This window comes from Callorhinchus milii, unplaced genomic scaffold (assembly GCF_018977255.1).
Source record: "Callorhinchus milii isolate IMCB2004 unplaced genomic scaffold, IMCB_Cmil_1.0 Scaffold10, whole genome shotgun sequence".
Classification (NCBI taxonomy): Eukaryota; Metazoa; Chordata; class Chondrichthyes; order Chimaeriformes; family Callorhinchidae; genus Callorhinchus; species Callorhinchus milii.
In genome coordinates this window covers 10,268,467-10,412,645 of record NW_024704751.1, presented here as the reverse complement: position 1 = coordinate 10,412,645, position 144,179 = coordinate 10,268,467, and the positions used below count along the sequence as shown (strand labels likewise).

The following is a 144,179-nucleotide window of genomic DNA, read 5'->3' as shown; positions in this document are numbered from 1 at the left end:
CTCACATTGGCTCCAAGTTGACTTGCTTGTCAATGGAATGTCAGAATTAAGTCCGGTGTGGAGGGCGCTATATAAATCCAAGTTGTTGTTGTTGATAAATATAGAAACACTAGTCAATCAGGGTTCATGTTTTACCTTTAGGGACTTGTGTGCCTTCTCAAAATTGTCACCCAGCCAAGGTCAGCTGTAGGATTATTGGAATAATCAAAGTCATGATGGATTACGTATACTGATTAAACAGGACGTGCTACATCTATCCTAGATGAACTTCACAGTATCACTTAAATTTTTCTTTGAATTTAGATTAAATAGAAAAATTAATTCTTTCTACTTTTGGCCAAACATTGGAGTGTGACTTCAACTCTCAGAGAAAGGTATGATTGGTATGAGGAGGATTGCTGAAGAGCCAAGAGTACAATAAATTAGATGTTAAAAAAAAATTGAAATCCCAGTGGCTGGAGATGGCTGTAAAGCATAACGACTATTACTGAAAGCCTATAAAAAAGTGAAGTAGCAGATATGGCAGGAATATCAAGAAGGGTCAATTTTACAGCTCAGATAATAAATAAAATCAAATATTCCTGACCCACAAGCCAATGTCATGCAGCGTTAGTAAATTTATCAACCTTGGTAGAGTAACACTATGAATTAAACCTCACAACAGCAACAACAAAATTACCTTTATAGAGCGCCTTTCAAGACAGGAGGACTCCTGCAGCGCCAAACCATCAGGTGTCAGGACCCAAGAATGAGGGAGGGGTGATATAGGGGTGAGAGAAGGCAGAGAGGTGGGAGGGTGACTAAAGGCAGAGAGTTAAGGTGAGTTAGTGCTTATGTCACACTATTTTCAATTTGTCCATCCTGGTGTTACACTACTGTGTGTGTCAGTCTTGTCAGTGCTAGTATCTTGGGTACTGTATCATAGATGGAGGTTGTACAGTACAATGTACAGTGCTGCCCAAGTGTCTAGTGGAGGAATGAAGGAGCGAGGCGAAGGGACTACGGAATGGAGTTGTAGAGAGTGTGGGCAGAAACGCTGAAGGCCCGACCGTCGATGTGGCGGGTGACATGAAGCAGGCCTGAGGTAGGGTGGGGCAAGACAGTGGAGGGATTCAAAAGTGCCACCACCCAATCTTCTCATTGAGATGACCAATAAATATTTACAAACAGTGGAGCTTCAAAGACCAGTAAAGGGAGCATTTGTGATTTATTGCTGCTCAATTAAAATTATTAGTAGTGATATCTACCATCTTTTTCCTATTTTCTAAAGTTCTAGACAATTAAGAATCCACTTTTCAAGGTGACATTGAACCTAATGAGCTTTCACCGTAAATCTATTGTGAATGAACTTATTAATCAAGCTGCATGATACTCTAATTTCACTTTCATTCACTAAATCTGTAAAATCATTAAATATTCAAATAATTTTAACAGTTCTTTTAAGCAGAACCTTGATGGCTTGAATATATTATTTTTAATCTTACTATTGAAGGTTGAAAAGTACAGTTCGTTTTCCTTCTGCTCCAGGATATAGAGTGAAGTATGGCTAAAAAGTATACTGTTGTTTACTTTGGAGACTCACTGACCAGGTTAACTTGTTACATGATTTGGACATTCCTCGAGTTGCAATATCACTTAACATGCAGAATGCTTTGAGATTTGTGTAATGGAATTACCCAATGTGTATTCTCCAGACATAAAGTTTCTTTTCATCATCATAATATTCTTGCTTTACATCTAGCCCTGGCCATATATATCTTATAAATGAACTTATTTCCCCCAACTTGAAATTGCATTGTTTTTATTACAACTGTCCACTATCTCCCCCTGTTGTTCACACCAAGATCTGAGCAACTGCCTGAGCAGAACAACTGAGAATGACTGAGCGCATTGTAATATCCACAGTGAGCAGATGACATTTTGATTCCAAACCCTTGTTTTTTAATTCCCCTCACCCCCCAAAAAAAATCTGGAGTTAAACTTCCAAATTTAGGATAAAAAATAAAATTTGTCAAAAATCTCATCCCATTCTTTTCAGCAAAATGTGTCTTACAGATGAGGACTATTAAAGTTGTTTTTATTCAACATTCGGGTATGTGGGGGGTGCGGGGGGTTGTGCGGGGGGTGGGGGCAGGACTTTTTAATTTTATAAATGGGAGAAAATCGGAGGAAACAAAAAATAGAGGGGAAATTTGGTGTTTTAGACGAGAACATCCACTTACGTTTCACACAAGGAAACCCAACTGGTTGCAATACAATGCTGAGTGAAAAAGCGAACTATGGTAGTTCTGGTATTTGTGAGAGAACTATTGCAGCCAGGTAGGTTTCCAGCTCGATTGTGAAACATTAAAACCTTGAATTCAAGTTAAAATCATTTCTTACCTATTGACTCTTCTGAAAAAAACATTATTTATCGGTGAAAATCAACTTTAATGGTCCTTATATTGCATTCTATGTGGAGTCCTGTAGCTCAGTGGTTAGAGCACACTCGCTTTGCAAGAGAGAGACCTGGGTTCGATTCCCGCCAGGGCGAAATCTTGGGCAAGTTTCCTTACTCCATACGCCTGATAATAATCCCTCAAGAAAAATAGCAATAATAAAACGGTCACTTCAATCCACGACTGTTTGTGGGGACGCTGCTGTGTGCAATTGGCTGCCGCATTTTGCCCACAAATATACAGTCAATTCACTTTACAGTCTATTCTGTGAAGCGTTTTGAGACGTCTAGAAGATGTGAAAAGCACTATATCAAATGCAAGGATTATTATTATTATTCACTGTCAGAATGCCTCAAAGCACCTGATAATAATTGTTGTTGAGATTGGTTTCACAACACAACACAAGTCATTTTGGTTCTGTAAACAGCTATGAATTGAATGTTAATGTAATCTGGAAGATTGTTGGCTGAGAGACAAGTTGTTTTTTTATATAGTGCGATATCGGACCTTTATTTAGCAGAACACGCAAATAGGATCTTGGTTTACTGTCTCATTACTGCCTTATTTAATCCAGTACTTCCCACAAACCTGTATTGTAGGGTAAACCTAAACATGAGCTCCATTCCTGACATGGAGCTTGAACCCACAGCTTGAACCTTCTCACTCAACAGAGCCAAGCTGACACTCCATGGAAAGTGAAATGTTTTCAGGAAGCACATTCAGAAAAATATCTCAGCTATCTTAAATGAGATAAGCACATGGCTATAATACTTTATTGTTTATTGGCTTAAAAACGAGCCAATAATCAACAAGCAAAGGTTAAGCTGAAGAAAAACAAAGACAGTTTGTATTACTATTTTGTAATTGTTCTTCTCAACAGTATTCACAGTATTTTTTTGAAAGGATTACACATTTTCCATATGTATAATCCAAACGCCAGGCTGTTTCCTATTACATTGCTAGCTGCACAACTGGGATTTATGGTTGATATAGCTCCAATCTTGTCAATTAAAAGTCAATGTACCTCCAGAGCCACTCAGACCTCCAATCAACTTGCAATGAAAGTTCTGTTCAGTAATTATCATTACAAACAGATAAAGGTTTTTGTTTGAACAGTTTTATGACTGTCCCGCAATGTCTACTAATTGTCTATATTTTACTGTGTGTTGTGCACTTAATGGGTCAGTCCATGTCCTTGGCAGCAATAATTGTTGGCCAATTGCTGGCCTTTATCGGTTCATAGTTATGTATCGTTCCCTTTGCTGTTGAACAATCTAATCACCAATCACTAGCCACATGTGGGTGACTTTAATTGTGTTAAAAACATTATATGGCTTTTTCGAGTTTCCAAACAAACTGATTTGCCAAACACTTTTCTCACGAAGGTGCTGTCTGTTGTTTAAACGTTACAGTGTTTACAATGCAAATCACTAAGGAAGGACCATTAATTGAAGCAGCATGAGCAAGTTTTCAAATTAAGGTCTCTATTCTGATGGCCAGCTTTCAGGAGAGCACTTTAAGCGCTGTAATTCCTTGGAACACTCCTCACTGGCAGACGCCTGCTCAGAACTTGCTGGACATTTGGGTCTAGCAAGTGCTGAAATACTTAAAATCCCTTGTCACTACTAATCACTGACTCAGAACGCCACAATCTGGGCTTCAAATCAAACCCAAGAGGAGTTATTCATCCAGCATTGTCTTTCAGGAATATTGTCCACAGGTAAACTATTAGAAAAGGCTCAAATTAAGGTATTAATTGGAAGCCGCAGAGATAAGTGTATCCCCTCAGGTCTCAATACTTTTATAAATCCATTGAGCAATAAATAATGTTTCACAGAAGTAAAACATTCAGTACTAATATGAAAAAAGACAGATCCTTAAACTTTGTCAAAGTAATTGTACAGTGAAAAACATTTTTAAACTTAAAACTGGATTTATGAGTCGGCCTGCCTTTTCCAGACATTAATCAGCTTTAATCAAGAGACCAACTAGAGATTCGAGCAAAGGTTCCCACAGTCAGTCTGTGCTGAAGCAATGCCTAAAGGATGAAATGGAATCTAATGTATTTGCATCAGTTTAATAGCAGTGATGCTGAACAATCCCAGTGTCTGGTGTCCATTTGTCAGTTGCCTCAAAGATAAGATGGGCACGCATTACAGTATCCTGTGCAACTCAGATAGCTGAATAACATTGCATTATTTAGTAACAGCAGTCATTTCTGGCACAAGTGGACCATCAGTCTATCTCTACTGTTCAACAATTACCACAATTCTTTTCATATGTATATCTCTGAATCCAGTACCCTTAATTATTTTAATTGACATTTAATTGCTTTTTGAAACATTATGCTTTTTTGTTCTGCCACATGGGCTGGTATTTTTTATCACATGCGTATCACCCTTTTTCAAAAAGAAAATCTCCCATTCTTCGTATTCACATTTGTTCTTATTGTAAAGATAGGACCAGTTTGTCTTGTGTTTGTTTTGTACGTGGCAGTAAAGAAATCTGAATCCATATTTTGCAAATTCTTCACAAACTTAAATACCTTCACAGAACAGTAATCTTCCAGAGAGAAAGGGCCTGTTTGAGGTGGCAGAAGACTATGAAACAAGTTCTGTGCAATTGAAATGATAGATTACTCTTCAAATAAGCTATAGTATGATCAAGATGCTTAAAATAATAGGACTAATAATAATAATAATAATCCTTGCATATAGCACTTTTCATGTCTTAGACGTCTCAAAGCGCTTCACAGAATATACTGTAAAGTGAATTGACTATATTTGTGGGCGAAACGCAGCAGCCAATTGCGCACAGAAGTGTCCCACAAACAGTCGTAGATTGAAAATTACCAATTTATTATTATTTTGTTTTTTGGAGGGATTATTATTAGGAGTGTGGAGTAAGGAAACTTGCCCAAGGTTTCACCCTGTCTGGGATTGAACTCATGTCTCTCGCTTGCAAAGCGAGTGCTCTAACTACTGAGCTACAGGACTCCACATATCACTGCAGCATATCAAGATATAGAGGAGACTTTTGAAGCACTGTTTCAGAGGAAAGAGACAACCATGGAATGAATTACCAATTTTATCTGGGGATTGTTGGCCAGGGCACTGGAAGAAACTCCCTTCTCTTTTCGAGTAGTGTCACCTGAACAGAAGCCATAGGAAACTCAGAATGGCAGCACCTCTGACAATGCAGCACTCACTCAGCATTGGAATGGAGTGTCAACCTAGACTGTGAGTTCAATGTCCCAATGTGACGCTTGAAACCAAAACCTCCAATTCAGAGGTGAGAGTACCACCAATTGAGTTTGCCACAATCCAAACGTATGTATGCTGTCCACACATGGAAATTTCTCTGTGTCTGGAATGGAATGTGCATTCTCTCCCCAGAAGAATTCACCTTAATTAATTCTGGACGCTATTAGGTGCAAGTTGGCAAGAACCGAGGCTTGAGGACCCAAAACTGTGCATTGGGGTAACTCCTGGAGTTTAAGCAGATAAAACCACATTGCTTGCCATTGAGGCCATTGATAGCGCTGTCTAACAAGATTCCCTCTGCTTGTCCAGCTAGGACCACCTGTTTACAGGATTAATGGAACCGAGTGACGGTTGAGTTAATGTAACACAATTTAGCTTTGCTCTTTGAAATGTGAGTTGTGGTGGTATAATGTCAGCATTTATTATCCAATGTTATTTGTCTTGAGAAGGTGGTGATGATCCTTCTCTTTAAACCACAGCATTTCCTTATGGCAATAGTACACCCATGATGCTGTTCTGCAGGGAGTTCCATGCAATGAAGAATGAGTAGGGATATATATTCAAGTCTGGTTGGTGTGTGACTTGAAAGAGAATGTGGAGGTAATGATCTTCGTAAGAACATAGGAGAGTTGTGCAATCATCATAACAGTCCTTTGCATAACACTTATTGTGCGTGAATGTTGCTTAACATCCTACCGTGATACTGATGTGTATGTCTGTATCTTACTGAACTTTTACTATCAATGTTGCGCCTCTGCCTTGTTATGTGAGTCACTATCATGTTACATGTCACTGTGGTTTTAGGTTGAGGTCTCCTCCTGAACATATTCATATTCTTCACTAAACAGGCTTCTCTCAGTGAGGGTTTGAGACCTTGTAGCATATCCCAGCTTTGTGATTTAAAAATCTTAAGCAGAATCTTCACCCTTAGCAGTGTTCACAAACTATACAGCAGACGTGGCGTCACTGCCCAGGAATGAGGGTTTCTCTGTGCAAACACACCATTTCCCCACATTTCTGCTGTTGCGACTCAGCCATTGAATTTGGACAGGAACAGAACTGCTGTTTGCATTCCAAAAGCAATAAAACACTAAGAAAAAAAGGCCTAAAGTAAACACGTGCCAATCTGAGTGTTTGCCAGTTAGCATCTGAGTTCAGGCGAACTCGATGGAAAGCAACACTTTTTATACAACCCCGTTCCTATATAAAAAAACCTTCATATTGAAGAGAAAACAGATTGAGCTACATCTGTCAAAACTTGGCAATATTTATAAAATTAAAGAACTTGCATTTTTATAGCGCCTGATCACATTGAAACGTCTTAAAGCGCTTCATAAGTAATTTCTTCAAGTGACTGTTTTTGTAGGCAACCACAGCAGTCATTTGCGCCAGCAATGTCCCACAGCTATGGGGTGAATGACCAATTAATCTTCAGGATTGTTGGCCTCAACACTCAGAGAAACTCCTTTCTCTGTTTGAATTATGCTATGGGATTGTTAACCTGAATAGGCAGACGAGACTTCAGATTTTTAACATCTTGTCTGAAAAACAGAACCTTTTGACTATGCAGCGCTTCCCAATTACTGAACAAGAACATCAACTTAGACTACACCCAATTCCCAATGTGGGACTTGGACTCCAACCCACAACTTGCCCCAGACATGAGTGCTACCAACTGAGCAAAGTTGACCAAACCAACAACACATGTAATCTGTTTATTGAAGTTGTTTAAACACTTTTCCTGTGGTGTCTGTTCCAGGGCACATCTTAAAGGCAGATTCCTAACCACTGAACATTTTCTTTCATACTGTATCTCACTGTTTGAAGCTTTTTACACATTTGTAGAAGCATTGGTGGCTGTAGGTCGAAAGAGTATGTTGCGTATGAACCGCAGTCTATTTTATTTAGCATGTAACGGGCATGTTCTTGATAGGTATGTGTGCATTGAGTGCACCTTTGCTAATACAGGTATCAGTTGGACACCCATCATGCTGCCCCAGATGTTACTTTGTGGTGAGAGTAGGAGCTAGTGAAAGAAGCTCCATGATTGGAAGGAAAACAACCATTGTAAATTGGATTGAAATTTCAAGTGAGCAAGAATGAAGTTTACACATGGGGGGGTCAACATTCCTGGATTTGTTAATTTTGGCGACAATGTAAACAAGTGAAACAGGGATGGAATTTCGACAGCTAGCATCAAAGGACAATTCCTCTCTGTTTGGCTCTGCTCTTAGCATTCCTAATATAGTGGACAGTGAGAAAGGGGCTATTTACTTTCTTAAGGCCTTGTTAAAGACCAACAAGGAGGAATTCTTATAAAACCGCACAGTTCAACAGTCACATTGAAAGTTATGTTTTCTTTCCAAGATTATGTGTGTAGTAGTGGTTGGCATGTGTATTGCAATAGAAGAAGAGAGGGAAGACTAGGATTCCAGAGATATATGAGACACATAAATTGCACCAGGCAAAACCTTGGATGCAGTAGATCAAGCTTTCTGGACATGGGGAGCAGCAGTGCATTAAGCAGGCAGAAACTGACCAGAGAGACTGTGACTGAAAATCTTTTCGGATCCATAAGCAGCAAGGAACACTACCGATCTCCATTAATAGGAACTGGAACTAGAACTTCCACATTAATAGGAACTGGAACTAGAACTTCCACACACCTGAGTAAATGATCCTCAGCAGGAAGCCAGTCACTGTAGCCTTAGAAAAATCATGTATTTTTAAGATTTTATTTAATTGTTCTCCATGCTCTGCTGAAAACATGTGCTCGATTAGCCAAAGGACATTGTCTTTTCATACTTTACTGTGCCATACAAAAGCTATAAGTGGAGAAAATCCTCGTCTGCTTCACAAACTGGTTTTGCAGCACATATTACAAGATAAGTTAACCTTTGACAGTTGGCATAGAATTCTAGCTTTTATCTTAAGGCTGCCTGGGTTCCAAGAAATATTCTCGCATATAGAGCATAGGATATTAAAATTGCATTCCAAGTTGAACTCGCCTGTTCTCAATACATAGACCTGAGTGTGCAATCTATCATACTCTTAAACCTGTCAATGGCAATACTTTAGATTGATCAAGAATGAATGGCACACAAGGTAACTCTGAACTCTTTCACTCAGTCACAAGGGTCATAAATGTCTAGGAGAAGAGGCCATTCTGCCTCCTGAAGCTCGTTGCTAGAATAAATTGCCTCCCATTACACTATCCAACTGTGTTTTGAATAATCCCAATGGATTTGTCTCTATTGCCTTCCTCAGTAGATTATTCCAAACATTTTTTCCTGACACCTGCTCTACATTTTCTTCATTTTATTGACGTGTTATGAAGTAGCAGCCTTGGTTTACCATATCTGTATCATAATACGTTTCAAATATTTTGGACGAGAATGCACCCTAAATGACCTTTTTCCTGACAATGAAGTTAGTTTCTCTTGACTCTCCTTTTTACACTGAGAATCAGTGTTGTTTCTAATCTCTATTCCTTTTCCACGAAAGTGTATGTGGCACAGGGTCCAAAATTGAACACAGAACCCCAGATGTGGGCCAACCAGTGAATTGTGACTGTTCAGCACAATCTGTAGATTTTTTTTCAGTCTGTACCAAGCTATCCAGAATTTCAAACCCAGATATCTGATACAAAGATACTCGTGTTGAATAAAATGTTTAACTTTTGGGTGACTCGATTTAACAACGCCCTAGTTGTCCAGCCACAAATATATCACTTTAATTTGTATCACGTTTAGAAGACAAAATGATCAACATAATCTAAACACAGTGCAGTACCGAATGAGTCTGGTCTGTCAGAGGTGCCATGTTTAGAGGAATGTGTACCAAGGTTTTATTATTAACCAATATTGTAAAATAGTTTTAAAAGTTAAGAAATGGAAAGCAGTCTTAACGTAGATGCGGATGTTACAAAGCATGGTGCAGTCATGACAGATGAGCTGATAGATACTTATTTGGAAATTTTCTGTCAAGTATGATGAGGAAACAACCATTTTACTGCTAAGGGACTGAATAGTTTGCAAAATGTCTGTAGAGGAAGCTAAACCAGATCTGGAGAAATTACTCACTATCACTTCGATGAAACGTTTCAAAGTGCTACCCAGGGTACAGTGACTGTGTATTTGTAGACAAGCAAGGCAGACAATTTGCATACAGTAATGACCCACATACAGCCATGAAGAGAATGGCCAATTTTATCTGGGAGATTGTTGGTGAAGATAACAGGAGAGACTCCATTCTCATTTCAACTAGTGTCATGGTATCTTTAATGTTGACCAGAACCTCATTTTAACGTCTCATCTGAAGAATGGCACCTCCGACAATTCAGTCCAACCCAGCTTTGCATTGGAGTGTCGGACTAGACTATAAACTCAAAGTCCCAACGTGGGATTGAACCAATAACCTTCTGATTTAGAGGAGAGAGTGCTACCAATTGAACTGCTTATTTCTCACACATCAGGTTAGCACTACCCTCTATGAGGAGCGCTATATAAATGCAATTTGTTGTTGTTGTTAATATATTTTCGAACATGTCTTTAAAATAACAAAAGGCAACTGTATTTATAGAAATACAAAATATCCAGTAGTTAAAGTTGTTTTGTTATAAACGTCTCAGGATAGGCATCAAGCCTGTAGGAGAGATACTGAAGCTATCTGTAAGCCGGTCGAATTTGCTGACTCAACCACAAATACTATGTGGAGAATGCTGCAATTATATAGCCAAAACACATAGTCTAAATTCATGGAAGTTGTACTTTCCAACTCGTCCAGTTAGGTTTTGCACAGATTATATTTTGGTTAAATCTCCCCCTACATCCTTCATCAATAGGGTTTGTTCTATTACATTCACTAAGTAGTGAATCTTTCAATATTGAAATCAAAACAGAAGTCATTGGGAACACTCAGCAGGTCAGGCAGCATCTATGGAAAGAGGAAAGTGAGTTAACGTTTCACCAGATACTGCCTGACCTGCTGAGTGTTCCCAGTGACATTTGTTTTTATTTCAGATTAGCTGTACCCGTTGTATCTACACTTGCAACCAAAGAATCTAATATGGAACGTGGATTGGCACACAGACAGGCACACATACAGGCATTTCATCTTTATCTATGCTCATCTGGGAGGACTGTTTTGGGGGAGTAGATAACAACAACAAAATTACAGTTGTATAGCACTTTGGTACAGAATGTTTAAAAAAAAGGAGATGGAAAGTGGGATAATTAAGAAACGGATCAGTGGCAGGGACATGATGTGCTGAATATTCTATGCAGAAAATATCTGTGTTTACTGCAACAGCATCAGATTTCCATTAGGCACACCAACAATACTTGTATCCTTTCGAAGCCAGCCTGTCAATTTTACCTAAACTATGGGTCATCTTGTTCCTTGGGTGACTGTACTGTGGGTTTTATTTGAAATTACTTTAAATTTATTTCTCTATACACACTCAAGAGAAAATATTTCTTTGCCTAGTGGGTAATTAACTAATGAAATGGGTTACCAAGAGAATTTGCTCTTCTCATTTCCTCATTTTATAGAGACTCTCAAACTCATTATTTGAGTCTTTCCAAGGAAAAGAAAACCTTGTGTATCAATATGACAGCAACGGCCTGATGGGGAGCTTAGATATCTCTAATGGACAGCTGGGATACCGTGCAGCAAGTCAGACAGAAACATTCAAGCAGAAGTGGCTCTGACCACTATTTGCTGCACCTTTAGTTTTAGATCTCGTGGGAGGACCTCTGCTCGACTGCCAACAGAGACCTCAAATCATAAACACCATCACACTTACATTCCTGAAGCACAGTAATGAAAGGGAATTGGAAGCGAATGTTGGAAAGTGCTTTTGAATTAATTCATTGTGCGGTGCAGTGGATTTCATTCTGTGATCTGCTGTGTAATACACCTTGGGTACAGAACAGTCTCAATACCAGCTGCATTGCATTTATTTTATATGGCACAAAGCCATCTCTCAAACAAGAAAATTGTAAGTTAGTGTGTTGAGCAAAATTGTCAGTGTAGAGATATAAAACTTAAATTTTAGCATTAGAAGCATTTGGAAAGCAGAGGAGTATCGAGCCAGGTGGAAGTATTTTAGGAGAGAGTTCCAAGGTACAGGGAAATAGTCGCTGAAAGCTGTTGCCAAAGATGGGACTTAAGGAGCGGAGGATATGTAGGAGACCTTAATGATGTGATCTCAATGGTAAGCTTTTCTGTTTTAGCTGGTTAAACTCCAACAATACCACAACTCACACTCTGGAGTTCCCAAGTTTAGGCTCTTGCTTTCCTGCACCTAATACTCTCCACGTGTCCACATACAGCCATGAAACAACCAATTTTAGCTGGTGGATTGTTGGCCACGACATCAGGAAAATTACTTGTGAATTAGGAATATTAATATTAAATAATATGGAAAGATGGCAGGGAAATGGGATTAGTGGAGGTGATAACATGTAGTGTGATAGAATGATCTTTGGCAAAGTTGCTCAGTGGGCTGAGTGGCTTCTGCTGTTCCTGTATTCCTGTAACACACAGAAACTAAGAAGATAATGAGGCAAAGTGCGGGTACGAAAATATAGTACAGATGGTAACAGGAGTAAAAGAAAAATTATTGTAAGTATAATTGGGAGGAAATAGTGTGTTATTACACTTTTCTAGATCTCTACTGCTTTGGTTTTTATACTGAAGGATACAGGATAACCCATATTACATCACTATTGGGGAGGGAACAGTGCAAGTAACTGAAAATGGGAAAAACTTATGGAATCCATCACTGTGGACAGATATTCTGCTGATCAGTTCATACTTCTCTGGGTTTTCACTTACTCTGTCCTGAATGATGGATTCTTGCAATTTTCCCATTACTAATGTCAAATTCATCCTCTTTAGTTTCATGGTTTGCGGAGTCCTGTAGCTCACTCACCACACAAACGAGAAGTCCTGGGTCACTTCCCGGCAGGTCAACATGTTGGGCAAGTTTCCTTACTCCACACGACTCTGTTTACCTAGCAGTAAGTAGGAACCCGGTTGTTAGTCAATTGGCGGATCGTTTTTCTGGGGTAATAATTCCTTCAAAATAAATAAAACTAATTTGGTCAATCCAGCACTGTTTGTGGGACACGGCTGTGCACAATTGGCTGTTGCATTTCACCCAAAAAATATACTTTATTTACTTTACAGTATATTCTGGAAAGCGCTTTAAGATGTCTCAAAATCATGATAAGCCATTGTAACAAAATGCACGGATTAATAAAAACCGAGGCAGATCTAGGAATTACAGGAGAAAAAAAAATCTAGCTCAGTCTAGCAAATTTTAGAAAAATTAGTGGATAAAAAGGTATGAAGAAAGACAAGTGACAAAGGAATAATCTAAGTCCACAAACTGCTCTCATTAAAAGCTTTGATAGCAATGATTCGATTACTATCACTGAGAGTAAATTTTCTGTATTGGTCCATGATTCTAAACTCAAAATCATCAATCAGATGTGTTCAATGACCAGCAGCTCCAGGACTTGGAAAGAACAGTTCAAAAACCTTCAGAGTACAAGCCCTCATCTGTCTACAGCTGCAACTCAGGAAACAACATTATGATTAAAATGGAAACATCTTTTATTAATTACCACTTGATAGTGTGATAGCTCCACACGCAGTAAAAGAGATAATTGCTCCCTGGTTATAAACTGGTAACAGATTATGGACTCATATTCTGAGCCAAGACAGACTTGTGGACGAAGGAAAGCCACAATTACACTTTTTTGCTGGAGTAAAACACCTGAAACAAAATGAATAAAAGCTGAACAAGGATAGATTTACTGCATATACATTAATATACTATCAATATTGAAAATTACTATGAACCATCATCAATGGCCGAGTGAGTGGCAGTTTTTTGGATCAGATCATGGAACTGCAGGGCATGCTATTACACACTGCCCCAGAATGTCTTGATGTTGTTTTCTCATCAAATCAAAGTTAGAATTAGCAAGGTACACTTGAAGGATTTCAGAGATGTAGGTTGTGTCAACACATAAAAAGCAAGGGACTCTAAGTCTACTCAGACACATTGGCATATTAAATGTTTAGGCAAACTTGTATTCAACCTGGAATCTCTTGTGATGCCCTCAGGTGCCCCCACGGATATGGTAAGGAACAATTCTGGTGAGTGCAACTCTATATAGTCAGGTTGAAGTATGAAATTCAATTGTTTAATGTTTAATTTGCTCCAAGTGGAGTTTGTAAAGGAAAGCAATTAAAGGTTCCATCCCCAGATGCCATTAACATTTTGAATAAGGCTTACTTATTTTGTTTGTCAGAATTGTACCTATATTTGACCCGGGCTCCAGATTGGCATCAATATATGCTAGATCCATAAGGTAGTTGTTTTCTTCACGGCTCAGTATTTCTACACTAGTAGAAGGTGGTGGACCCACCGTGTTTGTTGGAAATCATATTGCTGAAGTAGGCAAGGCACTCGCATTACTTGTATTACCTCCACCACTAGTTTAACCATCAAGTGTCTTTAAACTTAGAAAGAATTTCTCAAAATACTTGCAGTTTTTGGAGATCAATAGTCAACATTGTCCTTGCTTGAGTATGTCTGGTGTTATGGTTTGGGAGATGATCCAGTAAATCACACACAAAGGAATCTTGTGATTGGGACTTTATTTGTTTTGTTAAGGCCACTGAAGAATTCCATCAGTTGTTTCTCAGCCAGATATGCAGCCTTTCTTGTCAATATATGCCTGACTCAAACTTCACCTGACAAAATAAGCGTGCTTTGGTTGTATCATATGGATTGCACTTTCCCAAACCGTGTATCACCCCTTCTTTCCTTCTACAACTCAGATATTTCCACTATCCTCGGATTTCAGTGCTTCTCTTAGCTTCTTTCTTGCAAAGAGGCCCCCATCCCACGGTTCTGGAGCTGGATTATAGGCTGTTTTTTCAATGAGCTCCTTGTTGCAGGAATCAATCTTGTAAATTCACATGTCAACACTACTTCCATTGAATGTTTGAATGGTTCAGGTCAAGTCCAGTGTTCACTCGTAGGTTTCAAAGCATATGTGTGTCTGCTGCACCGCCCAGTACGCTCCCAATATCTTCCCATAAATATGCTTTTTGCCCAGTAAATCCCATTGTAATGAGAGGCTTGCAACTTTGAGCAATCACCAATTCAGTAGTTTACGTACAACAATGAGCAGGGTGTGGGCTGCTCGTGTACATTTTTCTCTGGCTACCTAAATATTGTTGGAAAACTCTGTCTAAAGTTATGCTGTGTACACAGCGCAGTCTATACCATTTAAAACGTTACACCACACAAGGGATGCATGAACGATCAGTCTTATAGAATATAAAAGCAAGGAAGTACTGCTGCAGTTGTGTAGTTTACTGGTCAGACATAATTAAGGGTAAAAATTCTGGTGGACAAACAGTATTGGAGTAAAGGGCTTTAAATAGTATTTATGAATCAATTTTGCGCTAAAAAGGTAACATTATGATCTTGCTTTTTTTGAGTGTTTGTGACTGGCAGCTCAGAGCCAATGAGATGCCATTTTCAGGAAGAGACAATGATGCCAAGTTAACAAGTAGAACGTAGTGCCGCGTTCGCCCACAAATATACAGCCAATTCACTTTACAGTGTGTTCTGTGAAGCGCTTTGGAACGTCCTCCCGACGTGAAAAGCACTATATCAAATGCAAGGATTATTATTATTATTATTATCATATGTGAGACGTGTCTGCAATATAAAACACTGGCGAATAACATGGAATTGCAAACATGGGACTGGAAGGAGGTTTTCCCAGCTTTAGAATAACACATCTCCGAAGGCTAAATTGCAGGGGCTAGATGGTATTGGCAGAGGCTATGATGGAGTTCATTCACATTCTGTTTGCGGCCATTGATTAGCAATGGGAAAGGAGGAAGAATTGATTCAGGGTAACCTGCTGGGCGTTGTTGAAAGAGGCACCTAATTGTTTTGGCTGTCGGTCAGGTAGTCATTCCATGCGCTGAAGGAGAGTGCAAGATAACATGTGATTGCACATACCCATATGATTGCTTCTCTTCTCAGAAATGATGACACATTGTTACGCATTGTTAAAATATACAGTCATTCCGCTTTACAGTCTATCCCGTGAAGCGCTTTGAGATGTCTCAACAACGTGATAAGGCGCTGTATAAAATGCAAGAATTATTATATTTAGCTGAAACTTGTGGAATACTCAATTGTACAATAACATTCACTGCTGAAGGACTTCTATTGAAAAACAAGTCAGTATCTCCTTGACAATACACTACTCTCCCTATTTCTAGCAATCAAGAGGCAATTGAGCTCTAGTTGAATGGGACACTGTTTTTCATGGAGTTTGTACATAGACCTTTCTCTTCTGAAATGTGGAATTGAGTCTAACCCAAACTGATAGGATGAAAGTTTGATATAAGTGGTCTAAGTAAAATAGGTTTGGACAGCCTCAACACAGTTTAAAATGGGCCACCCACCATCTCAGAAAACCTCCTATAATTAGCAATTAACTCCACATTAGTACTAAATTAGCAATCTTGCACATAATGATGGCTGTTGTGGGAATTGAAACAATTTACACTTGGTTGCAATAGGGATTGCTATTTTGAGTTTAGTATTAAAATACATTGTTGGAGTACAACTCAGAGATCTTTTCCACAATGTAAATGTGCATAATCCACAATGTGCCTAATCTGGAGTGTTTCACATTAGAGATGTCCAGATTAGGGACATTCTCTCAACGTGAAAGGCGATTTACAAATGTAATGTTGTTGTTGTTCAATTTGGGATGCTGCTGGAGTTTAAGGTTTTTTTTAAAAATATTTATAAATATGATATTTGGTACAACAGAAATTCAAAACAAAGACAATGTACAACATCTTCTGTTACAATTTTTTTCCTTCTTTCAATACAAAAAACATTCAGTTGTTTACGGTACATTTCTTCACCGCGCACAGGTTGTGCACAAGCTTTTTGGAATGCTCCCTATAAAACGGTCGGGAGTCGCCCCTGTGTGCACTACATCCATGTGCGCGCCCGCGCCCACCCTGATAAGGTGCACTTGCCACTTTCAGAAGGCGTCCCAATGGGCACCGTAAGCGCACATGGAGTTTAAGTAGCTAAAGACACACATCTTACCATTGCAAACACTGACAAGTGTTCCACTGCTTGTCCTGGACCTGTTGGACCATGATACCCATTAGGGTTTTGGTTTATAGGATTAACAGGTACTGAGTGCAAAGAACATTCGCCTCAAGAAACTGGAGATCTTCAGATACTGTTCAGCAGCAATTCCCCCCACCTTGATTTTTAGAGGTTCACATTCAATGCTGTGCACCAAGTTTACTCAACAGCAATTGCTTAATCCAGATCCTTACATCAGGGGTTTTGACAACATGCCTGCCATGAAGCAGAGGCTGTCTCTAGAGTGCTGTAAAACAGGTCAGGGTCAAATAGAGCCTTCCTTCCCTTGCAGCCACTTCCCTTTTAACACAAATCCCCCTCAAAGCTTCACTGTTGCAGGCCTAGTAGCTCGGAACCTCGAAGGAGAACTGTTTGGACGTGCGTTTTATGGCCACAAAGTAAACCTGCATTAGGAATTTACTATGATTGAAGAGAGATGGGAAGGACTAGAGTGCCCTTTGCCTCTTCTCAGCAAGTCCTGAAAAACAGCATTAGTCTCTAAATGAAATGTAACACGATTCCCAGATACCAAAATGTTTAGGTGTCAACAATGAATCAGTAAATATTGAGAATAAATGTGACAGAAGGATATGTGCATGATTCATTGTAAGAACTGAGAGGGTATCATTGTATTGTAATGTAAATATTTTATTGCATATAAATACACAACATTTTAAAATGACCCAAAATAGATTAAAAGTACTGTATTTTGTAATATGATTCACTTTGCAAGTGACCATTTATGAAGGGATTAGACTTACTGAGTGACACTGTTTCAAGTTTAATATGCAGTTAATAAGTCTAAGGAATTTGAAGCCAATATATGATGTTATTAATGAAAATGTCATGATAAAAAATGACTTCTTAAACAATGACAATCCTAAATGCCAATGTTTTACTGGCCTGAGTCCATTTTTTCCTGGAATCTGTCCAGCAATCGAGTGCATTTCCCTGAAGCAAACCTCTGTTTAACAAGCCGTTTTGTGTAATGGTCGATTCATTTCCATCATCAGAGTCAACATATGTAAGAGTCATTTCAGCTTGGAGATGCAGTCTAAAACAAAGATACAGTAACTACCGTTTCTTTTGCCTCTACAAAATTGCTAATGACTGATGTATGTCTGTTAGCTTTTATAAAACAGTTGGAATCAATTTATTACTGTATCCTAAGAGTTGTTTATTTAAGAGCTTTTTGTATACTTTATGAAGGCACAATTCCTTTTAATTGTCTACTTTGCGACTGAAGTCATTTCCGCTCTAGGGCTAAAGGAAAACAATGATTTTTCAGGGAAAATTATTTCACTCCACTGTAAATGTGTTTTCAAAAAAATCTGTCTACCCATGAGAAAAGGTCAGCATTCTTATTAATGTTCCGCCCTTCCTGCTTCACTCACCCAAAATGGCTGCCAAGTATTTTCCAAACATGATAATATAACAGTTAATTAACAAGAGTTCTTTATCTGCTTCCCTTCTATCTGAAGTGCTGGCGTGAGAAGTAAAGGTCTCGCCCTGCCACTGTTGATGTCCATCTTTAATCCAGAAAACCAAACAAAAAAACCACTTTTAATGGTTAATAAAACCAACCACATCCTGCCGCAAAGCACTCTATTTAGTTCAGATTATTTATTTATAGTGTTTGTTTGTTTTATTTTCTCTCCAAGTTGTGGAATGGAACAACTTTTGTACTACTTTTTGGGACGTCCTCCCGACGTGAAAGGCGCTCTATAGATGTAATTTTGTTGTTGTTGTACTTGTGTAAAATGTTATAAATTCAAGAAATTAACTGAAGTATTTTGATGAGGAAATATGTTTTTTTAAATAATTTCTCATTCCTGTGCTCAGGGAATTTCTCACAATGAACTATTATGTTTCAAATGTGCTTCCTGATCCCAATCAGCCTATTTCTCTTGAATTATTAAACTATGATCGCATTCAAATGAGCTACCCTATCCAAATTAAATATATATTCCTTGAAGTTATTACATTCCTTATAAATTATTCGACTCTAAAGATACCTTGGGGTAATTCACTACTTTTCATTAAATTAATTGAAATTGGCAGCAATAGATCACATAATTGCCAATGTGATCCATTGATGGGAAAATCCAACCCTAAGTCCAAAATGTCAAGGTTAGTTAATGTAGTAATGAGTGAGAATAAGATGTGTGGCTTTACCGAGATCTGTACTTTTACTAATGATCTGAGGCTCAGCCCTTCATTCTTAATGAACTATCTAATTCCCCCAAAAATCCAATGAAGTAATAGATATCAGCTTTACTGACCATCAGGAGATATACAAACATGGCTGTTTACCTCGCAGTAAGTAAGTGGTTGTTAGTAGATTGGTGGATCACTTTATTGGGGGTAATAAATCCTCTTATTTAAAAAATAATAATAATTTGGTCATTCAATTCAGGACTGTTTGTGTGATACTGCTGTGCGCAACTGGCTGTCACATTTCACCACAAAATATACAGACAGTCCACTTTACAGCATTCTGTAAAGTACTTTGAAATGTCTCAATGACATGATAAGTCGCTATAGCAAATGCAAGGATTATTATTATTATTTGAGTTGACACATTTTAGTATATTATTGAGTTAAATATTTTGGTATTTTTTTTCTGGTCATCCAAGTATAAGAAAGGTCTGATGGAAACTGATTTGTTACCACTTTGAGCACATGTTGCTTTAGCTCTACAAAATCTTAGAAAGCTAAGAGTAGGTACTTCAGGCTGTCGAGCCTACTCTGCCATTTTATTAGATATTGTCTGTACACCTTTTTATTTCCACTTCTCTTTTATCAGATGCCTTCATACTATTACAGCCCAAATGCTCCCTTTTAAACATACTAATTAGCCTCTGGGGCACATTGCTGTTGTGTGAGGCAGTGTGATAGAAGCCATGGAGATTTTTGAATCAGAATAGGAATCTCTTATGATATGCTGAGATAGATGTACTTGTTCAAAAAACGCTGAGGGAGAAGACCAAGGAACATTGTCTGGACAAATTGGAAGATCAATATTTATTCTTTATGATCTGAAATTTCCACGTTGAACCGTGTTAAGGTTTACATTCCATTCGGGTAATAGGAATGACCAGACTATTACGGTACTATGACTGAACAGTAAGTCATTTAGCAATAACGGGTTGAATGTTGCTTCCTGATGCACCATGTATTGTGATATAGACCAGCAAAGTTTGTTATCTCGTATATCTTGAATTACTTTACATCAACTGGGTGGGATTAGAATTGATATTACAGTGTCTACAGCAAAGAAGGGGGAAATTTAGCCACGATTGGTATCTCATGACCACTGCTGGAAGTGCAAAGGATTGGGGATGCCTCCCTTCGCTCCCCCCCAGACCTATACATGATGTATACATGACCTATACATGACCTATACCTGATGACCAGACCTATACATAATACTCTAGTATGGTCTTACCAATAATTTATACAGTGGCAGGATTACCCCACTATTTCGGCTTGCTATTGATCTTTTGATATATCCCAACATCTGGTTTGCTTTACTCACTGCCACAGAGCATTGTTGGGAGAGCTTCAGTTTATTGTCAACCCCCAGGTCCTTTTCATGCCTCCTTTTTGGACTTGCCAACATGTGAAAAGAGCCTATCAATGACCATCCAATTGGAAAGCTCCAACCTGTTCAATCCTTCCTTTAGAGCCTTATCCACTCATCCCTGGTAACATCGTTGTAAATCTTTCCTGGTCTTCATGTTCACTCTCCAATGCTACAATATCCCCCTGCAATATGGGAGCCAGAACTGCACACAGAGTATCAGATGTCATAAAATCAAGGTTTTAAATAAATGTAACATTACTTCCCAGCTTTTATATTTCATTATGAATTAACCTACTGGAATCGAAAAAAAACATTCAATTCATGAGATTATTGATTGTTTTTCACCTGCTAAAGATAACACTGTGCAATAATAGTTGGTTTGTGATTGTGTGTTGGGAGCCAGTCTGATCTCATTGATGGTGCATGTGTGAAGTCAGTGCACCACACAGGCTCAGGACGGCCTTTGGGAGCAGCAGTGCCATGGAGTACTATGGACCCATGGGCTCAGGAACAGGTTATTAGATTGTCTCTTCTTAATGAACAATCCCATTTTTATATTCGTTATATGCTAAACCCTTGAATTATTCCATGTCAAGTAACTTATGCCATTCTTAATGACTCATTTTCTTCTAGCAAATGAAATTATTAATCATTGTTGCATCACCTTGAGGATAGTGTTTTCTGATGCCTGCTCCAATTTTGTCACGATTTAAAAATGTTGAGAGATTAGGGTTGCGGAGCTCACATCTGGGCAGCTCACACTGAACCCCACTTCAAAGAGGACCTCCCACCACCTCACTGACTAGAAGTCTGTCTGTCATATTCACTAGAGAGAGACTTCAGAGGAAATAAATAATGAGTTTGGACAAGGTAAATAAGGGGAGAGTTTACGATCACCCCATGAGAAGTTCAAAGCAGATGGCTTGTTTTCAAGGAAATCGTTCAAAGGACAGAGAATTACCTAATATGGGAGAATAGCTTCCTCTGAGACAGGATACAATGTCTACAATACAATTTGTCTACAACAAATAGTAACTACATAGTAAATCCTGGGAAGTTCTTTGAGATGTTCAACAATGAGATAAGGTGCTACAAGTATTATTATTATTGCTATACCCATTTTGGCTATATAAAACTGAAGTGTTAACAAAGATGTGTCTAAAGGAGACTGCATATTCCTGCTAAAGTGAGAGATTGATTCCCAGAGAGTAGGAGAACCGGAATTCAGTGCAGTAGAAGCTGTCAATTGTATCAAGCCATTCCGTTCTCTTGGAACTACTTTGAACTGTAATGCAAGACTTTTACTTTTCTCATTTTCTTTTGTACTACTATGGTTTACTTGTATGCTGCTTATTTTTGTTTGCTTGGATTCGTTTTATAATCTTTTTTGTGTGTTATTCTGCTTGCAATACTGATCACATCTATTCCAAAGGGGGTTGCCGTCCAAACTCCGGCCAAAGGCTACTCTAACAAATTCACAGCGAAACCTATGGTTGATGTAAGCTCTACACAGCTAAAGCAGTGCTGAACAAGCAGGGTCAGACCACTTTTGGTTCTTTTGTCAGTCTCTCTAGCTTCACTCTTCAGAACCTTCAAATAAAAAAAATCTGCAAGCAAACTCCTCTGGAACTCGTTTTGATTCCCCATTTCAATGTGTTACCACTTCCTTTGTCTTCAGGAAATTTCTAAATACAAATTGCTTCAATTGTACTTTTGTTCAAAATCTTTCAATCTTGCATTTCTCTGCTTGGTGTCCACCGCTGCTTTGATCACGTGTTTTGAAACCTTCTTTTATGTGAAGGCACTCAACACAGGTTGTTGCTGAAATAATCAGAAATGGTTATCATAGTTGTAATATGTTATATCACCCTGAACAATTATCAGTTACTAATAAATTGCTCTGATATCATTAAATTATACAATTTCAAGAGTCTAACCGAATTCTAATGGATCATTGGCATCTTAAAAACAATACCAAGCCCAAAGTTAGGTGCTTTGACTGGGCCAGTTGGACTAGTGTCAAGCAGGAAGTTGTTCATCAGATTGGCATCCCATCTACAAGCCAAGAGATACAGACTTTGTTTGGCTTCAGACCAAGTAGATTATATCTTATGCTAAATAGCACAATATTGCATTCAACAAGCTAACTATTTAGTAAATATTTAATGATTAGCTCACAGCAGGTTTAGTTTAACATATGTTGGAGAGTGATGCAAAAAGCTGAAGCATTTTGTTAGGTGGGGCTTGGGGAGGCAACCAAAAGGCAAGATATCTATGCTCCTGTCATCAACCCACCTACAGTGCAAATCTGAGGTCAGCTTGATTCAGTATGATTATTACTTCTCAAGTAGGAAGCATCTCTGTGAAGGATGAAGTCAAGTACTATACTTCTAAATATAAGGTAAAGGTGTTGAATACAATATGTTTAAATATTATTTAAGACCCCAGCCGCTAAAAAATCATCAAACTGTATAAAGCTAATCAACACATTAGGGCTTGGAACAGCTGCTGGAAGGTGTTACCTGGAGTACCGGTTCTGGTTTATTTGTATACAATTGTATGTACGTACTTTAAGGTAAGCAGCTGATATCAAAGCTTTGCACTTCCATCTGGTGGAATCACCATTTAGCAGCTAGGGCATTGTGTCCAGGAGGAGGATAGTGGCAAATCTCTCTCCCGTATTTCATTACAAGTTGTGCTGCTTACCAAGTGGTACCAGGGGATTTTGTGGAACCTGCTATCCATTTACCCAGGCTCAAACCTGCCTTTGTCAGAAGTCTAATGACCAAGTAGTGACTGGGGTAGGGGAGGTAAGTTGTGTTTCTTTTCGGCTTCAAGGTGATGTGCCTGGCAATGGAATATTGTAATCAAGTGTATCTCTGTGACAATTTTGGTAATCAAGTTACTGAGCCAACCAGGTCTGCAGTACTTCAAGGCACTATTGATTACAGACCAGCCAGCATGGCATGTTGGCAGGCCTTAGAGGAGCAGATAAGAAATGGGGGGGGTAGAGATTCTCTACCCAGCTCTCATTAACCCTGCAAGACACAGCCCTAAGCAGTAGGATGGAATCGACTGGAGAAGCAGGGGATAGTGTTCATAATGATGAACTGCACAGTTTTAGCTGGTTAGACTCCAGCAGAACCCCAATGCACACTTTTGGGCCCCCAAGCCTCAGATCGTGACAACCTGTGCCTAATACTTTCCAGAATTAGGTAAGCAGGATGCATGCCTCCCAAAAGAAAGTGCGATTCCATTCCAGACAAAGGGAAATGTTCATGGTTACGTGAAAGTCTTAGTCTGTTTGGATCCTCTTAAGCATAGTGATGTATTTCCACTTCAGGCCCCCAGCTGATGAAGAAAAAATTAGGCTCTGCAGTTCGTGTACTCTCGCGCGTCGGGCTCCATAGCCCCATCACTCCCACCCTCGCCCGACTCCACTGGCTCCCCATCCCCCAGAGGATTGAGTTCAAGATCCTCATCCTCACTTTCAAGGCCATCCATGGCCTTGCCCCCTCCTACCTCTCTGACCTGCTGACTCCCACCAACCTGCCCGCTCCCTCTGTTCATCAGGCTCCGGCCTGCTCCATGTTTCCCATTATTGGCCGGGCTTTCAGCCTCTCTGCCCCCACACTCTGGAACTCCATCCCACAGTCCCTTCGCCTCGCTTTCCCCCCTGCCTCCTTCAAGGTCATATTTAAGACCTTCCTCTTCATCATGGCTTCAGTCGCCCTCCCACCTCTCTGCCTTCCCTTACCCCTACACCACCCCTCCCCCATGCTCAGCTCCTGACCCCTGATTGTCCAGCGCCTTGGGACGTCCTCCCGACGTGAAAGGTGCTCTATAAATGTAATTTTGTTGTTGTTGTTGTAGGCATGAGATAGTTAAATATTTTGCTCAGAAACTTGATCCTGGAAAAACTATTTCCTGAATGGATAATTCCACGGATCATCTATTTCAAATATGTCCGTTAAAACAGGGCTTACCATGTAATTGGATAGCAGAAAACATTTGCGTATTGATTAAAAAGGGATTCAACACAGAACTTGATTATTATAAACCTAGGTTGAAAGTAGATATTGTTGCAGATTGCTAAAGCCTATGTGAGAAGCTGTTCCAATACCTTTATCCTGAGAACACCACTGATGAGATGTCTATGTTTGGTCAGTGACCATTTTTTGGAACAACAGAAGACAACGAGTTGAACAGTTGTTAGTGCTGCTATCATGTCAGAAATCTGATTTTTTTTTCAATGCTGGCACCAAATTAATCTTGATTTAAGCTGTTTTTCTTCAGTCAGTGAACACATTTTGAAAATGTGCATTCCTGCTCAGAATGAAAGTTAGTTCTGTTTATAATAATAATCGTTGCATTTAATATAGCATCTTATCATGTCTTTGAGACTTCTCAAAGCTGTTCAGAAGATACACTGTAAAGTGAATTGACTGTGTATTTTGTTTTTAGAAGTAATGCAAATCAGAAATAGGAAAATTAAGTTACAACAGCAAATTTAGAAGGAGGTTAGGGAAGGTAAAAGGAATATAAAGTAAAGATGAAGAATACAACAACAAAGTTACAACAAAATTTGTATAGCGCCTTTCACCTTGGGAGAATGCCCCAAGGCGCTGGACAGACAGAGTTACGGACCCGAGCTGGGGGTCGGGGTGGGGGAGGGTGGAGGGCGGGGGGAAAGCACGGAGATCGAAAGCACGGTCGAAGAGGAGGGTCTTGAGATGAGTCTTGAAGGTGGCAAGGGAGGGGGTGCGTGACGGAGGGACTGAGGGATAGAATAAAGAATAAAACTAACAAGACTTTTTTTAAAAAAAGTTAAGTTTATTTTAATAATGTAAATACATAATAATCCTAGAATTCATATAGAGCCTTATCGCAACATAAATATCTCAAAATGCCACCCAGTATTTTACAGTAAGTTGAAGTGATTGTATATTTATAGGCAAATGCGGAAACCTAATATAATTAAATCCATTTATACAGTATAAGTAAAATAAAATCAATGCAGTTCACCTCTAGTCGTTGTCCCCTCATTGTACTGTTTAAAACTGGCAAGCAGTTGTGGTGTCTTGGGAATGTGATTGAAGTCATGTTTATCAGCACAGCCAAGTATCGCATATTCCAATATAATGTCTCTGAGTCAACATACTGCAGTTTTTATTGTTGAGTATTGGAATTTCCAGCGATTTTTTTCCCTTTCCCAATTCCTAAACATCTGATATGTTATCTGATTTCTAATAACTTTTTCTCATTCCAAATGAATAATCTAATTTTCAAAAAAACAATTACATTGTTAATGTGTTTCCTCATTATCTCATTACTGATTAAATATCCACTTTCTAATGAATTCTGCCATTCCAAAAGGATTACAACACACTAGTATTTAATACTTCTAAAACATCCCATACTTTATAAATTATGGCATTTTGTAAAGAGATACGACTTTATTTTTAAAGCAATGTTACATTCCCAATGAATTTATTCCATAATTTCATTAGGTTCATGGTTGAATCAGGGTTGCTTTTTATTAGTGAAGTAATCACTAATCAATGTGGATGCCTTATTGCAACACAATAAAATTTACATGCATATAAACACCTTTCATGTCATGAGGACATCTCAACGTGTTTCACACTGCTGGCTGGGCATCTAAGATGGGAGTGGGAGCTGAAGAGGGTGGGGGAGGGGAGAGATATTCAAAAATGTGATCAAAGAGATAAGTCTTGAGGTTGACATCGAATGGGGAGGGAGGCAAAGCTACTGCTAATCATACACAGTTTTACCCACCTGCATAATCCAGATCTTTCTGCTCTCTTTTTGAATGTTCATCCCAGAAAAAGTCAAGGTTTTTAAAACATTTCAGAATGAACTGAGATCAGAAAACATTTCTTCACACGGGATTGTGAAGATGTGGAATTCTCTGAGCCAGAAATCAACATGAATGTTTGAAAGATCGACAGATACTTGAGTACGAGAGGTATTAAGGGGCATGGTGACAGGCAGGGGGTTAGGATTAAAAGACCAAGATCAAATAAACTCTACCTGTTTTCCTGTTTCCTTCCGCTGAATATCTCAGGCACCAATAGTAAAACAGCTTTAGATTTGCCTTGCCTGGAGTCTGGCAGAGGTCACAAATATACTGGTGTTTGTGTGTTGTTTTCAGGAGTTTATATGTAAACACATCCCTGAAGTGAGAATGTGAGCAAGGCAATGCAGTTTCACTTAAGGCTAGCAATTTTTTCAGTGAACTACTGGTCTTATTTGAATGTCTTCAAACCCTTTTTGCCAGGTGAAAAGGGCACTTTGCAGCAGGCTGAATATCTAAAATATCTTGCTGTTACTCATGAAATGATTGCAGCCTCTTCAGCCCGTAGTCTGATTGTATCCAGATTTTAGTCTTACACAAGCAGATAGAAATGATAATGCCTTCCCATGCCTTCAGAAAATCACCCAATGTAGATCCTCTACTGCCAACTCTGAAGCTATGAGGCCAAGATTCCTGAAATACAAAACAAGGAAAATGTATTTTATGGATTGGGAGGTGGAGGTGAAGCTTTGTACTGGCAAAACATTGAAGTATTATCCAGCCTGGCTCTGAGAAATCTGTTGATGATGGTTTCTGTTCAAATAAACTTTTAGCTGAGTAGTTACCTCTTTGAGGAGGAATGTGTTTGAACTCAAGAGAACAGCATCTGGCATGAATGCAGATCTCAAGAAGAAATGCCAGATTTGGTGCTTCCAAGGCCAGTATTGGTGAGTGGATTTCTCTGATCAGGCAATGTTATGGACAGACACATGGACAATATGGTCGCACAATACCATATTACTCTGAAATGGCCATTTGATTTCTTAAATACCATCAGCAAAGAAAACAAAAGCTACAAAGTGATGTTGAACCTGTGCAAGACCTTGGTTCGGCCACATTTGGAGCAATTTTACAGTTTTGCGAAGCTCATTGTAACAGGGACTTGAAAATAACATGTAGCATAAGCTGTTACCAGGGATGAAGGGTTCAGTTATGATGAGAGACTTAATCTTTTTTATTATCAAAGCTGCGAAAGTTAAAATATAGTCTGATAGAGGCCTTCAAGATTGCAACATCTTACGATAATATAAGCAGTAATAAATTATTTCCACTGAATCAGTAACAAAAGGGTACAAATTTAAGGTCATATGAATAATTTCTAGGTGATCAAAAGGTTGCTTTAAACAGAGGGTGTGTGGAATGTACAGTAATGTTCTGCAAATCATAGTTGAAGCAGAGTTGGTTATTTATTTTAAAAGGGAATTGGATAGATGCTTGGGTAGACCCTATAGCGAGCGATTTTAATTTGTAATTTTTTTTGCTTGATATTCATTTCCCAGGGCTGCTCTTCTTAGTAGGGCCAAAATAGGCCAAAACATTAACTTCTCGTGATTGCGCAGGCCGAAGCCCCCAGGCCAATTCTTAGTTATTTTTTTTGGCCTCGGAGGGCCCAACGTTCAGTGTTCTTCAACAGATCAATCCTGGGAAAGGAATATTAAGCCAAATAATGTAACTTACAGCATGATGTAAAGCCTAAAATTTACAACATAAAATTACTCACCAGAGAGTCTAAGAAAACGATGGTGCAAGATTCCGAGAGGAACACATCACTTATCTGGAGAGGGCTACCTCCTGATGGTACTCCATCCTTAAATTAGTTGAGTGATATTTTAAGGACTAGCACCTTTTTATCCCCATGTTGCTATCAGGCCGTAGGGCTTTTAGATTTAGAAATGGATACACTGACAAAAGAATAGTTATTTCCATAAATACTGTTTTACTAAGTATACAGCAATATGATTAAGATTACTTGTAATGCAAAACCCAAAGCTAGAGATTAATGCTTCATTCTCATTATTAATATTTTTATCCAAATATGTCACTTGATGATCATCCTGCTTATTAATATCTTGCTTTATTCCAGCATTCTGTATTTATAAATACTTCCTGATGTTCCCTTAATAGACGATGGGATTGGTTGTCTGTTCATTTACAGCTTATTATTTGTTGATCTGAATGTTCTGGCGAGCTGATGCTGTTCTAATAAATCCTGGCCTTAAATGAAGTGAAACATTGACCTAAAACTCAAAGCAATATGGAAATAGTTATCATTGTCATTTTTGAAGAGCCAAAATGTTGTAGCTTGTGGGAAAGTAGATTGTATAGAACTGAAAGGACTTTTTATTCACTCAGTGGTAAACTCACATGTCCTGGCATGCAAGGAAATTTAATTATTTACTGGTCCATAAATGTAGACTTTGACAGCGTGAAATTAAATAGCATTATAACCTTACATCACCAAGGTCCATAAGTGTACAACCAGCAGAGAATACAATGTTCTCCACTGCCAATGACCGAAGAATCATCTTTGATGAGTACAATGGTATGTGGGTATGAGATGAATATTATTGCTCAGCTTTGTGTCCAGTACATAACCTAAATATTCACAAAACATTGTACTATATGCACAACTGTCAGGCAACAGGACATTTTTCCTGTGAGAGGAACACAGCCATAAATGTTTGTGAAAGGTTTATGATGGATTGAACGAACATACATCAAAAATATGCCAACTTAAACAGTAATGTTCAGAATAGAAACTACACAGCCTTTGAATAAGGGCAGTAAGGTTCTACAGAGATGGAATGCCATGCAAATTGAGTCATTGCTGGATAGAACTTTATCAGATCATAAAAATATTTTAATATAAGTTCAGACAAACCAAGTTGCATTAAAGACTGAGACATTCTATGCAAGACAGACTGTCAGGTTCAATGAAATCACAGGAACAACAAGAGTCAAATTTTAAGAAAAGCAACCCGACATACTTCTACAGATGCCAAAGACAATTATGTAACAAAGATTTCTTGCACTGTTAAGTATTTGGTCTTTCACTTAGGTTTCCCAAATGAAATAGGCTCAAATAAATCATAGCAGTAGCTATGATAGGTGCTGTCCACTATTGAATGTTATTTTTCCCTATTCTTTCCAATATTGGAGTTCCATTCTTTAAGGAAGTTGCAGCTCCAAGGTTTTTTTTAATGAATCATCTCCAAAAGTCACATTTCCAGTGTATTTGGACCGAATCTCTCCATCAGCAGCTTTTGGTTCTGAAACGTTCAGTTGTCCTAAATGAATACAAATTCAGCCTGGGTGTTTTAATATTACATGAGAGGATAGGGGAAAGATATGGAAAGAAGCATAAAGGAATTGTAACACTTCTCCAGAAAAGTAATTATTTTAGAGACTTCCATAGAAGATGCTAGAATGTTGTTTACCGTGCTGTCTCGGTCCTTTTGTGAAGTCAGTCAATAGTCTGCTTTCCAGCGTGTTTGGAATATGCGTGAACACTGCAGCCAGTTAGCACACAGCAGTGTACCATAATCAGCATTTCTTTGTGTCATAATCTAATGTTATGAATTTGCCGAAACTTCAGTAGTTTAGCAATTATTCCTTATTAAGTAGCCTGATATGCTCTATGCTAATTGAATTCTAATACATTTTTTTCCTTGTTATTTAGACCAATCCTTTCTCTGGTTTAGTAGTTTGGACATTCTGAGACAGAACAATGTTAGTTCTCCAGTGGTTCATCTGGTAATGTGCCTGGTGTGAAACTGATCCATACAGACTTAGCAAGTCCTGGGTTCATTTTCTAGTCTGTGCTAAGATAGTTGATCTCATCAGGGGAACAGGAAGGGAGCTACAATTGCTGTCAGTGTCATGAGTGGGGACGAGGAAGAACAATCAGCTGATCGTATGACGCTTGCTTAAAAGTGTGGACATTGGGCTCCGATGTGATCTCTCCATTTCCCCCTTCCCCATGAGTAAATACAATGTCATGAGTACATATCTAATTCTATCGGCACAAATGCTTGACTATCAACCACACAGGAGCAGTGATAAGCCTGGGAGTAGATATTATGCCAATAGGTTTGAATAGTGAAGCGCTTGATATTATTTTGCTGCTTATGACATTAAGGTTGTATGTTAGCCTCATTCAGGTTGTATCAATCTCACTCTGAGTAAGAAGGTTGTGGATTCAAGCGCCACATCAGGACTTAGAGCCCATGTAGTTTAGTCCAGTGCAGTGCTAGGGGAGTGCTGCGTGTCAGAGGCTCCGTCCTTTGGATGAGACGTTAAACCAAAGATCCCATGTGCCTATACAGATGAATATTTAAGATTCCATGGCCCTATTCGGGAAGAAAAGGGAGTTTCTCCCAGTGTCCTGGCCAACAATCCCCAAAATAAAATTGTTTTCCACTTCATGGCAATTTTTAGGGGACATTCTTGTACATAAGCACAAAACACAGTTACACGCCTTTACAGTATATCCTGTGAAACATTTTGAGTCATTTCAACCACATGAGAAAACATTATATCAAATGCAAGGATTATTAAGGTTGAACGAATCTTGCTAAAAATAAATAATTTTGACTCAAAAGGAATGTTGACTTTTAATGCAATCTTAATAGTTCTGCAGTTTACATGGAGTGTTGGATTCTGGCCATGGATTGCATTTGACTCATGAGATTGGAAGCTTTCAATCAGAAAGGTGTTCTTGTTTTTGATGTTAGAATGATGATCACATAGATTCTGAGACAGATATGTTATTACAGTCCAAATTGCACATCTATTTGTCAAATTGTACCCACTGCACCAAGTGAATATCAATGAAAGCCTTGTGCTATGCTCTGGAAGGAAGCCATCCAGCTTGTTGGGTTTTCTTTCACGGGGCAAAACCTTAAATTCTATGTCCCGTGGAGTTTGGTATTGTTTTATATGATCTATTTTCATCTGAAGCTGCTTAATACAAGTCTTGTAATATATCTGATATGTTAATATTTCAGCACATAAATAGTTTTAAATCTCTTAATTATAAAAAATAAGAAGTACACAAAATATTCAGTATACATCTCTTATTGAGATCCTTAAGGCATCACAACATTTTTCTAGATTACACACTGTTTTTTCTTTGTTTTGCGATTGATTTAATTTGTGAATGGTTGAAATGGGCTTTCCTGTGGTAAAGGATTAATTGTTATTGATTTTTTTTCATCTCATACACACTGAGTAATTAATTCTTTGGATCCTGCAGCCAGCACCTAGTGGTTGTACATAAAGTCTTCTGACCTATCACCAATTAGGAAGAATATGACCAAGAATACAACCTAACTCAACTTTTAAGCATCCCGACGTGAAAAGCGCTATATCAAATGCAAGGATTATTATAAGCTAATGTTCATCAGCTGTTTTTTTAAAAATGGATATCTAAGGGGCACCTTTATACAGGTTTACAAGATGCTAAATGTGAGAAAGTAAACTATGATAATATTGAAAATATGCTCTCTTATCTTGAAAGTGTGGGTTCAGGTCTGTGATGGCCAATTTAGGATAGACCAATAAGTCCTTCTGTAAAGAGGGTGATTAGCAACTGGGATTGGTTAGTTGGAAAGGTGCTACATGGCCAGGATCCTGCACTAATTTAAGAAACCGTTTGCTGTAACTGCAAGATGTTAAGGTGTATATTACTGGAAAGAAGACATCAAATAGTTCCAAAGAGCTCTTATCATTCATACTAATTTGTGATTTTAGACATCTTTTTGCGCAAAGTACAATCAAATATGTGTTTAATGGTAGTGTGCAAATGGGGCATTTTAGAGGTGGTTTTATATCTACTGACCCATGGCATACCAGATCCTATCAACACATGGGAGTGTGTGGAGGAAAAAACACAAAACAAACTCCATTGCCAGAACGACACTCTCTCAACTAATAAACACACACACAAAGTATCATAATTTCTTGGTAGAAAGCAAATGCTGAGTTATGCATATAAATACTCAAAAAAATTAATGTTTTGATGGAAATGATTATTATTTAGCTTCATCTAGTGGTTAGAAAATAGCACTGCAATACATTGCCAGAAACAGAGTTCCCCCACTGTATAAAAAGAATATTCATACAAGCAGGCAGCTTTCTACCTGACTATATCATTTGTTTGTTTAATAAAATGAGGTAGGTCAAATTTCTCATGTGAAATGAAGCTTATTTCCACAGTGGTTGGAATCACTAAATAGGAGAAATTGCTTAGAAGATGTTTGTTCAATAGTTCATCAATCAATTTAAATTTCCTTATTTCGGATACATCAAATGGGATGATTCAGATGAATATAAAGTTTTAGAACTATAGTGCTGAGTTGACTGGTGATGTAAGTATTAAGAAGAACTTAGTGTGAGCCTTCAGCACGGCCCATGTTACCATTTGATTTGCTAATGTATAGGTGGACATTTGCATATCTTGTGCTTGCTCTTCAATTGTAATTCAAGAAAAAGCAAGTACTTATACTATACAATACAAAATTACATTTGTATAGAGCCTTTCACGTCAGGAGGATACCCCAAGGAGCTGGTCTAAGTGCTCCCAAGGTTATTAGATAACGCAGATCCAATCACAAGTGGTACATTTTATGATTTGTCCTAATGTCTTAAATGTACAAATTATTTTCCCAAAGAGATGGACGATTGGTGCTGTAACAATCCAAATATTAAGCAGTGGAGGAAGACAAAGGCAAACCTATTGTTTTTAGTACAATGTGGTATTATAGGTGTTACAGAAACTCTATTAAATGTAAGGATTATTATTGTCACTTTAGCTGTGTTTTGCAACACAAATTCTGAAGATCCTGAGTTGCCTCTAGCCTTCTGGCTGCAGAGTGAAAGGGCAGTTATGATCCTGGACCTTTGCGTAGGCTGCTTGGTAGTTAAAATTGTTTAAAATATTTATTTGATTCATTTACCTTGCTTAACAATAGTGTTTTAGCTATGTATGTACAGTATTTAGATCTGTTTGTTGTGTATGTACATATGTAAATAAATATAGTAATAATCCTTGCATTTGATATAGCACCTTATCATGTTGTTGAGTCTCACAGTGCGTCACAGAATATACTGTAAAGTATATTTGGCTGTGTGTTTTGTGGGTGAAACGTGGCAGCCAATTGTGCACAGCAATGGCCCACGCAGAGTAATGGAGTGAGTGACTAATTCTCTTTGGGGATTGTTGACCAGGACACCGGGAGAAACTCTCTTCTCATTTCGAATAGTGCCATGGGATGTTTAACATCCACCTGAACAGGCAGACTAGACCTCGGTTTAGTGTCTCGTCTGAAGGATGGCATCTACGTCAATGCAACACATCCCCAGCTCTGCATTGGAGTGTCAGCTTAGACTATGTGAGTTCAAATTCTGAAGTGGGATTCTGAACCCACAACTTTCTGAGTCCCCGTCAATTTGAAATTATTTTTCCTAATGAAAAATATCCTTTCAACATATCGCCTATGGTTCAAGTAGAGTTTAAAAAAACTGTTTGATGGTATGTTTTCAGACATTAGAGTATACATTACCAAGCCAGTAAGGAACTTTCCTGGCCAAGCAAGTCTAGATTGGCTTTCAACCCAATGAAAAATAACTATCCCTGCTTAAACTCAATGCACTTGAGCAGTTTCCTCCTCCTAACATACCCCACCAAGTGCTGAGTGCAGAAGACACCAAATGCTGGACTTTGACGTGAGGAATCTTCGCTATGGGGAGGTTTGGTTTTACACCAATGTTATTTTTCTTTATAGCTAGTAATCCCTCTAGACATTATTTCCCTTTAAAACAAGTGGTTTGGCTTCATTAAGGGAGGAAATTAAAAGCATTTCTCAGAGGAAAAGTCATCTCTTCCAAATTGTCAACATTGTTGACCTGATTGCATTTTATTCCCATGCCTTTTTTTTAAAGAGGCTCTGTTTTCATCAACAATCCTTTGACGGGCCTTTTTCTACCATATGAAAAAGAGGTAGAAAAGTAATTTATTACACTGATATCAAGTTCAAAAGACAGTGATACATTTCAATTCAGCTTATGCCATGACATTGTGCATTTGGAGACGAACAAAATAGGTTTGACAAATACTAAATAAACTGAGTAAGATGGGAAGATGTTCAGTTTAACTGAAAACACAGGGCTATCAACAACACAATGACAATTTATCTATATATCTTCGTAAGTTATTTTTCCTCTTATTGCTGGTTTCATCTGGTGAAGACTTTTTTTATTTCAATAAACACAATGACAGAGCTGACAGAGGTTGCTCTGAAACAATGCACACACAATAGTTTTCAATGGCAGAGATCCTAATCATTGCAATAATGGAAAGTATCTGCTAAAAATATGACTCCAGAAATTTGTATTTTAGAAAATAACCACAGCAGTGTTAGAAACTGTGTCAGAACAGTTGAGAAACAGATGTCATTTGAATGTTTTTATAATAATAATCCTTGCATTTGATATAGTGCTTTTCACATCTTCTAGATGTCTCAAAGCACTTCACAGAATATGCTGTAAAGTGAATTGACCTATGTTTGAATCAGTAACTGATAATATCGAGAGTTATATAGTACAGTAATTGGTATATTCCTACAGTTAGGTCAGTAAATAATAATATTTTACACAGGGCAGCAATTAATGTTTAATGTCAGCGTCCCATAGGGCAGCAATTGATCATTTTAGAGTTACATAGGATAATGAGTTTGATATTGCTGCAGTTACATTGATCATTTTTGAGTTAAATTGTGCAGTATTTTGAGTTGCTTAGCATAGTAACTGTTTGCGTTTGGATTACACAGGTACAGTAATTGTTAGCAGTGGAGTTACATCATGGTTAGTAATTGTTAGTCTTGCAGTTGTATAGTGTTCTAGTTGGTTATGTACAAACCTACTACATTTTGTAGTAATTGGTTGTGCTACATTTACACAGTGCTATAATTGGCTGTATTACAGTTATACTGTCATGTAGAAATATAGATATTCTGCAGTGCAGAAGGAGGCCATTCAGCTCATCAAGACTGCACTGGCTCAGAGAACAAGGATATCGCTTTAGTCCCATTACCCCGCCCAATCCCCATTCCCCTCCAAACCTTTCTCTTTCAAATGCTGTCTACTTCTCTCTTGAAAGCTACAATAGACACCACTTTCACCCCTCTTTTTGTCAGGATATTCCATATTCCAATTACTCTCTGGGTGAAAAAAAAATCCTCCTGAATTCTCCTTTTACTAATCTTGTGGCTACAAGGTGCTGTAACATTTACATGATCCTGACTTTAACAACCCTTCCTGGTAACCTCTTTCAGACTTTAACTCTGTAGAAAGAAATACTTCACGGTCTCTGTCATGAAATTGTACATTAACATCTTGAACTTGTGCCCATTCTCCTGCCCTTGTCTTATCTAAAAATATTGTTTTGGATTGACGTTTTAGAATTACACGATGCAGCAATAGATAGTATTAGTTACACTGTGTTACGGTTGATAGTGTTAAATTATGGGGTAATTTGTGGTGTTGAAGTTACATCATTTAGCAAGCCCCAAAGTCAACCTTTACTTAGGACTTGTAGCTGGATTTGGAACTGTTTACCATTTCATATGGGTATGATATTTAGACAAGTACAAGTAGGAACATGTAAAATCAAATCATGTCACACAGAAGGAATGCTGTGAATGTAATGTACTGTCTAGTTTGAATCATGCCTTGCCTTAGTGAAAAGCAAATGGAATAACCTTCCACTAGCAACCTCCAGTGGCACATTGTTAAAAGGTACTTAAACAATTATGATTTTAAAAAAGCTATTCTCCATTGCAGACGGAGGATAAAACATAAATGCTCAAACAAATATAAGTGTTTTTTTTGCTCCTATTCACTTTAATTGCTTGAGCTAGAATTTAATCATTTTCTTTGCCTCAGAAACTAGTAAAGGCATTCCATCGCAGAGAAGAAACTACAAATAATGTGCAGCTGAGAGATGATTCCCGTCTGGATTACAGAGGAAAGGCATGCAGAACTGATCCAACCAGCTAAAAATTATATGTTTTATGTATCTCTTTATGAGAGGGAACAGGCATGAAGCATTAACCAGATGCAAGACACCCTTCCTAATATATACAACATCCCACAGGTTGCCCTGAAGAGACATCTGCCTCTGTAATATAGAAATAGTAATACTGTACTGTTCACGTAGGTGACATAATTCAGTGACAATGGACACACATAGCACATTATCACGTATATAAGTATGTAATTGCAATAGTATCAAATAGTAAGTAACAATTTTATCTATTGCAATACTAATATAAGTAATTATTACATTGTGTAACTGACAATAGCAATGATTACACTGTGTAAAGCAATGATTACACTGTGTAACTAACATTAGTAATTATTAGTAGATAACTAAGATTAATAATTATTACATTGTTTAACTAATTAATAATTATTACACTGTATTTATCATTAATAATAATCACCTTTCACATCAAGATGACATCTCAAGATGCTTCACAGGATATACTATAAAATGAAGTGACTGTTTTGTGTGTTAAGATGAGTAATTGTTAGTGTGCAACTAAGATTAGTTATGATTACAACAAGTAATAGTAATTATTACACTGTATACTTATCATTAGGAATTATTACACTATACAACTACCAGTAATTATTAAACTGTATCTAACATTGACAATTATTACACTGTGTAACAGTTATTATTACTGTGTGTAAGTAACATTTGTAATTGTTACACTGTAACTAATACAATAGCAGTAAAAAGGGCATCTGTTCCGTGACTGTTTTCACACACTTTAGAATTATGGTAGTTATTTTCTAAAATATGTAATTCAATCATCCTGAAGTCATTTACAGACCTACAGTGACATAATAGCAAGAGAGAGGATGTTCCTCTTCACTGAGGGAGCGGGCAGCTTAGTAGGGAGTCAGCAGGTCAGAGGGGTAGGAGGGGGCGAGGCCATGGATGGCCTTAAAGGTGAGGACAAGGATCTTGAACAATTACTGAAGTTTAACTGTAACAATACCTGATTGCTGCCATGTGTAATCTACCCCAGGAATTTGAGTAGTAGTGTCCCATTGAGAAATCCACCTCTGTATCTGAAAGATTAGATGCAAAGTACCTTCCAGGTAAAGTTATCCCCCGTATTAGAGAGATCAGATATAGTCTTACTATCCAGGCAAAGGATAGTAAAACCCATCACTTTTAGAGAACAAACATAATGTCACTATGGAATTAATAAGTGTTACTAGCCCTGTGTCTACTGCTTTCAATATGCATACTGTTACTGTTATGTTATTACCTCTCTGAGAGAAATAGCCAAAAGGTGACCATTATCAATTTTCCCCCCTTTTGTTTTGCATCATTAACACCCCCTTAACCCATCGTCCCCCTGTCTTACCCCATTTTCTCCTTTGACTTCCTTGGCCTCCCTCCTCACTCTCTTCGTCCTTAAAAGCCTCTCCCTCCAAACATACCCCAGTTCTAATGAAGGGTCGTGGACTTGAAATGTTCACTCACTTTCCTTTCTCCATAAATGCTGCCTGACCTGCTGAGTGTTCCCAACGACTTCTGTTTTTATTACGCATTGTTTTGTTTGGTGGGTCTATGTCAACTAGATATTATTAATATTAATAACCAATCATCCGATAACTACCCTGGGGGGAGGGAGGGCTGAGTTAGGTCCAGGGTGATGTGCCTGGCAATGGAAAGTTGGAGTTGAATCAAGGCGGTCTCAGCAGTCTGGTTCCTGAGACAGGTGGGACCCCAGTATTCAATGCCACTATTGATAATAATCCTTGCATTTGATTATAGTACCTTATCACGTCATTGAGAATGAAGTGGAATGATTGTGCATTTTGTGGAAGAAATGTGGCAGCCAATTGTGCACACCAATGTCCCACAAACAGCCATGGAGTGAGGAAAGAGGACATATTCCATTCCAGTCAAAGCAAAATTTCCGTTTGTAGTTGACATACATATGTGAAACTGGGCATCAGCTCAATTGACTACCAAAGTACTATAGCTTGTTTGTATATTGCATGTCCACTCTCTGAGGCATTTTATAGTGGATGTAGGATAGCCACTCATGAGTGTATTGGCCACTTAGTGAGGAATCTGTACATGATGTAAGGAAAGATACAAGGCTTATGTCCAGAAAACTGTAATAAAAGCTTCCCAGACTGAATACCACAGACAGCAAATTAATTTGTTGTACTTAATATTTTATATATAAAACCTCATTTGGCTATGATCTGTATGTCTGGATATCAAAAAACAACTTGCCAACAACTGAGTAAAACGGTGCCAGAGTGAAAAGGAGACCTTTGACATTAAGTGTTAAAACTGGTGCAGAGTTTTTGAACCATTCGTTCGGAGGATTGTCTGACCTCATTCAGGAAATGTTGGCTTGTTCTGCTCTGCAGACTTCACCTGAAAACATGGATTTATTGGTGAATATATTCAGTATTGCTTGATTGCATTAGAAACCTTCAATTATTGCACCTATTGCCCACAAAACGCACATTCACTACACTTTCGGGTCATCTATCTGATCCCAACAAATCAAATGTAAACTGGATAGATGGGTATAGATAGATTCTGATTCCTTTGTTAATGTGTGAAATGCTTTGAGACGTCTTGAAGACGTGCTAAGGCGCTATATCAAATGCAATTATTATTATTATTGTTATCTCACTTCAAACGGTGTACCACATAAAGCAGAGAACACAAATCGAATGCAGAATTACTGACAGTCTGATGTGTTGTCTCCCTGTGACTTGCATGACAATTTGCATTGCCTTATCTGGCTTACTCGCTATTCTCTATTCCTAATAAAATCTCAGAGTGCATGCAAACGACCTGGCAGAGAAAACAGACGCAATTGCTGGGATCTTGGCAGGGGCTGTGCAATGTTGGCAGGACTGGCCAGGAAAAAAAAACAACCGGAGAGAGAAGTGAAATGAGTTGTAGGACAGAGGGAGTCGGGTCCCTCACTAATTACGTATTGTCCGCATCTTACTCTTGCAAGTGGCAATTAGGGTCAAGTGAATAAAAGCGGCTGGAGTTGTGGTGAGTTGGTATTGTGCAGAGTGCCCGGGAAGATGGCTGTAACACTCTCACATGGATGCCTGTTCCTCACTCTCATTGCAGTATCTCTACAGGGAGGTGAGTGCTCCACAGCGCGGCTCCTTCCTCAGTGATCCCACATCGCGCTCTGCTCTGCTCTGCTCTGCTCTGCTCTGCTCCCCCTCTCTGCGCCGGAGCAGGGAGTACACCCTTTGCTTTTGGAGAGTTTGATCATTCTATACAAAGGGAGTTTGGCCGTTTCTCTGAGGAGACAATCATTTTTTTCCCCCTCTCCGCCTCTCTCGAAGCTCCGATTCTCAGCTCCGTCTCTCTCCCTGAAACGAACCCCAGGAGTTGTCTCGGTTTTAGTTTTCGTTTGCGGGGCTTTGCTCTGCAAACGAAAGTGCTGCGAAGTACAGCGCAGAGTGAGTGCATAAGTGTGGAGTTGGAGTTTGCATTCTGATCGTTAAGAATTCTGGAGATTTATCAACAAATGCTTAGGTGTGTGTGGGGGGTGTGTGTGGGGGGGTGTGTGTGTGTGTCTGTGTAACGGTATATCTGGACTGCGTCGCTTTGTAAGAGTGATGATGTTACATTTGCCTTTTTCTCTCAATCTCTCACTTTCCTGTGATTTTCCTGCCGCTCTGAGCATATATTTCTCGGTTTCTAAGCCTCTATCAATGTACATATCTTAATGAATGCATATACCTCTATTAATACTGTATATACACCACTATTGATGCATACGCCTATATATTAATGTATTCCTCTTTCTGTGGGTTTCTGTACTATACGCCGTGACTGAGTTGTCATGTGGACTGAGTTACTCAGTTACTGTCGCCGAACTCCCGATACTTTCCATAATCGATGTAACCAATAACTCTGACTTGTGAAGTGTAACTGAGGGTAAAGTGAAGATCTGATGATTTCCTAACAAATGGGTGGCGTGTGCATTGCAGAGCTGTGCAGTAAGACGGCCGTGTACCCACCGCCTTCTCTGCTCGGTGTGTATGTGCAGCATTACTGTGCAGATCCTCTGGCTATCTCACGGCAAACCACAGTCCCTCATTCGGCTTCTCTGTGCAGCGGCTATTTTGCACTTTAATCTTCCAGCTCATCATATTCATTTTACCCCCAAAAAATGTGGTCCCTCAGTCCACGGCTGTTGGTGGGGACGCCGCTGTGCACAATTGGCGGCCGCGCTCCCCCCCCCACACAAAATATACACTTTACAGTGTATTTTGTGAAGCGCTTTGAGACGTCTCGAAGACGTGACAAGCATTATATCAACAGGAAAGATTATTATTATTATAACTTCATACAAGAACCTGTACACTTACTGATTCCATACATGGAACTTCTCGATCATCGAGGACTGACAAGACCACTGTCCCATCATTCTGCTTTTTACCTGAGCGTTATCCACTGACATTCCTTGTAATGAATACACTAATCCCGTTTATAAAGGATTGTTGGGATGGAGTGTGTAAAGACATGGGTTGGTGGATGGATGTGGGTCTCAAGTTATTCAAATGAACTCGGTTCCGTTCCCTGTCGCCCAGACAAGTAGACACGTCGGCAATGGATTTGCTCAGAAGTTAATCCATTTGCTCAGATCAATGCACTTTCTCCGATCGGTGTCATGTTATATATATATATTATATGTTATATATGTATATACTGTGTCCGCTGTGGCTAATCCGAGTCTGCCATTGCTGGTGTGAAGTGCAAGCACCGCTGCTGTACCTCTCGGGGCAGAATGGATGCAGATACCCTCTCGGTCAGGAATGTCGGGCACAACAATAAATACTGTCTGTACATTCTTGCAAATTGCAATTTACTAAAGCTTTACTTGCAATCCAATCACCTCACACCGTTCAGGATAATTCAGAACGGGTCTTATTTTGCATTGCTGTTTTCTTGCTGAAGGTGGACATCATGTCAAGAGGAATTGGAAGTTGGCTCCATATAAATCCTGATTTTGATGGTTCTGTTTCTGACTCCAGAACTGAGACTCACTGTACCACCATTGCCGAGAAGAAGCCGAGCTATGCCAATGAAAGTTTGACTAAACGCACTCTTTCTCCTGGTCAATAGCTTTCCATTGCAGAGTAGAGAATCAGAATGAATTCCAAAGCTCTCAACAAAAGCTTATGGACGTGACTCAAGTGGTTGTGCAGCTGCTGATAGGACAGAAACCCCGAACGGCGGTCAATAACACAGGGAACGGGAAGGCAGTGCATACACCAGCGATCCAATTGCACTTATAAAGACGAATTCAGAAAAGGCCACAGGTACAGGACACACACACAGCGATCAGTGACACAACCCACAGCGAACATTCCTCACTGAGGGACGAGCGCCGCTCAGGGGATTATACGGGAAATTCAGGCGCTACTTTTCAAGGGCAGAAACTTCACATTGTGGTGGAGTTGATGTTTAACCTAAAGTCGGCTGTTGTTGTTTTAGTTATTGGTATATGGTAGACCCATTGTTTCTTATTTTCAACAGTAAGTGTCATCAAACCTTTTTTTGTTTGGTGGATTGAATAGTGTGTTGAAAGCGCTCTGAGACGCCGTCCGGCGGTGGAGGGCGCTATATAAATCCAAGTTGTTGTTGTTGTTGTTTAAACTGCCAAATCATTGTGGGGCCAAGTCTAAATGTTGTATTAACTAAAACGTAATGATGGTTAGAAACTGTGTTTTGTTCAGTGGTGTGAAGGTCAAATTAATAACTGATGAGGAAAATCAGTTGACATTGTCCACAAACCTCCAGTTCGGAAGATTACAGCAATAACAAATTACATTTGTACAGCGCCTTTTACATCAGGAGGAGTCCCAAGGCACTGGGCAGTCAGGGATCCAGACCCAGAGTGGTAAAGGAGGACAAGGAGACAGAGCGAACCTGGGTCACAGATGGACAGAATGTCATTCGTGACTTTGACCATTACTGTGAGCAATATCCTCACAACGCCAGTTTCCTATCCAACACCAATTTACAGTGAGAGAGTAATACTGAAAAGTATATTTGAGCTCATAGTTGGATCAGGGTTGATCAGGCTTAACAAACATTAAGAGTATTGGATTGTTAGTTGTATGTAAAGTTATACTGGGAAAAAAAATGAAGTTTAGAAAGCTGATGGAAGATTTGGATTCCAGAAAGCTCAAAGTTCTGCAAAGTGATGGAATACAGTGCTCTTGTTTGGCAGACTGCTAACAGTATGTAAGCTACACTGGGACAAGCTTAAAGCTGAGACCATATGACTCATGAAAAAGGCTGTGCTGCCCCAAATAGAAACCATACAAACATAGCCTTGATTCCAATTTACTATTCTGTACCTCTATAGATTAACGAGTGCATGAGATTGAGTATTTCTGGGGTTTTTTGGTATGTGAAAGCAGCAAACTCTACAGAGGCACTGTATTATTGGCAAGACAGAGGAAGGGTAATCTTGTTGAGCAACACTTTAATTGAGTGATTCAGTGATGTTAATTTGACCTCTGCACACACTGTCTGGAAATAGTCCCTTGCTGAATGAAGCAATAAATTGTATTAAAAACAGATTAGCAACCTAAGAGTAATAATTAAAATAATTTTGATTGAATATTAATATTCACAGAAGCTTGGCCTTGGGCCATCTGCTATTTTACAATCTTAATTCAGATTGCAGGTATTCATACATTTCTACAATTTGCAAATTTCACAAGTAGGACTTGCAGAGCAATCAGTTTATTTAGAGATCTATATTTGTCTATATTTATAATAATAATTCTTGCATTTGATACAGCGCTTTTCACGTCTTCTAGACGTCTTAAAACGCTTCACAGAATAGACTGTAAAGTGAATTGACTGTATATTTGTGGGTGAAACACGGCAGCCAATTGCGCGCAGCAGCGTCCCCACAAACAGTCGTGGATTGAAAATGACCAATTTATTATTGTTTTGTTTTGGAGGGATTATTATTAGGAGTGTGGAGTAAGGAAACTCACCCAAGGTTTCGCCCTCTGCCTGGAATTGAACCCAGGTGTCTCGCTTGCAAAGCGAGTGCTCTAACCACTGAGCTACAGGACTCCATTTATTAGTGTTTCATATTAGTATCTGTTAAAGATACAGCTGAGTCTAAAAACAATTAGTTTCAAATGGACAAAGTGTTTTAAACATAGCATTTATCTAAGTAAATGAGCTGGTTAAGGAAACATCAGGGCAAATGATCCTTACAATCCTTCACCTTCATTAAATGGACCAGCTTGGTCCAACAACATCAGCATCCATGGATGCACACTCCACCTTACTAAGCCAGTCCAGAATCTTGGCATCTTGTTTGACCCTCAACTATCCTTTCTACCCCCACATCCATGCCATGTCCCGCTCTGCCTTCCCCCACCTCCGCATCGTCACTCAGGTCCACCACTGTCTCACACCACAGACCGCCGAGACCCTCATTCAAGCATTCATTACATCCAGGCTCAACTACGCAAACTCCCTGATTGTCATCCTCCCCAACTCTTCCCTCAATAGGCTGCAGATCATCCAGAACTCTGCAGTTTTTGGTCAAAATCTCATAGATTGTGTGTTGCCTGTAATATAAACACGTAATACATGAGTAATATTCAATATTTATTTAGGGTTCAGTCTCTGATTCAAAAACATAAAAATCAGAAATAAATCCTGGAAAGTATCCTGATCCCAACAAACTCTTCCAGCTACTATGGCATATTCCTGCTCCCTTCCACTCCCCCTCATTTAATCCAGTTAATTACATTGAAGTAATTACATCACATCTCAGTGATAAATTGCTATATCTCAAATTCAAGGATTATTATTAATATGTTTGTAGAATAGTCAATAGTGAGGCATTGTATTTGCAGAATTTGGTGGTTGGATAGCAGAAATGACCTTTAAAGCTAGGTTCCGGATTTTAAATAATAGGTAGGTTTGTTTATTTTATCTAAAACACCTTTAGGTAGGAATAGTTCTACACAAGTCTTCTTGTCTCATTGTCTTCTATCTATCTCTGACATTGGTCCGGGGCAATCTACTAATGTGTTCTGCGCCAGGCTCAGGAATGCCCGAATATGGTATTCCAAGCATGAAATAATCCTTTAAAGGTTGATTGGTTAAATTCATATTATTGGGTGTGAAAGGACTAAATCCATTTTTTTTCGAATCTAAATCGCATCCCATTTATTAACAAGTTGAGAGTTTCCTAACCGTTTACTGCACAGTAACTGGAAGTAAGCAAGATTTCCTAATGACACTGGAATATTATTCATAATTTTTAAAAATATGAAGTAACATATAGTCGGCTTTGTTTTGTATACGTTATTAATCATTACAAAGTGTCTGTATAGTAACTGCTCTTTTGGTTTAACAGGAGTTCCTGGAGCGGGAGGAGTCCAGGGAACCTTAGGACGTCTCTTTCTTCCGAGCTCCTATTTCCGTGGTAAATGGTGCTAATTATTGTAACCACATTAAATTTGAATGTAAGAAGTCAATGTGGTATTGTGCTATGGAAAACAAAAGTGAGAAAGGCACATTAAGCATATTCTCAGAGGGGAAGTGGTTTTGACATCAACCCTTGCACCACAATGATATAATGGTTAAATTGGAGGAATTACACAGGTTAGTCATAGCGAAAATCACCTCTGTGGAGCTGGTCTGTAAAATCAACATTATACATAGAGTGGATAGTGCCAACCTGAATTTAGATGAATCAATTGAAGAGTTTATTAGACTATGGAGGAATTATGCTCCAAACTTGTTCTACTTCTGGTGCCCAACTGCTGGATTGGATTTGCACAGCCAGTATACATAGTTATAGTTCAGGGTAAAGTGGGCTGCCTTATTACCTATCATTATCTGCCTTTCAAGAGCAAGTTCCGCTAGCACAATTGTTAAGAATGACTGTACACATCTGGTGGAACACATGTACTATGTCCACATTTTACTTTCTCTTAATGGACGCCAGGAGCTTCCTTTGCTCACGATCCAACTTCAGAGCAGTTGAACTGGAGGTTGAATCTGAGCAAAGGGTTGGCCCTAAATCAATCTGGATATTGTATTATTTACTAATCCTGTGAATCTCACATATTTGACCTCAAATGGTGGTTACCAGCTGTTCCATTTGGAAAATACTAGGAAGTTTTAATACAGAAAAAGGCCACTGGACTGTGTACTCTAATTCTAATTCCCTGCACCTTTCCATTTCCCTGCACTTTTCTTTTATCCTTTAATATTATTTGGGAAGAGTCCCAGTGATTGGTGTCCGGCGTGGAGGGTGCTATATAAATCCAAGTTGTTGTTGTTGATGTGCCCTTCCAAGTCCTACCGATGAGGCTGGGGCAGTGTTGTCATCAACAGAGCCCTGGAATACTGTGGATCTTCCTGGCTCAGGAACTGGACTACTGAACTGCCACAGAGGGTTGTCTCGATTTTGACATTCATTGACCTGAAACATTAACAATTGAAACGTTCATTAGACTAAGGAGAAATCGTGCCCCAATCTGTTCTACTTCTGGTGCCCAACTGCTGGATTAGATTTGCACTGTACCAGTACATATTTGTGGGTAGGGATGAAGTGGGCTGCCTCGTTACTTTGAAGCCAGCTCAGCTCCAAGGGGATCCCAATACCCCTCCCCCTCCCCCCCCAACCCACTCCCCCTTCCTTTCACTGACCCCCAGAGAGATAGTCACTACTTGGTCATTTGACAAAAAGTTGAATTGCATTCCAGCATCTGCTTACTATTTAACATCACCAGTATCCTGTCATCTTAGGCTCTACTGCCAAATAAAGAGCAGTCACGGCAGCTGGAGAGCATCTGGTGTGCAGCAGCCACTCTGCCCATCTTGTCTTGCAGGCAAATGATGAATGCTTCATAAGCACAGTTCATATTATTGGCTCAAATAGACTGTTTTGTTGAGACTGCTCTATCACTTTTGAAGTAGGGCAATAGTCAGAAATTCAAGCCCGCCAAGTACTGTACTTACTTAAGACAAATTCCATTAAATTATTGCTGTCTTGCCATCTCTTCCCTTCAGCTTTAGAGTTCCATTTCCAGAAAGACGCAAGCTTGAGATGTTACTATATAATTCAGATAAGTGGTGATAAATTATTAGAGATGAAAGGCTGTGTTATCCCATTGGAGCAGAATCCAGTCAGTGCCATGGAATGCCAATGCTTTGATTGCAGACTGCAATGGACTATGATTACCAAAAGTATTTTTTGAAGAAAATGCATTTTGTGATTGAGGTTAGAGATGTCCGTTGCTGTGGAAATCAGCTTCTGCTTGATCTCACAATTCAGAATATTCACTGCTCCATATAAATCGTGATTCCATTTGACCAAACTACATGTGATTTTCACTGCAGTGAAATTCAATGAGGAATTTGGAACAAAAAAAGATGTGGTCACTCAATTCACAACTGTTTGTGCACAATTGACTGCCATGTTTCACCTACAAAATACACGGTCACTCCACTTTAAAATATAATCTGTGAAGCGCTTTGAATTGTTCCAATGACGTGATAAGGTGCTATATCAAATGCAAGAATTATTATTATTTATTATTAATGCTTCTCTACCTACAAGCCCAACTTTAAGGTTTTTGATAATGATTATCCTTTATTCTATCTTCTTGACAGGGGGAAAGGTTCCTGGAGTTGGTGTATTACGGCAACAAGTACCTGGTACAGGAAAAGGTAATATTGTAATAGCCCTTACGTTGGGCATAGCATTTTTCATATCAGGAGGACGTTTCAAAGCGCTTCCCAGGATATACTATAAAATGGGTGTTTCGCGGGTGAATACTTCCACCAATTCGAAGATGAGGTAGTTTGAAAAATCACAGCAGAACAGGGAATAAGATCACTTTTGTTTTAAATTAATTTCAGTCATTCATAGTATTAAAGCGGCATGACGATTGGCCCCGCTTTTGGAGCTTGAGGGGAGGGAGGGTCAGGGTTTGTCAATTCTGTGCACAGGTATGTGTGAGTCTATGCAACTCTTACTGTATGAGTGGCGGTAAATTTAGCTTTCCATATTGCCATCCTGGCAGATGTCCTAATGAGAAGGGAGTAAGTCCAGCTGTGATGGGTGGCCACTTTTGTGTCCAGGGCTGGCAATTGATGGAGTTTGTCCAGAATACTATAACACCACCAATCTCATTTTCATTCATACCGTTTGTACTTTTTGTTGGCCCTGATTTTAAATCTTTTCTTTCATCAACAAATAGGATTGCCTGGATATGGGCAAGGAGCAGCATACCCTTACCAAGGAGCAGCATACCCTTACCAAGGAGCAGCATACCCTTACCAAGGTGGAACTGTACCTGGCGGTGGGTTAGCTGGTCTCGGTACGAGTCTTTCGTTTCATTGATTCACCTCAGGCGCTGACAGTATCACCATCCATGTTGCACACTCAACCTTGCTAAGCCAGTCTGGAACCTTGGAATCTTGTTCGACCCTCAACTATCCTCTCTACCCCACATTAACGCCATGATCCGCTATGCCTTCCCCCACCTCTGCAACGTAGCCAGGCTCTGTCACTGTCTCACACCGCAGGCTGCTGAAACCTTCACGCACACCATCATTACATCACAGCTTGACTATGCAAACTCACTGCTTGTCAGTCCTCCCCAACTCCTCATCCAGAACTCCGCAGCCTGTGTCCTCTCCCGCACCAGGCTCCGTGACCCTATCAACCCCATCCTCGCCTGACTCCACTGGCTTCCCATCACACAGAGGATACAGTTCAAGATCCTGGTCCTCACCTTCAAAGCTCTCCATGGTCTTGCTCCCCTCTATCTCTCCGACCTCCTAACCCCCTACCATCTCGTTCGCTCCCTTCGCTCAGCGGGCTCTGGCTTGCTTCACATCCCCCGCCTCGCTCATCCCACTATCAGCGGGTGGGCCTTCTGCCACTCTGCACCCACCCTCTGGAATTCCATCCCGCAGTCCCTCCGTCTCGCCCCCTCCCTTGGCATCTTCAAGACCCACCTCAAGACCCTGAAACAACCATCTTCAATTACAACCAAATTTACTTCCAACAAATGACCTGCAACAAATGTAGAGGGTACCACCCACCTGGAACATTAACCTCAACATTTCCATGCGCAGGAACACCTGTTATACCCCTTCCTCATCAATGGATCCTCCACTTGGGGAGGAGATGGAAAGCATATTTGTGTTGTAAAAAAGTGTTGTGAAAGACTTTTCAAGACAAATATTAAACAAGGCAGCCTTCCAGTTAGAAGACAGTAACTTTCTTGTTTATCGCTTACAAACTGATTGGGTGATTGCTTTCAAACTGAATGAATCATGATCATTGAAAACAATTTGTCATCCGACAAGAGAGACAGATCAATGTACAAAAAGTGACCAGCGTCTGCCTGGCTGACCAAACAAAAAAGGAAGGATGGGTGTCATCATCTTCATTGGTGTTTTTTATCTGATTATGATCTGAATTGATCGTATATTCAGTCTTCCGCCAGCAATTTTGAGGAACTTGCAAGCCTATGGGTGGGCAGAATATGTGGGATGTGTGATTAATAATTACTGATCTTTGCTTTTGTGTAGGTGCAGCAGGATTACAAGCTGCAGCCAAAGCAGCTAAAGCAGCTAAACGTGCAGGTGCGAACATTTAACTGGCGAAACACAGAATATTAACAATAAATATCCACTGTTGGGATATTTAGGGTAGTCTGCACTACCGCTGTAGGGTAGTCAAACAAAGTTAGGTTCAGAAAAGAGACTGAAAGTGAGTTTGGATCTTGTATTATGAATCGCATAAACATTGAGATTGTGTTCTCGATCCCATATTGAGGCCACAAATATACAGTCAATCCACTTTACAGTATATCCTGTGAAGCACTTTGGGACGTCTCAAAGATGTGAAAACCGCTATATCAAATACAAGTATTATTATTGAGAGGTACATACAGATATAACATATATTGACGTGAGGAAACCCTATGAAGTCGGGGAAAGACTGTAATACTGTACTTTCTTTGAATTGTTCCAACTCATACCTCCCTAGATATTACAACACTCATTAATTAAACCAGCTGGTCTTGACATTGTAAGGCACTATATCAAATGCAAGGATTATTATTATTGTTGTTATTATACATGTATAATATTATACCAAATACTAATCTTGCAGCCAGTTAATAATAGTGAATGGTAATAGTTGAATTGTTAATGATATTGAGCCAGGTGTTCCAATGATTGGTGGCACTGGGGTTGTCCCTGCTTAATGCAGCCTCCAGTTATTGATATCATGGGTGATTATGTTCTATTTATAATATGTCCTTGTAACGCTGACTGTGTTGTCACAGGTGTTGGTGGCATTCCAGGTGCTGGGGTTCCACGCGCAGGTGTTCCTGGTGTTTATCCAGGTATGTGCATGCGGGTGTATTAGTAAATGCTAATGTGGACAGTATCGCTGGCTCCAACTACTGTGATCTGTCATCAGACTGAATTGTAGTATGTTCAGCATGGCTACCGGGACTGCTGGTGTAATCTATAATCCTGATTGCTGAAAATACATTCTCAGATATTGATGCTGCAGTATCATTTCAATCATTGCTCATAAATGGTGGTGTGTATGTTCTTCATACTTTAGCTAGTTATTGCAGTGATTACTGATCCATGCGTTGGGTTCAGTTGTTCATACGGCAGCCAGTCACTGCATTATTGATTCATGTGTTGTTTAGGTTTACCGGTTCTGCAGTCATTATATCAAACTCTTTCTGACAATACTGAGGATAGGAAACCCATTAGTTTTTAGCCTGAGATTCCTTGCTCTACCTCTGTTTCTCTCAGGAATGTCATAAAGTTCAAAGTACTAAGGCTTCTTGAGTTCACCTCTCTTTAATTTCACTTCTTATAGATTCATTCCCATTAGGTAATGCAAGATCGCAGTGCACCTTTCATGTTTGCTCCTTGATGTTTGGGAGCTTTTATCTCTCTATCTCTCTCACTTTCTAATGGGAATGTAGCATTCTACTTTGGATTGCTGTTAGTTACTTTGAATTAAGATAGATGCAAGCTATGTTTTGTACATCAGTATCCCAGATGGACAGATGAATGCCACTGGAATGCCTGTGTACAGGGACACTAGTTCTGTTTCTGATAAAGTATATCTCTTAAGACTATAAAAAGCTAAAGGCCGTTCCTTTGAAATGCTTCTAAAGTCTTTGCTCCTCTGATTTGTGTATCCAGGGAGGAGTCTTGGGCTTGGTGTTCTTCCTGGTGTCCCAACTGGAACTGGTTTGAAACCTAAAGCAGGTGCAAATATTATATTGATTATTATGTCCTTTTTAATACAAGTCATTGTAGTCTAATATGACATTGCTCTACAACAGGAGGAATACAGTGATATAATATTCTTTGCAATATCACAGGGAAGATTACCGTGAAATCAATGGGCTGATATTTATTTGTTAGCAGCTCTTCAAGATTTCTAATTGTACCAGTAATACAGGGCAGCCTGTATTACAAGCCCATCCCCCCATCATGTCCTACAGTCCTGCAAGAACCAGAAGTGCAGTACATTAGCTTCTGGTACTGACTAGCTAGTTTCCCAAGCTAAAGCCTGTCCGATTTCCAAATTGTCATGTCGCTGCTGACATTGCCTTCTGTGCAATGTAGAAGGTACATTGAATTTTATCACAGAAATGCAGATGTATACATCTTGTCCATGGTTTGTAATGAATTCACTCCATGGTTGGGAAGACATAAGTGTTCAGAGTGGTGTCATGGTTGAGGAAGTGGTTCAATGAAAATAATTCATCATCCTTCTGGGTTACCTTAAACCTAAGCTTGTAGAAGGTTGACTGAGGAAGTGGGGAAGGGGCCTATGATGAGGCACTTGTGCATTATTCGGGAGTTAGCTTGATGGATTTCATTCCCGATGTCATGCTGTTCAAGTTTTTTTTTATTCACTACCTATTCTGGGGACTGATATGTACATTGTTTCTTGTATAAAATCTTTTGGTTCGTCATTGCATTTCCTAATTAATTGTGGTTGGTGTTTCAGGTGTTGGTGGCCAGTACGGATACCCAGCAGGTAAAAACATTTCTCAGTCAAGCCAAATATTAAAGCTTGTTAGCCACAATATTTCTGTTACTGTTCTTTGTAATGGTTTGTATAGAATAGTGTTTTGACTTCCTGTCAGAAAGAGACTAAAATAATCCACCTGATGTTTTATTTTATTATTCCATGAAGCTAGAATTCTACCAGTGAAGTACCTGTTACATGAATTAATCCTGATAAATCATTCACACATTTAAAAAAGAAATTCATGACTGGAATTTTGGTTCACTGCCATTCCTAAGAGTCAACAAATGCAATTCTTTTGGTTTAGAGATTACAGATAGTATCTTGAATCGCCCTCAGTTGATCAGCTGGTAAATAGTCAGCATTGTATTCTATGAGCATTCTTAGTTACCAAAGAGACCCAAAATGTGAGCAAATGGGTAAAGGTCACATAGTGTCCTACCATTGTCCTTCTCCACAGTCTACAAAGGAGGATTGGGATATTGGGTATATTGTTCCAGCTAAAATCTCCGCTGTACAATATGCAGAGTAGGTGTGATACTTAAGTTAATATAAGACTTTGGTCCTCTTTCTGAAAGGTTATGGTGGCTTTGGAGTAGGAGTACCCGTTGGTTATCCAGTGTTCTCTCCTAAACTACCAGGTAAGAACAGTGGATTTTGTTCTTTATATAATAATCACATGTGTTGTTGAGAGTCGGAGGTGTGAAGACTGGGCTTCAGTAAAATATGCCTTGTCCTAATCTATGAATTATTTTTTAAAAATCCAGACATGTCTACACTCTGTTTAATTTCAACAATGCTTTTAGTTAACGGGAAAATAGATTAGTTAAATGCTTTCTGAGTGCTGCCGTCCCGTGTGACGGTGATCGTTTGTGTAATGTCTGTGTTTCCTATCATCACTTTCAGTCGGTGTATTACATTGTGTGAGTGATCTCACTGTTTGCATTTAAACATTTAAATTGTTTTAAGTTTCTTATGGAAACCTCTCATACTCTCATTTGCTCTGCAGAGGTGCAGCATTGTTATTGCAATTTGTTTAAATTAAAGTTAGCAAAGTTATCTATTGTACAATATAAATTTACATTTATAAGTGTCTTTCATGTTGGGAGGACACTCCAAAGGCGCTAAGCAGTAATGGCACCCAAGCTGAGGTGGAAACCGAGGAGGGACGTGAAAGATAACTGAAAGTTTGATCAAAGTGATACAATACAAAATTACATTTGTACAGCGCCTTTCACACAGGAAGGATGTCCCAAGGCACTGGACAGTCAGGGATTTGGACCCGAGCTGGAGGATTGAGATCAGGGAGGACGGAGGTAAAGGAGGGTAGGAGAGTGGCTGAGGGTAGGTCTTGAGATGGACCTTGAATGAGATGAGGGTGGAAGCGAGTCAGAGGGACTCTGGGATGGAGATCCAGATAATTAGGGCTGTATTTTATAAGTGCTGGAACCCAGCAGTGAGGAGGATGCCTTTTGTCTGAAGAATGTTGACGTCCTTAAAGGTAGGTAATAGTGATTCTCATTCATAGAATGAAGAGGACAGTGCTGGTAGGTAATTTTTTGTTCAAAACAGGCTTTCCCTGATTCTTAAGAAAAGTATCTTAAATGCTTAACACAAACTCAAAACTTTTCTTACCTTAGTTTATAGCTATTATCCCCACTCTGGTTACCTGGGGCAAGGGTTCCAGCGTAGAATACTGCCTGGTATGTCAACAGCTTCTCAATGGCTGCACATTTTGATTAAAGCTTCTATAATTCAGTGAGGACTGTATTGGCTTGTTTCCAAAGCTGCCGGTGATGGGATGTTACTGCATTTCTTTCACAAGTAGGAATTGTCCGTTTCTAATGCATGGCAAACACACAGGCAAGTTTGGAAGGATAAGGCATTTGTTACTTGTACAAATTTAGTACTGCAAAGGATGAAGAGTTCATAACTCACACGGTGATGCTGCCTCAAAGGAATTTGGAAGGACTTTTTCCAGAGTGAAAGAAATGTGGAAACACCTCCACGTCCCTTTGCCTCTCTGAAATTGGGTTAACTGTGCTTCAAGTTAAACCCCTTAACACTCAGGTCAAGTCAAACTTCTTGTATATTAGGATCTCCCAGCATTACTGTATGAAGAGCACTGCCAATTAAGTGGTTGAAACTGTTTTTATTGTAAAAGTCACTGAATAATGACATTGACAACAGCTGTAGCTTAGCAATGACAAATGAAGCTATTTTGTCACAAATGTTTTTTTAAAAAAACTAAGTGAAATGTAAATTGTACAAATCTACATAAAATGACAATGTAGATAGTGAGAATAATAATCCTTGGATTTGCTATAGCGCTTTTCTCGTCTTCTCAACATCTTAAAGCGCTTCACAGAATAGACTGTAATCTGCAAGATTCTAATCAGCAACATTCAATTGGCACACAAATCTTCCTCCACTTGGCATTGTTTGGCAAGTTAATGAAAATGGGCATTTTGAGCAGTTGTGGTTAAAGTAAATCACAGTATTTTAAGGTTCGTGATTTGCCTGCAGTGAGAAATAAAATCTTGGCAGCAATGATGTGAGCTGAGGCTGAAGATGGGTTGGTGTGGGAAATATAATTCCCACATGGGTAAAGTATGTGATCCTGTTTTATATAAAGTCATAATTAATATTAATAATTGCCCATTAACATTCATAATTCTATCTGGATTTTGCTGAAACAGTCTTAAGTCTACAACCAGGATTGGACTCTAATAACATTAGGATGTTACTCATTGCTTTAGACTATCACAGGTTATGGACAACTCAGAACATACATTTGGGCTAGTGTTTCCTAATATAGTTTAAGGAAATGACTGTTAGTTATGCAATTAATTCTGGTCTTAGATGCAAAACTGCTTTGGAAATGGCGTTGTGAATTATTTTACTAACGTTCCAGACTGGAAAATCAGTAAGCAATGATGTACAAGATATGAAAATTGCTATAAAGAGCTAGGCACTAGCACAAATTCAACAACGTTAACTGCCTAGAGCCTGGATAACTATGCATCATTGCAGTTAGATTAAACCCAGCTCAGACTGACCTAAAACAGTAATGGATGTTTTAATGAGTTGTGTTCATCAGGTCTCACTGTGAACTGAAACCTTCACTGGTTTTTCAACTTTCAACTCTGCATGCTGCATTTTATAACTGATTTTCAGGCATACTGCTGGGTCTAATCTAATCCAGTCTGAATTTTACTATTAAACTGTATCTGATATTCGTTTTTTAATATATTTTTACAGGTGGTTATGGGATTCCCTACAGCTCTGGTGGGTGTATGTTTTCTTGATACTGATTTTAATATTGAAATAAGAAAACATTTTAAAAAGTACAATCAGTCTGACATTGTAATATATTTGTATCTTTCAATGCAAGACATGATACTGAAATTGTATCTCCTGGTTATTCAGAGAACTTGTGCAAGGTTGACTATGCTGCAGTCTCTCAAAGACCTTCAATGTCATCAAAAGTGGTAGATTACTGAAATGCCTCTGCCTTCTCCTCCACAAAAATGTTTTTATTTGGAAAGTTAGTCTTCAAGCTGATCCCGGGATATAATCCTCATTTTAAAAGTAGAATTGGTAACGTGCTTGCCTATGATACTTTACATTTATATAAAGCCTTTCACACTGGGAGGACTTCCCAAGGCTGTGAGATCAAGCCCCTTGTGGGACTTTGAGCTCATAGTCTAGGCTTGCACTCGCGTGTAGTGCTGGTAGAGTACTTTGAGTGCTTTAGTGTTTAAACCATTGATGAAGGGCTGTGTCAAAAACATTACCTCAGCTTTTCTGTTGAACTGCTATGGATTTGCAGCTTTTATAATTTATTTTATGTCCTGCTGAGTAGACTGATTTCGTGGTTTTTTTAATAACTGAATAAAAACTATTATTAATTGTTTGACCTGAATGGGAAAGATCTCATTGTTAAATCTATTCACTTGCTAATTTCTAACTGTCTTGTTTTCCTAGCATTTGGTCCAGGAGCGAGACCTGCCTATCCAGGGGGTAAGCAATCTATTTTATTTTCTATTGTTTGCATGCTCTCTTATATATTGTGCATCTTCACAATATAGTACATGTTCCTCCCCCCCCCCCCCCCCCGACCCCAGGACAAGCAAGTGGTCAATACATTTTGAGCAAATTCACATCTACAGAACTGGCAGGTAGATAATAATAATAATAATAATAATCCTTGCATTTGATATAGCGCTTTTCACGTCAGGAGGACGTCCCAAAGCGCTTCACAGAACACACTGTAAAGTCAATTGACTGTATATTTGTGGGCGAACGCGGCAGCCAATTGCGCACAGCAATGTCCCACAAACAGTCGTAGATTGAAAATGACCAATTTAATTATTGTTTTTTGGTTTTTTGGAGGGATTCTTTTTTGGAGATGCTTCATTGGGACATTGGCTGCTTTCACAAGCAGTTAATTCAATCCTGAAGATTTCTAATTAGTTTGTAAACAGCAATCTCCACTTATATAACACCTTTTTTCTTGTAAGAAAATGTCTTTGAGAGCATTAAACCAGAACCGCTCCTTCAGCACAACTCCCAGGAAAAGACTTTAGAGACTTGGGAAACTTGACTTTTAGTTCAGCTCTACTCTATTTACAGCAAGGTTTGTTTTTTCATTCCAGGTGGATATGCTGGAGCTAAAGCTGCTAAATATGGAGGTAAGTCTTATTCTAACGCTTTTTAAAATGAGCGTGTTCTCTTACTGAAGAAAATAGTTAGCTTTAAAATTTACAAATTAAATTATACATTGCCACCAACTCGGAGCTCATTTATAATGTTATTGATATCAATGACTGTTCAACTACCTTTTGAAGTGCTGGAGTTTGTGCTGTAGAGAGTGTAGGGAAAGCCTCACTGGAACAATGTACTTTATGAAGGACCAATTGGCTATCAAGTAGGTATTTTAATAGGCAAATGTAACCAAGCACACAGTTTGCAAGAATGATAAATTCTGCTATATGTGTGATATTATCCATGGAGAATCCACATGTATAGATATGAAGGGAGAGAAGATGAACATGAAAGTGGGTGCCAAGGATATGTAACCCAATCAGGGAGCTGGAAGCAAATCATAGAATCATACAGCACAGAAGGAGGCCATTCGACCCATCGTGTTTGTGCTGGCTCTTTTAAAAGAGCTGTCCAAATCAATCCCGCTCTCTCCCCATAACCCTGCAGACTTGTCCTTTCCCAAATAATTATCTACTTCTCTCTTAAAAGTTGTTATTGAATCGGCTTCCACCAACCTTTCAGGATTCTTTTCAAATGGATGTCAATAATGCAAAGCTTAAGATTGTAGATGAATGGTACCAGAGAAATAATGGCATGGAAACTTTTAACATCAATCTCTCAGTCCTGATATAAAGCATTAACCCTCTAAGTTACAGATGAGGGTGCTACCAACTGAGCCATTTTCGCCATAATTAATGGACTATCTTGGTCACTCTCCCATTCTTGTGCTTCTATCTGAGGTGTTCCTGGAGGAGTTCAGCCTGGAGGTGTTGCAGGTACAGTAATTTAATTGGGAATATTATATAATTACTATAATGGTATTATTTTACATTGATCAGATATCACCATTTCACAATTATTGAATGCCATTGTCTGGTGCTTAGACAACCAATGAGAACAGGAGTGACAGTGGAATGAAGCTCACCAGATGCACATTCCATTTAGGATGTTAAATTAAAAACAGTCTAATCTCGTGCTTAGAGCACATTCCCTGTCTGAAACAGTCCAATACCATCGTGCAGACCCAGTTGTTTGAATATCTTGTTAATTATTTTTCTATCCTGTGCTGATCCTGCAGGTGGTGTCAGGCCTGTCCCTGGAGCTTACCCAGGTAATGTTATAATGTCTCATTGAAGATATTTTAGGCGATGTAATTAAGGCGAATCCTTAATTTCAAGCCTATTTTATTAATGACAGTATAAGGTGTATCTTGTCAAGTGTCAGAGTCCAGTGTCATTTGATTTTGTTGCAGGAGCTGTCCTGAGAGCTTACCCGGTAATTTGCTCTTATGAAGAGTTTTGTTGAAGGGTGTTTTAATGAAAAAGAGTCACCTTAATTATTGTCAGTCTCACAGTCATGACTGTAAGAGTTCAATATGGATAATGTGTCATTAAAATTCCTTGTGAAATCTGAGGCAAAATCACAACATTCAAGGAGACTTTGAGAAACAACAGGTGTGGACAGAGGCAGTGAAAAGGTTGTGGACCTCTGGAAAATAAATATTATAATAATATATTTATTTTGTTGATATATATTGACTTAAGTTTGCAAACATGGCCGCTAACTTGTATGAATATAATAAATATTATGTTAGTTATCAACAGCCTTCTGTAATTTGTTCAAACATTATTCTATTATGTGTTTCTTATTAATGGCAACTATCTACATTTAATAACTGTCAAAGCATGTATATTGCTCTAAGCATAAATCCACTGTTATATTTGCAGAATCACAGTTTTATTTAATAATTGTAACTATCCTGTGCTGATTTTCAGGTTTTCCAGGAGCTGTTCCAGGACCTTACCAAGGTAATGGCATCTTCAGATGTGACATTTTATGAACTGGCCATAGCATTTATCCATTGGCAGTTGGACCTTCAGCCTCTCTGCCCCCACCCTCTGGAACTCCATCCCAGATTCCCTTTGCCTCCCTCCTTCAAGGCATGCCTCAAGACCCTCCTGTTCGACCATGCCTTCGCCCATCCAACTACCCCCTATGCCCTCCACCCTCGCTGATCCCAACCCTCCCCCCCTTGTTTTAATATCCTATTAATTGTAATTATCCTGTGCTGATTGTGCATGTGTCCCGGGAGCTTATCCAGGCAATGGTGTCTCTCAGTGAAGACGTTCTACATTGGTTTAGGAGGTTTAAATGAGAAGGTGTATGCTTAGTAATGAGTTTTACAATGCAGATTGTAATGGAATCCATTCACACATTAAAAACCGTCTGCCAAAATTTTCTAGAGATTTGATTTAAATAAAATTAAGAAATATTTCAAAAATGATGTTTCTCAGGAATGGTGTGCCGCATTGGTATTGGAGAACCACAGAAGTGCACTAATTGGGACTGGCCCCTATGTAGATATGATATAATTTATTGTGTTAGTGTGTTCTCTTCCTGTGTGCGCGCACTTGTGTGTGTGTGTGTGCACATGTGTGTGTAGATATTCCTTAGCATCTCCCTCATCTTAATTAGCACCAGGAAAGCATTAATTAACACCATACAATTTTCACCAATGTGCTATCTTATTAAGACAGTCTCTTCTCTTTCACATTGATCCTCTGTTATTGCAGGTTTATATGCTGGAGCTAAAGCTGCTCAATACAGAGGTAATTCATTCTACAATACCACAAAAATGTACTGACCTCAAAAGTGAGAGGATGTTAATCTCCATGTGTCCCACCATAATGTGAATGAATCTTGAGGAATGTCAGTCAGGGCGCCAGAGGAAACATGGTCTTATTGTCTACGAGGCTGGCACTCAAGTGCCACACTGGGTTAGAACTGGATTACTGGATCATTGTATGAGACGTAAATCTAAGGTCCTGTCTAAATGGTGGAATTAAAGATTCCAGGACATAACTTGAAAAGAGAATGAAATTTCTTCCGTTGTGCTAAACAATAATCCTTCAGACTAATTGTTCACTCACCTCATGGCTGTTCGTGGAGCATTGCAGTCTGGAAATTGGCTGCTGTGCTTGCCTTCAAAAAAACAATCACTTCATTTGACAATAATTATGATAAAATACTTTGGGATGTTATGAGTGCTCTAAGTTCTTTCTTTATAATTCATACAAGCTCACAGAGCTGATAAACAAACATGAGTCTCTGATGATCAAGAATTCCTGCCTCTCGTGGTTGACCAAATCATCCTGTTAGTTAAGCTTTAACTTGTCTAAACAATACAACATACAACAAATAGTATAATGTTGTGTCAACATAGTTTTGTTTCAGGAATCTGTGTAAGCAACTAACAGGAGAAAGAAAATGTTCCAAGTGTAGAAGGATTTCCTTTTGAAATTTCCTTCAGATACTCAAGATCCAGAAAAGAATCAAAGCATAACTTTGATGCAACTTTTCACAAATATTTATGAATGGCATTAACATCTGAAACTATTCAATATTTATACTTGATGCTCTCAGTCTTACATGGTGATTTAATGGACCAATTCAGTGTATTGATGTCTCAATTCCTTGTGTTGCTGATGCAGGTGTAGCAGGAGGTGTTCAGCCTGGAGCAGGTACAGTAACTTGTTATTGGTTTATTTTAGACACACAATCTTTCAGATAAAGACTAGAGCTGAGTGACTCACAAGAGGCCAGCTTTCATGGATTGTATTGAAGAGTCCAGTTGTGTATTCAGTGATAATGGTATATTTCATGTTAGCAACAGCCTAATGCGATTTGTTGAAACGTGATTCTGTTATTTATTATTTGTTCCTTATTAATGGCAACTATCTACATTGAATAACTGTCAAAACATGTATCTTGTACTAAATGTAAATTCACTGTCCTATTTGCTGAATCAATGTTGTGTTTAATAACATATTAATTGTAACTCTCTTGTGCTGATTGTGCAGGTGTTCCAGGAGCTGTCCCAGGACTTTACCCAGGTAATGGCATCTCTCAATGACGACGTGTTACATTAGACCAGGTTTAAATGAGCAGGTGTACGTTTGGTTATCAGCCGTTTTACAATCCAGCGAGTAATGAAAACATTCACACAATAGGAACCAACAGGCAACACTCTCTATAGATTTGATCTTAATAATGTACGTAATTACAAATTGTTTCAGGAATGTGTGGTGCTATTGATATGAATAACAAACCGTCTCAGATTCACACAATCTGCTTTTATTGCAGGTCAATATGCTGGAGCTAAAGCTGCTAAATATGGAGGTAAATTGTTCTCCTTCTGTTGTCACATTCAGTCGCTGCCTTATACACCCATTCACACCTTCAATGTGTAAATATTTTCTGCATTTATGTAAATTCACTCACCTCAAAATTGATAAAATGCTAATCTTCACATGTGGCACATTCATCAATTGGATACAGGACTGTCGGCTCCTGTTGTATCTTGTGTCAGTCAGGGCTAGTATCAAAAAGGAGCCGTAATAATAATAATATTAATACTTTCATTTGATATAACACTTTTCATGTTTTCTGGACGTCTCAAAGCTCTTCACAGAATATACTGAAACATGAATTGACTGTATGTTTGTGGGCAAAGCACAGCAGCCGATTGCGCACAGCAGTGTCCCACAAACATTCGTGGATTAAAGTCACCAAATTATTATTGTTTCTTTTCTTTCTTGAGGGTCTATTATCAGACGTGTGGAGTAAGGAAACTTGGCCAAGGTTTTGCCCTACTGGGCATTGAACCCAGGTCTCTCGCTTGCCAGTCAAGTGCTCTAACCACTGAGCTACAGGATATCAGAGTATACAATTAACAATATTGCAAGGGGCATCTAATGTGTAGAGTATTACTATACCACACATGGACATGTCAAACGTGATTGTGAGGGACGAGAATTGTTTATAATAATAACCATTTGTGCATCAATACTGAACAAACATGGTCACAGAAATATCCATTGTTCTGGTGTACTTGAAGCAATTTGGAGAGATAATAATCAGTTTCCCAACATGTCTTTGACTGTCAGCTTCAGCTACAGAATCAATCCTCACTCACTAATCACCAAGCTCCCGCCTGTTAGTGTAAAGGATCCATTTGCTGTATTAACGTCTATATTTCATATGCTGCTGCAGCAGGTGTTCCAGGAGGAGTTCCGGGTGGCATTGGGACAGGTACAGTAACCCATTCTCAGTGCGGTTTACTGCGCAGTCTGTTCGGAAGCTCTGTTGTTGCTATTCTCTATCTGATTCTGTTAATGACACTGTGTCTCCAAATCACAGATATCAAACGGTTGAAGTGACTGTAAGAGTTACATATAACATAGTTGAATCTCTTTGCCAGTTACAGCTCCAGTTAAGGAGTTATCAGTAAAACAATGCTCTCACTCTACAAGTTGATTTAATGGACCAATTCAGTGTATTGATGTCTCAATTCCTTGTGTTGCTGATGCAGGTGTAGCAGGAGGTGTTCAGCCTGGAGCAGGTACAGTAACTTGTTATTGGTTTATGTTAGACACACAATCTTTCAGATAAAGACTAGAGCTGAGTGACTCACAAGAGACCAGCTTTCATGGATTGTATTGAGTCCAATTGTGTATTCAGTGATAATGGTATATTTCATGTTAGCAACAGCCTAATGCGATTTGTTGAAACGTGATTCTGTTATTTATTATTTGTTCCTTATTAATGGCAACTATCTACATTGAATAACTGTCAAAACATGTATCTTGTACTAAATGTAAATTCACTGTCCTATTTGCAGAATCAATGTTGTGTTTAATAACATATTAATTGTAACTCTCTTGTGCTGATTGTGCAGGTGTTCCAGGAGCTGTCCCAGGACTTTACCCAGGTAATGGCATCTCTCAATGACGACGTGTGACATTAGACCAGGTTTAAATGAGCAGGTGTACGTTTGGTTATCAGCCGTTTTACAATCCAGCGAGTAATGAAAACATTCACACAATAGGAACCAACAGGCAACACTCTCTATAGATTTGATCTTAATCATGTACGTAATTACAAATTGTTTCAGGAATGTGTGGTGCTATTGATATGAATAACAAACCGTCTCAGATTCACACAATCTGCTTTTATTGCAGGTCAATATGCTGGAGCTAAAGCTGCTAAATATGGAGGTAAATTGTTCTCCTTCTGTTGTCACATTCAGTCGCTGCCTTATACACCCATTCACACCTTCAATGTGTAAATATTTTCTGCATTTATGTAAATTCACTCACCTCAAAATTGATAAAATGCTAATCTTCACATGTGGCACATTCATCAATTGGATACAGGACTGTCGGCTCCTGTTGTATCTTGTGTCAGTCAGGGCTAGTATCAAAAAGGAGCCGTAATAATAATAATATTAATACTTTCATTTGATATAACACTTTTCATGTTTTCTGGACGTCTCAAAGCTCTTCACAGAATATACTGAAACATGAATTGACTGTATGTTTGTGGGCAAAGCACAGCAGCCGATTGCGCACAGCAGTGTCCCACAAACATTCGTGGATTAAAGTCACCAAATTATTATTGTTTCTTTTCTTTCCTGAGGGACTATTATCAGACGTGTGGAGTAAGGAAACTTGGCCAAGGATTTGCCCTACTGGGTATTGAACCCAGGTCTCTCGCTTGCCAGTCAAGTGCTCTAACCACTGAGCTACAGGATATCAGAGTATACAATTAACAATATTGCAAGGGGCATCTAATGTGTAGAGTATTACTATACCACACATGGACATGTCAAACGTGATTGTGAGGGACGAGAATTGTTTATAATAATAACCATTTGTGCATCAATACTGAACAAACATGGTCACAGAAATATCCATTGTTCTGGTGTACTTGAAGCAATTTGGAGAGATAATAATCAGTTTCCCAACATGTCTTTGACTGTCAGCTTCAGCTACAGAATCAATCCTCACTCACTAATCACCAAGCTCCCGCCTGTTAGTGTAACGGATCCATTTGCTGTATTAACGTCTATATTTCATATGCTGCTGCAGCAGGTGTTCCAGGAGGAGTTCCGGGTGGCATTGGGACAGGTACAGTAACCCATTCTCAGTGCGGTTTACTGCGCAGTCTGTTCGGAAGCTCTGTTGTTGCTATTCTCTATCTGATTCTGTTAATGACACTGTGTCTCCAAATCACAGATATCAAACGGTTGAAGTGACTGTAAGAGTTACATATAACATAGTTGAATCTCTTTGCCAGTTACAGCTCCAGTTAAGGAGTTATCAGTAAAACAATGCTCTCACTCTACAAGTTGACTTAATGGACCAATTCAGTGTATTGATGTCTCAATTCCTTGTGTTGCTGATGCAGGTGTAGCAGGAGGTGTTCAGCCTGGAGCAGGTACAGTAACTTGTTATTGGTTTATTTTAGACACACAATCTTTCAGATAAAGACTAGAGCTGAGTGACTCACAAGAGACCAGCTTTCATGGATTGTATTGAAGAGTCCAATTGTGTATTCAGTGATAATGGTATATTTCATGTTAGCAACAGCCTAATGCGATTTGTTGAAACGTGATTCTGTTATTTATTATTTGTTCCTTATTAATGGCAACTATCTACATTGAATAACTGTCAAAACATGTATCTTGTACTAAATGTAAATTCACTGTCCTATTTGCAGAATCAATGTTGTGTTTAATAACATATTAATTGTAACTCTCTTGTGCTGATTGTGCAGGTGTTCCAGGAGCTGTCCCAGGACTTTACCCAGGTAATGGCATCTCTCAATGACGACGTGTGACATTAGACCAGGTTTAAATGAGCAGGTGTACGTTTGGTTATCAGCCGTTTTACAATCCAGCGAGTAATGAAAACATTCACACAATAGGAACCAACAGGCAACACTCTCTATAGATTTGATCTTAATCATGTACGTAATTACAAATTGTTTCAGGAATGTGTGGTGCTATTGATATGAATAACAAACCGTCTCAGATTCACACAATCTGCTTTTATTGCAGGTCAATATGCTGGAGCTAAAGCTGCTAAATATGGAGGTAAATTGTTCTCCTTCTGTTGTCACATTCAGTCGCTGCCTTATACACCCATTCACACCTTCAATGTGTAAATATTTTCTGCATTTATGTAAATTCACTCACCTCAAAATTGATAAAATGCTAATCTTCACATGTGGCACATTCATCAATTGGATACAGGACTGTCGGCTCCTGTTGTATCTTGTGTCAGTCAGGGCTAGTATCAAAAAGGAGCCGTAATAATAATAATATTAATACTTTCATTTGATATAACACTTTTCATGTTTTCTGGACGTCTCAAAGCTCTTCACAGAATATACTGAAACATGAATTGACTGTATGTTTGTGGGCAAAGCACAGCAGCCGATTGCGCACAGCAGTGTCCCACAAACATTCGTGGATTAAAGTCACCAAATTATTATTGTTTCTTTTCTTTCTTGAGGGTCTATTATCAGACGTGTGGAGTAAGGAAACTTGGCCAAGGTTTTGCCCTACTGGGCATTGAACCCAGGTCTCTCGCTTGCCAGTCAAGTGCTCTAACCACTGAGCTACAGGATATCAGAGTATACAATTAACAATATTGCAAGGGGCATCTAATGTGTAGAGTATTACTATACCACACATGGACATGTCAAACGTGATTGTGAGGGACGAGAATTGTTTATAATAATAACCATTTGTGCATCAACACTGAACAAACATGGTCACAGAAATATCCATTGTTCTGGTGTACTTGAAGCAATTTGGAGAGATAATAATCAGTTTCCCAACATGTCTTTGACTGTCAGCTTCAGCTACAGAATCAATCCTCACTCACTAATCACCAAGCTCCCGCCTGTTAGTGTAACGGATCCATTTGCTGTATTAACGTCTATATTTCATATGCTGCTGCAGCAGGTGTTCCAGGAGGAGTTCCGGGTGGCATTGGGACAGGTACAGTAACCCATTCTCAGTGCGGTTTACTGCGCAGTCTGTTCGGAAGCTCTGTTGTTGCTATTCTCTATCTGATTCTGTTAATGACACTGTGTCTCCAAATCACAGATATCAAACGGTTGAAGTGACTGTAAGAGTTACATATCAAATAGTTGAATCTCTTTGCCAGTTACAGCTCCAGTTAAGGAGTTATCAGTAAAACAATGCTCTCACTCTACAAGTTGATTTAATGGACCAATTCAGTGTATTGATGTCTCAATTCCTTGTGTTGCTGATGCAGGTGTAGCAGGAGGTGTTCAGCCTGGAGCAGGTACAGTAACTTGTTATTGGTTTATTTTAGACACACAATCTTTCAGATAAAGACTAGAGCTGAGTGACTCACAAGAGACCAGCTTTCATGGATTGTATTGAAGTGTCCAATTGTGTATTCAGTGATAATGGTATATTTCATGTTAGCAACAGCCTAATGCGATTTGTTGAAACGTGATTCTGTTATTTATTATTTGTTCCTTATTAATGGCAACTATCTACATTGAATAACTGTCAAAACATGTATCTTGTACTAAATGTAAATTCACTGTCCTATTTGCAGAATCAATGTTGTGTTTAATAACATATTAATTGTAACTCTCTTGTGCTGATTGTGCAGGTGTTCCAGGAGCTGTCCCAGGACTTTACCCAGGTAATGGCATCTCTCAATGACGACGTGTGACATTAGACCAGGTTTAAATGAGCAGGTGTACGTTTGGTTATCAGCCGTTTTACAATCCAGCGAGTAATGAAAACATTCACACAATAGGAACCAACAGGCAACACTCTCTATAGATTTGATCTTAATCATGTACGTAATTACAAATTGTTTCAGGAATGTGTGGTGCTATTGATATGAATAACAAACCGTCTCAGATTCACACAATCTGCTTTTATTGCAGGTCAATATGCTGGAGCTAAAGCTGCTAAATATGGAGGTAAATTGTTCTCCTTCTGTTGTCACATTCAGTCGCTGCCTTATACACCCATTCACACCTTCAATGTGTAAATATTTTCTGCATTTATGTAAATTCACTCACCTCAAAATTGATAAAATGCTAATCTTCACATGTGGCACATTCATCAATTGGATACAGGACTGTCGGCTCCTGTTGTATCTTGTGTCAGTCAGGGCCAGTATCAAAAAGGAGCCGTAATAATAATAATATTAATACTTTCATTTGATATAACACTTTTCATGTTTTCTGGACGTCTCAAAGCTCTTCACAGAATATACTGAAACATGAATTGACTGTATGTTTGTGGGCAAAGCACAGCAGCCGATTGCGCACAGCAGTGTCCCACAAACATTCGTGGATTAAAGTCACCAAATTATTATTGTTTCTTTTCTTTCTTGAGGGTCTATTATCAGACGTGTGGAGTAAGGAAACTTGGCCAAGGTTTTGCCCTACTGGGCATTGAACCCAGGTCTCTCGCTTGCCAGTCAAGTGCTCTAACCACTGAGCTACAGGATATCAGAGTATACAATTAACAATATTGCAAGGGGCATCTAATGTGTAGAGTATTACTATACCACACATGGACATGTCAAACGTGATTGTGAGGGACGAGAATTGTTTATAATAATAACCATTTGTGCATCAACACTGAACAAACATGGTCACAGAAATATCCATTGTTCTGGTGTACTTGAAGCAATTTGGAGAGATAATAATCAGTTTCCCAACATGTCTTTGACTGTCAGCTTCAGCTACAGAATCAATCCTCACTCACTAATCACCAAGCTCCCGCCTGTTAGTGTAACGGATCCATTTGCTGTATTAACGTCTATATTTCATATGCTGCTGCAGCAGGTGTTCCAGGAGGAGTTCCGGGTGGCATTGGGACAGGTACAGTAACCCATTCTCAGTGCGGTTTACTGCGCAGTCTGTTCGGAAGCTCTGTTGTTGCTATTCTCTATCTGATTCTGTTAATGACACTGTGTCTCCAAATCACAGATATCAAACGGTTGAAGTGACTGTAAGAGTTACATATCAAATAGTTGAATCTCTTTGCCAGTTACAGCTCCAGTTAAGGAGTTATCAGTAAAACAATGCTCTCACTCTACAAGTTGACTTAATGGACCAATTCAGTGTATTGATGTCTCAATTCCTTGTGTTGCTGATGCAGGTGTAGCAGGAGGTGTTCAGCCTGGAGCAGGTACAGTAACTTGTTATTGGTTTATTTTAGACACACAATCTTTCAGATAAAGACTAGAGCTGAGTGACTCACAAGAGACCAGCTTTCATGGATTGTATTGAAGAGTCCAATTGTGTATTCAGTGATAATGGTATATTTCATGTTAGCAACAGCCTAATGCGATTTGTTGAAACGTGATTCTGTTATTTATTATTTGTTCCTTATTAATGGCAACTATCTACATTGAATAACTGTCAAAACATGTATCTTGTACTAAATGTAAATTCACTGTCCTATTTGCAGAATCAATGTTGTGTTTAATAACATATTAATTGTAACTCTCTTGTGCTGATTGTGCAGGTGTTCCAGGAGCTGTCCCAGGACTTTACCCAGGTAATGGCATCTCTCAATGACGACGTGTGACATTAGACCAGGTTTAAATGAGCAGGTGTACGTTTGGTTATCAGCCGTTTTACAATCCAGCGAGTAATGAAAACATTCACACAATAGGAACCAACAGGCAACACTCTCTATAGATTTGATCTTAATCATGTACGTAATTACAAATTGTTTGAGGAATGTGTGGTGCTATTGATATGAATAACAAACCGTCTCAGATTCACACAATCTGCTTTTATTGCAGGTCAATATGCTGGAGCTAAAGCTGCTAAATATGGAGGTAAATTGTTCTCCTTCTGTTGTCACATTCAGTCGCTGCCTTATACACCCATTCACACCTTCAATGTGTAAATATTTTCTGCATTTATGTAAATTCACTCACCTCAAAATTGATAAAATGCTAATCTTCACATGTGGCACATTCATCAATTGGATACAGGACTGTCGGCTCCTGTTGTATCTTGTGTCAGTCAGGGCCAGTATCAAAAAGGAGCCGTAATAATAATAATATTAATACTTTCATTTGATATAACACTTTTCATGTTTTCTGGACGTCTCAAAGCTCTTCACAGAATATACTGAAACATGAATTGACTGTATGTTTGTGGGCAAAGCACAGCAGCCTATGGCGCACAGCAGTGTCCCACAAACATTCGTGGATTAAAGTCACCAAATTATTATTGTTTCTTTTTTTTATTGAGGGTCTATTATCAGACGTGTGGAGTAAGGAAACTTGGCCAAGGTTTTGCCCTACTGGGCATTGAACCCAGGTCTCTCGCTTGCCAGTCAAGTGCTCTAACCACTGAGCTACAGGATATCAGAGTATACAATTAACAATATTGCAAGGGGCATCTAATGTGTAGAGTATTACTATACCACACATGGACATGTCAAACGTGATTGTGAGGGACGAGAATTGTTTATAATAATAACCATTTGTGCATCAACACTGAACAAACATGGTCACAGAAATATCCATTGTTCTGGTGTACTTGAAGCAATTTGGAGAGATAATAATCAGTTTCCCAACATGTCTTTGACTGTCAGCTTCAGCTACAGAATCAATCCTCACTCACTAATCACCAAGCTCCCGCCTGTTAGTGTAACGGATCCATTTGCTGTATTAACGTCTATATTTCATATGCTGCTGCAGCAGGTGTTCCAGGAGGAGTTCCGGGTGGCATTGGGACAGGTACAGTAACCCATTCTCAGTGCGGTTTACTGCGCAGTCTGTTCGGAAGCTCTGTTGTTGCTATTCTCTATCTGATTCTGTTAATGACACTGTGTCTCCAAATCACAGATATCAAACGGTTGAAGTGACTGTAAGAGTTACATATAACATAGTTGAATCTCTTTGCCAGTTACAGCTCCAGTTAAGGAGTTATCAGTAAAACAATGCTCTCACTCTACAAGTTGACTTAATGGACCAATTCAGTGTATTGATGTCTCAATTCCTTGTGTTGCTGATGCAGGTGTAGCAGGAGGTGTTCAGCCTGGAGCAGGTACAGTAACTTGTTATTGGTTTATTTTAGACACACAATCTTTCAGATAAAGACTGGAGCTGAGTGACTCACAAGAGGCCAGCTTTCATGGATTGTATTGAAGAGTCCAGTTGTGTATTCAGTGATAATGGTATATTTCATGTTAGCAACAGCCTAATGCGATTTGTTGAAACGTGATTCTGTTATTTATTATTTGTTCCTTATTAATGGCAACTATCTACATTGAATAACTGTCAAAACATGTATCTTGTACTAAATGTAAATTCACTGTCCTATTTGCAGAATCAATGTTGTGTTTAATAACATATTAATTGTAACTCTCTTGTGCTGATTGTGCAGGTGTTCCAGGAGCTGTCCCAGGACTTTACCCAGGTAATGGCATCTCTCAATGACGACGTGTGACATTAGACCAGGTTTAAATGAGCAGGTGTACGTTTGGTTATCAGCCGTTTTACAATCCAGCGAGTAATGAAAACATTCACACAATAGGAACCAACAGGCAACACTCTCTATAGATTTGATCTTAATCATGTACGTAATTACAAATTGTTTGAGGAATGTGTGGTGCTATTGATATGAATAACAAACCGTCTCAGATTCACACAATCTGCTTTTATTGCAGGTCAATATGCTGGAGCTAAAGCTGCTAAATATGGAGGTAAATTGTTCTCCTTCTGTTGTCACATTCAGTCGCTGCCTTATACACCCATTCACACCTTCAATGTGTAAATATTTTCTGCATTTATGTAAATTCACTCACCTCAAAATTGATAAAATGCTAATCTTCACATGTGGCACATTCATCAATTGGATACAGGACTGTCGGCTCCTGTTGTATCTTGTGTCAGTCAGGGCTAGTATCAAAAAGGAGCCGTAATAATAATAATATTAATACTTTCATTTGATATAACACTTTTCATGTTTTCTGGACGTCTCAAAGCTCTTCACAGAATATACTGAAACGTGAATTGACTGTATGTTTGTGGGCAAAGCACAGCAGCCGATTGCGCACAGCAGTGTCCCACAAACATTCGTGGATAAAAGTGACCAAATTATTATTGTTTCTTTTCTTTCTTGAGGGTCTATTATCAGACTTGTGGAGTAAGGAAACTTGGCCAAGGTTTTGCCCTACTGGGCATTGAACCCAGGTCTCTCGCTTGCCAGTCAAGTGCTCTAACCACTGAGCTACAGGATATCAGAGTATACAATTAACAATATTGCAAGGGGCATCTAATGTGTAGAGTATTACTATACCACACATGGACATGTCAAACGTGATTGTGAGGGACGAGAATTGTTTATAATAATAACCATTTGTGCATCAATACTGAACAAACATGGTCACAGAAATATCCATTGTTCTGGTGTACTTGAAGCAATTTGGAGAGATAATAATCAGTTTCCCAACATGTCTTTGACTGTCAGCTTCAGCTACAGAATCAATCCTCACTCACTAATCACCAAGCTCCCGCCTGTTAGTGTAACGGATCCATTTGCTGTATTAACGTCTATATTTCATATGCTGCTGCAGCAGGTGTTCCAGGAGGAGTTCCGGGTGGCATTGGGACAGGTACAGTAACCCATTCTCAGTGCGGTTTACTGCGCAGTCTGTTCGGAAGCTCTGTTGTTGCTATTCTCTATCTGATTCTGTTAATGACACTGTCTCCAAATCACAGATATCAAACAGTTGAAGTGACTGTAAGAGTTACATATCAAATAGTTGAATCTCTTTGCCAGTTACAGCTCCAGTTAAGGAGTTATCAGTAAAACAATGCTCTCACTCTACAAGTTGATTTAATGGACCAATTCAGTGTATTGATGTCTCAATTCCTTGTGTTGCTGATGCAGGTGTAGCAGGAGGTGTTCAGCCTGGAGCAGGTACAGTAACTTGTTATTGGTTTATTTTAGACACACAATCTTTCAGATAAAGACTAGAGCTGAGTGACTCACAAGAGACCAGCTTTCATGGATTGTATTGAAGTGTCCAGTTGTGTATTCAGTGATAATGGTATATTTCATGTTAGCAACAGCCTAATGCGATTTGTTGAAACGTGATTCTGTTATTTATTATTTGTTCCTTATTAATGGCAACTATCTACATTGAATAACTGTCAAAACATGTATCTTGTACTAAATGTAAATTCACTGTCCTATTTGCTGAATCAATGTTGTGTTTAATAACATATTAATTGTAACTCTCTTGTGCTGATTGTGCAGGTGTTCCAGGAGCTGTCCCAGGACTTTACCCAGGTAATGGCATCTCTCAATGACGACGTGTTACATTAGACCAGGTTTAAATGAGCAGGTGTACGTTTGGTTATCAGCCGTTTTACAATCCAGCGAGTAATGAAAACATTCACACAATAGGAACCAACAGGCAACACTCTCTATAGATTTGATCTTAATCATGTACGTAATTACAAATTGTTTCAGGAATGTGTGGTGCTATTGATATGAATAACAAACCGTCTCAGATTCACACAATCTGCTTTTATTGCAGGTCAATATGCTGGAGCTAAAGCTGCTAAATATGGAGGTAAATTGTTCTCCTTCTGTTGTCACATTCAGTCGCTGCCTTATACACCCATTCACACCTTCAATGTGTAAATATTTTCTGCATTTATGTAAATTCACTCACCTCAAAATTGATAAAATGCTAATCTTCACATGTGGCACATTCATCAATTGGATACAGGACTGTCGGCTCCTGTTGTATCTTGTGTCAGTCAGGGCCAGTATCAAAAAGGAGCCGTAATAATAATAATATTAATACTTTCATTTGATATAACACTTTTCATGTTTTCTGGACGTCTCAAAGCTTTTCACAGAATATACTGAAACGTGAATTGACTGTATGTTTGTGGGGAAAGCAAAGCAGCCGATTGCGCACAGCAGTGTCCCACAAACATTCGTGGATTAAAGTCACCAAATTATTATTGTTTCTTTTTTTTATTGAGGGTCTATTATCAGACGTGTGGAGTAAGGAAACTTGGCCAAGGATTTGCCCTACTGGGCATTGAACCCAGGTCTCTCGCTTGCCAGTCAAGTGCTCTAACCACTGAGCTACAGGATATCAGAGTATACAATTAACAATATTGCAAGGGGCATCTAATGTGTAGAGTATTACTATACCACACATGGACATGTCAAACGTGATTGTGAGGGACGAGAATTGTTTATAATAATAACCATTTGTGCATCAACACTGAACAAACATGGTCACAGAAATATCCATTGTTCTGGTGTACTTGAAGCAATTTGGAGAGATAATAATCAGTTTCCCAACATGTCTTTGACTGTCAGCTTCAGCTACAGAATCAATCCTCACTCACTAATCACCAAGCTCCCGCCTGTTAGTGTAACGGATCCATTTGCTGTATTAACGTCTATATTTCATATGCTGCTGCAGCAGGTGTTCCAGGAGGAGTTCCGGGTGGCATTGGGACAGGTACAGTAACCCATTCTCAGTGCGGTTTACTGCGCAGTCTGTTCGGAAGCTCTGTTGTTGCTATTCTCTATCTGATTCTGTTAATGACACTGTCTCCAAATCACAGATATCAAACGGTTGAAGTGACTGTAAGAGTTACATATAAAATAGTTGAATCTCTTTGCCAGTTACCGCTCCAGTTAAGGAGTTATCAGTAAAACAATGCTCTCACTCTACAAGTTGACTTAATGGACCAATTCAGTGTATTGATGTCTCAATTCCTTGTGTTGCTGATGCAGGTGTAGCAGGAGGTGTTCAGCCTGGAGCAGGTACAGTAACTTGTTATTGGTTTATTTTAGACACACAATCTTTCAGATAAAGACAAGAGCTGAGTGACTCACAAGAGGCCAGCTTTCATGGATTGTATTGAAGTGTCCGATTGTGTATTCAGTGATAATGTTAGCAACAGCCTCATGCGATTTGTTAAACAGGTATGATACAGGTATAGCAGGAGGTGTTCAGTAATGTGTTAATTTTGGATACACCCTCCAATGGACATTGATTTACATATCTGCATTCTGTTGATCATTAAATTGTTCATGTGGTGGGTACATCATCCCACACTTAATGGGACTTATTGCCAGTTTCTGTGTTGAAGTATTCTGTGATTTTATAACTGAAGAATAAGTGACTGATGGAATAAAGTTGAGGCCTTTTAAGTTATTACATCAATACAGTAGTGCACTGATGTATCTTGTGCTAATGGTTCATTAACTGCTATTAACAGTCCAGTATCATTGGCAGAAACCCCGTTTTATACAGTATATCTTGTAAACTGTGCTTGTCCTGTGCTGATGCAGGTTTCCCGGGAGGTGTCGCAGGAGGTTATTACCCAGGTAATGTCTCTTATCATAGAATCGTACAGCACAAAAAGAGGCCATTCGGCCCATCGAGTTTGTGTCGTCTCTTTGAATAGAGCAATTAATGTCAATCCCACTCCCCAGCCCTTTCCCCATAACCCTGCATACCCGTCCTTTTCAAATACCCGTCCACCGCGTTTTTAAAAGTAGTTATCGAATTGGCCTCGACTGCCCTTTCAGGCAATGCGTTCCAGATTCGAACAACTTGCTGTGTGAAAAAATGTCTCCTCCCCTCAGCTTCTTTTAGAAACTATTTTGAATCTGTGACCTCGAGTCACCGACACACCCACCAGTGGAAACAGTTTTTCCCTTTTTAACCTGTCAAATCCCCTCATGATTTTGAAGACCTCTATTAGGTCTCCTTGTTTTGAAGACCTCTATTAGAACCTTCTCTGCTCCAATGAGAATAATCGCGGCCTCTCTCGTCTTTCCTCATAATCAGGGTCCCTCATTCCTGGTCCCATCCTCGTAAATCTCCTCTGTACCCTTTCCAATGCCTTAACATCCTTCCTATAGTGAGGTGCCCATAACTGGGCGCAGTATTCTAACTGAGACCTGACCAGCGTTTATATGGGTTAATCATCACCTCCTGACTCTTGTACTCTATGCCCCTATTTATAAAGCCTAGTATCCCATTTGCCCTTTTTACAGCTTTATCTCCCTGTCCTGCCACCTTCAAGGATTCATTTACCTGCCCCCCCCAGGTCTCTCTGTTCTTTTACCCCCCTTAAGATTGTATTACCAGCCTATATTGCCGCCCCTCATTCTTTCTACCAAAATGCATTACCTCACATTTCTCCACATTGAAATTCATCTGCCATGTGTCGCCCATTTTACCATTCTGTCTATGTCTTCCTGCAGTTGGCTCCTATCCTTCTCACTGTTTACTCTCCTACCTAACTTTGTGTCGTCCGCAAACATTGGAAATGGTGCTTGCCCAAGTCCAGATCATTTATGTATATTAGGAAGAGCAGTGGTCCTAATACTGATCCCTGGGGGACATCACTGTACACTTCCCTCCAGTCAGAAAAGCAGCCGTTCACCACAACTCTCTGCTTTCCGTCTCCCAGCCAGTTCTGGATCCGCTGCCACTGTCCCTTTTATACCGTGGGCTTCTATCTTTCTTACAAATGTTTCATGTGGCACTTGTCAAATGCCTTTTGAAAGTCCATATAAACTACATCAACTGCCCTACCTTTATCCACCCTCTCCATTTCTTCATCGAAAAATTCAAAGTGCTTCACAGAATATACTGTAAAGTGAATTTACTGTGAATTGATGCTAAGATAACATCAGATGACGACAGGCTGGGGAACCCTCAAAACTAGGGGTGTTTTTTCTGCATATCTTTTGCTGTTAAATAACAATAAGTGTGGCTGTTAGTATTCAGAGTCCAACAGTTATGTGTAGGATATCAAAAGTCGAAAAAGAGAGCAAATAGATATTGACTCACTTGTCTCAATTGGAACACTTCATTTGAATAATTTACTTTAATTTAATATTTCTGAAATGGCGTTTCTCAGCTAATGGTATACTATTGATTTCAACAATGATCCATTCTGTATTCAGTCTGTCAGTCTACGATTCATAACCAGATTGATTTTTGATTATTTACAGGCTTATTTAGTAGAGCCAAAGCTGCTAAATATGGAGGTAAATATTATTTTATGTATTTTAACCATGTGCTTAATGCATTATTATTGTCAAAGTAAATTGAAAAGTGAAATAGTGTTTTTAGACTGAGCAAATAGATGGTTGGGAAAAGAATTCATCAGGTTTTACAGACTTCGTTTTGCCGCGTTTTGCCCACAAATATACAGTCAATTCACTTTACAGTATATTTTGTGAAGCGCTTTGAAACGTCTGGAAAAGCGCTATATCAAATGTAAGGATTATTATTATCCAGTAGCCAGAAGAATGGACAGAATAATTTATTTGGGATGTTAAGGAGCTGAATCTTTTAACTGTGATTGTCACCTTTTGAAAGTATCTAATTTCCTTATCACAATATCTGTGTGCCCTGCAACAAGGAGGTTAGAGTAAAACTCAACTGCAATACTGGTCAGACACCACCCAAATCAGGTTAAGAATCATGGCTGATATTGTATACCATACTTACAGATGCAGTGAGGCCTATGAAAGTCAATTGAATAAGTGTAAGAGGAACATGGGGAACCAAAGGCAAGGCACATGGTATATAAAAAAAATTGATTGTTATTGGAGATGCAGAGAGCTAGACTGTAGAGGAGTGGCTTGATCTCAATCCATATTTCTCATGTGCATATGGAGTAACCTCAGAATGTTGTCAATGTACAATGGAGTGTGAAGAGAGAAAGAATGAAACGTCTGTGGGGTCAACTGTATACTATTGTTCTGAATGCAACTCCTGTGGAGTCCAGGTAAAACAAATTGGTCATCCCAGTGGGTTCATTCCCAACAATTTTCGAGGTGGATAAATATATCATGCTTGGGGGAGGAGGCAAGCAATGTCTCCCTGGGTAAACTGTGTCAGAGGAGATATAACTGGTGAAGCCTTGTTGCTGGGTATGTAAGGCGTATCTGTGCCACAAAACCCTACTGGGTGTGTCTGTCCGAGCAGGAATTAATAATAATAATAATCCTTGCATTTGATATAGCGCTTTTCACGTCGGGAGGACGTCCCAAAGCGCTTCACAGAACACACTGTAAAGTGAATTGACTGTATATTTGTGGGCGAACGCGGCAGCCAATTGCGCACAGCGATGTCCCACAAACAGTCGTAGATTGAAAATGACCAATTTATTATTGTTTTGTTTTGGAGGGATTATTATTAGGCTCTGTGTGGAGTAAGGAAACTCACCCAAGGTTTCGCCCTCTGCCTGGAATTGAACTCAGGTCTCTCACTTGCAAAGCGAGTGCTCTAACCACTGAGCTACAGGACTCCATTTATCAGTGTTTCATATTAGTATCTGTTAAAGATACAGCTGAGTCTAAAAACAATTAGTTTCAAGTGGACAAAGTGTTTTAAACATAGCATTTATCTAAGTAAATGAGTTGGTTAAGGAAACATCAGGGCAAATGATCCTTACAATCCTTCACCTTCATTAAATGGACCAGCTTGGTGAACTTATGTCTTCATTTCTTCTGTTGCTGATGCAGGAGGTGTCCAGCCCGGAGCTATAGCAGGTACAGTGTATTCAGTTTAGTTTACATACGCAGCAATTCAGTTATCAATAGATATTACTATTTCATTAGACAACCAAAGGGAACAATAGTGGCAGTGTAATCAAGCTAAGTGCTTCACCAGATGAGCGATTAGGGTTTCAATTAGCTACAGCAGGTTCAAGTGAGATGGCAGAGACGTCTGGACCTGCTGCTCAACACAGTAACCGTCCAAAACCAAGATTAGCATCAACAGAGCTGCCTAGAAAGGAAACTGAAAGAATAGCCAGGATTTTGTGGGGCACTTTACAGATAAAAACTCAAAACTTTTTTTGTCAGATGAGTGTCTGCACTTGCAGAAACCCATCACCTTAATTAATAGTCTCCAAACTGGTGCGAGTTCAGGCTTGTTAAATAATGTAACTTAATTCAGACACATGAAAATATAATCAATACAGTGCTATCCACAGGGCAAAACCTCAGGCAAGTTTACTTACTCGACAGACCTCTGTTTACCTAGCAGTAAGTAGGAGCCCGGTTGTTAGTCGATTGGCAGATCGCTTTCCGGAGGAGTAATAATCCCTTTTTTTAAAAGAAAATTTGGTCACTCAATCCATGACTGTTTGTGCGACACTACTGTGCGCAATTGGCTGGCACATTTCACCCACAAAATATACAATCAATTCACTTTACAGTATATTCTGTGAAGCGCTTTGAGACGTCTCAACAACATAAGGTTCTATGTCAGATGCAAGGATTATTGTTATTATTGAACAAGAAATTGCAAGATTACGCCAAATAGTGAGTGAAATAGCCTTTTTTTTCTCCCTTGGAGTAACTTAGTATTTTCAAATGAGTACAGAGTTTCAAAGAGATCTATTTCTGAGCCAATGATAGTGGTACCAGGCACAAATTGAACATGCTTTAAAGTTTGCTGTTTATGAATATTTCGCTGCACAATTTTCTGTCTTAAAATTTGCCCACATATTTGATAAATTTGCCCATATTGTTAATAAACCTTAAAATATATGCCCACCAGTATTTCTCCCTCATGTTAATAGAGGTTCAAATGACATTTTGTGCTATTGATACATTTCAATATAAACTAATATCTATCATTTGCTTGTAGAAACCTTGTTGTGTTATTGGTATCTCATTAATTGTAACTATCCTGTGCTGATCATGCAGGTGGACTCAGGCCTCGCCTCGGAGCTTACCCAGGTAATGGCATCTCTGACTGAAGATATTTTACCAGATATGTTTTTAATTTCAAGTTTATTTTATTAATGACAGTACAAGGTGTATCTTGCCAAATGTAACAGTCCAGTGTCATTTGATTTTGTTGCAGGACTTGTCCCCGGACTTTACCCAGGTAATGTCATCTCTCAGGGAAGAGGTTTTACATTCAGGTATTAAAGACTCAATGAAAAGTTTATTGGATCTTCAATTGAAATCTATCACTCAGGGCAAGGATTCTTCCCATTTAGTTCTTAACCCGGCAAGACCAAGCTCTTAAGGAATAGGGTGATCCTAACACATCAAGAAGCTTCCCACACAATGTTCACAATGGCAAGCTGTGCAGTCTTAGCTGATTCAACTCCAGTATTATCCCAATGCTTCCTCTAGGGACCCTAAGCCTTGGCTGTTGCAAATCTCTGGGGTTAGGTGAGCAGGCAGGGTGCATCCTTCCGGGGAGATTGTATGCACTCCATTCCAGACAATGGGAAATTTCCATTTGTGTATAAACTGTCAGTGGTTTGGATACCTTTGAGCATAGTGATTGGTTTCTGTGTGTGTCAGACACACTAGGCTAACCCCAAAACAGATTAATAGAGTTGATAAAGTCTTTTTTAATTTAATTTTCATCCCATTGGCATCTGCCTCTGCTCCTGGTCCCACCTCCTCACGCTGATTGCTATCCACTATGCTGCCAATTCATTTGTGAACCTCAGCACTTAGTGTCATGAGGCCACTCAACCATAGAGGCCACCACAGCACAGCTGTCCTAGGGAATCCTTCATTTTTATTTTATTTTTAATTTATTTTATGAGAAGCAGACAAAATGTATATCCAGCCTTAAAAGGACATTAACTGTTGATGCCATTCTGACATTTTCAGAAAGCAGTTTATTTAAATACCTTTTCAATTGCAACTATCCTGTGTTTATCATTTATGTTTTCCAGGAGTTGTGCCCAGAGCGTACCCAGGTAAAGTCATCTCAACATCAATACAAAAAGTGTATGTTTGGTTATTTGCAGTTTAGTAATCCAGATCCTAAAATTCTCCTTGGAGGAGGATGGGGTCGGGTAGGTGGGGTCTCATTGGAGCTGAATTGGCTCCGAGGTGACATGCTTGGAAACAGAATGTTGGAATCAAGCCTCTGTGGCGGTCTCCGGACTGGTTCCTGAGCCAAGTGGGTTCTCAGTACTCCAAGGCACTGCTGATAACAGAGAATCCCTGCTCGCAGGGTTTGTTGCCACTCAGCTACTATTAACCCTTCAAGCCAAAGCCCCAACAGGTAGGATAATCTGGCACAGGAGTAGGAGCAAAATCATCAAAATATTATATCAGTGAGGACAGAATAATGATCCTTTATATTGGATTTGATTGGGATTCTTGATTATTATGAATTGGGTAAGGACCTGTCATAATTTCCAATAGACCATAATCTGTGGCAGATAGAGAATACAATCCACATTGAAACAACAAGCAACTGTTAGCGAGGTGGGAATTTTTGATATGTGTGCAAATAGAAGAGGGAACCAAGATAATATGGTTATCAGTCAATATTAAAATGTTGTCAAAGAGCTAACCATTATCCGAAGAGTAATTATTTGAAGACGTGATAAGGTGCTATATCAAATGCAAAGATGATTATTATCTTTACAAATTTGCTGCTTTTCCAAGTTCAGTCAATTTGTAGATGTTTATAGCTGTATTAATCTCTTATTATAGGTCTAGCTGCTGCACAAAAAGCTGCAAAATATAGAGGTAAATAGTTTCACTTATGGCATAAAATTAATGTACTCATTTGCAAAGTTAACAAATGATTATGCTCTGCTGTATGTAATGACAAAATCATAGAAGTTTACGTCAGAGAAACAGACTATATGACGCATCAAGTCTGTCTCATGATTTGCTGCAGGTCAGGCAGCGAATGTAATTTGACTTTCCTACTTGCACTTCTTACTTTCTTAATATGTCCCACAGCAAAATTTTGAGCTAATAGGCTAGGCTATTACTCCACTGCAGGCGTGGGGGAGTGCTGTATTTTCACAGGTGTGGTCCTTCGGATGAGATGTTGTCCTTCAGCCTTGTCCGTTGCACTCACTCACTGCGCTCTGGCATGAGGTTAGAAATGTTCATGAAGCAGCAGATGTGTGGCCTGGCCTAAGGACTATCACTAAAGCAGTCCTGCAGCATGTTAGGAAAATAGTCGCGGTTATCTAACATTTCTAATTCCCAAATCCTCGTGTCATCAAAATAGGAGCTGGGGTGGGTGTCCAGCCTGGAATCGGAGTGGGTGTCCAGCCTGGAATTGGAGTGGGTGTCCAGCCTGGAATCGGAGTGGGTGTCCAGCCTGGCCTGGGAGTGGGTGTCCAGCCTGGCCTGGGAGTGGGTGTCCAGCCTGGCCTGGGAGTGGGTGTCCAGCCTGGCTTGGGAGTGGGTGTGCCAGCCTGGAATCGGAGTGGGTGTCCAGCCTGGAATCGGAGTGGGTGTGCAGCCTGGCCTGGGAGTAGGAGTCAAACCTGGAGTCGGAGTGGGTGTGCAGCCTGGCCTGGGAGTGGGTGTGCAGCCTGGAATCGGAGTGGGTGTCCAGCCTGGCCTGGGAGTGGGTGTCCAGCCTGGCCTGGGAGTGGGTGTCCAGCCTGGCCTGGGAGTGGGAGTCAAACCTGGAGTCGGAGTGGGTATCCAGCCTGGCCTGGGAGTGGGTGTCCAGCCTGGAGTGGGAGTGGGTATCCAGCCTGGCGTCGGAGTGGGTGTCCAGCCTGGCCTGGGAGTGGGTGTCCAGCCTGGTAATTTTTTCTTTATTGAAATGCTTTCTTTATAATCTGCATGTCATGTAACTGGTGACATTAGAGAGTATTGTATCAGGTGGTGGCTGCTTGTGGTTATCGCTGCATGTGTAACAGTTGCCCAGGTAGGCGTCCTCAGTTTCTATCTCCTACTGAACACTGCACTGTGGCATCCATAGTCCCTGGATAACTCTACACAAGGTGACATCACAAAACTTCGGGAAAATATGTCCAGCTGTTTCGAGATTTGCAGTGAATTTGAAATTGTATCTTACAAACTGTCTGTCTCTACATCCTATAGTGAGGAGAGTGTAATGTAGATTGCAAAGCTGAGTTGGGTTGGGAAATTGAAGGCACAATGTCTCTTCTCCCCCTTCCTCCACCCCACCCCACCCCAATCACTAGTTTGACATAGACATCTGATAAGCACAGTTTTGAACCTCCACTAGGTCGATTAACAGGTACCAAGAACTCTTTACTTGTGTGGTAAACAGCACAACTCTCCATTGACACTATCCTCCTAGATACACATCCCCACCTATTGAGCGGTGGGTCCACTATTTGAAAGTGCAAAGCTTCAGCAGGAACCATTTACTTCTCTGGATCACAATCAAGCTTGGGTAACAAGCCCTAGATATATGAGCGTGTGTTCACAAACCAGAACTCCCAAGTATCACCTTCCTGCAACTGTCATCCTAAGACACCTTCTCAAGATCACAAAATGTATTTGGATAAAAAGGGTTGTTCAGCCCATCAGATTTCATCCTTCTATAATGTCCATCCTGCCATTACAGCTATCAAGCTGCTTTTTACATGAGTAAAGTGTCCTGGCCTCAACCACCCTTCCTGGTAATCTGTTCCAGTTAATTACCCTCTGGATAAAGAAAAATGTCCTGGTATCCATCCTGAAATTGCCTTTTGCAACTCTAAACCTATGTCCTCCTATTCTTCTTGTTCTAGTAACTTAGTTTATGCTAAAGTATTGATAAGGGTTTGCTTTTTCAATCCCATTTAAAATATTATACACCTCCTATGATGGCTTCTCTGAAGACTGAGGAGCCCTAACTTATCCAACCTATCAACAATATGTGGACAGTTAATTTGCCTGCAAAGGGCCTATTGTGTCCTCAGTGACTCTCAGAAGAGGTAAGAAGCGAGTTCCCCAGGCCACATCTCTCAGTGTGGACACATTTGCAGTTCATATTAGTCCCTTAAAATGTAATTTGGATTTTCCAAAATTGCATAATAATCTTAATATTTGTTACAGTGCCTATGACATCAAAACATCTCAAATTACTCCCGTGCTCTTTGTTTCATAACCATATTGGCCCTCTTTTATTACAGGTCAATATGCTCATTACTCTAACACTAGGGATTATCTTTGATGCAACACTCAACATGGTGGAATGATTCATACAGGATAATTTGCAGTGTTCCAGCTATCTTAATGTGGTAAAGGTCCATTTGCAGTGCTTAATCCAGGTTCTTATGTGAAGGGCCTTGCCTGCTGTGAAACCAACTCTAAGTGACCAATGAGTATATTCCACAGTTCTCCCTTTATTTAGGACGCTTCCCGGTTTTACCACAAATTTAAATCACAGTTTGGTTCAGGGCCTAGATCAAAAGAAACCCTATTGATGCTCAGGAGCTTCGAGCAATGAAGGAGCGCTTTTTGGACACATATCCTATATACCACAAGCTTAACCTGCAATGGGACTTTGCCCAGGATGCACTTCAGCCATTATCATTGTTGTCCTGAAAGCCAGAGTCCAAATGTTGGTATTTACCTCTAGATACTGCTACAAATCAAACAATTGGAGTGGATATCCCTGTATCCTCTGATTGATGATGATAATAATAATAATCCTTACATTTGATACAGCGCTTTTCACATCTTCTCGAAGTCTCAAAGCGCTTCACAGGATAGACTGTAAAGTGAATTGGCCGTATATTTGTGGGCGATTGATAATCTCAAGAACCGTGCTAAACCATAATACCGCACTTAAACCTCCACATTTAATTTGTTTCATTCTATCTTGCTTATCTATTAATAATACTAATTCCCAACACATCCCAGTTTCTCACATTCATCTAAGGATAAATACAGGCTTCACGTGGGCATCAGTGTGTGAAAAGGTAAGATATAATTTCAAATAGTCAAACAATACAATTTACATCCCAAATCAAGAAAGGATCTCCCTGCCCCATATACGCATTGTGATTATATCAAAACTAATGTGTAGAGAAGACTTCTTTAGTTATATCCAGATAGCCAACTCTATTGTACGTGATTCCACATGTTGCCACATAACCACCCAAACGATGAATAACATTGTATTTACATGTTTGATTATATATTTTTTTAGAAAATACAGGTGGACAGCCTAGAAGTTAACCTAATGATCACAGACTTGGAGATTCCTGTTGTACATCAGTATGGAAGCAGACCCCAGTCAAAGTGTTGAAATTCAGATAAATCTCAAATATAATTTTTCAACATGATTAAATTAGTTTCACAGGATTACATTATATATGTTTACATCAGATGGAAGTAGATTAAAATGTGTTAAGTGAGATTTGATTAATTAAAATGTCAAATATTATTTAATTTTAATCCCCAGCTCAGGTACAAATCCTTAACTGTCCAACGCCTTGGGACATCCTCCCAATGTGAAAGGTGCTATACAAATGCAAGTTGTTGTTGTTGTCAGTAGATTTTTGACTTGGTTAGTATTGTATTCAGGACTTACTAAGATCACATTTCTCCACATTCGGAATATCACCCACTTCCATCCCTACTTCACTCCCAATGCAACTAAAACCCCAATCTATATCTCATTATCTCCAGACTTGATTTCTCAAGGTCTCCCTCATTCATCCTTCCATAAGCTCCAGCTCATTCAGAGCTCAGCAGTTTGTATCATCTCCTGCAGTCAGCTTCACATGCTCATCACCCACATCTTCACAAGTCTTCACTGGCTTCCTGCGGATTAACTGAAATCTGACCCTGCACTGATCCTCTAATTCTCCAATTCACATTTTCAGTTTGAGCTTCAAATTACTCCATGCCCTCGCCCATCTCTACATCTGCCACAGCCCCACTCTATTGCTCAGTCCCTCCATTCCACCAAGGCTGGCCTGCTGGACTTCCCTCACCTCCTCTGCCCAACATCTGTGGACAAGCTTTCAGCAATCATGCCCTATCTCTAGAATTACTTCTAAAAGTCTATCCACCTCACTCCCTCCCTTTCCATCCTATGAAGTACTTTGAGATGTTATTCTCAGGGAGAAGTTACTCTGCAAGTGCAAATTGTTGTTGTAATGTTCAGATTGAATACAACAACAAAAAAATTACATGGGGTTCAGGACTGGGAAGAGTGGAGGGCAGACCTGATTTGGTTAGAAATGGATAAGATTAAGTAGTGTGTTTGATTAGGTATGGTTAGTGTGGGGTTATGGTTGGTTGATAGTGATAGGATATGGCTAGGCTTGGGTAATGTAGATAGGATTTAGGTCAATGGCTAGATTCAAACTGGGGTAATTTATGTTAGGTAGACTGGTTCAAGCAAAGTGGGATACTTTGGTTACTACCTAATTTTGATAAATTCCTATCTTGTTCCTAACACTGGGTGTTCTGGGGACTGGAAGTAAATTTGAAGAGTTAACAGTGTTTAATGGTCATTACAGGTATTACTGAAGTTCGACCCAGCCCTGCTCCTCTGACACCCCAACCAGGTACATTCTTACTGTGATTGTTGTTCTGCGTGTGTACTGGGCAGCAGGGCGATTTGGAGAAGAGAAAATTGCAAATCTCATTCAAATGGGACCTTTGGACTTGATCAAAAATCATCAGATCATCAAAAGAACATAGATTTCTGTTCATGGAAGTCTCACGAATGCTATATACTGAACTATGAACCTACATTTATCAATTGGTACAGATATGACAGAAGAGCTTTTTTTGGTCAGCTGGTTGTCTGACGTGGAAACCCATCATCATGCTTAACAGTATCCAAAACAGAGGTCCATGCATCCCACCTATACATGGAAATTCTAGAGAGATTTAGTGGAATGACATCTGACAAATGCAGGTTTGAGCCCTCACGAGGCGAATGGCAGGTACCTGTGGGCTTCCTGGTAGGCAACAAATCTCAGTATGAAATATGTGAGAGCATTGCTACCATCTTCCTGCCCATTGCTTGGAGTAACACCCTTCCCACTGAGCAATAGTTCCATCATTGGAGGTGCAGAGCTTGAGCAACGGCAGCTTACCTCTCTGCAGTCAATCACAGTGAATTCCAAGCATTGGATGTTTGTGGTGTGATCACAAACTCAGACTCCAGGTAACAGTTTCCAGCAGCTGTCGCTCCAAGCCTCGGCGCTTCCTCATCAGCTATCTGACAGATATCTTCCTTCAACATGGTGGGAGGATCTCTGTAGGGCAGCGCATGACATGCCAGCCACCATGATGTTTTCCAAGTCCAATGCCACATAGCAGGTTTACTCAGCACCAGCTGCTTAATCCACATCCTCGTGTGAGGGGCTTTGGCAAATAGATGTGCCCCTATAAAGCCAACTCCACAGGGTATTTAGCAATAGCCAGAGCCCTCCCTCATTGCAGCCGCTTCCCGTGTTTGCCACAAATCCACCTCACTTCTTGCTCCTGGACTTGCAAATGGGCTGGAGTAAGCCTTGCTGCTGCATCCCCATGAACTTGAATCCATAAACCAGAACTGTTTACCCACAGGTCTTATATGCTACAAACTTGACCTTCATTGGGACCTTGCTCTCCTTTAAGAGAGATGAGCATGACCAGAGTGCCCTTCTGCGTGCAGTCCTTCAGGACTGTGTCCAAGCAAATGTTGGTATCCACCAAAACCCCCACCTCTGAATAGAATCAATAATTGGGACAGATGCCCCTTGTAGCTACCAATCAATACCCTTGATGTATTTTCTTACTGCTTACATTAACACTGTATTCACCAACACCAAATCATTACTTGGAATAAAAGAAATAACTACTCACCACCGTTGAACGTTTCAAAGTACTTGATGGAAATTATGTTGAGTTGGATGGTTTTAGGTACAAACTGTGAGTGAATATGGTCTTCCTTGTTAATATTGGGAGACAATTTATGTAAACTACTGCAATGAGTGTCTTGAGAGATAATTTTTCAATTGAAGAAAGAATAGTGAAAACAGCAGTATCTAATCATGAAACTGTTTTCTTTACATATACTGTTTGTCTGATCTGGTGGAACAGGTAGACCATATTCCCTTCCACAGCAAAGCTATGAGGCTAAACCACCCAATTTAGGTATGTGAAACATCCTTCCCATTGAATGAGGGAAAAAACACATTTTAATTGGAATAAAGAGTTTAATTTGTTGAAGTATCTGGTTTTATTGGAAATGTCACTAGGTTTTGTTGCCAATGTGAGTGGATAATTGTGTACTTGTTGTAACATCTATCTTTGGATTAACAGAAGTAGATCTTCAATATTAACAGAAGCACGATATCTTCTCTTTGTATTGGATGGAAGGCAAGAATAGAGCAATAATATTCCCATGCTGTGGAGAATAAAGCACCTAAATCCATTGCTTCTCACACTCTAGTACAATTGTATTACCCTCCATGCTCTCTGCTGCTGCTCCTGAGGTTTTCCATCTCCTTCTTCCCATCTTGTTCTGTATGCATCATTCTTTCTGCCCCCCCCTTTCAAAAAAAAATTAAATTCTGAGGTCAACTGCATCGTCCATCACATCAGAGGATGCAGTGAACAGCAAATTGGTACAATTCTCCTCCTCACAGCTGAGTATGTAGTAATGGAACAGGTGTAGGCAGCAGTGTATTACACGGCAGAATTTGTTTCATTGCAGGTAAACCTCCCAAGCCATACGGTGCAGTGGGGCAGTATGGACAACGTTATCAGAGAGGTATGTTGTCACTGATGATCAATTGCTTCAAATACATCCTATGTACAGGCAATTACATTCAGAAACTCATTATGCTAATATAACACTCTCAAATGTAATTTGGAGTCTGTAATTGGGATGTTTTAATGTACTTTTGCAGGTTTTGGTTGTGCAAACGGAAAATACTGTGGACGAAGGAGAAAATGAACAAATAATTTCAAGTGACCTCAAGAACTTTGGTGCTACTACCTGATTGGGAATGTAAAGGATGGTGTGCAACGGAACTCTCTCCCTCTCAGCTAAGAAAACATTTGTCTGTATTCATTATCGATATGTAATGGACCTTATCACAGGAACCTCTGTTGTAGGATAGTGCTGTGTGCTTCAAACACTCAGGGACCATCTTACATTTCAGTTTGTTGCTGTTAATCTCACTGATATTTAGCACCATCCTTGACTTAATTTGTTTGTGACACTTTGAACTCCAGTATTTCTAAGTTATAAAAACAGTCTTGTTTGATTTTTAGATGCTTTTACTTTGCTTTACAAACTGTGCTGGGTGACAACTGAATCATACTCACCTCATCAGTATTTTGGTGCTAATCGAAATCCACTTTGAGGGTAGCAGATGTGTTCGTCCAAATGATGGCTCCACCTAAGTGAGGCCTGAAGTGACTAATGCAAATCTAAATGTTATTCTTCTGTCTCTTTGTAATCACGGGGAACGGGGCCAGGACATAGGATTTGGGAGGGGGGAACTGACAATATTCAGTTGCTTGGTTTGGAAATGTACAGGACCTGAAAAACATTATGTCTGATTGTATTGAGTAATTCCTTCATTATTGGCAGTGGTGTTGCCAGAAATAAACTACCTCCACTGCTTCAATGAAGCCCTGACCATGACCATTTCCAGTAAACTTTTCACTTTAAATACCCAATAACTACAATTGGCAGAGGTTTTTTCTACTTTTTCTATTGGAATCATCTCTTAGTTCATCAATTCGATCCAATTCTCAATTTAAAATAATCTCCATCCCTTTTCAATTGATGTTTCCTCCAATTCAGAAGTCCAAAATAAAAAGTCGAACCATTTGATTGTTTTATGATCAGGAGGCAGAACTGTATCCAGTTACAGCATAACAGATAATCTCAGACAGCATCCTCTGAAATGGAAAACACTGAATGAGATATTGTAGGAACATATTTTTGATGAGCTAGTTTGTGAAAAGATAAAAGCCCACCATTGCTACACTCTGCTTTCCCTACTTACTGACCCTTCAATGTCTCTTCATCCTGTTTTTGCTCTTTCTCCCCCCCCTCTCTTTTCCACCCTTGTCTTCACCCTCCTCTCGCTTTCTCATTCCTTTCTTCTGACTCGCACCCTTCCTTCATTAATCCTACCCATTTTGCCATCCAAATCCTTTTGATAAGTGAGATTGTTCTAAGTTGTGCTGTAGTATGTTGTACTGTATTTTACATCAGTCATTGTATACTAAGTACTGTAGCATACCATGAACCTCAGTATTAATGTACTGCTTCAGATTTGGTGTAAATGCCCATTCTCTACACCTTCATAAGCTGTGTGATTGAGAAAATACTGGATGGACACCAATTCAGTAACTGCTTTAATAAAGAGAATTGTTTAAATAAATATTATCAATACATATGTCATTCAGCATTAAATATTACTTGAAGTTCAATTGTGGGAAACATGATCATAAAGACAGTTGTAGGCACCATTCTCACACTACACAGGGGCAGGGAGTGGATTACATTATTAATTCCTTATAATTAGTGATAACACTAACATAGCAGAACACACAACAACAAATTGTATTTACACAGCACCTTTCACGTTGGGAGGATGTCCCAAGGCACTGGACAGTCAGGGATTTGGCCCCGAGCTGGGGGTTGGGATCAGGAGGGTGAGGATAGGAGGGTGACCGAAGGCGCGGTCGAAGAGTGAGACATTTACAAAGTCTGGTTCAAAACCTTTATTTTGGTGTCTCATTTATTACAGTACTATGGTAGGTACAATTAAATCAGTTTACATAAAATGTTAAAACATTTTCTTGGAGACTATTACCTACTTACAGAATTCTCACAAAAAGTCACGCTTTGGGAAGCCATCGGATCCTCCGCAGGCTCACAGTCAACATAAACTAACTCATTAGCCACACACCTCCTGGCTTTAAGAGGGCTGGAGTGAGCTCTGAATTCCAACATCCCAGAGCGCTGAGGGGAGGCTTCACTTTTTTCTGATTTGTCTGTGGAGCAGATTAGACACAGTGCTGGGCTGCTCCAGCAATTGTACATAACCAATTCCTACAACATAATCTACCAGTGTCACATTGGTGAATTCAAGCTGCTACTCAGCTTCCCAAAGCTTCCAGTGGACCTAGACACCAGCCCTCTTCCTTCACTGGGTGTATGGTTGGCTGATGAAAGTGTCCACTTAACTCTATGTAGGTCCCAGGTACTAGAATTCAGGTTGTAAAGCATAATCCAGAGATGGTCATGTGGAGAAGCCTGATCAACCCCATAACGCCTGTCCCTGAGGTACAGGTTTACTCATTGTAGTGATCCACCTCCTCATTCCCCTCCCTCTTCCACAGATGATGCTCTTAGAACTTAAACACCTGCAAACTAATGTCATCTCATAATTTATTCATTAAGGTTTTGTGATGCCTGAAAGGGTGGTGGAGTTCGATTCGATAACAACTTTTAAAAACGCAGTGGATGGGTATTTGAGGAGGACGGGTTTGCAGGGTTATGGGGAAAGGGCCGGGGAGTGGGATTGACATTACATTGCTCTATTTAAAGAGTTGGCACAGACTCGATGGGCCAAATGGCCTCTTTTTGTGCTGTACGATTATATGATTCTATGCTATTGGAAAAGAGAAGGGAGATTTTCCTGATGACCTAAACAATCATCCTCCAGATAAATTGGTAATTCCCTTTGTAACTTTTGTAACGTTGTGGGACATTGCTCTGCAATAATTGGCTATCACATTTGTCTACAAATATAGTCACTATACTTGACAGGAACTCTCCGTAAAGAGTTTTCAGATGTTGCAATTAGATGTGCAATATATAAATATTATTGGGGAGAGGAGGGCACGATTTTGTTGATTTCTTTATTTAAGATTTCCAATCATATTGTTTGCAGTCTTCAAATGTCCTGACAAATGGTTAATTATTTCTCTGCATCTGTCTGTGAGCCGGGGAGAGATTACATTTGAGTCCTTAGCTCAGTGGTTAGAGCACTCGGCTCGCAAACTCGAGGGCCTGGGTTCGATTCCCGGGCAGGGACAAGCATTCGGCAAGTTTCCTTACTCCACTTGCTTCTGTTTATCTCGCAGTCAGTAGGAACCCAGTTGTTAGTCGATTGGCGGATCACTTTTCCAGGGATGAGACCCTAATAATTTGGTCACTCCAACAATGCAGTGTTCCCGTCAAAACCCCAGTAATGCTCTTCAGCGCCAACTTAGACTGTGAGCTCCAGGCTCTGGCGTTGGGACTTGAACCCACAACCTTCCGACTCGGAACCGACTGAGCCCGGCTGAGCCCGGCTGAGCCCGGCTGAGCCCGGCTGAGCCCGGTTGAGCCCGGTCGAGCCCGGTCGAGCCCGGTCGAGCCCGGTCGAGCCCGGCTGAGCCCGGCTGAGCCCGGCTGAGCCCGGCTGAGCCCGGTTGCATAGAAAATGTGCACAGAAGGCATTGCCGCGATGGCTGTCAGTGCTGCGCGTTGTGTAGGCGTTTGCAAAGCGCTGCCGGTGGCGCACGGAGACGCGTTGTTTGGGGCGACTCGGAGCGCTGGGGGTTCTGCGCACAGGTTCTCAGTGATGCCGACCGTGCAGCCAATGCATTACTGCGGTGGTTGAGCGCCGCGGGCTGTGCGCAAGAGGCGTCGCCGCGGCGGCTCTGAGCGCTGCAGATTGCGCACAGAATGCATTGCTGCGGCGGCTGAGCGCTGCAGATGCTGCACAGGACGCACTGCGGCTGCGGCTGAGCGCTGCAGATGCTGCACAGGACGCAGTGCGGCGGCAGCTCCGAGGGCTGCGGGTCTGGCGCAGACTGCACGGGTGCGGCAGCTGAGCGCTGCGGGAGCGGAGAGCGTTCCGAGTGCACGTCGTGTTGCCGCCGCCGCCGCCGCCGCGGGTCGTCCTCCGAAGGCGTTGCTGCAGAACACGCGCGGCTGCAGCCGCGGCTCCGGGCGCTGCAGATGCTGCACAGGACGCAGTGCTGTGGCGGCTCCGGGTACTGCAGACTGCGCGCGGGGCGCTGCATCGCTGCAGAGAGAGCGCCGCCGCGCGGAGCGTGAGGACCAGCTGTGCGGGGGGCGGCGGACAGCCCGCGGCACACACCCCCCCCCCCCCCCCCGCGGGGGCTGCGGAGACGAGAGGAGGGGCGACGCTCCTCGGGTCGACGGCTCCTGTCCTCGGGCCTGGCACTCGGCTTCGGGCTCGGCTCCGCTCGGGGCTCCGCTCGGGCTCGGGGCTGCACTCGGCTTCGGGCTCGGCTCCGCTCGGGCTCGGGGCTGCACTCGGCTTCGGGCTCGGCTTCGGCTCCGCTCCGGCTCGGGCTCGGCTCGGGCTCGGGCTCGGGGCTGCACTCGGCTCGGGCTCGGCTTCGGCTCCGCTCGGGCTCGGGCTGCACTCGGCTCGGGCTCGGGGCTGCACTCGGCTCGGGCTCGGCTCCGGCTCCGCTCGGGCTCGGGCTGCACTCGGCTCGGGCTCGGCTCCGCTCGGGGCTGCACTCGGCTCGGGCTCGGGCTCGGCTCCGGCTCCGCTCGGGCTCGGGCTGCACTCGGCTCGGGCTCGGGCTCGGGGCTGGAGGTGGACAGTGATGTGATGTGGTTGATGCTGCTTTGCTGCACCTGGAGGGACGATCGGATGGGAGATGAGGAGGGTGAGTGCGGGGGTGAGGGGGGGGAGAGGGGGGGGGGGGCGGGGGGTGAGGGGGAGCCGTCACCGCTTTCTTCTTTCCCCCCTTTTTTCTTTTCGGGGCATTTCACTGTGAGAGAGAGAGAGAGAGAGAGGGGGTGCGGTGCGGTGCGGTGATGGCCTGAGCCCGGGGGCCCCGTCACTCTCCCCTCCCCCCCCCCCGGAGCGCGAGCGGGACAGCGGCCAACGGTCAACGGCGACAGCGCGCGCCCCCCCCCCGCAGCCCCCGCACTGCCGGAGCCTTTACCTTTTGTAAGTAAAAGTGGCCGCGGTGGTGGGGTCTCTCCCGTGTGTGTGTGTGGGGAGGGGGCTGCAGCCTTCACCCCCCACCCCCACCCCCCACCCCCTCTCCCTCCTGCTCCCCCTCAGAGGCTACTTCTTGTTTGCCTTCTGTTTTTTTTTGGGGGGGGGACTGGAGTGGGGGGGCATGGGAGTGGGGTGTGGGGGGGTGGGAGTGGGGGGTGGGATTGAGGGGAGAGGGTGGGAGTGGGGAATGGGTGGGTTGAGGGAGTGGGAGGGGGATGGGGTGTGGGGGTTGGGAGGGGGGGGGTTGAGGGTGTGGGGGGTGGGAGGGGGGGGGTTGAGGGTGTGGGGGGTGGGAGGGGGGGGTGAGGGTGTGGGGGGGGGGTTGAGGGTGTGGGGGGGGGGGGTGAGGGTGTGGGGGGGTGGGGGCAGCAATTAAATCACAGTTTGTTATAATAATAATCACAATAATCACAATCCCGGCAATTTGAGCCCCGGCCCCTCACCCTGTATTCGAGACGTCTCAAAGCGCTTCACAGGACACACTGTAAAGTGTAGTGACTGTGTTTAGTAGCCCAAAGTCAACCCTGCACTAGCCCCCCGCCCTCCCCCCAAAAAAAAGTAGCCAAATTATTATGCTCTGTCTATTATGCTATATGTCTAATAATTGGGCTGTTTTTGTGGCAAGTATTGGCTGATAAGGCCCCGCAGACTGGCTGCTCTGTGTCAGTGCTATTGAAAGAAGAGAAGGTCTTCCACGGGGGAAATACACACACACACACAGACACAGACAACCCCAGTGTTTCCCCCCTCTCACATGCCCAGTGCGATGCCAACACAAAAAGCCCACCCAAACTGGCCACATTGGGTCTGGACGTGGTTTGAGACTGACTTAATAATAATAATCTCTGCATTTGATACAATGCCTTATCACGTCTTCGAGACGTCTCAAAGCGCTTTGCAGGTTACACTGTAAAGTGACTATAATTTGTGAGTAAAACGCAGCAGCCAATTGCGCACAGCAGACAACAGCGTACTTGACTGACTCTGTCCAGACAGATCACCCCTCACCACTGTCTGGGGGGACGTTGCCGGGCGATGCCTGTTGTGATGCCGTATTCTCCTGCAGATACACAGTTCCTCCTATTCAATCATTCATAGTGAAGCACCTTGAGACGTCCTTCCGACGTGATGAATGCCAAACCAACTTGGCTGTATCAAGTGCAAGGATTATTACTATTATTATAATATCCCACCCACAGCCTTTGCTCATCGTGTTCAGATTCCGGGCTCCGGCTCCCCCCCACCCCCGGCTGTCTTCAGCAGGTTGCACAGCCTGCTTGGTTCACATTAGTTGCATTGATCAGTTTAATGTGACTTTACGTGTCCTAAGAATCCTTGGATTTGTTACAGTGCCTCTAATGTTAAAGTACTCGAAAGCCCTTGACAGCAATTAATGTTAAGTGTAGTGAGTGTGTGTATTTGTAGGGGCTAATGTCCCTGTCCGGCCAGTTGTAACCATTCCCACCTGCATCTTGCTGCGTTGTATGTATAATTCAATGTGATGCTTGCCCTGTTGGCTACACACGCTTTTAAATAAATTTAAATTAAATAAACGACTGTTTATGGAACACTGCTGTGCGCATTTGTCTGCCACGATTCAACAACAACATATTACACTTGTACAGCACCCTACAGGTCAGAAAGATGTCCCAAGTTTCTCCCACAAAATATACGATCACTACACTTTAAAGTATGTATTCTGTGAAGCACTTTGAGACATCTCAACGTGATAAGGCACTGAATCAAATGCAAGGATTATTATTTGTTGCGTTGGGTTTTTGTGCTCTGTGTGGGTGGGTGTGTGTGTGTGTGCGTGTGCGTGTGTCTGGTTGCAGCAGGTTGCATGTCTCGCTGAGCTTCGTGCTCCACTGGTGTCTCAGCATTTGTCATAATTGTTGCTGCAGTGCAGTCAGTCAGTCAGTCAGTGTGTGTGCAGAGTGCCTGCAGCACAGTGTGTGCCCTGCTGGACTCCCACGTTCACGTGCTTTGAGTTGCAGTACAGTGTGTGATATTGTCCGTCTGTTCTGCCTGTCTGGTTACAGGAGGATGCGTACCCTGCTGTGCGGGCTGCGGCCGCTCCATTTATGATGGTCAGTATCTGCAGGCTCTGAATACGGACTGGCACAGTACCTGCTTCAGGTAGGACCTCCAGCTGCTGCCGCTGTCCGTTGTCGTTCCCCTCCCCCGTTGCGCCCGCACATCTGGCCTGCACCTGCTGGGGTCTGTGCTAATCCTGCGCTCGATCCACTTCACAGCCTCTCATACTGTTTGCCCACAAATTTACAGTCACTCCACTTTACAGTAAATTCTATGAAGCGCTTTGAGGGAGAGGGTGTACTGTGTTTCTTCTTTCGTTGCTCCTCCCCACCCCCCCATCAGTCTGTCACTGACATTCTCGGTGATGACACTGGTGTGGTGGTGGTGGCCTGAAGGGCAGTGTCACAGTCAGTAACAGCAACTTGCATTTACAGAGCGCCCCTCACACAGGATAGCGTCTCAGAGCATTTGTCACTGGCGGTGCATGATGCCGAGCTGGAGGGGGTGGAGGGGACCGTAGGCACGATCGAAGAGGAAGGTCTTTAGGCGCGACCTGAAGATGAGGAAGGAAAGGGCAAGGATGAGGGATACAGGAAGAGAGCAGAGGCTGAAAGCCCGCCCACATATAGTGGAATGGAGGGCGGAGGCCGGAGCCAGTCGAGTGGAGGCAGCAGGTCGTGATCAGAAATGCTGATCTGTGCTGGGAATTACCCAGTGAATGGTAAAAGGCTGCAGAGTGAATGCGCCCCACAATATTATGTGCTGATTGTTTATATAAGCAGTCTGTCGTATTACTACGTCAACGTATAATACAACTGTGTGATGCAGATCTGATGCCATCAATAGTTTTTTGGCAGATTGAGGGGAGGTCATTCAGTGATCAACTGGTCTTGGTAAACTATACAGTAATGATGACGGTGTGTGTTAGCCGGTAGCAGAGCAGTACCTGCCATTCGTGTGTTCACTGATCCTTCTTGTGTTGCTGACCTCAACCAATGCCAGATTGAGCTGCCAGCCAACAACAACAAAATTACATTTGTAAAGCGCCTTTCACATTGGGAGGACGTCCCAAGGCGCTGGACAGGCAGAGTTAAGGACCTGAGCTGGGTGTCAGGGTGGGGGATGGTGGAGGGTAGGGGGAAATCTCGGGGTGCAAGAGAAGGCTGTGCGTGGGACATCGCTGGCTGCCAATTGACTGCTGTGTTTGTCTGCAAAATACAGCCACTTTGTTTGACAGTAGCTACTGCTGTGACCTTGTGCCTAATAAAGTGAGCTGCGGTCTCCCGACCCACACCCCCCCGATCTCTCTGTCGACCGTTCAACACTGCGATTCTCAAATGGGAAATATTGAGCCTCAGTAGACCAGTGTACCCGCTCACAGTCACCCTAGCGTCTCGATCTGCTGCCCTCACGCCTCCTCCTGTGACCAGTGTACCCGCTCACAGTCACCCTAGCGTCTCGATCTGCTGCCCTCACGCCTCCTCCTGTGACCAGTGTACCCGCTCACAGTCACCCTAGCGTCTCGATCTGCTGCCCTCCTGTGACCAGTCTGATTGTTGGGGCCGAGGAGGGTTTACTGTGACATTCTCTGGCACAACGAGACTAATTGCCTTGACCAGACCTTAGGACAGTCTTTATTTCACCATCCCCCCTGTCTGCGTGTCACAGGGTTAAGCACACGTAGGTACAGAGCAGGCGGGTTTGACGCCTGAGTCACCGGTTGGACTCGTACACTTGCGACACGAGCCACAGAGCTTCGGCTGCTGAGGTAGAGGTGGGCACCAGTATATACGGTGCTCGGCCACCAGATGGCGACTGAACCACAGCACACGAGAAACACAGTCATAATCATGAGCTGCGCCTGAGCCCAGGGGGAGGGGACCGAGCGCAGTGTTGAGATGGGAGGGAAGGCTGTCTGGTTTAATTCAGTTCTGTGTCGGCTATTGCTGTCTCACTCCCGGTCGTGGCTTGTGTTTCACCAGTTAGAGGAAGTGAAGCTTAAAAATAAAACTACGAATGGCTGAGGCGGCGTGAGATCAGCTTCTATATCTGTGCTGGGTCCCTGGTCAGTGCCGCTCTCTGACTGTTGGCAATATGTCTGAGCAGGAATGGGGAGTGTGTCTCTCTCGCTCGCTCGCTCTCGGTGACTGGTTTGGGACGTGATGTTGGTGACTTTGCTATCTGCAGTCAGCTGCTTACCCCAGTAGGAGCTGTGTCTGGGACTCAGTATACGTGTGTGAGACAGCTGAGAACAGGCAGTGTGTGTGTGTGCAGGGACTGAGCCGACAGTGTGTGATCAGGGACTGTGAGTATTCGGGGACTCTGTGTGTGTGTGTGTGCGGGAACTGTGTGTGCGCGAGCGGGGACTGTGTTGCCCGCGTGCGGGAACTGGGTGTGCACGTGCGGGGACTGTGTATGTGTGGGACTGAGTAGGGAGTGTCTAGTCGGGGTGTGGGGGGGGGACTGTGTGTGCACGTGCGGGGACTGAGTGTGCACGTGCGGAGACTGTGAGTGCGTGCGGGGACTGTGTGAGAGCGTGCGGGAACTGTGTGGCCTGTGTGGCCCTCGTGCGGGGACTGTGTGGCCCGCGTGCGGGAACTGTGTGGCCCGCGTGCGGGGACTGTGTGGCCCGCGTGCGGGGACTGTGTGGCCCGCGTGCGGGAACTGTATGCGCGCGTGTGGGAACTGTGTGCCCCGCGTGCGGGGACTGTGTGGCCCGCGTGCGGGGACTGTGTGTATGTGCGGGGACTGAGTAGGCAGTGTGTGTAGTCAGGGACTGTGTGTGAGAGCGGAGTGGGCAGTGTGTGTGTGTGGGGACAGAGAGTAGGCAACGACCCATTCCTGGGAGATGAAGCTGGCGAGTGAGCCTGGAGTCAGAATCCAGACTGTGCTGTGTGGCTCCCGGTGAGTTCCTGCATTCCGGACATTCGCTTTGTATCAGACACAGTGACAGTCATCATGTCTGTGACTTTTACTAAGGGGAAAACCCAAGATTAGTAAGAGAAAGATTCCAGTACAGAGAACCAACCTCCATTCCACCTCCCCCTCTCCCATGTCCAACCGCCCAACCATCGGTGGCCTTCAGCCTCTCAGCCCCGAGGCTCTGGAACTCTATCCACAGTGCCTTCGCCGCCTCCTCCCTTTCCTCCTTCAAGGCCGGTCTCAAGACCCTTCTCTTTGACCGTACCTTCAGCTCCCCTCTCGACTCTCTACCCCCTCCTCGCTCCCTCCCTCCCCTCCCACTGACCATTTCCCTCCTCCTCGGGTCCTGAGCCAACTGTACAGCGCTTTGGGACGTCCTCCCGACGTGAAAGACGCTCTATAAATGGAATCTTGTTGTTGTTGTAGTCCCAGATCCTCTTGTAAAGCGCACCACTTCTACAAATTAACCAGTTTCTATTCCACACTGACTCTTATTCGCTACATAGTGATATTAGTGTCCTGCAGTCACTTGTTTACTACTTCCTGAAAGGTTTCCCAGACAGTCACTACAGTATCCAATGGATGTCCTAGCAGAGTCAAGGCTGCAATCCACCTTACTAAGCCAGTCTGGAACCTTGAGGTCTTGTTTGACCCTCAACTACCCTTTCTACCCCACATCAGTGTCATGACCCACTCTGCTTTCCCCTACCTCCGCAACATCGCCTTACTCCGCCGCTGTGCTGCGCTGGGGGCTGAGCTGTGCTGGGCTGGGGGCTGTGCTGGGCTGGGGGCTGTGCTGGGCTGAGGCCTGGGCTGGGGGCTGTGCTGGGCTGTGCTGGGCTGAGGCCTGGGCTGGGGGCTGTGCTGGGCTGGGGGCTGGGCTGGGGGTTGGGCTTGTGGCTGCGCTGGGCTGTGGGCTGTGCTGCGCTGGGGGCTGGGCTGGGGGCTGTGCTGCGCTGGGGGCTGGGCTGGGCCAGGGGCTGTGCTGGGCCGGGGGCTGGGCTGGGCTTGTGGCTGCGCTGGGTTGGGGGCTGTGCTGGGCTGGGGGCTGTGCTGGGCTGGGGCTGTGCTGGGCTGGGCTGGGGGCTTGCTGGGCCGGGGCTGGGCTGGTGGCTGCGCTGGGCTGGTGGCTGCGCTGGGCTGGGGGCTGTGCTGCGCTGGGGGCTGTGCTGGGCCGGGGACTGGGCTGGGCTGTGCTGGGGGCTGTGCTGCGCTGGGGGCTGCGCTGGGCTGGGGGCTGTGCTGGGCTGGGGGCTGTGCTGGGCCGGGGCTGGGCTGGGCTGTGCTGGGCTGGGGGCTGTGCTGCGCTGGGGGCTGTGCTGCGCTGGGGGCTGTGCTGGGCCGGGGGCTGGGCTGGGCTGTGCTGGGCTGGGGGCTGTGCTGCGCTGGGGGCTGTGCTGGGCCGGGGGCTGGGCTGGGCTGTGCTGGGCTGGGGGCTGTGCTGCGCTGGGGGCTGTGCTGGGCCGGGGGCTGGGCTGGGCTCTGCTGGGCTGGGGGCTGTGCTGTGCTGGGGGCTGGGCTGGGCCGGGGGCTGTGCTGACGAGATTGTCTGTGTCCCGCAGGTGCTGCGAGTGTAACGTGTCGCTATCACACTGGTACTACGAAAAGGAGGGGCGGTTGTACTGTAAGAAGGATTACTGGGCCCGCTTCGGGGAGCTGTGCCATGGCTGCTGTGAGCAGATCACCACTGGCCTCATCATGGTGAGCGCTAGGAGTTGATTGGCTCGGGGTGGGTTGGGAGCTGGGTGGGGGCAGGTTGGAGGCTGGGCTAGGGATTGATAGTCTGGTGTTTTGCAGGTTGCTGGGGAGCACAAGTACCACCCCGAGTGCTTTGTGTGTCTGTCCTGTGGGGCCTTTATTGGCGATGGAGATGGCTACGCCCTGGTGGAGCGCTCCAAGCTCTTCTGGTAAAGACATCCGCATGCTTCAGTGCTTCACACTGTGATTATCTGCAAAATCCAGGACTTGCCCCGTCCGTCGTGTATAAGCAAACTGTGCAATTAATTTGTGCAAAATACCAACAGCTACAGAATCAGCTAAAGCCTGTCTTATCAGCAGTGATATTGTCACTGTAATACTGCCTGTGCTCTTCACTCATACAGTCTGTGTGACTCATACCCTGGTGGTGCATTAACCTCTCTATCCCCACTCTCTCCCCCCTTCCCCCCCCATCTCTCCCCACCTCCACCCCCACACAGTAGCCGATGTTATTACCAGACGGTGGTCACGCCGGTGCCAGAGACGCCCTGCCCCCGGATCCCACACACAGTTACACTCGTCTCCATTCCCGCCTCCAGTGATGGAAAGCGAGGATTTTCTGTGTCCATCGATCAGCTGTGCAGTCCTCGGAGCTGCTCCACCGAGCGCACACACACCGTGCGGGTCAAGGAGTGAGTAGGGGGGTCAGGTGCTTGGGGAAGGGCAGGTGTGTGGGGGGAGGGTGGACAGTGTGTGTGGTGGAGAGGGGGCAGGTGTGAGGGGGGTTGGAGAGGGGGTGGGTGTGAGGGGGGGCAGGTGTCTGTGGGGGGCTGGGGGTTTGGCAGGGAGCCCCAGGTGAGCAAGGATGTGACCTATTTGTGCTGTGCTCGTTCCAGGGTTGAGGCGGGCTGCGTCAGTCCTGAGGTGAAGAATTCCATCCACGTTGGTGACAGGATTCTGGAGATTAACGGGACGCCCATCAGGAATGTGCCATTGGATGAGGTTAGTTGAGCAGGACAGACACTGGGAATACTGTCCAACCCTCCCCCCCCCGGCAACAAGGCATAAGATGCTGCTGACTAAATGCATCAGGGTGGGAAATACTAAGTGACGCAGATTGGGGAGATGGGGCGGTATGCAGCAAATTGCTCTTGTGTCAGGAATACATCACCTTCCAGTAGTTCAGGAGTGGGAGGGACCAGGTGGGGTGACGGTTGCGCTGGGGTGGTGGGGGGGGGGGGCGTGGAGTGATGGCTAACATGGGGGGGAGTGATGGTTGCTGTGTTGGGAGGGGGGGGTGATGCTTGCCGTGGGGGGGGAGTGATGGTTGCTGTGTTGGGAGGGGGGGGTGATGCTTGCCGTGGGGGGGGGAGTGATGGTTGCTGTGTTGGGGGGGGGGGGTGATGATTGCCGTGGGCCTGTTGATGGTTGCCGTGGGGGGTAATGGTTGCTGTGGTGGGGCCAGGTGACGGTTGCTGAGTGATGCTTACTGGTGCGGGCAGGGGGGCAGTGTACTGATAGTGACCTCCTCCTGCAGATTGACCTCCTGATACAGGAGACCAGCCGCTTACTGCAGCTCACCATCGAGCACGACCCTCATGAGGCTCTCCTGGAGGACAGCTCCAGCCCCCAGAAACCCAGCACCCCCAGCGGAGACAACGGCAAACATAGGCCCGTCATGTAAGCACTCTCTCTCTCTCTGTTCTGTCCACAACCTTACTGTTTCATACAACAATTGTAAGTAACGCTGAAAGATCTTCACAGCTACTTGCAACCATGTGGTAAGAAGCAATGAACATTGGGAGAAATTCCCTTCTCTTTGTGAATAGCGCAACGAGATCTTTAAGGGTCCCTTGAACAGACAGACGGAACTTTGGATTAGCACTTCGTCCCAGGGTGTACCCAGGGCAGAGGGGAGTGTAGGGGTGGCATACGCGGGGTGGGGGGGTGGGTCTTAGCCACTGCAGGGGAGTGTGGATGTGGCGAATCGGGGGTGGGGGTGAGTGTAGGGCTATGATGTGGTCCAGGCTCCTGTGATGTGCTCTGGTTTTGCTCGCAGGAGGAGCAGCAGTGTAGACAAGTCTCCGAGCTCCAGTGCCGCTTCTTCACCTGCTTCTCAAAAGAGAAACCTGGGCCGGTCGGAGTCTCTGCGCATCGCCTCCAGGATGCATCGTATCTTTCGACCGTCTGACCTGATTCATGGGGAGGTGCTGGGCAAGGGCTGCTTCGGACAAGCCATCAAGGTACTTGCTTCTCATCCCTCCCCCTGGTCTAGACTAGGAGCACTTCATAATAATGATCCTTGCATTCAATATAGTGCCTTATCAAGTTGCTGAGACATCTCAAAGCACTTCACAGGTATACTGTTTTGTGGACAAAACGCGGCAGCCAATTGTGCACAGCAGCGTCCCACAAACAGTCGTGGATTGAGTGACCAAATTTTTAATATTTAATATTTTTCTTAATATTCCTGCTCCTCGGGATTGTGGGAGGCAGCGGTGTCTGTGCTGAGCAAACGCTGGTCAGGCTGGGAACAAGCCCTCCCTTTCTCCCCTTCTCACCTCGCCTCCGCCGGCTCTGATCTGTGGGTATGTGAGAGGCTGGAGGCCTTTTCCATCAGGCACTGAATCCCTAAAGCTCCATCCTAAGATCTAGTTTGGAATATCCACCAACTCTTTCGACTCATGTTCCTCATGAGACCTTCTTTTAAGGTCTGGAGCACTCAAAGCTGACCCTGTACTTGAACTCCTGACTTTTTTGTGTTACATTGTGCACGTGTACACGTGTGGGATTGCTGAATGCATGGGCTGTTCTAGTGTGTGTGCTTGCGTGTTTTTCTGCTCCTGCCATGAGCTTCTTCCTGTTGAACAGGTGACACATAAGGAGACAGGAGAGGTCATGGTGATGAAGGAACTCATCCGCTTTGACGATGAAACGCAGAGAACCTTTCTGAAGGAGGTTTGTGCCAGTGTCTGCATCTTTTCTTTTCTGGAAATTCAATTGCATCACATTGGGAATCAGTGTTAACTTCAGTGACTGTTTTTCTGCAGACGAATAAGAGGAGGTATTTATCCTAAAGTAGGCTGAGGTGAATGACAATCAATCTGGAGGTTAATTGGACAGGATACAGGGAGAAAACTCCTTGTCTTTTACATTGTTGTTACGTGATCTTTTAATGTCCTTCTGCGCACAGATTTAATGTCTTGTCTGAAAACCAGCAGTCTGTCTGAGCTCAAAGTCTTGATGTGGAGACTTCAACCCACAACCTTCTGATCATAAGGTGAGGGTCCTACTGACTGAGGCAATGCTAAAGCCAATGAAGCTTTCTCTGAACCCTGGTTCGAGCTGGTTGGAGATGTATTTCGCTCAGTGTCTGGGAACCAGCAAGAGGATAGTTTACATTGAGTAACCATCCAGCGAGTACTGCAGACAGTACTGAACGCAGACTACTGTGCTGTGCTCAGGGGAGGGAGAGTGAGCCTCGCTGTGTCTCGTTTCTAGGTGCCAGGATAACCCTGTAATCTCTCGTCTGTAGGTTAAGGTGATGCGCTGCCTCGACCACCCCAACGTCCTCAAGTTCATTGGTGTCCTTTACAAAGATAAGAGGCTGAACTTTATCACGGAGTACATCAGGGGCGGCACGCTGAGAGACATCATCAAAGACTTGGTGAGTGACAACACTTTGTACTGGTCAAAGGCCTCGGCTCCACCCTCTGCCCTGTCCCCTATTGGCCGTGCGACAGATTTGAGCGCACTGTGCTTGCTAACGTGCTGAAGAGGGACAGGCTTGTGTCTGCTGTTTTCCGTAGGGAATAGTGTCTTGACGCTGGTTGTCTCAGCAGGAAATTCCAGCTGATAATAATGGGCCTGTGGTTTTCCTCTCTCCACCAGGACAGTCCATTTCCATGGAACCAGCGAGTGAGCTTCGGCAGGGACATTGCAGCTGGGATGGTGGGTCTCGGGGTGTCGGGGGACTGGGGGGTGGGCTGGGAGTGAAGGAACAGCTGTACAGAGTTAGACCGTCCTCTCTCTGGTTTCAGACCTACCTGCACTCCATGAACATTATCCACCGAGACCTGAACTCCCACAACTGCCTGGTGCGAGAGGTGAGTGTCTGCGATGGTCAGAGTGCAGCAAGTTCCCGTATTTGACACAGACCCTCCCCCCGACACAGACCCTCACCCTGCACTGTGGGGGGGTTGGGAATATTGCAGGAACAATCACGAATTAGCTAAGATTTGCTGCACTCTGTACCTCCCCCCCCTGACCACCCACCATCATCGCTGCCTGTACTCGAGCCCTGTGTCTGACTGGTTCCTGGCGCTGCCTGTACTTTGTCTTATTCCCCTCCTGTCTCCGGCCCTGAGCATCCTGTCAGTTCCTGGGTTGTGTTCACAGAACAAGACTGTGGTGGTGGCTGACTTCGGGCTAGCTCGGCTGATGGTCGATGAGAAGAAGCAAACGGGGAACCTCTCCCCAGGGAGCATGCCGTCCCTGCACAAGCCTGACCGCCGGAAACGCTACACCGTGGTCGGCAACCCCTACTGGATGGCTCCAGAGATGATTAACGGTGAGTTCAACAGCCAGACACACAGAGCCAGTCTCACACAGGACCTGTACCTCACAGCAGAGGTAGCGGCCATTCCCCCACCACCACACACACATTTCTGAGGCCATCTGCTGCTTACATTGCTTACATAGGGGCACGTGTCACCAATTGAGTACCAATAGTGCAAAGTAGAGGTTGTTTGAAAAGTGAAATGGCTGGTACTTAGGTGTATCAGTGTGTGCACGTGTGTATGGTTGTGACTGTGTGCAAGTGAGTGATTAAGTGTGTGAATGTAGGTGTGTGAGTGTGTTTGGTTGTTCCTGCCGGTGGTGTTGAATGCCGTGCTGGTTTATTTCTCAGGGAGACGCTATGATGAGAAGGTGGATATCTTTTCCTTTGGGATCGTGCTGTGTGAGGTAAGAGCTGCACATTCCTGAGCCCACACTACACGCTCTCAGCGGGAGAAAGGGGGGGCTGAATTCCAGACTCTCTCGGGGGCTGGGGGGGTTCAGGAATTACTGGGTTTGGGAGGCAGGGGGCAGTATCATGAGTGCTCCAATCCTTCTCCCCATGTGAAGGGCGCTATTATATATGAATACAGTTTATGCAGAGGCACTGTATTGAATGCTGATCTCCTTGCTATCAGATGATCGGCAGAGTGAATGCAGACCCTGATTTCCTGCCAAGGGCCATGGATTTTGGGCTGAATATCAGCGTGTTCCTGGAGCGATGCTGTCCCCAGGACTGCCCCCCGGCCTTCTTCCCCATCGCTGTCATGTGTTGCGACCTCGAACCAGAGAACAGGTGAGTGGTCCAGAGATTCATGTCCACCGGTAGGGGCTGCGGGGTGCTGAGGAGAGATGTACTGGAGGCCGGGGAGTGGGGGCAGAAGAGAGGTTCGGCAAACCTCATTCCTCCCCTACTCCAATTTGAAACTTTACATTGTTGAGTTTGAGCTTTACTTTCCCTGACCTTCCCCTTGACTCCGCCCTTGACGTGCTCTTTGACTCCACCCTTGACGTGCTCTTTGACTCCGCCCTTGACGTGCTCTTTGACTCCGCTGTCCCTTCAGGCAGCCCTTTGTGACGTTGGAGCAATGGCTCTCAGCCCTGAAGCTGCACTTGGAGATGCGCCTTGCCCTCACCGCCGACCTGGAGCAGATCGACCGCGCCTTCTTCCAGAGCCACTCTGGGAACAAAGAGAAGGTTCTGGAAACCGTGTGAGCCGCTGGCCGAGAGCAGAGCAGCCAGCCAGCCACCCGGTGATGGTGTGACCCACGAGCATGCTGGTGTGTCAGCGTTACACACACTCCATTCCACCTGTACCTGCCACCGGGACAAGCTTCCAGCTTCAACATTTCACCTGGCAGCAGATCTCCCTCTACTGATGGATTGTAACTAACCGGGCCCCAGCCTGGCACATCATAGAGGGAACATGTACAATAGCACACTGCTGTAAATAACCATTCCCACACCCGCCAACACACAGTGCTGAGGACGTCGGCATCTAGTGTCCACTGGATGTCTCGCAACGGTCGGTCACATTACCTGCATTAAATGCTTTCCTGTCGCTCCCTGTTGGAAACCACTTGACTCAGGACAGCAGCAGTGATTGAGACAAGAGGTGCCAGGAGGAGGCAGTGTAGAAACTAATGGCAGGAGCTACTTTCCTGAGCCAGACCACGGCTGTCACACCCGTCCCTGTGCTGAAAATGAAGGACTCAGAAAAGGTTTTTTTTTCCTGTCGATTTGTGAAGCCGCCTGGTATCGTCTCTCTAGGAGAACAGTTTCCTCCTCTTTCCCCCCCCCCCCACCACCGAGAGCTGCAAATCTGCTTCAAATCCTTGTGGTCCTCTCTTCCCAGCTGCAACCCCTTTTCAAGGCCCAAAAATCCACTTAGTCTCATTTTGTCAAAAACATCTGGAATTGTTTAAAATCCTTCCAATTCGGTTTCCAAATTCGTACTGAATTTCCCACAACTCTACGCAAAGTCACAAGCTAAAGCCAGCTGGAATTTCTGACTCATTTGTCTCTATTGCTCTCGCACTGTTTACTGAATTACCCCCAACCCCGGATGCGAACACTCATATCTGGAGGTTCTACACAACGTGTTTTACACAACTTGCTCCCCGGAAAGTGCCCAGTCCACTCGTAGCCTGCAAGTAGCTAAATCGCCCTAACTGTTCACTGAGCCCTGTGTGAGGGCAGAAGGTTTCTTTTGGGCCAATTGATTCAAGGTGGGACATGAGAGTTGTCTCCAAAATCTGCAGGCCTAACCCCCACCCACCCCACCACCACCAATGATGACTTTTCATCCATATAAAGTGTACTGACCTACCATCACTTTAGATACCCTAGATCAAGAATCAGAGCCAAGCCAGGTTTGTGCGCCAATGAAAACTCTCTGTGGAGTGTCCCACACAGGGTAGGCAGATACAAAAGCACTTGCCCAATCCCTATTCTAGGAAACAAGCGTGAAATAGTAAAGGCAAGAGTAGCCAGGGGTGGGGTGGGGGGGGTCCTATCTTAGCTGTGAACAGTACAAACTCTTAATCTCTTCAGAAGAAGCCAAAGACATTGCCACAGTATTTCACAGTCAGTGTTAACATTGTCCAAGTGTATTTGTGAGGACAATTGCTGACCTTCAGCCTTGTTTCACCCCCCTCCACCAGCTCTGTGTATTACTTCTACGTAGCTTAGTCTGAGCTGAGTCACTGCCCCTTTCCCAATGTGTCCTGTCCACCTCCACTTGTCCACTTCCCATCTACCCCAGACCTGACAGGGACCATTTCCCAGACAGACGTTGATGCCAGGCGGTGGTGGATTTATAGGTTAACGTTTGATGTGGAGAAGCAAACCCAAGAGTCAACAACAACTTGTATCCATATAGCACCCCTCATGCAGGGTAGCGTCCCAGAGCGTTTGACAGCGACGGAGCACGTCGCCGAGCCGGGGGGAAGTGACCATAGGTGGAAGCTCTTCAGGCACGACCTGAAGATCACAGTCAGCGACGTGAGATCGTGTTCTACATGATCACAAGAGACAGTAACAAAAGCAAAAGATTCACCAACACCCAGATTCCACAGATCCTGCTCCTCTTTCCCTATAATATGATCTCACTCCAGTCCTGACGATTCTTCAGGAGATCAGGTGTACGTTCATTCTCATTTGTTTTTCTAATTAATTTATTCAGTTAACCATTTTAAGTCTTATTGTTGATCCGAGGGACCTTTGAGTGACCTCATAGTGAATATCGCTCAGTAGAAAGAAGAGTGTAAGCCAGCTTGTGGGAACACTGACACTGTTGTCTGAGACGGGGGCAATTGCTGTCGCTGCCGAGCATTGACCTATTAAGAGCTTTGCTGGACTGGCACCTGGTGTGAGCACAGTGGGCGTACTGCACTCTGCTGTCAAACGCTTGAGTTCTCTGTTTCCCTTAAGTTATAAAGAAACAATCCTTATAGATTGACTGCCACCAAGGCCGTCTGACATGCGCTGTGACTCGCCACTACAAAGCTCTTTTGTTCCAAGTTTCCCCAGATCCAGAGCTGCCCCCGGTGTCTCAGTGATTGAATGTAACACGTTGTGTGCCATGACATACAGTGAGAAAGATCCGGCCTTCACTCCATCCCTGGTCTTTGCTGAGCTATGTAAGCTCAGCTGGTGGTCTCAGCGCCTCCCTGAGTTAGGAAGAGCAGCAATCAGCCAGGATGTCTGCTCCAGTCACTGTACAGTAACCCTGGCCCTCCCTCCATTTGCGAATGTGTTGAGCACAGGATTGGACCCACAGTAATGCCCCGACTGAGGCTCAGCCCTGGCTCATTGCCAGCAGAGAGTGAGCACTGTGAGGTGGGACCAGACCACAACCCAATGGCATCGTTGTGGGAGGGGGAGAAAGGTTGCTTTGTGTGTGTGTGTGTGTGGGGGGGGGCACGTGTAGCAAAGTGGGAGCTGTCTTCGTGAAAACTGGGGACATAACATACAAACTGATTTTTGTGGGGGAGAGTGGGGGGGAGTTCTGTGCAGTGTTGCAGAGCTCTTACCTCATCACAGAGCTCTGGGAGGGGGAGTGTTCCAGCCAAAGTCATTGCACAAAGCTCCCCAGGGAGCCCTCTTCAACCCCCCCCGCTGAGATTTACACCTTACAATGTGTGTAAGGAGGAGATTTACAGAAAATAGTCTCCTGCTCCAAAAGTGTTAGCCTTATCACTGCTTCTCTTCAATGTTGGTTCACCTCAGGCATTGCAGGTTTGAGAGGAGAGAGTGGTGAGCCTGACAGCCACGAACTGACACTGTGAGCAGCAAAACTTAGTATTTTCCAAACAGTATTCCGAATGTTTTGGAGGAGCTCCTAGGATTTGACACCACGCGCTTCTTTAGCATAACTGTCCGATGTGACAACGTATGTTTGACTGACATGGCGAGGGTTAAGTATAAACGTTCACTTGAGGTCATTTGTTTCAAAAAGGAAACACGCATTCAGTGAGTAACTCCCCGATTAGCTTTGTTAGCTCGCGGACAGTCGTGTGGCACTGAGCACAGACCAGGAAGGTCACGAATATGAATCCCGGCCTGTGCTGAGTTCACCCAATCTCAGCCGGGTCAACAGTTGGCCTCAGTTCCAATGGGTCAGGGAGGGTGGAATCAGCTGAGGTTACCTGCTCCTCAATCGCTGTCTAGTGAAACCCTTCTAGAGAAAATGTGTGTGTCGGGGGGGTGGGGGAGAGGTAGAGAGAGAGCATGTATCCCCACCCACAGTCATATTTTGAGGCCTGAAATTCTACCTAGTCTTAGCCTGTGAGACTACTTTCTGCTTTCAAATTGAAGGTGAGCCAAATTCAGTAATTCTTCAGTTTGTTCTTAATGCAGAAGCTTGTTCTCTGCAACAACAACAGATGACATTTGTATATAGCACCTTTCATGTAGGGAGGATGTCCCAAGGCTTTGCAGAAAGAAACCGGCTTACAAATTCACACAAAATGGAACAATTCTCCAGTTGTGCACAACGTTAGGTTTTAAGCCCGAACTGCTCTGGTAAGGCTAAGGCTAGGGGGAATTCAGGGCCTTGGGCGTGTAAAACTCCAACATGATGAGCAATGGTCTGGTGGGAGAGGTTCTGAGGCCGGCTGCTCACTGAGTGACAGATTCAGGGCAGGAAATCAAACAGTCGCAGCCGCTGGGAATCCCTGTGTTTACCCCGAGGTCCATCTCAGCCTCAAGGTACCAAGTTGCTATTTTGAGCCAAGCAGTGACCACAACAAACAAGTGGCCACTGCTCGTCACTGGAGAACCTTCCAGAGCATAGATCTGGGGGACATCTGACACTTAAGTTAATCTGTGCCTTGTTTTGCTGGGCCTCGCGGCCATGGGTTATTTGCGATCATTTTTATAGCATTTGTTAGTTTATTCTGTAAGCATTCGGTCCCTCCCATCGACTCTTTTCAGATCTCCACATTTCAGTGTGAATCTGGAACTGGGAAGAGAGTGCACTTTACACACAGGAGCGTGACCGGTGCGGCGAGACTGTGAAATATGTAACTAACAAATGGAATAAAGCAGCTGTATCTCAGCCGGTGCTTCTTATTCAAACTGCCTGAGCGCGCGCTCGTACAGACACAGGCCTCTCGGGGTGGGGGGGGAGGCTAAGCTTGTTGCTCCTTCACCTCTAGGTACAATTCAAAGTTTGCTCCAGAAAGCAGAAGAGGCACACTCAACTGGAGGTGCTTCAAAGAGTGAGAGAGACTGTAGGGCACTCCCAAGACACTGCCCCAAGTGAAAGGTGCAAGTTGCCTTTGTTGTAGATTCTTTGTAGTGCCGGTCATGGCGCGGATGTGGGGGAGAAAGGACAGTTCAGGGTCAAACAAGATACCCAGGTTCCTGACTGGCTTAATGAGGTTGAGTGTGGAGGCTGATGGTGCCAGTACCCGAGGTGCGGAGGCGCTAGTGCGAGCCAATCAGGAGAGCCTCGGTCTTGCTGACGTTCAGTTGGAAGGGAGAGGGAGGTGACCGAAGGCACAGTCGAAGAGGAAAGTCTTCAGGTGTGATTTGAAGACAGGAAGAGAGGGAGCAAGATGGAAGAATTGAGGCAAGGAGTTCCAGGGATTTGTGCCACAGTGATCGAAAGTACAGCTGCCAATTTTGAAGACTTCCAAGTTTGTATTGATGAAGCCCAATGATGGGCCCTTCATAGCAACCTGGATCACAAGGCGGATAGAACCTAAATTAATGACAATGAAAGAATAGGCCAACAGTCTATAAATAAATACTGGTGGATTTAATAATAACGGTAGGTATAGGAGGGAAACACAGCAACTAATCTCTGTGTTAGGAAAATTCAAATTGAGAAAGAAACTGAAAGGAAAAAATAAAATCATGGGGATAATTAATAAAAATAGAAGAAGGCAATATGCGGAACTGTGACCAGAGAGGCAATCAATACCTGGAGAGGATTAGAGGCATTGATCAGATCAGGCACAGCCCCACTGTGGGGAACACAAGCTGTAGTAACAAGCTGTGAGCTGTCTCCAGTCAGGGAACACAAGGAGCTCTGCTCCTGCCAGCGTTCAACATCCAAACGTTATCACAGGACAAGCCCGAGGTGGACCTGGGGCTGACTATCGGGAACCAATAAATGTTTCAGCAGATTTGCTCGTCTAGTTCCACCGCTAGATGGCAGACCACTCCACAGCACAGGAATTCAAAGCCTATGATCATCACTTACACTGAGCTGAGCTCCTCCAGGTTATCTATGTTAAGCTCCAAATGTTTCTTTCCACTAAACTCATTTATTAACTTATCTAGTCAGAAGGTTGTGGGTTCGAACCCCACGTTGGGACTTGGAATTACATGATCTAAGATGACAATCCAATGGTCAGAGGTGGCGTCCTTCGGCAGGTAAGTTAAACCGAGGTCCCATCTGCCTATTCAGGGAGACGTTAAAGATCCCATGACATTATTTGAAAAGAGAAGGGAGTTTCTCTTGCTGTTCTGGCCAATAACCCCACACCTATAAAATTGGTCACTCACTCTGTGGTTGTTTGGAGTGTGCGCAAACTGGCTGCCACGTTTTACCCACAAAATATACCTCAAAGTAAATCCTATGAAGAGCTTTGAGATGTCTTGCCAACGTGATTGAGATGCTATATGATTATTTATTATATGTTTACAGCACAGAAACATTGGTCTATTTGGCCCATTATAGCTCAGTGGTTAGAGCGCTCGCTTTGCAAGTGAGAGACCTGGGTTTGATCCCCGGCAGAGTGAAACCTTGGGCAAGTTTCCTTACTCCAACGCCTGATAATAATCCCCAAAAAACAATAATAAATTGGTCACTTCAATCCACAACTGTTTGTGGGACGCTGCTGTGCGCAATTGGCTGCCACATTTCGCCCACAAATATACAGTCAATTCACTTTACAATCTATTCTGTGGAGCGCTTTGAGACGTCATGAAAAGGGCTATATCAAATGCAAGGATTATTATTATTCCTGTCCTGTATGCTATCTGAAACCTTCTCTTGTACCTTCTCTCCCCTGCTCTTTAACCAGCTCAAACCTTCGAAGCAAATATAAGGAAACACAAGTTTTCATTATATGTTCTTTCTGCTCGTGAGTTGACATCAAATACTTGTGGCTCCAATTCCTACTCACAGGTACTCGGACATGTCTGACTTGGGACTAAGTCTAACCTAACGTGGTAACGAGGAGGGGAGGGGGATGGCCCTGCTAATAAAGGATGGGATAAAAACAGTAGAGAGGAAAGATTTTAAATCAGAAAAGCAGGAAGTGGAGTCAGTATGGGTAGAGTTAAGTAACAACAAGGGGCAGAAAACTCTAGTGGGAGTAGTTTATAGACCCCTGAACAGCAGTCACAGTATCTCTCAAGGTATAAATCAGGAAATTAGCAGAGCATAGAGTAAAGGAAAATCATTAATTGTGGGTGATTAATCTGCACATAGATTGGGACAACCAAATTGGGAAAAGTATGATAGAGGAAGATTTTATAGAATGTATTAGGGATAATTATCTGGATCAGTGTGCCGAGGGGCCAACCAGATTAGGCAGAGTCATCATGGCTTTACACAAGGGAAGTTATGCTTAACTAATCTTTTAGTTTTTTTGAAGATGTATCTGCAGGTTAGGTAGGGGGGAACCAGTAGCTGTAGTATATTTAGATTTTAAGACGGCATTTGACAAAGTGCCACACAAAAAGCTATTGCACAAGGTTAAGGCCCACGGGATTAATGGGAACATATTAGCATGGATTGAAGAGTGGCCAACGGGTAGAAAACAGAGTAGGGTTAAACCGGTCATTCTTGAATTGGCAGAATGTGACTAGTGGAGTGTCACAAGGATCAGTGCTGGCCCTCAGCTATTTACAATTTACATCAATGAACTGGACAAGGACATTGAATGTAACGTATCTAAATTTGCGGATGACACTAAACTCGGTGGGAGAGTGAGCTCTGAGGATGATGCAAAAAGATTGCAACGGATATAGATAGGAGAGGGGAGTGGGCGAGTAGGTGGCAGATGGAATTTAATGTGGGGAAGTGTGAAGTTATTCACCAAGGTCGAAAAAATAGAAAAACAGATTATTTTCTAGAGGGGGAGAGATTAGATAGTGTTAGTGTTCAGAGGGATTTGGGTGTCCTTGTACACCAGTCTCAAAAAGTTAGTTTGCAGGTGCAGCAGCAACTAAGAAGGCGAACGGCACGTTAGCGTTCATTGCAAAAGGTTTAGAGTACAAGAGTAGGGAAGTCTTGCTGCAACTGTATAGGGCCCTGGTGAGACCGCACCGAGAGTATTGTGTGCAGTTTTGGTCTCCTTATTTAAAAAAGGACATACTTGCCCTCGAGGGGGTGCAGCGTAGATTCACTTGGTCAGTTCCTGGGATGAGGGGACTGACCTATGAGAATAGGCTGAATAAACAAGGGCTGTATTCTCTATAGAGTACAGAAGAATTAGGGAAGATCTTATTGAAACGTATAAGATTCTTAAAGGGCTGATAAAGTAGACACAGAGGGAATGTTTCCCCGGGAGGAGAATCTATAACCAGGGGTCACAGTCTTAAAATTAAGGGTCAGCCTTTTAGAACAGAGTTGAGGAAACATTTCTTCACTCAGAAGGTAGTGAATTTATGGAATTCACTCCCCCAGAAGGCTGTAGATGCTCAGTCAGTCCTTGAACATTTTCAAGGCTGAGACTGATAGATTTTTTTAAACAATAGAGGGATTAGGGGATATGGGGATAGGGCAGGTAATTAGAGTTAGGTCAGAAGATCAGCCATGATCTTATCGAATGGCGGGGCACAGGCTCGAGGGGCCGAATGGCCGTCTCCTGCTCCTAATTCTTATGTTCTTATGAGCTCCTTCCCTCTCTCCTCACCCCTCCTACAGTCTACAGGTGCTTACGTTTTTGCTTGATTGGTTGATTTAACTTGTTTTCTCCGCTACTCTTGAATCTTTGTGATGTCCTATGTTCTGAGCCTTGTTCCTTCACCCAATAAGACTTGGGAAATGGGATGGACCGTGCTTTAGGGTTGAGAAGTTATTATTTTACCCATGGACATTTGAGCATTCTGCTGTTGCAGTTGTGAGTGTGATGTCCTGTCTCTCAGGGAGGAATTGTTAGATGAGCCACTGTTGGGCCAGTGATCTCTGTGACCATTGTGACGTTTACATTTGGATCCAAGTATCCATTGTGATGGGGGGGGGGCTGGTGTGAGTGTGGGTGGGTGGGGGTGTCAGGAGAGACTGGTGTCTGAGACAGGGAGAGGAGCAGACCCATTGCCTGATCCTATCATTGAGATCAGTGGAGACATTGAGTGACACCCAGACACCAGCAAACAGGAGCCCAGATCCAGCCTCACCATTAGGAAATCAACTGCCCCCCATCCAAGCGGCCATCTGGTCGCTCCAACGAGTCCCAGCCGTTTGAAGATGACAGATGCCAAACTTAAGACACTCCTGCTCAGTATGGGTGAGTAGGACACACGTTTTTCATGCCTGGAGAATGCCCGCTGCTCAACTCCACTCAACTTCTCTCCTCTCTCTCTCTCTCCCTGGCTTTACTCGCCACCTTCATCATCAACCAACACCATGGCTGGGACCCGCCTCCAACTCTCTGATTCCTGCAACTGCTACAAACAGACCCAGAGGTAAGTAAGGCCCTGGTCTCTCTCCTAATCTCACTGACCCTTAAACCGGGCAACTCTGACTCACTCGCCTCGCAAGCGAGAGGACCTGGGTTCAATTCCCGGCAGGGTGAAACGTTGGGCAAGTTTCATTACTCCACACGCCTCTGTTCACCTAGTAGTAAGTACTAGATAAATAATGAATTGGTCACTCAACCCACGATTGTTTGTGGGGACGTTACGTTGCGTAATTGGCTGGCGCATTTCGTCCACAAAATATACAGTTTAATTCACTTTAAAGTATATTCTCTGAAGTGCCCGCCATGCAGAGACCATCCCAGAGCGCTTGACAGTGGCAGAGCACGACTCCGAGCCGGGGGGAGGGGGAGCTGACCATAGGTACAGTCGAAGATCTTCAGGCGCGACCAGAAGATGGGGAAACCAATCAATAACCAACACAATATGTCACACGTGAGTAGGAAAACGGCTTCTTTTCAAGCCTTTGACATGTGGTTTCCTTTTTAGAAACTCACAGGCCGCCCACTGTGACACGAGCTGTCTCAAACAGGTTGCCAATCGCTGCTCGCATGTTCCCCACCCCCGATACACCTTGACGCTTCTTCCACTGAGTGGATTAATCCGGAGCAGGTGGGCTGCCTCCTGGGGTGGGGTGGGGGGGGGGGCAGGATACGCTGCACTGCGTGATTCATGATCCTGATAAGCAATAAACCGTTCAGCTCCAGCGTGTACTAATGCTCAGTGTAATCCCCCTCCCCCACTCCAGTCCCATCTGCTATTGAAAAGCTAAAATCCTCTGCTCGAAATAACACAATCAGAAAGTGGTTCACAGTGACACTGACTGGCTGGTTATGTCCGAGCTGTGGATTGCATTGGTTTGTGCTGGGAGCCTGATTCCCTGACTATGTGGTAGCTCTGGTCAAGGCTGAAGGATGTTCTTGTGGAGAGAGACACCAGTGCAGGTTAGTGCCACCATCTGCTCTTCTAGATTTAATGTCATTATTGAACTAGTGAACGTCTCAAGGTCACTGGACTCTGGCTCTTCCTTGTGGGTCCTGCCTTCCTGGTTACACACAAGCTATAAACAAGACAGATGGAGCTTTGCTCTGCCGTAGAGTCCTGTAGCTCAGTGGTTAGAGCACTCTCCTCACGAACGAGAGGACCTGGGTTTGAATCCTGGGCATGGCAACACACTGGGTAAGTTTCTTTACTCCACACACCTCTGTTTACCTAGCAATAAGTAGGACCCTGGTTGTTATTGATTGGTGGATCACTTTTCCAGGGATAATAACCCCTTTAAAAAAAATTGGTCATTCAATTCACAACTGTTTGTGGGGCACTGCTGTGTGCAATTGGCTGCCACGTCTCGTACACAAAATATTCAGTCAATTCACTTTACAGTAGTCGCTGGGTACACTCAGCAGGTCAGGCAGCATCTATGGAGAAAGGAAAGTGAGTAAACCCCTGACCTGCTGAGTGTACCCAACGACTTCTGTTTTTGTTTCAGATTTCCAGCATCTGCAGTATTTTGTGTTTTGTTCACTTTACAGCGTATTCTGTGAAGCGCTTTGAGGTGTCTCGAAGATGTGATAATGCGCTGTATCAAATGCAGGATTTTTGTTGTTATGACGTGTACGTGTGCATTGCACACACCCTGTTGGGACACTCTTGCCGGTCAGAGCAACACACCTGCCTATAGCTGATGCTGTAAGTAGGGTGAGGAGCCGCACTGCTCGCTTCTGTTGCCTATTTATATCCCTTCCCTCTGGCAGCCTTTATCACATGATCCTCATGTTTTCCAATGAGAAATGCCTGGGTTGCCATCTCTGGCTGTTTCCTGTGTGGGAGGGTCAGGGCTGCTGTCTGTGCTGAGCTCAACACAGACAGGAGAGTGTGGCTGTCCCATCATCACTATCACTGGATGGCTCTGTGAGTGGCTGAGAGGCTCTGGTACCCAGCACCAGCTCGGGGGGAGCTCTACATCAGCAGCTGCGGCCGAGGCTGGGACATGGTAAGGCAGGCCTTTCCTTGTAACCTGGGCAATAGCTCCACTTCCCCACTTTAATAGGATTGAACTGGATTCGTACCATTCTCAAATCTCTATTAAACGCAGTAAATAGATCAGGAATATATGCAGCTCTGCACTAATCCGCTCTGTGATCTGACTGAGAGAGAGAGAGAGAGAGAGTGTATGTGTGTGTGGATGGACGGTGTACTGCACAGATGTGCTGATCATTGACAGTCTCTCAGTGACAGGCTTCACTGAGAGCCTTTGGATGTTGTACTCACCACTGCATTCCTCCCGCAGAAACAGTTAACCGGTTAGTTCTGAATCTTATTTGGATGTACAGTAATTTTGTGAAGTTTCTACTAACCAACGATGCACTTTATTTGCTGAGCATAATTCTACCATCCAGCCTTTTTGTGTGTTCTTGTTGGGATATCCTCCTGACGTGATAGGGATTGTTGTTGTTATGAATTGCTGCCATTAGATCCTGTTTCTAACTCTGCTCCAGGTCCTAATCTCTGAAGAGTGCCTCCTACTGCTCAGCTTTGGCACACCTGCTTGTGCTTGCCATGTCTGAGGTCAATTTCAGAGCAGGTTGTCTGTGCCGTGAGCTCACATCCACTCGGATCCACCAGAAATGTTCAGGTAGGAGGAGGCACTTCTTACCTTCCCTCCTCCGGGAAAAGGGACCAGGAAATAACCGATTGAGGTGAATGTGAATGAAGAGGTTAATGTTTATCACAGTAACCACTTGTGCACAGTGTAGGGCTGTCCAATCGCAGAGGTGGAGGAGGGAATGGATCTGGGTGTGGTTTATTGATCATTCATTGGAAGATCCGAGTCCACGTGAAGCTTCTGTGAGAAGCTAATGGGATATGAGGCCTCTTGACAGTGTTTGTCTGTAAAGTCATTGATGAGGCCACAGAACGTGTATAACTGAGTCTGACTTTTGAGTATCGTAGAGCAGTCACTGGATACTCTGTCTCTCACTCTCTCGTTCTTTGTCTCTCTCTCTCGCCCTCTCTCATTCTCTTTCTTCCTCTCTCCCTCTCTTGCTCTCTCACTCCTTCTCCCCCTCGCTCGTACTCTCTCGCTCCCTCTCTCACTCTCTCACAATATTGGTTTGGATGAAGAAGGCCCTTCGGCTCATCCGGTCACCTCCCTCCAGAACAGCTGCCCACCATCCCCCCATCTCAGCATTAGCTGCTTTTTCAGTGAGTCTCAGTGTCTGGGTCTCACCCACCTTTCCTGGTTGATTAAAGAAAAACTTCCTGGTGTCTGTCCTGAAATTGCCCCTTTACAACTTTAAACCTATGTCCTCTTGTTGTACTGTTGTTGCAAATTAAAGTATTGATCTGGGTTTACTTTTTCAATCCCATTCAAAACTTTGTACCTCGATGAAGAGATATGAAAAAGGTTCTCCCTGAGTCATCTACTCTCGAGAGCGCCAGCTTGTTGCAAATATCTTGCTCTCTCTTGCTCTCTCTCTCTCTCTCTACAGGGAGATTCGCTGGTGCAGCTACAGAGATTGAACCACATAGTCAATGTCTTCAGTATGCTGCCCTGTCAACACTGTCTCTTGGTTCTCTCTGGGAACCTTTGTTATCGGACGCCCAGCTGCGTTGCCCTTGGCTTGGCTGATTTCCTATGTTACACTGAACACAAGAGCTGACAGTACTGAAGCACTGAGTAACTCACACAAACACACACACACACACACACACACACGTGCTCACACAGTCACTTCCCATGGATAACACAACAGTGATGGATTTGGCTCTGTGCCCTGTCACTGTGACTCACTCAGGCTATTACTCAGATCAACTTTGGGAGATTGTTTCGGTTGAAGAAGGTCCTATCCACCTCACCTCTGTGACCTTCTAAAACCCTAGCAACCTGGCCGCTCCCTCCGCTCAGCAGACAGTGGCCTGCTCCATGCCCCCTCCCTGCCTGCTCCATCATTGGTGGTCGGACCTTCAGCTGTTCTGCCCTCACCCTCTGGGACTAACATGTTGGTGGAAATTCTATTCCTCGCCCTTTCAAGGTCTGTCTTGAGACCTTCCTGTTTGACTGCACCTTCGGTCATCTTCCCACCCCTCTTGGGCCCCGAATCCAACCCCCAGCTTCTCATGTGCAAACCCTCGACTGTCCAGTGCCTTGAGACGTCCTCCCGACGAGAAAGATAATGTATAAATGCCATCTGTTGTTGTTGTTGCTGTATTGTGCTGTATATTGGGAGAGCTATATTACTGTTTAGTTGGGAGTGGGTTACGCACAGGGTGGGGGGGTTCGGGGGTGAGTTTGGCTGGGATTGTTATTATGGGGTGAGAGCGCGGGGTGTTGGGGAAAGGCGTTGAAAGGTCATTCAGAACTCTGCAGCTCATGTACTGTCCCGCACCAGGCTTCGCGACCACATCACTCCCACCCTCACCCTCACCCTCACCCTCGCTCCCCTCCACTGGCTCCCCATCCCCCAGAGGATCGAATTCAAGATCCTCACCCTCACCTACAAGGCCATTCATGGCCTTGCTCCCTCCTAACTCTCCAACCTACCGTCCCCCTACTTACCTGCCCGTACCCTCCGTTCCTCTGGCTCCGGTCTGCTCCACATCCCCCGCTCCAACCGCCCGACCATCGGTGGTCGGGCCTTCAGCCTCTCAGCCCCGAGGCTCTGGAACTCTATCCCCAGTGCCTTCGCCCCCTCCTCCCTTTCCTCCTTCAAGGCCGGTCTCAAGACCTTTCTCTTTGACCGAGCCTTCAGCTCCCCTCTCGACTCCCTACCCCCTCCTCGCTCCCTCCCTTCCCTCCCCTCACCCTGACCATTTGCCCCCAGCCTCGCTCCCTCCCTTCCCTCCCCTCACCCTGACCATTTCCCCCCTGCTCGGGTCCTGACCCAACTGTACAGCGCCTTGGGACGTCCTCCCGACGTGAAAGGCGCTCTGTTGTTGTTGTTATTGGCTGTTTCAGGACCTATTATGTGGAGTTCTCAGTCACAATGACAGACACTGTTATTGTTGTGTGTGAGCTGTGATTAGGTGGTGATGGGTTGGGATTGACATGTTTGCCTGCGGTGCAGTGCTGAAGGTGACCAGAAGACACTTGTGTGTTTGGTTCGGCTTGTGATCAGAGCGACAGTGCCGATGGCGTGTTGGATATTGACGCTGGGATCAATGCCATTGATCATGTAGTGTCTGTCTGTGAGTATCCCCAGCTCCCTGCTGTGTGCTGGCCACCCTGGGCTTGTTCTGTACTTGTCAGTAAGTGGACTGATATTGTGGAGTGTGTGTGTGTGTGTTGGGGGGGGGGGGTGGGAGGGAGATATAAATAATCCTTGCATTTGATATAGCGCTTTATCACACCTTCGAGATGTCTCAAAGCGCTTCATAGAATATACTGTTAAGTGAATTGAATCATAGAATTATACAGCACAGAAGGAGGCCATTCGGCCCATCGTGTCTGTGCCGGCTCTTTTAAAAGAGCTTACAATTCAACCCCACTCCCCCGCTCTCTCTTCATAGCCCTGCAAACTTGTCCTCCACAAATAATTATCTTCTCTCTTAAAAGTTGTTATCGAATCGGCTTCCACCAGCCTTTCAGGCAATGCATTCCAGATCCCAACAACTCGAACAACATATAATTAATTAACTGTATATTTTGTGGGCAAAGGGCATGGGCTGTTGGCCACCCTCTTACCCCCACCCTTCCTGCCCTCCATCCCTCCTGATCCCATCTCGGGTCCAACTGATCCCTACTTGGGGCGTCCTCCCGATGTGTAAGGAGCTGTGTAAATGTAATTTGTTGTTGTTGTTATTTGTTGTACTGCATGAATATAACTTCTAAGAAGTTGAACCCCACTGATTTGGCAATGTAGGCCAGCATCCTGTTTGCCTTGTTTACTGTGGACTCACACTGTGGACACAGTGAGCGATGAGTCAACTAACACTCCCTGGATCTCGTTCAGCTTCTTCTTTGACGAGTTCATTTCGTGGGATAATCACCTCCAAAATACACTTAACAGTATATAATGTGACGCGTTATGAAACATACTTTCATCGTGAAAGGCTTTGTACAAATGTAGAGATTATTATTTAAGAAGTATTATTGTTGTTATTCTTTTCTATCCATGGAATGCATAAGCTTTGCTTTGTTTTGCATTTATTGATATCGCTGTCTGGCAAGCTTTCCTGCTGCTTGTCCAGCTGGGACCACCCTACCCATTAGGGCTTTGGTTTGCAGGGTTAACAGGAGCTAAGTGGGAGGATTCCCTGCTCCCAGTGACTGGTCTGCCCTTCCAGTTCTTACTGATGAGCCAGGCTGGCTGTGCTGTCTGGATGTCCAGCGCATTGGGACGTCTTCCCGACATGTAAGGAGCTATACAAATGTAATTTTGTTGTTGCTGTCATCAGTAGTGCCCTAGAATACTGCAGACCTGCCTGACTCAGGAACTGGACTAGAGACCGCCACAGAGGACTGGCTCGGTTCTGACTTCCGTTGCCAACCATGTCACCTTGGGGCCAGTTCAATTCCATGGAGACCCCACTTACCTAACAGCCCCCCCCACCACCCCCCATGCACACAAACAAGGAGGATAGTCACCAGTCGGTTCCTTTGCATTTGTCTGCATTGAACTTCATTTGCCACTCATCAGCCCAGTTGCATACCCCGTCGAGCTCGCTTTGTAAGATCTTGGCTGCTCCCTCTGATTCCATAGTTCCCCCCAATCCGCTTCCTTTGGTCCCCTTCCTCCCCTTCCCCCTGCCTCGGTCCCGGGATCCATTAGTGTAAAGCGCTCTGAGACGCTGTCAGGCGTGGAGGGCGCTGTATAAATCCAAGTTGTTTTTGTTGTTCCTTGGCTTGGTCTGATCTGTAAGTGTAAATACGGAGCCTGTGAATCCAGGTCGTGTGTGTGTGTGTGTGTGTTTACGCGTGTGTATATGCGTGCCTGTGTGGTAGTGTTAGTGAGCCCAGCGTCAGTGCAGTGATGGGAGTAATTGCAGCCAGCGGGGGCTTTGCTGATCGATGTGAGTGAAGGACAGAGAATCCTCCTGGCGCAGGAATATAAAGCCGTCCTCTCCACTCTGCACCTCACTTGCTCAGCACTGCAAATGAACTCCTGGTCACGAGTGCGGAAAAAGGCAGCTGTTCTGAGCTTGCTGAGAATGCCAAAGCACGCAGGTGAGTAGGAGACACTTCACATTCAGGCTGCACGGGAGCTCTCAGAGCTGAGCTGCACGGGAGCTCTCAGGGTTGAGCTGCACGGGAGCCCTCTCGGGGTTGAGCTGCACGGGAGCTGTATCACAGTCAGGCGCCAGTCTCCGATCTGCTTACAGTATATACTGTGAAGAGGATTCACTGTGTATTTTGTGGGTGAAACTTGACAGCTAATTGCGCACAGCAGCGTCTCACAAACACTCAGTAAGTGACCAGATAAAAGCGATCCGCCAATCGACTAACAACCAGGTTCCTACTTACTGCTGGTAACCAGGGTCATGGAGTAAGGAAACTTGCCCAACTTGCCTGGAATTGAACCCAGGTCCTCTGGCTGGCGAGGCCAGTGCTCTAACCACTAAACTACAGGACTCCACAAATGAAGGATCGCGGACCGAGCCCCATCAGCGCTCCCTGCCACTCGCTCATGGATTTCCAGTCACCTGGAGCATTAGTCGCCCTCCTCACTGACTTCTAATGTGGCCATGTTTTCACTTCTCTTCCTCTTCTTCACACGCCTTTTCCTCCCGTCCCTCTCACTCCATCTTCCTCTCTTCTCCTCCCGCTGCTCCCCCCACCCTCTGCTGCCGGCTTCCTGGACTGAGATGGCAGAGAGCAACGGGCCTCGGGGGGACTCGGCAGAGGTTGGGCCGTGCCCAGCACGAGGCCACCCTGAGGGGCCTGAGTGTGGGCAATGTGACCACAGTACCAGCCGCTCAGCCTTCCTGCACCAACACCTGGCACCACCAGCCCTCCCACAACACAAGACGCAGGTACCCCCCCATTACTAGCCTAACCAGCAAGTCACAGCCTCTAGTAACCTCTCCTGTGTGTACAGCTAGTGTTGGAGTGTGTCATTGTTTGTGGCTTTAGCTGAGAGGAGCTTGTGTGGTCAAATACAAATGAGATAGATTTATTTTAGAAAATAATGTTTTGGGGATGCAGTATATATTGGGAGAACATGCCAGAGTGCTTCACAGCACTTACTACTGTTAAATGGAGTGACTTTGGCTTACCTCCAAAATACACAGTCACTTCACTTTGCACTAACTCCTGCAAAGCACTTGTAGATATGGCGATAGCCTGATAAGGTGGAATATCAAATAGAAGGATTAGTATTAATAATAATACGTTCACATTTTCTCATCGCTTCCTGCTTTGCCTGGTTGGTGTTGTGTGGAGGGAGACTGTTCAGGCTCTTCAGACTCTACCCCGCGGGAACGTTGTTGTCGTTGTTCCCGGACTCATTGGATGTTATTGGGAATGATGGTTGTCGTGTACGAAACGATCAAGTCACTCTGTTACTCTCACTCTATCACTTCAGCACTCTCAATCTCACTCCATCACATTCACTCTATCACTCTCACTCTATCTCTCTGTCACTCTCACTCCATCATTCGGTCACTTTCACTCTGTCATTCTCACTCCATCACTCCATCATTCTCACTCTGTCACAGTGATTCCACCACTCAGTTGCCGAGCAACAAAGTGAAATTATTCCATGTATTTTCATGAGTTTGATTTACCTTTAACATTGTTTTTTCTCATTCTTTTTCACTCTCTCTTTCCCTTTTCTCCCCTATCACCACCCACCATCCGCGTATATTCTGCAACACCCCTGTCCCGACCTGCCCCCACCTGCCCTGTCTCTCCCTCCTGGATTTCCTCCCGCACTTCCTGCCAGCTCGCTCACTTCCTAAAGGAAGATTCAGAAGACACGGAAATAGAGTGGATAATGAAAGAGAGAGCCAAGGACAGCCTGCCCGGCTCGGGCCCGGAGAGCTTGGCAGAGGAGCGCGGGACCCCAGCCAGCTCAGACACCCTGAGTGTGCAGGAAAGCTCCGATCATTACGGCTCTGGTTCAGAGGAAGCGGAGATCCAGAGGTGGAAGCAGTCAGTCGGAGGGCAGCAGGGTGATAGCTTGCGGGTGGCATCAGAGACCTCGTCAGTGCCACCGCTTAGCCCAGCTCGCTCCAAAAGCCCTTGGGGGAAACTTGACCCGTATGATTCATTTGAGGTAATGGGAGACTTCGATTTAGCTGCAGGTTTCTCTGTTTCACTTGTGTACAATACAGCGTTTCCTCCCCCCTCCCCTCTCCCCCCCCTCTCCTCATCGATTCTCCTCAAGACACAGTCAATCCACTTTACAGTATATTCTGTGAAGCGCTTGGAGACATCTCGAAGACCTGATAAGGCGTTGTATCAAATGCCGGGATGATTGACCGCAGTCAGCGGTAATTCTCATGTGCGCTGTCCAGTGCTGAAGTGATCCTAACGGGGCTTCTCTTCATGTGTGAGCCTCGACAGAGAGTGCTTGTTGGCTACAACACCAACATTGAATTTGTATAGCGCTCATCACACAGGGCAGCGTCTCAGAGCCCTTTCACATCGGGTGGATTTCCCAAAGGGAGGAGATTCTACTCTGTGTGAGGGTAGAGGACACTGAACCCGTGTCCTCTTGTTCTGCCGCCTGCCTGGTTTCGTGAAAAGTGTTGTTGCTGATCACGTTCCTGTGGTTTGGACTTGGTTTTGTGGATGGTTATCAGAGGCTTGCTCCTGGCTGATCCTTCCCTTATCGCTCTACCTTTGTACCTGTATATAGCTGTACCTCAGTGGGTTAGATGCGGGTACTGAAGGGAACATAGGAACAGGAGTAGACATTCAGCCCCTGAGCCTGTTCTGCCATTCTATAAAATCATGGCTGATCTGTACTTCGATTCCAATTACCCACCTTCGCCCGTATCCCTTCATATCCTTATCGTGCAGATACAAAATATTCTTTACAGGATATTCTGTGAAGCACTTTGACATGTCTCGAAGACATGATAAGGTACTATGTCAAATTTACCTTACAGATATCTATCCGCTTCAGTCTTGAAAATGTGAATGGGTTGGAGCTATCTTTGTCTAATCTTGTTATTAATCAGATTGTCTGACACAGTCCAGCCACATGTGTGCATGTTAGTAAAACACCCAACCCACGAGAATAGTTTTTTTAAATGACTTTTTTAAAATAGTTTTTAAAAACCAAAGAGATGAACATTGCTCCCTTTAACCAGCACTCGACAGTCTCAGGTCCGCATTGATCTGGCTTCCAGGGGTAACCTCCCAACTAAGCTGTACCGTTAGTTTCCCGTTGTCTGGATCGACAAAGTTATTTAAAATCCTTTACAATTAATTCTCCATCTCTCTCAGAAACATCAGTGTGGCTGCAGTCCCGATCCTCGCCACAGGAGGGCGCTAGTGCTCAGTCAGTGCAATGCACATTCTTTGGAACAGCCCAGAGGCGCCACCTACAGGCAGCACATCATCACTGCACCGCGTTATCATGTAGTGTCTTTGGAATAATCCTTACACTTGAAATAGCGACTTCTGGATTGATGTTTGTAAAGTTATTAAAGGAGAGGGGGTGAGGGCGGGTAATTGCTGTTGAGGTACAGATCAGCATTGATCTTATAGGATAGCGGAACAGGCTCGAGGGGCTGAATGGCCTCTTCTTGTTCCTATGTTCCCTCTGAGTCGTTTTCTCTCGAGACTGAAGAAGAGCCTTAACAACACTACACTGATGGAAATTACAAGTTGGACAAATGAGCAGTTTGAGGATTGTGGCTCCAGACTCTGGTCTTCCTGCTGCACAGAGCGAGGATCCTATTAACAAATGATCAAACAACTGCAATCACCCCAGCAGCAGCCAGTTCATCACCGCGGGGAGGATCACAGAGCCCACTCGATGAGCAGCTGTCCTGCGAGTTATTGTGACACAAATAATAGGCTGAGGAACACAGACAGAGAATCCCCAGAGATCAATTTTACAAGGCGTTCCCAGCCATCAGGGTCGGCCGTGTGTGCGCCTGTGTGTGTGGGTGAGAGAGAGTGTGTGTGAGATTGTGTGGGTGAGAGGGTGTGTGAGTGTGTGTGTGAGAGAGTGCGTATTATTGTGTGTGTGTGTGTGAGTGAGAGAGAGAGTATGTGTGTGTGTGTGTGTGTTTGCTGCCAGGAACAGCTAATTGTGCTGACTTCAAGGATAAAATCTTGGTTGGTTGGCTTATTCACAAAGAAAAGGGAGTTTGTCCTGACCAGTGTCTTGACTAACACTCCCCTCGCTGATTGTCGGAGCAGGATTGCCCTGCGCGGGGTGACTGGGCTGAGCTCTCCCTCCATTAAGCCAAGGCATAATGACAAACAGTTTTTTTTAAAATGCAGTTTCTCTGTCCAGCTAAGAAGTTACATCGGAATATATTGGTCTGAAATTCCACCTGGTCTTAGCCTGCAGACCGTTTCGGCTCGAGATCTCAGCGGGTCCACAATTGTGGGAAGTCCTTTGCTTCAGTTCTAATTTCTGCAATTGTCCCATTCCACAGCCTTTCATTCCCTTTCTCACAAGGTATTATTATTAGTGGTCATGGCAATAAGGTGAAGAATGTGGGACAGTTTAATGGCTGCCCGTTGTGTGGGTCTCGGCCTCTGTGACCAGCGCTTGATGGTGATGATGATCTCATCTTCATTGCCACAGGATCAGGAAAAGGAGTACGTGGGTTTCGCCACCTTACCCAGCCAGGTTCACCGCAAGTCCGTCAAGAAAGGATTTGACTTCACTCTCTTGGTGGCAGGTAATGTTCTGCTGTTCTACGGGTCCTTCCCAATAACAGTGCATCTCAGTCAGGCCCAGCGCAGGGCACGGAGCTCAACACAGCACACAGTAAACATCATGTGATTGCTATCACTATACACACCGTACACACACACACCGTATACACACACAGTATATATATATATACACACACTGTATATTACATACACTATATATACACACACTATATACACACACACACACACACTTGAATCAACAAGGAGCTTGGGTTATGATCAGTGCTGTCTCTGCTCTCATGTCTGTGCTTTTGTTTCTCAGGAGAATCAGGTCTGGGTAAATCCACACTGGTGAACAGCCTTTTCCTCACAGACCTGTACAATGACAAGAAATTCCTCAACTCAGAAGGTCAGAATCGCCCACAATGATACAGTGATCCGTCTGTCCCACTTCATTCATGTTGGCTGAGGTGTCGGGCAGTGTGGGCACTGCAAGCCTCAGCAGTCACCAATGTTAGGGATTTCTGTGTCTGTGCGTCCCACGACCGACTGTTCTTTCTGTGTCTGACTGACTGACTGACTGTCTCCCCTCCCTCCCCAGAGAGGATCACGCAGACAGTCGAGATCACCAAACACACGGTGGAAATTGAGGAGAAGGGAGTGCGACTGAGGCTCACCATTGTGGACACACCAGGCTTTGGCGACGCTGTCAACAACAAGGAATGGTACATGTGACTGACGCTCGTCTCAGCCAAGCTGGCTAACATGGTGGTGTGGGGGGGAGAGACATTGGTGTGGGCGTGAGGTGCAGTGGTGGAGAGATCTTTGCTGCATATCACGGCAGTGGTGTGTGTGTGTGGTCACTAAACCATCACTTTCAGCCACTACACCAAAACTCTGGAGCACTCTAACCCTAACCCTAAGATCTTTCTCTTGACCATGCCTACGTTCACCTCCCCCCGGCTCGGTGTCGTGCTCCGCCACTGTCAAGCGCTCTGGGACGCTGTGTAAATGCAAGTTGTTGTTGTTGAATCTCGCCTTCACGTTGCTAGTTGGAGACCGGTTGCAGACTATGTGGACCAGCAGTTTGAGCAGTATTTTCGTGACGAGAGTGGCCTGAACAGGAGAAACATCCTGGACAACAGGGTTCACTGCTGCCTCTACTTCATCTCCCCCTTCGGACACGGGTGGGTAAGCGGGAACTTCAAACAGACGCTCGTCACAAAGTGCATCTCACACCTGGGCTTTGGGTAGAACTTAGTCTTTCAAATATATATTGTGTTTATTAAGGAGAGTTTGACCCAGAGTTACCCCACAAACCACCCCCCCCCACCCCCCCACCATCACCTGAGCGGATGGGGAGCGAACAGGTTGATATGGGTTCAGCAGGTCTCAGAGGTAGGAAGGAATAAGGCTGTGGAGGGCCTTGAAGGCAAGGACAAGGATTTTAAACTCTACCCTCTGGGGAATGGGGAGCCAGTGGAACCGGGCGAGGATGGGAATGATGGGGTTGGAATGATGGGGTCACGGAGCCCGGCGCGGAAAAAGGACACGAGCTGCAGAGTTCTGGATGATCTGCAGCTGGTGGAGGGAAGAGTTGGGAAGGCCGACAAGCAGGGAGTTGGTGCAGTGGAGCTTAGATGTAAGAAATAATTATTTGACTTGCTTTGTGTAAAAAAAAGGAACTTTGTGCCAAACAATCACTAACCGCCGGGCACTGTTTGTCTCTCAGTTTGCGTCCGATGGATGTGGAATTCATGAGAGCCGTCCACGACAAGGTGAACATCGTACCTATTCTCGCCAAAGCCGACACACTGACTCCTGCCGAGGTTCGGAAAATGAAGCCAAAGGTAACACATCACATCAATAAATAAATAATCAATCAATCAGTGAAGTCCTGTAGCTTAGTGTTAGGACACTCGCCTCACAGGCGTTCGAAGAGGAAGGTCTTCAGGCACGATCTGAAGATGGGGAAGGAAGGGGCAAGGCGGAGGGATGGAGGAAGAATGTTCCAGAGTTTCAGGGAGTAGTGGCTGAAATCCCGGCCACTGATGGTGGAATGGAGAGCACAAGGTACATGCAAGAGGTGGAGCCAGACAAGTGGAGGCAGCGGGGAGTGGGTTGGGGAGTAAACACAAGGATTATTACTGGAGGTGTTTGCTTGTGACCAGTTTGTCCCAAGGCCGAAAAGCGGTCGAAAATGTACAAAACTGTGAACGTATTGCGTTTGGAACGATCATTCGATTTGCTTCCATTAGTTACACTTTGACAACTCCGACAGATCCGTCAGGAAATTGAAAGCTTTGGGATAAAGATCTACCAATTCCCAGACTGTGATTCGGATGAGGACGAGGAGTTTAAGCAGCAAGATAAGGAACTGAAGGTGAGGAGCCCATGTGAGTTGATTTCCTATCTAGAGACACAGAATAGATTGACCCAGGAATATTGGGACACTGTTAATAAACCTGTACATTACTGTGAGTGGGACTGAAAGCTGCAAACTGTATCACGTTGATAATCCTTTATATAGCTCCTTATATACATTTACTATGACATCCGACAAGTGTGAGTTACAGGCAGACTTGTATGTCATATAATATATGACTGTTTGGGGGAAGCTGCTGCGTACAATTGGCTGCCATGCTTGGCCCACAAAATACACAGTCACTACACTTTACAGTATATCCTGTGAAGCGCTTTGAGATGTCTTGACCATGTGATAAGCGCTATATCAAATGCAAGGATTATTATTATTATCACGTCATTGAAGTGTCTCAAAGTATAGAGAAACCATAGGTTAAGACATTTATTGATTGATTCCACTTCAACTTCACTTTTGCAATTTTTGAAGTGTTCTGAGTTCTTTTCTAACGCGAAGGAAAGGCATTATTTCAAAGCACTTTGCTGCTATTGTTGTTTAGTTCCAATCATATAAAACCAGACTAATGTACTGTTCCTTGCATTTGATATCGCGTCTTATCACGTCATCGAGAGGTCTCAAAGCGCTTCACAGAATATACTGTAAAGTGTCGTGACTGTGTATTTTTCTGAACAACGTTTTTAACCTCTTTTTTGTCCATTAATCTCTTACCTGCTGTAGGAAAGCATTCCGTTTGCTGTGATTGGCAGCAACACTGTGGTTGAAGCCAAAGGAAGGCGAATTCGAGGGCGTCTGTATCCGTGGGGCATTGTAGAAGGTACGATTCTTATTAGAATTAGTCTCAGACACACATGGGGGGGGATTCCAGGTATTGGCGTGAAGCTTTCTCTGCGCTCTACACTTAAATGAATACATCTGAGCCTCGATTGGCTTCAGATACAATAACAAATTTACATTTGTAAAGTGCCTTTCATGTCGGAAGGACGTCCCAAGGCGCTGAACAGTCAGGGATTAGAACCTGAGTGTGGGGAGGTGGTGGTATATCCTGGCAGATGGTTAAAATGAGAGAATAAAGTGGTTTCAGTATCGATCAAAATAACTTGTGTGTTCGCTCAGCGTGTGTTCACAGCGTGTGTGATGGTGTGTGAAGCACATTGCACTGAAGTAGCACTGACACTGTTAAGCGCTCTGAGACGCTGCCCCGTGTGAAGGCCGCTATATAAATACAGGTTGTTGTTGTAAGGCGTAGTGACGGTGTGTGTTTGTGGCTTGGACGCTGAGTGTTCGTTCCCTCTCACTTTCATCCCCCTCTCTCTATCTCCCCCTGTCTCTCTCTCTCCGCCCCCCCCCCCCCCCCCATCTCTCTCTCTGTCTCTTGCTGCAGTGGAGAATCCCGCTCACTGTGACTTTGTGAAGCTGAGGAACATGCTGATCCGAACACACATGCAGGACCTGAAGGACGTGACGCGAGACACTCACTACGAGAACTACCGAGCGCAGTGTATCCAGAGCATGACCCGCATGGTGGTCAAAGAGCGTAACCGGAAGTAAGAACATTCCGTTTATGTTGGCAGAAGGTCGGTTATTAATTCGCTGAGTTACCAAGTATAGAATCGCAAACTTTCACTCGACACATTACACTGGGCCGAAAAGCTGTGAACTTCACACACAGCCTCCGCAACTCTGATCCCACCCCAATCGGTCCCAGTCTTCCACGGCTTTGGCCGTGTTGGATCGGTTTGCGAGCAGAAGCTCAGCACAGATGCATCCACAGATGCTACCTGAGGATTCCATTGGAACAGGAGGAGGCCATTCAGCCCCTCAAGCCTGTTCCGCTATTCTATAAGGTCATGGCTGATCTGTACCTCAAGTCCAAATACCCACATGATAAGGGCCCATATCAAATGCAAGGATTATTATTATTATTATAGTTGTCAGCCTTGGGGGCTGATCTGAGACGTTGAGCCAGGCTTTACACACAGTGAACTGAGTCTATGTAAAAATTTTAAATCGAATGTTTTTTGGTTCTATTGCAGATTGAACTAATTTGAGACTCAGTGCAGAGGTAGTGTTATTCAGAGAGGTTTCAGTCAAGCTTCTATATTCAACTCAGACATAGTCATATTTGAATCAAAGTGCAATAAAAGGTTGAAATGAGCTTTGTCGTCCCTCAATTATTTCTGGGTTTGATGATCTGGGAAAGGGCGAATAGTCAGAGAAAGAGGGTACATTATGGGGCAAATAAAGAGTAAAATTTGGGTTAGTTTCTCCTCCCGTTCTTTGTGCTAGTTAACAGTCACTACACTTTAAAGTGTATCCTGTGAAACATTTTGAGATGTCTCGAATACGTGATAAGGTGCTATATCAAATGCAAGGATTATTATTATCTCTCCCCCACCCCATCATGAATCACATGATCCTCTCGTTCATCTCCAAAGTGGAGAGGTGATCAAACCACTTGTTCACACCAATACACCAGGAGTTGATCACAGCTCCCAAAGGCACCTGGAATAGAGAGACCCGCTCAATAGGGCAACAGAGATCCAATCACTGGTGAGGCTCAGCAGAGAAACACTGTGTGAGATAAAGCCCAATGGAGGAAAGGTAAACTGGAATACCTCAGGGCACAATGACGGCAGCAACTTCTAACCTTATAACCCCACAACCTTAAAAGTTTGCACAGAGCGATCATCGAGAATGGAGAGTTCAACATCCCCATTCTCATGTTCAAATCCCACCATAATCTCCCTCCACCCACCCAACTTCTTCGATCTCTTTTGATCATCTCCCCCCCACCCCACCCCCGGCTCACACCCCTGGACATCACTATGCAGCAGTTTGAGACGTCCAACTTGTGTGAAGGGTGTCCAGGTTGCATTGTAATTGTCACTCAGTCTCCCTTTGTCGCTCAGTCTTTCTCCCTCTCACACACACATACGCTCTCTCATACCTACACACTCACACTCTCTGTCTTTAATACCTTCCCCCCCTACACAGAGACTCTAATATACCTCCCCTCACTCCCCACCCAACACTGACTATTCCTCACCTTTGATTCCTTCCTTTCAGTAAGCTGACGAGAGAGAGTGGGACGGATTTCCCGATTCCCCTCGTTCCTGGCCTGACAGATAATGAGACAGAGAAAATAATCCGGGAGAAGGACGAGGAGGTGAGGAGTCCAGTGGTATTTGTGCTGTTTGGCCTTCGGCCACTCTCCTACCCCCTCCCTCCCTGCCCCCCACCCCTCCTGATCCCAACCCCCAGCTCGGGTGCAAATCCTTGACTGTCCAGGGCCTTGAGACGCCCTTCCAATGTGAAAGATGCCGTGTAAATGTTACTTGCTGTTGTTGTTGTGTCAGGACCGTGTGAGGAGAGTTCACAAAGGACCGGCTGATCATCTCTATCAACACACACTTATTGTCCTTCCTTCAAAGCATGAAGCTGATGGTTAATTGAGTCCCAGTGTCCTGGCTTCAACACTATTCCTGGTGACCCTGTTCCAGTCATTCATTACTCTTTGGGGAAAGAAACAATTCCTGGTGTCTGTCCTGAAATTGCCCTTGGCCTTCCTGAAAATATCGCTGTGTGTTCTTTCTCAATCCCATGTCATCATAATAATAATATCTTGGTCTTTCACTGGTCAAATTCTTATGTTATTGTGTTTGCTGACAGACTCGCTGTGTCTTATTTTTTACAGTTGCGTCGAATGCAGGAAATGCTACAGCAGATTCAGAAGCAGATGCACGGGAGGAATGCGGAGGGGCTGTGAAGGGGGGGCGACTGCACTTTAGTTCAGGGAATGACTTTGTTTACATCCTTCACACGAGAGTCTCGAGCCATCTCCTCCCCCTCGACCCCCAAACCCTGGCCTCCACACTTAACCTTCATCACAAAGTGACTAACAAGAGGGTCCTTTATTTTTTAGTTCTGTTAATTGGAAAGGAAGTTTAGCATATATATGAACTGATGTCTTGTACTGAGCTGGTTAAAGGATCTAGTTGCTGAGCGCGGGTTCGTTTCACTGTGTATAGTCCCACCGGGGTTTTGCTACTGCTGTGATTAACACTCCGTGCAAATGCAATGTTACTACACCTACGCAGAATGAGTTCAGGCTGTAACCCCCTCCCCTGCGCCCCTCCCTCACCTACTGCTCCAGAAAGTAATATTTTGTGTTAAAAAATTATAGATGGAAATAGTTATTTATTAATTCTTATTGAAAAAAAACCCATTAAACTGCTAAGCGAAAAATTGCACTGTGGAGTGAATATTTCAGACGTTAGACTTGGCCATGAGATGGACTTTGTTGTGAAAATCATAAAAATAACCCTTGCATTTGATACAGCGCCTTATCACGTCTTCAAGACGTCTCAAAGGGCTTTGCAGGATATACTGTAAAGTGTAGTGACTGCGTATTTTGTGGGCGAGAACCTCCTGTCGGGTTCTACACCAGAAACGCCTGCGAAGAAGCGCTCTCCTCACTGATACAGGAGCCAATACTGGCCCCAACTATTGCTGAGACCAGACCAGGTCAGCCCAGACCAGGTCAGCCCACACCAGCCCAGACCAGGTCAGCCCAGACCACATCAGCCCAGACCAGGTCAGCCCAGACCACACCAGCCCAGACCAGGTCAGCCCAGCCCAGGTCAGCCCAGCCCAGGTCAGTCCAGACCAGGTCAGATCCGGTCATTCACTCCCGGGTAAATTCAAGTAAGTTTACACCAAATAGATTCTGAGTGCACCATCGCCCACTGCTGGTGGATCCGGGCACTGCACTGCTCTGCGCACGTGTTCCCCTTCCCTCAGTGTTCAGCACTGTTGCAGTTGACATTAATTGGGAAGAGTCGCGGGTGCGAGGCTGACCTGGTCTGGGCTGACCTGGTCTGGGCTGACCTGGTCTGGGCTGACCTGGGCTGGGCTGACCTGGGCTGGGCTGACCTGGGCTGGGCTGGGCTGACCTGGGCTGGGCTGACCTGGGCTGGGCTGACCTGGGCTGGGCTGACCTGGGCTGGGCTGGGCTGACCTGGTCTGGTCTGGGCTGGGCTGGGCTGACCTGGGCTGGGCTGGGCTGGGCTGACCTGGGCTGGGCTGACCTGGGCTGGGCTGGGCTGACCTGGGCTGGGCTGACCTGGGCTGGGCTGACCTGGTCTGGTCTGGGCTGACCTGGTCTGGGCTGACCTGGTCTGGGCTGACCTGGTCTGGGCTGACCTGGTCTGGGCTGACCTGGTCTGGGCTGACCTGGTCTGGGCTGACCTGGGCTGACCTGGGCTGGGCTGACCTGGGCTGGGCTGACCTGGGCTGGGCTGACCTGGGCTGGGCTGACCTGGGCTGGGCTGGGCTGACCTGGGCTGGGCTGACCTGGGCTGGGCTGACCTGGGCTGGGCTGACCTGGGCTGGGCTGACCTGGGCTGGGCTGACCTGGGCTGGGCTGACCTGGGCTGGGCTGGGCTGACCTGGGCTGGGCTGACCTGGGCTGGGCTGACCTGGGCTGGGCTGACCTGGGCTGGGCTGACCTGGGCTGGGCTGACCTGGGCTGGGCTGACCTGGGCTGGGCTGGGCTGACCTGGGCTGGGCTGACCTGGGCTGGGCTGACCTGGGCTGGGCTGGGCTGGGCTGACCTGGGCTGGGCTGGGCTGACCTGGTCTGGGCTGGGCTGACCTGGTCTGGTCTGGGCTGACCTGGGCTGGGCTGACCTGGTCTGGGCTGACCTGGTCTGGGCTGACCTGGTTCTGTCCTGTATTCGCAACTCTAATGCAGGTATTGATAATAATAACACTAACAATCCTGGCATTTGATACGGTGCCTTTTCACGTCTTCGAGACGTCTCAAAGCGCTTCACAGAATATGCTGAAAAGTGTAGTGACTGTGTCAAATGTTATTTGGTTACTCAAGTCGGAATGAGCCAGGAATGTAGAGCCTGGTCCCAAACCCTGGCGCGGACCCGGAGAGCTTTATGTGGTTCAGATCAATGGGGGACATTGCTAATAATCTTTGCATTTGGTACAATTTATAATAATAATCACAATTCCATTATAATAATATTTCATTATAACAATAGTCACTTTGAGACGTCTCAAAGATGTGAAAAGCGCTTTATCAAATGCAAAGATTATTAAAGAGCTTCACAGCTGCAACTGTACCGTATATACATATGTAAAGCGTATGTAAAATCCGTGTGTTTTGTATATGTGGAGTGAGTGAGTCTCCGAGTCTGTGTGTGAGTCTCACAGTGAGTCTCCGAGTCTGTGTGTGAGTCTCACAGTGAGTCTCTGAGTCTGTGTGTGAGTCTCACAGTGAGTGAGTCTCTGAGTCTGTGTGTGAGTCTCACACGTGTCGGTGTCTCTGTTTGAGTCTGTGTGTGTGTGTGTGTGAGAGTCTCTCTCTCTCTCTGTGTGTGTGAGTCTCTGTGTGTGTGTGTGTGTGAGTCTCTGGGCGGTGCGGGGCTGCTGTGGGCGGGTATCTGTGGCTGTCAGTGAGTGCGGAGCAGTGCGGGAGGGTGCGGGAGGCGGGAGGCGGTGCGGGGCAGTGGGAGGCAGTGCGGGGCAGTGGGAGGCAGTGGCAGTGCGGGGCAGTGCGGGAGGCGGGAGGCAGTGCGGGGCAGTGGGAGGCGGTGCGGGGCAGTGGGAGGCAGTGGCAGTGCGGGGCAGTGCGGGAGGCGGGAGGCAGTGCGGGGCAGTGCGGGGCAGTGGGAGGCGGTGCGGGGCAGTGGGAGGCAGTGGCAGTGCGGGGCAGTGCGGGAGGCGGGAGGCGGTGCGGGGCAGTGCGGGGCAGTGGCAGTGCGGGGCAGTGGGAGGCGGTGCGGGGCAGTGCGGGGCAGTGGGAGGCGGTGCGGGGCAGTGGGAGGCAGTGCGGGGCAGTGGGAGGCGGTGCGGGGCAGTGCGGGGCAGTGGCAGTGCGGGAGGCGGTGCGGGGCAGTGGGAGGCAGTGCGGGGCAGTGGGAGGCGGTGCGGGCAGTGCGGGGCAGTGGCAGTGCGGGAGGCGGTGCGGGAGTTATGTCTCGGGACCGCTTCGGGTTCCTGAGCACTGGGGAACTGCGGCAACTGCTCGGGAACGATCACCGACTGCGACTCATGGCGCAGCTCAGCGACCAGGTGAGACCCCCCCTCACACACACCCTCACACACACCCTCACACACCCTCACACACCCTCACACACCCACACACACCCCCCCTCACACACACCCTCACACACACCCTCACACACCCCCTCACACACCCTCACACACCCCCACACACCCCCACACACACCCTCACACCCTCACACACACCCTCACACCCTCACACACCCCCACACACACCCTCACACACCCTCACACCCTCACACACCCCCCCCACACACACCCTCACACACCCACACACACACCCTCACACACACCCACACACACCCTCACACACCCCACACACACCCCCTCACACACCCTCACACACACCCTCACACACCCACACACACCCCCTCACACACCCACACACACCCCCACACCCCGTCACACACACCCTCACACACCCCCTCACACCTCACACACACCCTCACACACACTCACACACACCTTCACACACACCACACACACCCCCTCACAGCCCCACACACACCCCCTCACACACACCCCCCTCACACACCCCTCACACACCCCCCCTCACACACACCCTCACACACACCCCCCTCACACACACCCTCACACACCCCCCCTCACACACCCACACACACACCCTCACACATCCCCCCCTCTCACACACCCACACACACCCACACCCTCACACACACCCTCACACACCCTCACACAACCCCACACACACCCTCACACACTCACTCACACACCCTCACACCCTCACACACACCCTCACACACCCTCACACACACCCACACACCCTCACACACTCACTCCCCCCCCCACACACACCCTCCCCCTCACACACACCCTCACACACACCCACACACACCCACACACACACCCACACACACTCACTCCCCCCCCACACACACCCTCACACACTCACTCACACACACCCCCCCTCACACACACCCACACACACCCTCACACACTCACTCAGACCCTCACACACCCCCTCACACACCCACACACACACACCCTCACACACTCACTCACACACCCCCTCACACACCCTCACACACCCCCTCACACAGCCCCTCACAGCCCCCCCACACACACAGACAGTGTGTGGGGGGGGACAGAGACACAGTGTGTGGGGGGGGACAGAGACACAGTGTGTGGGGTGTGGGGGGGGACAGAGACACAGTGTGTGGGGTGTGGGGGGGACAGAGACACAGTGTGTGGGGTGTGGGGGGGGACAGAGACACAGTGTGTGGGGTGTTGGGGGGGGGACAGAGACACAGTGTGTGGGGTGTGGGGGGGGGACAGAGACACAGTGTGTGGGGTGTGGGGGGGGGACAGAGACACAGTGTGTGGGGTGTGGGGGGGGGGACAGAGACCGTGTAATTAATAACCTTTCTATTTGATGTGACGCCTTATCACTTTGCTGAGCCTCTGGCACTCCCCCCCTCGGTATCTCTCCGCTTACCCCCATCTTCACGTCGCGCCTGAAGACCTTCCTCTTTAACCGTGTGTACGGCACCTCCTGCCCCCCCCCCCCCCCCCCCGGCTCGATATCGCACTCTGGAACACTACCCTGTGTGAGGGGCGATGTATAAATGCAAGTTACTGTTGTTGTTGAGACGTCTCAAAGCGCTTCACAGGATATACTGTAAAGTGACTGTGTATTTTGTGGGCGAAATGCGGCAGCCAATTGCGTACAGCAGTGTCCCACAAACAGTGAGTGACTGAGCGATTATTATTTTCGAAGGGGTTTATTATTATTCCTGGAAAAGGGATCCGCCAATTGACTTAACAACCGGGTTCCTACTCACTGCTGTAAACAGAGGTGTGTGGAGTAAGTCAGGGAACGTGCCCAGGGCTTCGCTCTGCCCGGGAATCAGACCCAGATCCTCTCGCTTGCGAGGCCAGCGCTCTAACCATTGGGCTCCGGGACCCCAGAGTGTGCGGGCACTGGGGGTGGCGCCAGTGTGCGGGAAGTGGGAAAGTTGAGCTTGAGATGAGAGGGAATAGGAACCGGATTGGGAACGTGCGGGAGTGAGTGTGAGTGGATGTTATATCAGGTGGGAGACGGAGAGGTTACTGAGGGACCGGGACGTGTGCTGATGGTGAGCAGTGTGGGTGGGGGGCCGGGCCACACTGTGTCTGGTAGCCCTGATACTGGGATCTGATCTCAGACTGAGCAGGGAGGGGGGTGGGGGGGGTGGGGGAGGGGGGGGGGGGGGGGGGGGGGGGGGTGGGGGAGGGGGTGGGAGGGGGGGTGTGCACGTACAGACCAGGAACACTGTGTTTGTTGGGCTGACTCTGTGGTGTGGCACATCGGCCCTCGGCCATCGTACTGCAAGACTTGAATACTAATCCTTGCATTTGCTATCGCGTCACTCATGTTGGGCTGGCGAGTAAGAACAACAACAACAATAATCTTTGCATTTGATATAGTGCCTTATCACGTCTTCTAGACGTCTCAAAGCGCTTCACAGAACATACTGAAAAAGCGTAGTGACTGTGTGTTTTGTGGGTGAAATGCGGCAGCGAATTGCGCACAGCAGTGTCCCACACACAATCGTGGATTGAGCGACCAAATTATTACTATCTAAAGTCATTGAGCGGTGAGATCAGCAAGAACCCGATTCACGTTTCCTGTGGCTGATGGGAACCAGGTGATTAATAATTAACGAGCCAATTAATCACAATTATTCTGCTAATTCAACTGCACAGAGAGGGCACACACATCCTCCTCCTGTTTCTAGACACTGTTGTTATGGTTTACCAATGACACCGGGTCACTGTACAATGCAGTGTGTCTGGAGTGCTGTAGGATGGAAGCGTGTGTTCGGTTAGAGAATAGTGATAATCCTTGCATCTGATATGCACTTCACACAATATACTGTAAAGTGAATTGACTTTATATTTTGTGGGCGAAACGCGGCAGCCAATTGTACACAGCAGCGTCCCCACAAACAGCCGTGGATTGAGTGGCCAAAGTTATTTTTTTATTCTTTCCTTTATGTGGGGAATCGATGATTAGCTGGAGAGATTACAAGGGATTTCTTCATTCAGAGGCTTGTTAGGCTTTGGAATCCGTTTCCACGTTGAGTCTCGATCATTACAATCGTTTAAAGTGGAAATCAGATAAACACCTGAGCAGCCATAACATTAGGGGAATGTGGGGGCGGAATGAATGAATTCATCATTCTTTGCAAATAAAACAATCCTATACAGCAATTGTAATGAAAACCTTGTCCATGGCTCCTACATTTTAATTATTTTCCAGCAACCGAGACCGAAACTCCCTCCCTCTCTCGGCCAGTGTCAGTCCTTCCTGCTGCGTTCTGCCAGCATTTTTGCATAAACTAGTCTCCGCGTGCAGTGTGCTGCTCAGTCACCCAACGTGCAGTAGTTTCACTTCAAATCCCAAAGTTCGGCTTCACCCGACCCATCTCTGCCCTCAATGCTCTCTCTGAGATCCACTCACCAGTGCAGCACAGAGTGTAATTAATGTCTTTGTTTGTCTGTTTCTATTTGATCACTAAACTACAGACCACAGTTCGCGTGGGTGTTGGATGGGATCAAATGGGCCAAAAGGACCTTCTTCATCCAAACCGATCTTGTGACTTGTTGGTGGTGAAGCTAACGCTTTCTCTTTGGCTCCTTAGGCTCAGAGACTGCAGCTGAAGCAGGAGGCAACGGTGACAGGGAACAAGGACCTGGCAGAGGCCAACCTCAGTCTGAAACCGCGGCTGGAGGCCGGCAAGCTCCAGCTCACCAGGAAATACCAGCAGCTGCTGGAGGCCACCGTGGCCTGTGACTACAAACAGCAGAAACTGGGTGAGCAGCTCCTGCCCATCCAGCACCCGATCCCAGCATTTTCCATACTCAACAACTTGCACTTATACAGCGCTCCTCAGGAAGGGTAGCATTCCAGAGGCTTTCACTCCATACCCCCCCCCCCCACACCCAGGGTGTCACTTCCTGCTTCGAATCCCACTTAGGATTCTCAGCGAAAGATTCCGGGAGAGATTAGGAAGAAGTTCTTCACTCAAGAGAGTTAATGATAATAATCCTTGCATCTGATACAGCGCCTTATCGAGTAGTTGAGAAGTCTCAATGCGCTTCATGGAATATATTGGAAAGTGGATTGACTTTTGTGGGTGCGATATCTGTTCACTCAGCTATTGGACTCCACTAAATAGGAAGCTGATTTGGAGACTGCCGAGCTCTATAGCTCTGTGCTGGGGCTGGTCAGCAGAGCAGACCCGCACTGGATGAATATTTATTGCTGTATGGGGAGATGGGAGGCTGCAGGCTGCAGTGTGGGAGGCTGATAGGCATCAACACCCTGGCTCACATTCACACACGGGTGACTGTCTGGAGGTCAGACGCTGGTGTGCGCGGCGAGAAGGACATCTCACTGAGGCAGAACTGCACCAGGGTAACGCTGAGCAGTCTTTTGCGTGGAATCTTGTAGCTCAGTGGTTAGAGGGCTCGCCTCGCAAGCAAGAGGATCCGGGTTCAATTCCTGGGCCAAACCTTAGACAAGTTTCCTTACTCCACACACCTGTTTACCGAGCAGTAAGTAGGAGTTGGCGGATTGCTTTTCCGGGGATAGTAATCCCTCCCAAACAAATATTAATAATTCTGTCACTTAATTCACGACTGTTTGTGGGACACTGCTGTGTGCAATTGGCTGCCATATTTTTTTGCCCCAAAAGTATACTATCAATACCCTTTACAATATATCCTGGAGAAAGGTATTCAGAACCTTTGTGACATGCTTTAAGATGTTATGATAATTGTTGCATTTGAGATGGCGCCTTATCACATCGCCAAGACGTTTCAAAGTGCTCAACCAATTTACTGTAAAGCGCAGTGTCTGTCTAATTTGTAGGTGAATATGGCAGTCAATTTACACACTGGAATGTCCCCAAACCAACCATGAAAAGATTGAACTAATTTTATTTGAGTGATTGTTGACCAAGTCACCAGGAGAAACTCCTTTCCTTTTTCTAATAGTGGCATGAATTGTGGGATATTTAATGTCCACCTGAACAGGCACAGATGGGACCTCTGTTTAGCATCTCATCGGAAGGACAGCACCTCGACAATGCAGTGCTCCCCCAGGGAAGGGCGGGGGGCAAGGAGGGGGTTGGGGAGCAGGGAGGGGCAGGGGTTCCTGCAGGCCTGGCTCTGCGGCAGCTGTTAATGTGACCTCCTTCTCTCCACAGCTGTGCAGCTGGAAAGACTGAGCCCCAGCACTGCTCTAGAGCATCTGCAGAGAGCGACAGACCAGGCAGAGCAGGAATCGGAGGTGAGTCCACAGGAACTGTGTGTGTGCTCTGCCGTCCTTCATTACTGTCCGCAGTGAGCCGGGCTGAGCCACTGTGCGCTATGGAGTAAAAAATAATAATAATTTGGTCACCCAATAAGAACATACGAATTAGGGGTAGGAGTAGGCCATTCGGCCCCTCGAGCCTGTGCACCACCATTTCTATCTCCATATCCCCTAATCCCTCTATTTTTAAAAAATCTATCAGTCTCAGCCTTGAAGATGTTCAATCCACAACTATTTGTGGGGACGCTGCTGTGCGCAATTGGCTGCAGTGTTTCACCCACAAAATACAGTCAATCCACTTTACAGTATATTCTGTGAAGCGCTTTGAGACCCCTGGAAGCCATAATAAGTGGCTGTATCAAATGCAAGGATTATTATTCTATATTGTTATTGATATCGTACAATTTACATTTATATACAGCGCCTCTCACAGCGAGAGGACGTCTCAAAGTGCTACACGGACTCAGCCGACCGGGAGCTTTGGGGGCAGGGGGAGCGCGAGAGATGAGTGCGGTCGCTATAACTTGAGCAGAGATGGCAGACAATGCCAAAGGGCCCACATTGTGCACACTGTGCAGACCAGGGAACGTGAGCTTATCCTCCAACCATCCTGTGGTTCAACAGTTTCCTGTCTCTCATTGTCACATATGAAGGGAAAGCACGCGGAGCCCACTGTGTGTGTGAGGGGTGAGGGGGCACAGACACGGGGATGGGGGCTCAGTGTTGGGGGAAGGGGGGATATTGCACAAACGGCAGCCTGGGGAATACCCAGAAACTTCAGGCAGCCTTCAGTGGAGGAATGAGTTTTCAGAATTACTACAATGATTTTCCTAAGCGAGAGAGAGAGAGAGCGTTCTCAGTCATTCACTGAAACAGTGAAACTTTCCATATCTCTGGGGAGAATCCCCTCAGGTACAAAGTGCACCAAGTCGCACTTAATGCCTGAGATTAAACCCAACACGGGGCTCACTTAACCTGGACAGAATCGTGCTCCCCCAGCACCCCACACCCACCTCCCCACCTCCCTGGCTTGTGGTTTCTTGCACCAGATAATAATCCTTGCATTTGGTATCTCTGATCTCCAACTGTGAGGCTTTTTCACATGTGGTAACTGGCCCCCACCCCCACTGTCTGCTGCTGGTGTGCAACACTGTCTGTGTGTGTAAGCAGAGAACCGGCCCACGCTCACACAATATGGTGCCACTGTGGCCAACAATCTCTCCGTGGAATAATAATAATAATCTTTGAATTTGATACAGCGCCTTATCTTCGAGACGTCTGAAAGCCCTTCACACAATATACTGTAAAGTGAATTGATTGCGGGAATTTTCTGGGCGAAACGTGGCAGCCAATATGCACAGCAATGTCCCCACAAACAGTTGTGGATTGAATGACTACATTCTTATAGTTATTTTTTGGTTGGGGGAGTGGGGAGGTAATGGGAGTGGGACAGACAGACACACACAGACAGATACACACACACACACATACTTTAAGAACAGTAAATAAGAATGAGATATGCTGAGAAGATATAGTTATACAGCGAGAAGGTTAGATTGTGAAAACCTTTTGAGTTAGCGGGAGGAAGGAAAGACAGAGAGCTGAGGCCTTTCACTGCTATATATAGATATACACTTTCACAAGCTGGAGTTCAGGTATGAATAAATAGTAACCACAACCCAGTCTTGTTATGGCTCATTCTTGCCGTGGCTCCAGGGAGGTTTGCTCTCAGTGTAGTGCGATTAATCTGAAACTCTACTCACTGATCGTCAGGCGTTTTCAAACCGTAAGGAAATGGTGGAAGGTACAGTTTATAATAATAATAATCTTAGCATTTGATGCAGCCTTATCACGTCTTCGAGACGTCGCAAAGGGCTTCACAGGATACACAGTAAAGTGAATTGATTGTATATTTTGTGGGCGAAACGTGCAATTCCCAATTCTGCCCAACAGCGTCCCACAAACAGTGACCAATTTTGAAGTGACCAATTTTGTTGTATTATCCCCCCGCAAAAGCGATCCGCCAATCGACTAACAACCAGGTTCCTACTTACTTCTGGTAAACAGAGGCGTGTGTGTGGCATAAGGAAACTTGCCCAATGTTTCACCCCGCCCGGGATTCAAACCCAGGTCCTCTCGCTTGCGAGGCGAGTGCTCTAACCACTGAGCTTCAGGGCTGCAGGTTTTGAGGTATATAATAGGCTGGTTTGTTTTTTTACAGGAGCTGACAGAGAGGTTCCTGAGGGGCAGTGTGTCTTTGGAGATCTTCCTGGAGAAGTTCCAAGGCTTGCGGACACTTTGTCACATCAGAAGAACCCAGGGGGACAAGTTACAGGAGCTGATCAGGAGGGACCAGAGGCTGGAGCAACCACCACAGGTCCCCAGCCGGGGCCCTCACGCCGGGCCCCCAGTCCACATTCGGAACCCGTGGAATGGATTCCCTGCGGAGGCCTCTGCTCCAGTCCTCGCCCCCTCTCCGCCCCCTCGCACCAGGAACCTGCCCCCCCTCAGCTCCCGGGCCGGGCGGATGGGACTTTATCGACCCAACACCCCATTCGCACCGCGGGGCCCAGGCTTGGACTTGAATCATGAGTCACTGTGGACAGCAAAGGCCTTCAAACTGCAGCGGCCCCATCCTGTGCAGAAACAGCCTCCCTACCGATAGCAGAACCTGAGCAGCGCTTCAGGGGAAAGGCCTTCGGGAATCCAGAAAGGAGTGTAGAGAGGAGGAGAGGGGAGCGGAGAGGAGGGGAATAGAGGGGAGGGAGGAGGAGGGGAGGGAGGGCCAAAAATCAAAACAACATTGGGATCTCCTCGTTGAACAAGAAAAGCCAAAATGAGACGATGGACAATTTCAAAGAAAAACAAAACCAGATTTTTTCCCCAGTGCCTCATACGCAGTGGATCGCACGGCCCGTCAGAGTGGCAGAGGCGGATTCAACAATAACTTTCAAAAGGGAATTGGGTATGTACTTAAAAAGCAAAAAAAATTGCGATACGATGGGGGAGGGATAAACTGGAGAGCTCTTTCAAAGTGCCGGCACAGGCTCGATGGGCCAAAAGGCCTCCTTCTGTGCTGTAGGATTCTATGATTTTAGGTCGCATTGCTTAAGGCTTTTACTGCAGGAAGGCCAGTTGCTAAGCAGTATTCGGAACGTAAATGGTTAATGCTGAGAAAGAGAGTTTAGCACGCTGCTCGAAACGTCTGGGATTATTTTCCATTTGTTATTCACCAATGGAAACCAAGAGTGATTGCCCCCCACCCCCCACCACCAACACAGAGATGCATGGCCCCCCCACTGCCCAATGGAGCACATCCCTCAGGCCCCACAGGACGCCCAGTCACCAGTAGGTTATTTATTACTAACTAACTCTCAGTCTCTAATAAGATTACCTTTTACAATAGCCGTGTTTTATTCATGACCCGCCATCCAGCACTGAAATTAACCCCATAAATGTGGAGCTCAGCCTGAGCAGGAACAGCAGTTTGTCCATTTGAAGGTTGAGCTCTTGCGGCAGCAGACAACAACATCAACTTACATTTACCCAGGCCTCTCACTGTGTCCCATGTGCTGGACAGTCAGGGATTTGGACCCGAGCTGTGGATTTTGATCAGGAGGGGGGTGGAGGGCAGGGAGGGTGGGGATAGGAGGGTGACCGAAGACGCAATGAAATAGGAGTCTTGAGACGTGCCCTGAAAGGAGGCAAGAGAGGGAGCGAGGCGATGGGACTGTGTGATGGGGTTCCAAAGGGTGAGACAGAAAGAGTGAAGGCCGAAAGGCTGATGATGGAAGGCGCTCTACAAATGTAATTTGTTGTTGTTGTTGTCCAGAGTCCTCCAGGGCATTGTTAATGACAGATTAGCCTGGCTGGTTTGTGGGGCTTAGAGAAGCAGAACAGTCACTGGGATTCTTCTCATTCCACTCTCGTTAACATGGAAAACAATCTCCTCAGGGTTTAGGCAGCATGAGAGAAGCTTTAACTAGTTAAAACTCCAATACTTACCCCAATACACACTCAGGAACCCAAGCTTTAACTCTTGCCAACCTGTGCTTAAACTCTCCAGGATTAGGTTGAGCAGGCTGCTCCTCTGTGGGGAGATATTATGCACTCCGTAGCAGACAAATGGAAATTTCCATGCATACCTGAACCTCATAGTTTAGACACGGTGATAGTTTTCTGTCTGCGTCAGATACCCAGCTGAGCAAAGAGACTGGCACTGACTCAACCCGGCTACTAGAGTCCTGGGTTCCAAGTACAAAACTGCCCAGAAGTTGGCATTCTCACTAGGAGAGGCCTCGGGATGGGTGGGTGGGTATAAGGTGCAATAGCAGTT

At 44.1% G+C, this 144,179-nt stretch overlaps 4 protein-coding genes across 25 annotated transcripts; all 4 read left to right on the top strand.

Moving 5' to 3' along the window:
• Positions 1 to 39,290: 39,290 nt before the first annotated feature.
• On the top strand, positions 39,291 to 88,304 carry LOC103180507 (elastin). 15 transcript variants are annotated; one of them, XM_042338505.1, is made up of 57 exons: positions 39,291 to 39,590; positions 44,866 to 44,934; positions 47,133 to 47,189; positions 47,723 to 47,842; positions 49,065 to 49,118; positions 49,826 to 49,885; positions 50,712 to 50,777; positions 51,529 to 51,558; positions 52,128 to 52,190; positions 54,811 to 54,837; positions 55,537 to 55,572; positions 56,208 to 56,243; positions 57,057 to 57,092; positions 57,395 to 57,427; positions 58,092 to 58,124; positions 58,890 to 58,925; positions 59,808 to 59,837; positions 60,177 to 60,209; positions 60,460 to 60,495; positions 61,372 to 61,407; positions 61,688 to 61,717; positions 62,054 to 62,086; positions 62,337 to 62,372; positions 63,246 to 63,284; positions 63,565 to 63,594; positions 63,934 to 63,966; positions 64,217 to 64,252; positions 65,126 to 65,164; positions 65,445 to 65,474; positions 65,814 to 65,846; positions 66,097 to 66,132; positions 67,006 to 67,044; positions 67,325 to 67,354; positions 67,694 to 67,726; positions 67,977 to 68,012; positions 68,886 to 68,924; positions 69,205 to 69,234; positions 69,574 to 69,606; positions 69,857 to 69,892; positions 70,766 to 70,804; positions 71,083 to 71,112; positions 71,452 to 71,484; positions 71,735 to 71,770; positions 72,644 to 72,682; positions 72,961 to 72,990; positions 73,522 to 73,557; positions 75,199 to 75,234; positions 76,720 to 76,746; positions 77,911 to 77,943; positions 78,071 to 78,094; positions 78,906 to 78,929; positions 79,678 to 79,713; positions 80,210 to 80,365; positions 80,463 to 80,738; positions 84,426 to 84,473; positions 86,618 to 86,674; positions 86,814 to 88,304. In XM_042338505.1, exons 1-57 carry the CDS (start codon positions 39,527 to 39,529, stop codon positions 86,858 to 86,860), a joined length of 2,613 nt encoding a protein of 870 aa, XP_042194439.1. In that variant the 5' UTR covers positions 39,291 to 39,526; the 3' UTR covers positions 86,861 to 88,304. The 15 variants fall into 15 exon arrangements, with proteins under 15 accessions (XP_042194439.1, XP_042194445.1, XP_042194444.1 ...); XM_042338511.1 differs by having other exon boundaries at positions 61,369 to 61,407; positions 63,249 to 63,284; XM_042338510.1 differs by having other exon boundaries at positions 61,369 to 61,407; positions 65,129 to 65,164.
• Positions 88,305 to 91,468: 3,164 nt separating this feature from the next.
• On the top strand, positions 91,469 to 106,023 carry limk1a (LIM domain kinase 1a). 3 transcript variants are annotated; one of them, XM_042338827.1, is made up of 16 exons: positions 91,469 to 91,563; positions 93,947 to 94,043; positions 98,426 to 98,564; positions 98,661 to 98,770; positions 99,065 to 99,253; positions 99,458 to 99,563; positions 100,099 to 100,241; positions 100,621 to 100,804; positions 101,433 to 101,519; positions 102,097 to 102,228; positions 102,453 to 102,512; positions 102,602 to 102,667; positions 102,960 to 103,131; positions 103,471 to 103,526; positions 103,757 to 103,914; positions 104,183 to 106,023. In XM_042338827.1, the coding sequence occupies exons 1-16, from the start codon at positions 91,506 to 91,508 to the stop codon at positions 104,331 to 104,333; spliced, it is 1,908 nt and encodes a 635-aa protein (XP_042194761.1). In that variant the 5' UTR covers positions 91,469 to 91,505; the 3' UTR covers positions 104,334 to 106,023. The 3 variants fall into 3 exon arrangements, with proteins under 3 accessions (XP_042194761.1, XP_042194760.1, XP_007894610.1); XM_042338826.1 differs by having other exon boundaries at positions 99,062 to 99,253; XM_007896419.2 differs by lacking the exons at positions 91,469 to 91,563; positions 93,947 to 94,043 and adding an exon at positions 96,617 to 96,845 and having other exon boundaries at positions 99,062 to 99,253.
• An 8,083-nt stretch (positions 106,024 to 114,106) lies between these two features.
• septin4 (septin-4) lies at positions 114,107 to 131,729 on the top strand. 6 transcript variants are annotated; one of them, XM_007896424.2, is made up of 12 exons: positions 115,082 to 115,272; positions 122,162 to 122,494; positions 124,991 to 125,087; positions 125,387 to 125,473; positions 125,666 to 125,789; positions 126,117 to 126,251; positions 126,797 to 126,914; positions 127,346 to 127,447; positions 128,165 to 128,261; positions 128,829 to 128,991; positions 130,514 to 130,613; positions 131,142 to 131,729. In XM_007896424.2, exons 1-12 carry the CDS (start codon positions 115,270 to 115,272, stop codon positions 131,211 to 131,213), a joined length of 1,431 nt encoding a protein of 476 aa, XP_007894615.1. In that variant the 5' UTR covers positions 115,082 to 115,269; the 3' UTR covers positions 131,214 to 131,729. The 6 variants fall into 6 exon arrangements, with proteins under 6 accessions (XP_007894616.1, XP_007894615.1, XP_007894617.1 ...); XM_007896421.2 differs by lacking the exon at positions 115,082 to 115,272 and adding an exon at positions 121,068 to 121,250; XM_007896425.2 differs by lacking the exons at positions 115,082 to 115,272; positions 122,162 to 122,494 and adding an exon at positions 114,107 to 114,223.
• Positions 131,730 to 134,408: 2,679 nt separating this feature from the next.
• On the top strand, positions 134,409 to 142,256 carry vps37d (VPS37D subunit of ESCRT-I; the record flags this gene model as incomplete). Its single annotated transcript, XM_042338584.1, has 4 exons — positions 134,409 to 134,532; positions 138,168 to 138,339; positions 139,737 to 139,819; positions 142,065 to 142,256. Coding segments are annotated over exons 1-4 (546 nt in total), but the record flags the coding sequence as incomplete, so codon positions are not given.
• Between the last annotated feature and the right edge of the window lie 1,923 nt (positions 142,257 to 144,179).

Coding starts and splice junctions, on each gene's coding strand:
- septin4 (XM_007896421.2), top strand. CDS start 121,083: ATGGCAGAGAGCAACGGGCCTCGGGGGGACTCGGCAGAGGTTGGGCCG. Junction 128,992..130,513: donor GTCAAAGAGCGTAACCGGAA/GTAAGAACATTC, acceptor CCTTCCTTTCAG/TAAGCTGACGAGAGAGAGTG. Junction 130,614..131,141: donor TCCGGGAGAAGGACGAGGAG/GTGAGGAGTCCA, acceptor TATTTTTTACAG/TTGCGTCGAATGCAGGAAAT.
- limk1a (XM_042338826.1), top strand. CDS start 91,506: ATGTGGTTGATGCTGCTTTGCTGCACCTGGAGGGACGATCGGATGGGA. Junction 100,242..100,620: donor GGCAAACATAGGCCCGTCAT/GTAAGCACTCTC, acceptor TTTTGCTCGCAG/GAGGAGCAGCAGTGTAGACA. Junction 102,229..102,452: donor GAGACATCATCAAAGACTTG/GTGAGTGACAAC, acceptor TCTCTCCACCAG/GACAGTCCATTTCCATGGAA.
- LOC103180507 (XM_042338504.1), top strand. CDS start 39,527: ATGGCTGTAACACTCTCACATGGATGCCTGTTCCTCACTCTCATTGCA. Junction 67,045..67,324: donor TCCGGGTGGCATTGGGACAG/GTACAGTAACCC, acceptor TTGCTGATGCAG/GTGTAGCAGGAGGTGTTCAG. Junction 79,714..80,209: donor AAAAGCTGCAAAATATAGAG/GTAAATAGTTTC, acceptor TCATCAAAATAG/GAGCTGGGGTGGGTGTCCAG.